We start from the raw sequence: 144,179 nt of genomic DNA, 5'->3' as shown, positions 1-144,179 counted from the left end.
CTTTCTTATAACCTGTTAGTCTCTGATAACTTCTCTCTTCAAGTGATATACTGTAACATTGTGCACTATTAAATGATATGCACAAATAAGTACCTAATGGTAGATTTAAAGATGTTGCAGCAGTCCAAGTTCCTTCATTTTCCTGATTATAACGGCATTTGCATAATGTATGAATTCAAACATTATTGCTGTTAAATAATGCATAAATATTCTCCCATGCTGAAATACATCTATTTCCTCTCCATGAATTATTTTGAATGTATCATTCAGTTGTTTTTCTATTTAAAAATGTAGTTAGAACTCTGCATATATCAGTATTATGACTGGAAGAAGTATCATCACAAGTAGTTGGCTAACGCTCCAAACTGTAAATGAAGTATACATTATTAAATGGGCCATCTCCTTCCTCCTTCAGAAAGCATTATCACCAGAATACAATATTTAGTATTTCTGAAATGTCAGAAAGAAATGCAGGTACATATTTGATTATCTGGCAGGTCTTAGGATAGAAAAAAAGAAAAACAACATTTTGCTCCCCAACCTGAAGGGAGTAGGAACATGGTCATATATAAAGAGAGATAAATCTGTAAGAGGTGATTATGCGAGTTCTTGAATAGCTCTTTGTGAAACTAAGCACCATCAACACCCATTGACTTCCAATCCCACATCCCCCAGATGATGGATCCTTTTATTTAGATTTTCTAAAACGTGCCATCCAGCAAACTCTTAGGTAAATCCTGTCAACACGGTCACAGAAGTCTGTTACATCGATGACAGGATGAATAAAAGGACTTCAGGATTCAAGTATCTAAACTGGAGCGCAAAAATATTTAACTCGGTGCACAACATTTAACAATAAAAATGTCAAAATGAAAATAACATTAAATGTATGTCCCTCCTGGGTCTACAGCCCAGCTGAAACGGTCAAAGAAGGTAAAGAATTTAATAAAACCCCAAGGACTCAAAATATCTTGTATATATGCTTACTTAGAAATGTGCAAATGTACAGATTTGCCTGCTTCACCCTAGTGTCTTTTTCCGCTGCTTATGCCACTGCAACATCTTTGTTATGAAATATCTGCTTTTTGCGACTGCAGTGTTTAAAGTAAGATTTAAGTATTGACTTCTAACTGTATTGCCTGTCTCTTTTCCCCCCTCTAAAATGGGCGACTTTTTTTTTTTTAATTACTTTTTACTTACCATGTAGACATGACTTAGTGTTTCAATTTAGACCCTAACTTGCTGGATTCTCTTGTCTCAGTCAATTTTCCATTTGGTGAAGGTAGGAAATAATCAAGTCTCCAATAAACATCACCTTTTTTTAAAGTGTGTCATCTTTTATGATTTGTCATTATAATGCTCAAACGTGTCTGCTCCATCAGTGCCATCACCATTACTTTACCCACATAAACCCACACACCTCTATACACATATGGGCAGAGAAACTATTTACTCTGTCAAATAGATTTTCTGTCACTGCTCCTCCCTTTTTTCCTTTACTGCTGTTGATGGTAGAGTGGAAATGCACTTTTAAAACCTAATAAGCTGATCCAGTGGTAAAACGAACATATTTTACTTACACTTATTTAAAGTGAGTCTGCATAAAATGGGGAACATTCTGAAATGGATTTGATCAACTTGAAACTATTGCAAATAAAGCACAGAAAATGTCACCTCTTAAATTCAACGCACTTGTTAACCCAAATAAAACAGACTGCAAAAATTCATGTCGGTTTCTAATGCATAGACATCTCAAAAAAAAAAAAAAAAAAAAAGAAAGAAAGAAGTTGCTGCACAAATACTTTACCATGAATAAAGCCCTTGATTGACAAGACTGACTATTATTCCACAGATTGGACCATGGAGCCATGAGAATATAGTTAAAAATACTGCAATTTTACTCAGCAAAGATATCGCCACTTTTGTAGCTGAGCTGTGATAGGGAAAGATCCCACCTTTGAAACCTCATCACACCCACCCAGACCCTGCCTAGCGAGAATTAACTCTTCCTTTCCCTTTGGTTTGAGGCATTTTCTTTCTGCAGAGGCAGGGTTTTTCAAACCGCTTCACACCCGCATCCTCGGTACGGCAGCAGTGTCCTGCGGGCGGCCCGGGCCGAGCAGCTCTCGGGTAGCTGAACATCTGGTTAACTTTACTCAGACCAACAAGTACCACACTTGGGGCTCAGCTTTCAAATCCAGTTAATAAATCTGGGTTACTTTCTCTTGGGGAGAAACGTCTGCAAGACGCAGCTACGCTGGAATACTTTTTTTTTCACCTGTTTGAACAAATGTAATCGTGCAGATTCCCAACGTACAATTAGCGAAAGGCTGACGAGACAAACGGGCTGCCTCGAGCAAAGCTACCCTATGCGGTGCCTGCTGTACTTCAGCAATTTTCGCAAGTCATAAAGAAAGGACTAGGCAGGTGGAAAGAAATACGCTCTAGTTAAAAACGCCTTTGTTTAATTCACAAGTGAATTAACGAAGTATGAAACTCGCCTCCTTATCTCGTCGTGGGTTTGCTGTCAGGAGCAGAGGTGCATAGTTCAGAACAGTGACAAAGAAGAGCGGTGGTGTACCTTTGAAACGCTACTTCCCACGGGTCCCGTGCTTTGATTTCTGTCTTTAATACTGATAAAAAGTGACAGTAGTTGGATAAAACAATCAAAATTGGAGTTGAAGAGCTTATAAACCTCCTGACGCTTCCATAAACCAAAAGCCAATACAAACCTTAAAAAAAAAAAATCATATATCCATTTTGATTCTGAATGGCCACATGGAGCAGAACTAACACACGCTCAGAGGGCTAGAAGTTACCTCCTGATTTATTTTACTCTCATTTCATAAATTTTAAATAAAAAAATAAATGCTAAATTCTACATGGAGAAGTAAAATCTTTTATAATCTTTTAGACAGTTGCTGCCAGTTCTCAGGAGAGCTTTATGCCTGCTGCTAAATGTCTACAAATCAATATTTAATATTTTGGAAGATGAAGTCTTAATTATCCGTCTTCCCTTTAAGCATCAAACCCACTTTCAGTGAAAATACAACCATTCGCTGGCTGATGGATTGACTCCTGCTTATTAGCGCATCTTTTCCTGTAGGTCAGAGAGAAAGGCTTCCAGTCCCATTTCTTGTTTGCTAAAGACAGTATACATTTCACCTGACTTTACCCATCTATAAGTTGATCTCAGCTGGTTTCTAAAACTCCTGCCAGAGTCAATGGCACCTCCAAGCACACGATTCAGCGTATCAGACTTAACCCCCTGTCCTGGTCGGCGCCGCCTGCTTCTCCCCATAGGCAACGGGGAGCGTAGGCAACTAGCCTGAACTACATACCCAACATACAGACAGCAAAGACTAAGCGAGAGGCAAACAGCTGATTTATGAAACCACAGCCGACTGAAAGTAAATGTGAAAATTAGAGAATGCTATTCCTTAAACATGTTTAATTTGCAGTCCAGACAAATCTTATCGCAGAATATATTTTTCTCATTTGCAAGTACAACGGTTAACCGTGTGCTAAATTTATGTAGGAAATTCTGAGGAAGGCCAGATTTTCAGATATCTGGGCAGCTAAGAATTCTGATGCCTCAGCATGCAGCCATCCCGTGATTTAAAACCTTGCTCTAAGTGCTCTAGGAAGAGATTCACTCACTTTCTGTTTAACAGAGGTTGAAAGAAAGCAAAGCACAGAACCCACTCTGGATCTGGATCCTTTGAAAGTGAGTTACGTATCAAACTCTTCTACTTTCGATACCCACTTTTCAGTTTAGTATCTCCAAACAGGAAGATTTTTAGCGGAGGCCAGCAATGAAGTCCACTGAAACTAGTAAGAACCTCTCAGCTGATTTCAGTGGAACCTGGATAAGCCCCAGGAGCACAAAATCATTGCAAAACTTAAAATACGTATACTCCAATTAAGTGGAGAATTTGACACGGGAACTATCTGTTCCAATAGAGCTGACAAAAACAAATGGATTTTTCTAATAGATGTTTCTATTTTAGAAAGCCACTTATCTTCTCCTTTGTTCCTTGCACTTGATCCTGCACTGAAGTCCGGGATTGAATCTGTGGCATCACAGATCACCAGCAACTGATTTTGCGGTCACAGGCACAACAATTGTAACTTCATTGCAGAAGGTGAGTATGAAATAAGAGAGCATAATTTTAAAATAAATGAAAAATCTTTCAATTGTCAATATAATATTGAAAATAAAAAGTCTTTGTAAATTTAAAGGTTTAATGTAATTTTTTGTTGTTGTTTTCGATAGCCTAAGCAAGCATGCTGTATCAGACCAAAGGTTTGTTAATACAGCATCCCTCCTCTGACAGTGGTCCATATTTGATGCTTACTGAAAGAGTTTAAGGATTAAAAAAAAGACAACTATAGTAGCTTCTCTTTGCTGTTAAACACTCCAGGGCCTGGCAATCAGCACTTTCCCCTTAGAGTATATGTTTCTTACACTAATATTGATTCTTACACTAATATTGAGAAATATCAGAAGTTGCCCTATTTGCGTATCCAACATCTGTGTTGTTAAAACACTCGATGTTCAGGTAAAGAAAACAAAACACAGCACACCACCAATGAGGCCACCCACAGTATTCAGTTCCGTATCCCACTAAATCAAGTGCGGGTCTTGTGTCAGCGCGCGTGCGTGTGTGAATATGTACTCTTCTGAATCAACGACGATGGGCACAATTGTTTCTTGTTATGTGAAGGCTTAGTGAAGAGTCTAGGTACGAGAAGGGAAATCTCAGGTGCCAGTACAAATCAGATTAGTGACACGGGCAAATCTTAATCCTGTCGCAGAATTTGAATCTTCAGCGTATAAAGAAGCACCATCGCCTCTGTTGTTGCCATCTCGCTTTGCCCACCGAGTTGCCCCAGGAATACGCTAACACCCTGGCTCTGTCTTGTTTTGAGCAGTGTGTATTTATAGTGGAAACCTCTTTTAGAAGATGACACAATGTCCCTCAGGGAACCTCAGTTTCGGGTAAGAGTGTTGTTTCAGGCAACACTACGAGCCGAGATTTGCTGTCAGACCCCAGTCCCCCCAGTCTGGCACTTAACCACACGCTTAATTCTGTTTATAGCCGGGAGGATTACTCATGCAATACTAAACAATGCGCTTACATGACACTTCCCACGAGCGCCTCCCTTCAGATCACCCTTCAAAGTGACCAAGACTTTCGTATATGAACGTGTGGCCCTATGTGCTTCACAGCTTTGTCTTCTCCCTTCCCCCTTTAAGCAGGCTACTTCTCACCCCTGCCAAAACCAGTACTTTAGCTTCAAACTTATTAAAAAAAAAAAACCAACACGACTCAGAGCACTAATTAAATCTTGCAACACAAATGCACAGAAGATGTGCTTCGTGGTGGCACGGCCACAAACGCACAGAAGATGTGCTTCGTGGTGGCACGGCCACGGCACCCCGCGTGAACCACCCGGGTGCAGCTCCCAGCCAACCCCTCCTTCAAAGAGGGGCTGCTCCCTGGACTTACCTTTCGGCAACCTCAGTCCCCGCAGCCTGCTTCTCCGTGCCGTGTGGGAAGCGTTCCCCGGCTGTAAGCAGCTGCCTGCAGAAACTGCTGCTGCTCTGCAACAAGTGCGAGGCCATGAGATGGGACGGTGACCACAGCGCCTGGGAAGAGCCCAGAGGCGGGCGGTTACACCGGACCAGCTGGCGTGGGGTATCCTGGCTCCCTTTGAAACTATGACCCCTTGGCAAGGTCTTTCCATGATCAAAAAGCATCTGAGAAGTCTCCCAGGGAAGGAAGAGGGGGGAAATGGAGCCTTCGGGACATCACGCCTTCAAAGACACCAGCAGAGCAGCCTGGCAGTCTTCCTAGTGCAGGGAGGGTTTCCCTAGCAGTACTGTGATGTGCGCACCTTTAAGTCTCCAGTCAGCTATTTTTATGGTGTCTTTAAACAAGTGGAGAGTATATCAAAGATGCAACTCTTTAGCAATTGTTATTTCTTTGAACAGTTTTGGTGGAGCGGTAACATCTTTTCACCCTTTCCTACGTCATACTTGTGTTCATGCATTAAGCGAATTTCATTGCATTATTCGATGACAACCGCAGGCGACAGCCATCAGCGTGACTCCGTTGAATTCAAGAGCACCATGCTGACTTACTCAAATTTCTGGCCACAAGCTACTTCAAGGGATTTAATTTACTGCACAGAAAATTTCTTCAAAAGATATTTTTCCCACCCTCCCGGATGGAAATTGTCCTCAATCCCATGAGCGCACAGCAGCTGTATCAGACATTTGGTCCATTAATTAAGAGAACTAGAATAATCAGCTTTAAAGCTCTAATACCCACCTCTAAATACCTCTAAATGAATTCAAACTAATATTTACACAAGAAGTAAAGAGCGCTACTTCTTATACAGCGCTTATATAAGCGCTACTTCTTATATAACCTATATACAGGTTATACCATTTTGGTATAACCTGAAGCACTGTTACTTTTTCTGGTTTTATTTTTGGGGGGGACAGTCATTAGTGACCTGATCCTGTCCTCTTTGGGTTAAAAAGGAGACTTTCTTCTGGCACAAGTAGAAGCAAGATCAAGCCCTAAACGCATGTCTTCCCCAGAGGACCAGGATATGCTGATGTGAGAGATTGCTTCAGCAAGCAGAAAAATGAGCTGGAACTTCTCCTACTTTTGTTTTGTCCTTTGCATTTTTCATACTCTGTATTGACAGCTTCTAGATGTGCAGCATTCTGCGGCTGGTGATCCTTCCTACGCCTATGTACTTTGCTGTCTACAGCCCTATTAACCTCAGATTTATTAGCTAGTTTGTCAGCCACTTACACTGCCAACTTCCCAAGAGGCGCAAACATCCCTACGTGAAGATGCACCAAAAAGACGGCAATGGAAAAAAAGTACAACCCATCTCACCCTTTTAAGAACACTTAAACAAAAAGCCAATAGTCTACATGTATTCTACATGCATTCAACCAAGCTTTAAAATTTAAATCAAGCTTAAAACACATGTAGCCAACTCTAGTATTCATTTTACCTTCAGAAGCTATTATTTTCTTACTATTTTGTATTGCTTGGGGAGGGAGAAATATGTTGACTTATGGAAAAAGATCATAGGGGATATTTGGTAGGAAAGGAAGATATTAATAATGAAAAAAGATACATTGTTTTATGTGATTAAGGCTCAGCTATAAAATGTCTTGAAGGGGCATTATTTTGATTGCTGTGCTTGAGACTCCATTACAGTGATGTGCTAAAATTTAAATCTGGTGTACGGACACAGGCTTGCTTCATCACCTACACATGACACGTAAGCAACATGTATGTTCTTGAGCATGATGAAAATCTGTCTCTAAGTGCCAACTGGAGATTGGAAATCAAACCAGCAAGGGTACAGCAGGAGAGTCTATGAAATGTTTAGATAGGTGGAAACACAAAGGTAAGTTTTTTTGGCTCACACATAAGACAAGCAATGAAACTTTGCTAAAAGACAATGAACACTTTGTAAGTTTTCTCTGTGTAAATCATCAAACGTTTATTTTTTAGGCATGTTTCTGCAGTTAGGATACATTTGAAGAATAATCATTGTTCTCAAAGGCCTTCAAAACATATTCATCTTCCTGCATGATTTGCTCTAGGGTGAGTTCACCAGGCAACATAATAAAACATCAGTTGTCTCAACGCTGCCGAGGCTATTTTAAACAAAACCTTTTCCTGTGTTTTCCCCGGTGTACATCTTTGACATTTAAAAGAGTGGGGAAGCAGTTTTATATTACCTTGTGAAAAAATTACGAGAATGCATGTAAACCTGTGTAAAAGGTTATGGGGGGAACAGGGAGGCAGTGTGGGGAAGGATATACCAGGAATTTCAGAAACTAGTGTTGAGTATCTAGCCATCCTATATTTTATCTCCCTATGCCATCAAAGACTCAGTGGTATCTATTGCACTGAACCTAAGATGCACTTGGGACAAACAAAACCTTTCAAATAATTTGCAATAAGTTTAGATGAAAAACAGTCTGAGAGAATGGATTTTTTTAAGTGGCATGATATAAAAACACAACCAAAAGTTTAGCAAAAATAAAATACATGATGGGCTACTGAAGCAGTCCATTTCACTTACTGAACAAGTCCATTATTTATTGAGAAAATAAAAGGAATAGGAAAGGGAAAGTAGAAATACTTGAAGTTTGACAGTAGTTTACAATGATTGCAGTTTAATTCTAATGGATCTTTTCTCAACCATATACTTTTTTATCTCAACAGAGCTCTTTAAAAAGAATGGAAAAAAAATTGCAAACATGCGTGTATGAAGTAACCGGGGTGTGCTTTTTTTTTTTTAATTTCCTTGTGAAGGTGTTGAATGCACTAAGTCTCTTAAAATGCGGAATAGTACAAGCCTCTGAGAATGCGATGGTAGGTCCAGCGTACCTACGGGTGTTGCAATCACTCACTCCTTTAAAGCTTAAGCTCGCACGGTGCCTATCAACGACTTCCGAGTTTGCAAACGTAGTCCTCGGAAGGAGTTAGTGCAGACCGCCATGCCCCTTTAGAGACTTCTTAACTACAGGACTAATTTGGAGGAGTATATTGGTTACCAAGAATGCTCATTAACGCTCTGTGATAAGTGCTGTTGACAGCCCTGGGGGTGAGCCAAATAGGTCTGGTCCGGTGAAGACTAAAGCGTATAATTTGGTTTCTGCACCTGCTCAAGATAGGTCATGCATTACAGTCAAACTATTTGGCCCATCACAGAGGAGTACGAGGGCTGCTGACATGCAGGAATGGGAACTTACTACTGCTGACACACTGCTCTGGTCTGCCCCAGTGCTGCCAGGCTTCCCCTTAGGCTACGCTAACAACGTCCCTGTAGACAAACTCAGCTAACACCGCAGTAAGTGTGGTGGACAAGCGCAGTCTCAGAACAGGCTAGTTTGACTCCACACCTCAAACTTTGCTTCACTGGAAACTGAAAAGCTGCTAGTTTGGGTCAGAATTACCATTGGATGAGAAGAGCTTCATAAGCTGTTTTGTTGAGAGAGCTATGTAGAAGGGACTAGCTGGGTAAGTTTTTCTGACTCTGGAGAGTAAGGGTGAAAATATTTTCTGAGACCATCTCCACAAACTCAAAGGTTATCTCTGGATGAAAGACTGGAGATTTGTATCTACAAATGTATTTATACATAAGGTTTCATGAAGCTTGAAGACAGAAAATCTATGCTGGAAAACTCTAACACAGTTTCCATAAAATAGATTCTTAAGACAAGATGACACATGTGTTCCACATAGGGATGTATACGGGCAGATATTTTTAAGTGTTAATTCTTAAAAGTTGCATAGCCCCCTCCCTTTGTGTATAAGGTTTTTAAAATAAGGTATTTAAAAGCTTTCAAACAGCAAAGTCTGGCAAGTGCTTTTCCTGCAAGGTAGGACGATGTGCAGGTAGAAGGCAAGTCTGGGGGAGTTCTGTTACAGCATATCCCGTCCACCCATTCCTTTTCCTTTCTTCTACCTGTTCTACACAGGAACTTTTCTGAATGTAATAGGAGTAAAGGTAATTATTTGACTTGTGCTGTCCCATTTATGAGCCCTTTCGTAAGATTTTACCAGGCTGATTGCTGGATAATGAGGTTGTGATATAAAAGCATTCTTTACTTCAAAAATCACTCACACATTATTAATTCCGCACTTTATTTTCATGGTCAGTGTTGATTACTATGCAAGTATATTTTGCCTAAAAAATAAAAAAATGTACCAATCCCAGTTTTGCCAATGTATTTCTAAACACTTACTATATTTGACATTTGCAGCTACATACTTACAACCGCTTACTCTTCACTATTGGGTTTATTGATTGAAATGCCATGCATTTTGTGCAGATAAAAGAAATGTGGCTTAGCCTGTTTCTGCTTATTAAGATGTGGCCAAGCAGAAATTTCACTTCATTTAAAAAAGCTCAGATATCACATTCCTTGCATTTGCTTCATATAGACACTGTTTAAAATTCTGAAGAGAATTATTGTATAATGCGTTCATTCACCTTCTGTTTAGTAGAAACACTTCTATTCGCATACTGGCTTCTGCAACCCTCTTTGCTAATAGTTGTTCAGTTGTTTACACATTGTTTGCATGTGTATGTAAACTGTAATATTAGCTTTAACTAACGCACCTAAATAAAAGATTAATTGAAGAAAAAGTGAAACACAAGGAACTCAGGAATGTTAGAGAGCTGCAGAATGCAGATCTTTACTCTAGCCAATCCATCAGGATGTCTAACTTGAAACCAATCACAATCTCTTTAATTGCTATGGCTAAATAGGATTCATCCCCCTCTAGTGATTGAGAGAGGATACAAGACTTCTATTGCTACTAGATAACAGAGCGGTTTGAAGTTCAGATTGCATGGCTTATACCCACTGATAACCTGTGGTCAAGAGATCATTTAAAAAAAAAAAAAAAGTATTTTAAATGTTATGGCAGAGCTTCCCTTAAGGGGAAAGCATCACAGTGACAAAGCATACCCAGATGAGAAATAATAAAGAATTCTCCTGGATTTTTTCCTTTTTTCAAATTACATTTTCCTCTCTTAACAAAAACAGAGCAGAAATTGGGTAAAAATAGACAAATTGCCACCTTTATTTTTTCCCCTCCAGCTAAGAATGGTCCTCTCCTAATCCAGTAATAATTGTGATAATTGTCCATTTTTTCCCCTAGGAATCACGTAAGAGTATGCATTGAATGCTGATAGTGCAAATGACCTCGCAAACAAATTCAATCAAGGGTGGTGTCCATGCATATGGGATGCTCAGCAGGAACACGAAGTTTACAGATGGGTAAAATTACCAAACAGAAGCAACATCATTACGGATACAGAGAAAGATGGGGACAGATAAGGTGAGGCAAAAGCAGAGGAGCAGAGTCACAAAGGTCCCCAAAGCTGAAGATGAAACCTACAACTTGATACTGCAAAAACCAGAAAAACATTCAAACCAGGAAATTATTAGTTCAAACCAATAAGCATCTGTATTTTTCTACAGTGCTAAGAATTTTACGTGCTTCAAAACGACCAGAGGAAGAAAGATTACAGGAGTGGAGGCTGAGGGATGCCCACTGCCTCGTAACCAAGAACTTCTGAGGCAGCGGCAGCAGCAGCTGGGCTCCAAAGTGCTGCCCACAGCATGACCATCCTGTGCACAAACTCAAGAAACAGAGCCGTCAGAGAACTAAGCTGCTGAAATCACTTTCCCGCTACCATAAACTACTAACTTGAAAAGGAGCTCTGGAGTATAATGGGATAAATAATACCAAACAAGAACTGTTCGAATGCTAATACTGCTTTAACTTCAGAGGGATGAAGCAACAGCCATAACTGAGTTAGAAATGGATCATGCTGCTTAATTGAGTATATCCGTAACATTAGCTGTTGTGTACCACTATAAGAGTTTGTTCTTAACCTGCTTTCTGACGCTCATCAGTTTAACCATGGTGAAAGAGACAAATGATTGTCAACCCCCAATCTTTTGGAAATGCAATGCAGTATTTATTTAAGTTAGCATAAACCCCTTGTGATCCATCCACGATTTATTAGAAGTTTGGAAATGAGTGTTGCACATTTCCTTCCTCCATTTGCTATCTTCTGCCAGCTGTGTAAGGACTCAATAAAAAAGCCATCCATCCTCTTTTGTCAACCAATAGTTCTCTAGTCTCAAGCTATAAATGAACAGCACAATAAATTAAATGTTTGACAGGGAAGATGTATGGCTTCACAATACTGTTTGATCTATGTTTTTAACGAGAAAACATTGAAACCCAGAGCTCTAGTTATGCTACTGATTACTAGAAAAATGTGTTTAAATAAAGAATATAGAACATCTCTCTTCCCTCTTTCACCCAACCTTGGAAATTATTCTAATTCACAATAAGAAGAAACAGTAAGAAAATAAGAGGAAGTAATCAAAAAAAATAACAGCAGCAAATCCAGTTTGGTGCTTCAAACACGAAGACATTTCTTCATGATTAAAAGGAAGGATATATTGATAACTGAAGTTGAAAAGATACTTTTGGAAAACAGAGCAAAGGATAGAGCTTCCCTCACCTTGCTGTCGAAAGTCACTAAATTAATTCAGAATCAGTGGAGAAAAACAGTTACCTCCAGAGATGACTTAACCCCCTATCTCTGCTCGAAACCTATCTTGACACAGGTCAGACTGTCCTGTTGAGCTGCTTATCTCTGATGACTAATTTTGAGACTACGCTAGATGACTGGTTCAGAGGAGATGTCTAATATTTAGGCAGCTAAATTTAGGGGAGATGAATCACACAAAAGAGCCTGCCTAGCTGCTGTTAAAAATCAATAGGAAGACAAGTTTTATTTGAGTGGTGCACTACGAATGGCAAATTGGCCATTTTAACAACTCAGTCATGCTACCGTCATGCTGTAACATGCCCTGCCAAAACCTGTAAGTACTGAGCTGTTTGAAACACTCCAGGATGCCTCTAATCCAGGTTAAGCACAGCTTTCTGTATTTACCATCTGGGATAAATTGCAGCCCAGGAAACCACTGATGTGGGCAATTTGACTGGCTTGTTAGAACGGTTTTCAGACAAGGAAAGCCAGGAAAGTTTCTGTTTGGTCATTAAAATCAGTAGAGCTGTACAGTCCAACCTGCATTTGGAGGAACCTGTATCCGTGGTGGATATATGGAGCTGCTCCTATGGAACTGCTATACCTTACAGCACAACTCTGCGGATAAGAAACAGCAATATACACAGTGGCTGAGAGAGAGGTGTCAATCGCTGGCACTCGGGAACGAGCTATAGTTCCAGGAAATCAGGAAGACGCGTGCACCGTAGTACTCTGTCAGCCTTTAGTTGGACTTCAACACAAAATCCGGCTCTGCGCTTCAGTGTCTCAGGGTAGACAGACCCAGACTGAGCGTAATGTCCTTTTCAATGAGCATCAGCAAGTCCAAATTAAGCCAAGATCACATCTGCACAACAGATAACTACCCCCAAACAGGGCAGCACAGGGATGTCTTTTGTAGATGAAAAAGTCTGTTATGAAACACTTTCTGTTTTTTCCATGTCCATCTTTTCTTGGCATATGAACTTTCAGCATCCAGTGCTGTGTGAAATAACTGCAATTTTCCTTCAAGCACCCATTAAAAGTGATGAGCTGACAGATGGGAAGCACGTGATCAGCCCACTCAACTTTCTGCGTACCTGCCAAAACAATGATGCTATAGAATGAAACCTGCCCTCATCTTTTAGATATTTTCTGGAGAAGCTGGTGTGAAAACTTTTGGAACATCTGTAAAGTAATAGGAGAATCAGTAGCAAACAATTTGTGAGGTGTCAGCCTGACATTCGTTTCAGATAGTACCTAAATAATGAAGTTCACAGGGAAGTAGATGTTTTCTGCAATTTAAAGTTTATGCAAAGCATAATTTTTAAGAAAATTCCCTCTACCAAGTCACTAATCTGTCCGTAGGAGGCAATTTTCAAGTACTTCCCACGCACAGACACAAAGATTACAGGCCAATCTCTGTACTGGAAACCTTAGGCTCCTTTTTATTTAGCACGTTTTTCTTGTAAAAGGAACTACAAAAAACTGAGTAGTCCAGTGTTTTAAAAACAGCTTTTTAATCAATTTAGGTATCTGACTGGAAGGAGTAACAGAGAAAGAACGTATCTCAGCCCAAGTTAACTTCTCTACCAACCACACTTTTTTCGAAAGTTCTCTCTGAAAACAAGAATCCAGCTCCCTCCTGACACCCCAGGAAAATACCGAACTCAAGCAAGAAAGTGTGCCCAAGTGCATTGGGTCAGGATAACCTCAGCCTCATGTTTTGTACAGTATTTACAACTGAACCACTCACTGTGAAATGCTGCCAAATCCAGACCCAGACGTAGAATTTGACACCCACTGGACTCTCCTGCAAGTGAGGAAGGAGTTAAAAATATCACGGGGGAATCAGCCAACTAGTTTTCTTCCTCCCAGTGCAATACCCGGTCCAGAGCCACGCATATACCCTGCCTGCACGACAGGTTTGTACCAGCTTTTAAAGAGGCCTAAATCTTGTATTTCTGCATGCTCCCCTATCAAGTGCAATTACACCCTTTTTACAGTCAGAAACTCCGTGTTCAAGCCTCTACCCAAACCCAAGTAGCCATGTGCCTCCCCACAGTCTTCGCAGTGCTCCCCAAACTGGAGACCCACCAGCCTGATGTGTCTGACAGCATTGCTATGCTCTCTTGGGCTCGCTTGCTCCTACTCTCCTACAAGAGCTGAGACAAGTCTGCAAGCGCTCCTCTTCTGCTGGCCTGGGCAGCACACGTCCTGTTCAGTTGGGAGTTAGGGTCAGACCTTAGATTGGGTTACATGGGCGTAGCGAGGTGCGCCATCTTAACAATGAAGGTCCTACTTCTTCCTCATACTAAATACAAATTAAAATATCTTAAAGATCAGCACAAATCATACTACCAATAGGTCATGCCACATTTGAACAGGTGGGATCAGGTGGTAGACACAATTCAGTGGCAGCGGACAAGAGCTCTGTGCAAGGTAGTTGTCCTGGGCTAAGCTGCATGTTGCTCTTGCAACTGAAGTAGCCTGGTGAGCGCTCACCTGGGTATCTTGGTGCTGCACTTCAGACCGCAGGGTGGAAGCCCTGACGCTCGCTCGCTCACTCCAGGTTCACCACCGCATCCTTTCTGTTCTCACCCTGTGTTAGTATAAAGAATTATTATTTTAGAGTCATTTCAGTCAGAAAGCACTGATGCACCAGCAAGAAAACACATTAATCCCCCAGAGCAGTAGTCCTCTCAATGCCCCAGAGGGTATTTTTGTAACCTTTCCTACCTTGCAGCCACGTAGCAACACAGGGGACACTCATCTCTCCCTGTTTCTACACCGCCCCGCAATTCATGCAATATAGTCCTCGTTCTGAACTCGGCAGAGATACAATAATTTGCCCAAAGGCCCTACACTCACAGAAGAAATCACAGGCCGGAGGGACAACTTACAGACCAGGTGCCCCATCCTGTGGCACTTGCATGGCCTCGGATGTGTTTGCTGCTCGTTCTTCAGCGTCTGGTGCATCTGACAGCCTCAAGACACAAAAGCCTGAAGTTTTGAATGAGGTTCATCCAAAGTCCTCAGACAGCTGGCAATTAAGATGCATCAAAAACATTCCAGAAAACCCAGTGCCAGTTGCTCTTAGGTTTGTTATTACAAATATTGGGGGTTTTTAAACAGCATCTGGTTCCCTCTCTAGGTAAGCCCTCTCCTGTTACCCTCCTAGGAACATGCTGTTCATAACCCACGTGTTCATCAGAAAGTTGCAGGCCTGGGTGGAAGGTGGCCAGGGATCCGTCCGAAGAGCATCACTGGACCTCAGGAGCTTGCTTGGTGGCAAGACGACAAAGAGCAGGTAGGGTGTGTGTAACAAGAACGGCGACTGTGAGATTCCTGGGGGGAAAATATACAAGATTAGGCGTTTGCTGCAATCCAGGAGTCCGCTGCAAGCTACTGTTGGTATCTTTGCCTATACTAGCGGGGTCAAGAGTCACACAGATGTGCCACACGTAGATTGTCCCTGTGCTGTGTAAAGGTAGCGCCGGTGTTTCCAGAGGAACTGAGCACTGCTTAAAAGATACCAAGTAACCACCATCTGATGTGCTACAATAGTAACCAAGACATTTTTCCCTGAAGCAGAGCCTGGAAATCACAGTAAAAAGAAAAAAAAAAAAATCACGATTTAGAAATGGAATCCTAAAAGACTGCTCCTTTGAAGAGAGCTCAGTAAATCTCTCTAAATTAGCTTCTGAATAGCTCTAAATTAACTTCTATTCAGGACTAGATTAAGGCAGTCTGGGTTCAAAGGTGCCTTATGAGAGAGAGCCACCAAATGATCCTGCAATCATCCAAATAATCCACCCGGGATAGTCAGAGTGACTGAAAGTACAGCTCAGGCCCTTTCTCCCTCTCGGGAGCGCTGGCCAGGTCTGTTCTCTTCTCTGAAGAAGGGAAACCTTCATTACCAAGAGGGTAGATTAGCTCTGGTGGACACGTGGGTGAGACCTATGGCACTCCTCCCCCCCGCCACTCCACAGAGTCTCTCACCAGTATTTCAAGCTGGTGCTTTGGCTCTGGTAGGCACCATGATACGTGGTGCAGCTTCGGGCTCTGGGGAGGCAGAGGCAGCTCAAGCAACGTCGAACACAGTCGGGCTACATTGCTGACATCTGCTTATTTATTGCTTGAGACATAGCAGCACCATACGCCTTTGCGCTGAAAGCAAAGTTAAAAAAAAAAAAAATTTCCCTATAATATGGTAATTCCTGCCTTATCGTGTGAGTAAGGTTTGACTCAAGGAAACACTGACTAAACTCCACACTCTACATTTGCTCCTTCTGCATAAGAAATGGGCATCTGTACTGCACAATTTAAATCATGAGGACTAACAATTGTGATTAATGGCTGATATTAAAAAACCTTCCGCTTTAAAAAGGCGTTAAGGCAATAGCTTACCCCCACAGAAAATTGCCTTGGCATGAAGAGCATCCTGAATTGTTAATATTTATATGTTGATGTGAAAGTTTGAAGTGCTAAATACTATAGAAGGTCAAAACCTGCAGAAATGCTAACATATTTTCATGAATATGCGCTGTAATTCAAGTAAATTTTGTTTTGTCAAGTGACTTTTGCTAATATAATTTCCTCTCTTTCGAGTATGAAGAATAAATCCAAGTGCCTTTCGTCAAAACTCATAACTGTATCATTTACATCTTCCCTTTGAGTATAGACCCTGCTGAGAGGGTAGCGAAAGATACAAGAAGCGGAATTCACGTCTTAGCAGGAGCTTGCAAATAAAGAGATGGGCACCCACAATTTTCCTCTCTTTTTCACACCTTCTATAGAGATACCATTAATCAGGTATTTAGGATGTTCAAGGACTCCACAAGATTGTACCTGCAGAGCCTATACTCCTTCGTTATAAGGTTAAGAGTACATAGAGGTTATATTCCTTATCTTAAAGTTTGGCCTCTCTTTTAATCTTTCACATTTAAATAAAACATATAAAACTGCAAATACTCCTCTTCCACTGCTGAATTTTCCAGTTCTCTCTGATGACTTCAGAAATGATAATTCAGTCTGAATTTGTGAGAAAGCGTCTTAAGCCAGTGACATCTGTAGAGCAGAGAATTACAGCACCTTATGAAGTCATACCTTACCTCAGTCTTCAAGTTTTAAAACATACTAGAAGATTCTTGTCACAAAGCACAGTTGTATTAAGTAGGAGTAGTGAACTCATGCTAATCACATTTAATCTCTTATTCCAAATAATGCACATAATAGATGGGCAAACAATCAAAAAACTTCATAATAACGGGTCTTAAACTTGGCTTCTATGAAATAACTCAGCCACCAGCAGCCCAAAGTTAATTTAAAAGACACTAGACACGCATTATGTGACAAAAGAGTAAAAACTCAGCAAACTTTTAGCCTGGGAGATTAAGAAGGAGAAAGGTCTGCAGAATGATATTTTCAGTTAGCACCTTATATATGTTTCCTCAACCCATGACCTGCCTAAAATTAATGACAACTTTCGCGTACTGTGCGCTGATTTATAGGAACCAATCTTGGCCATAAGGGAAGACAGAGTGAATAACTTCTTCCTTTTACCTTGGCACCAGCTGTAAATATCTCAAAGCAAAAATTCACCAAAGGAAAGCATTATGCACTTGGAACCGGTGTTTCTTTCCTGCTCGCACAATGAGGATTTAAGTCTCTGTGAATTTGCTGCTGCTTCTTGCTATGGGTTTTTGTTTAGTTTTGAACCATTCTTTCTGTGAATCTGAGATCCATACCACTGCAGCTGATTATTCTTTTCAGATGGTTTCCTTCACTAACATCCTGAGACTTAATTCTTGTTACAGTACTCTCCCTACCCTGAGGAGCACATTTCCTATTGACCAATACTCTGCTCAATTCTGACTATAATTGTAAAGGCACTGCACTGAGATTAAACCTCCTACTTCCACATCTCATGCACAGCAATCTGAGAGGGTTATTAAAATAGACTCCCTTCTGATCATCTCTGTAGACATTTTAATCTTACATTCAGTGTTTTTATATCCAAACCTTGCTCCTCACACACAGGGGGGAGGGAATTAATTGAATTGAGTGGGAGGTTGATTTGGTGGAGTCCATTGGAACTGAGCAAAAGTATATCTCATCTATTGAAAAGCACTTACCCTGAATTCTAACAAAATAAGCCCATTTTTAAACTGCTCACTTCAAAGGGAAGAGTGGGAATTGCTTGTGCTCTGTCTTTCCCCACTAGTGTTTCTATTATCATTTTTCTTAAAAACAAAACGTGCACCTGGGAAAGGATGATACAACTACAACGTATGGAGTGGAGTGTGGGGGTTTTTTCCCCCCTGCTAATGTTATTTCTAATACGGAAACGTGAAAGGCCTTTCAGTGGAGTCATGGGATGAGGATGGACTGTGCGGGAGACAGTGAGGGAGGCAGTTAACAGTACTTCATTATCTCTCTCTGCCCACTGCATGAAATCTAATGGTCTGGGTTCACTTGCTGATTTTCTCACGTCTTCTCGCTTATATGTAAAGGACACAAAAAGTAGCAACAGCAGGAGAAAGCATTTGCCTAAAGCCTCCACTCAGATGTTAGTGCACAATGCAAACTGGAGCTTCCTCTTGTTTGGATCCCCATAAACCCCAGCACCTCCCGGAACAGAGCGTGCTTTAAAGAACAGACTACAGGGTTTGTCTTGGAAGAGAAGAGGACTGCGGACTGGGAGGACGTTGGGAGCACATTGGGTGTGCTGCTAGGTTTACTCTCATGACCCGTCAGCATCTCTGGAGAGATGTGTTCATTAGGAATGAATCAGGATTTGCATGAGTCAAGGAAATGAGAATGTGCAGGTGCCCCATATCCTGCCCTCACACTGAGGATCTTCAGCAAGAAGGCAGAAAATATTCTGCCGTGAAGGCCAGAGAGAGGAGAGAAAGACTAACACTAACATTAAACATAGGGATACTCATGTGCCTGACCCCCAAGTTAGCAGCCAAGGCTCAGACACAGACCCGTTGAATCTTAACCCCCTTCTGCCTCTTTCAGTAACCTAGAACATGACACGATATCACAGTACTTTAACGTGTGATACGGTGAGCTCAATCTCCTCTGCTTTCCTGGGCCATGTTAGGACTAAGACCTGCGTATTCACCTCAAACATAGGTGTCAAGTATCCTTTTGGCTTCTAGGACTAAACAAAGTTTCAAAGAGGCCATGACTAGAAGACAGCACTCTCAAGAAGAACTGCTGTGGAGCTGAGCCCTTGGTTTCCAGGACCCAGAGGTGTCTCAGAGAAATTAGAGGCAAGCCTCGATGCCAGTTACGTGTGTGGTCTCTGGAGTTCCATGTTTCCAGTTTTGTCATCCTCGTTTTGCTACAATCCATCTCTCTAACACTTTTCTTGTAGGTAGGGGAATCTTAAGCAAGTCTGGCAAGTGTGATACACGTGACCGCTCCAGAGCTCCCTTCGCCCAATTCAATACAAGCCTGTAAAGAAAGTCTGGGTACCTGCAATCCAAATAGAAATCCTGGGAGGTAAGACGTTATTTTCTGCTAAGCTTCAGCAGTTCAGGAGGAACAGCATCAAATGCTGAAGCACAAAGAGCCCCTCCAGGAGGAAGTGAAGTTCTCTCTAGCAAGTAACAAGGAGTCACAACTTAGTCCGTAACTTCAGGAGCATTAGCAGTTCTGTAGCATCTTGTTCTTCCTTATGCTAAAGCTCCCCTCATTTTCATTCAACAACAAACTACTGTCTTCCTCACTATTTTTAATTAATTGCTTTTATTTACCAGATTTTACATTTGTTAATCTGATCGATATCAAATTAACCTCACCTTCAAGGTCATTAGTGAATAGGCTGAAAGAAACTGTTTTCAGAAAACCCTGGGAGCTGCACGTACATTCTCCCTGTTTGACACTAGCAATCACCCTCTCTCCTGTCAACTGATCCTTTCTCATTGCTAGCCCTTCCTTTAGTATATCAGTAGATTTCTGTGATCTAAAAAACCCAAACTAACTAGCAATTCTGCCATATCCAATCGGTACCTTGCCTGAGAAAAAGGCCCCGGCAGATATGGGGGGGTCAGAAGCCCCAAAAAACTCATTTGGCTATGCACATCAATAAAATGGAAAGCTTTGGAGCGTGTTTTTTGAAGTGTTGCTACCACAATTGTAACATTATCCATCAGAATTTAAAGTCTCTTTTCATCCTGTATATACATCCATATAAAGCATAACCCCAAACATTCCCACCCCCCATTTCAGCATTAAGACTGTTCCCATTACCTGGACTCCTCGCTGCTAAATCTTGCGATGTTCCTCACACACAACGGGTCTCGCTCACGTCTCCCATCGCACAATTTCTGATGTACTTGTAGATAAGGACTCCTGGGGCCAGTACTCCATACACGGGATGTGAAGGATGAATACGGCACGTCGGAAGGTAGCGCTCTCTGGGTTCAGCTTTAGATCTATTCAGCCCTCCTCAGGTCAGTTCTGGCTGGGGAAGACAAGCAGTGTCTGAAACTTTACCCAACGGCTCCCAGTGCGCTTACACCTGCAGACGAACAACAACAGAATTTGGAAGCCGGGGTTGCCACAGGACCATCGCGCACTCACCAATGAGCACAGGGAGCCCGCAGCAAGTGCGCGGGGATCATTCATGGGGGAAAGATGGTGCACAGAGGACAAGGAGGCAGCAAAACCAGGGGAATAAGCTACAGGGAAGCAGCGCTGGATGGAGAACAGATCAGGAGAGCGGCTTTCAAAAACAAGCAGAGTGTAAATGCTTGGAAGTTGGGGCAGGGAGAGGGGGGGCGACGACAGGCAGATGTTGTAGTAGAGAAAAGAAAAACATTCATTTTTATTTAAGGTTTGGTGTAGCTAGCCCGAGCTAGATGGGAAAATGGGAAAGGAGACGAGAAAGAGTAAGGGGGAAAGAGGTGCAGAATTTCAGACAAGATGTAAGCTGAGTCTAGCAGAACTTTTTCTTTCCTTTAATTTAATGTTCAGTCCACTTTGACTCTAAAGAACAGAGCTATTAATACACTTCAGAAATTTAGTACAGGAACTAGTCTATGGTTAACTTTGCAGCATATAATCAGCTGTAAGTATGACACTGCTTATCACCTTTACTTTGTCATTAGCTGTAAACAGAAATATTTTAGCCTATTCCTTGAGAACCTCCCTTATTACAGCTTCTTAAAATACTCTCATAGTACTGAATCAATTTAGTAAAACAGCTTTATTTTTGGCTCGCTTTCTTTGACATCCAGATCCCAGATCTCTGTTAATATACATGGCAATTATGTTCTAACTAGAAATGCCACAATATTTCCCTTTATTCATTACTACATAAATATGTAGATTTATGTGCATGGCTCATAAGTAGTAAATATTACCACTATCTGTCACCATAAAACAGTAAAAGCCTGGCTCACAAAGCACTGTTTTCTTGCCTTTCTCCTCTTACGCTACAGTGAGGGGCAAAAATCAGAAATGTTTCTTTGAGAATTGCTATGGCCTTTACAACATGACTGACACCTCAAAGTAAAAGAGAACCTTTGCCTCAAGAAACCTAAGGTATAAATGTCAGCCCAACTCCATCGGGTAAAAGCAAACATCATTCTCATCATGATTAACAAGGAACTAACAAATTGTTTCAACAAAGCATTTCTGGAAACAGAAGAACAGGAAAATCCCACTGAGATGACTGCCAGAGACTTTAAAAAAGTTGTGCCTGGAGAATCTTGCTTGGACCTAGAGCAGCAATGGCACAAACACAACAAAAGTAGCAAGGCAGGCTAAAGGTAGGGGAAAAAACAAACCCGCAAAACCACCAAAAGACCCATGCAGAATAATCAGCATCCCAGAGACCATAATCATTAGTCCACGATTACAAATACTTTTTCCTGCCTCCTTGAAGAAAAAACACATTAAGAATTTAAATAACTTTACTTAAGCAAAACACTCAGCATAGCCCATGAAGCTGATGTAATCCACTATTTTGGCAGGATGTGGTACACCATTTCATAAGATGGTGCTGTAAAGTGATGTGTTTATTATGTTAATTTATGTTACATCTCTGTATAATATACAGTATTTTAGTAATTTTTAGTGTCTAGAAACTAGAGGTTCATATGCGCACTTAGGTCAATGAACATCACTGTGTGTATTAGCTTAAGTCCTAGAGCTACTCAGTATTTCCACCTGTATCTAAAATCCATGCCAGTTCAGCCTTTAGGGCTGGAACAATTGTATCCAAGCATGAAGTGTTTTAAAGCTGAGATTTCATTGCATTTTAGCTGATGTTTGACTTCTGTTGAAGCAGGCGGTGTCGTCTTCCCCCGCCTTCCAAGAGTATGCTCCATCTACTTCGGCATTTCTCTAACCATTCAGTGACCAGGTGCAGTCCACTAAAGGGCAAAAACTAATAGCAAAAGGGGGAGAGGGAGAAGAGAAGGGAGAAGTCTGACTCTTTTTGGTAGGGAGGCTGTCAATTTAGCAAGTTGAACCATCCAGGTGAAGGGCAAGAACAAGACAGGCATCAGAGCTGGCAGAAGATCACCTAGCCAGGAATGGGAGGAGCAGGACTAACCCCTTCAACAGCAACAAGCCATAGGAACAGCCCAACCGTAAAGCGAAAGCACCTCCTGAACGATTCCTGGCTACTTCTTGCAGTGCGAGAGGAGCATTTGGAACACCTTCCTGTCCTTGACAGCCATATTAACAAAGGGATAGGAGAGAGAAATAGGTTACGTTGTTAGTATTTATATATATTTAAAGTGATAATGTCTATCGTGTGTAGCTAAATTTTTCATATAACATCGCATTTTGTTCAAGGAATCAGGCAGTTGTACGCACTAGAGACTTTAAAAATCCAGTTACAATTTTACAAGCATTAAGTATATTGCTTCTGCCTTCCACTTATCAGTTCCTATAATCCCTGCAGTTTCACTGGTACAAGATGCACAAACTGGCCATTTTTCAGCATCACTGAATCAGCATTTATGAAAATAATGTTAAAAAGTTTCAGGTGATAGCGGTCTGTGTCACCTTCATGTGGATAACTAACGGAGAAGACAAGTACTGCTTCACCAGATTAGTCTTCCTAAAGATCAGGCATATCATACTGCATACACGCAGGAGGAGCCACAAATGTTTTAGTTACCGATAACCTAAAGCCAGCTTCTAAATACTTAGTACGTGGATGTAAAACTGCAAGTCTTCCTCGCTAATGTTAAACTACTTATGTATCGGAATTATTAGGAATGTTATACATTTCTTGGAGATTTTAGCAACAACTTATTTCCAGTGATAATAAAATAAGTTTGATTATTATGTGTCCAGTACAAGGAAATTCATCACAGCAGTGAGGCAATGTTAGGGATTATCTTCTAAGTGCAAGCAGCAAAAATCAAATTTGGAACAAAGCTGACATCCAAAATATTTGAATCTTGTAACTGTTCCATCTTTCTTACTGCTTGAAATGATTGCAAAAGAAGAAGGTTAAATGTTAACAAGTGTAAGACATTTTGACACTTCTAAAATTGCCAAATACACGGAAGAATAAGGAAGTCAGTAACAACCCTGGTAACTCATCTACATCAAGCAGTTTAAAACATCAGCTCTTTATCAGTGGAAGGAGTTGTTAGTCTCTGAACAATAGAATGGTAGTGAAGAGGCATGCTGTTGCCTGACAGAGAAAATTGAGATGAGAAACTTGATGTGCAAGTACTCAACTCAATAGATTTACAAAAATACGGTGAGATTTTGTACTATAGATCACGGCAGCCCAAAGATCAGAGTTGTATTTGTGACAATTATTAATCCATAAAAGATTTTAATAAAATCAACATTCTGCAAAGTCTCAGCTAAATTCACAGTGTCTTAGATTATTTCCATTTTTAAGTGAATCACACCTGGCCTCGCAATGATACACAGCTCATCTCCATAGTGCTGCCTGACAAATTGAAAAAAACTTGAACATGGCAATTTAAAAAAAAATCACAAATTCATTTTTGAAATTGAAAAACTAAAAAAAAAGAATTCTTATAAAAAGGGTGCAGGGGCATAGGCTGAAACTGCCTGAGAAAGCGTACGGCTCTAAGACCACCTGCCCTGCAGATCGTCACCTTTCACCCGATACGTGCAAAGGAAGCTCTCAGCTACTGTCTCATCTCTGGAGAGTTGAAGAAGTTCTTGTATAGCAATTCAGTATTTACATCATTTTCTCTCAGTTTCCTTTCCCTCGCATACTCGGTCACTACATCTGGATGAACTTTTTCTTCTCCCTAGAAACATGGTTTTGACAGGGCAGAGCAGATGTCTGCAAAAGAGAAAAATCTCAGCATTCAGTAGCAGTTGCCTAGATACAACCTCCTAAATGGCAGAAGTCTAGACTCAGTTTTTCCAGCACAGAAAATTAATGCCTATTGTCCCAAGCGCTAATCCTACTGCAAGTTCATCGAGTTCTACATTGACTATTATTGAGTTCTACTAACATAAATGTAAGTAACATTTACTGACAGACGTACCAAAAAAAATTACAAAGCAGGGGACTGACAAGTATGATGTAAGATTGGGGGGTCTTTTTATTATAAAAGAATGATTCAGAGCATAACATAGTTTAAGTTCCTAAAACATTTAAAAAACCTGATGCATTTGAAGAGCTTGTCTTAGTATAACAAGGACGTTGGTTACTCTATATTTAGCAACTGCTAGAATCCTAAGTGAAGCTGAAATGAATTTCACTAACAAGAGCCAAGGATTTCCAATGAGGCAACTGTCTCAAAACAGACTGGAAGGCTCCCAGATTTTTCTAGGGCTATTCTGTATCTTAATCCAAGAGCCTGAAGTGCAATACAGCCCTAATTTCACTCTACAGCATATACCCTAAAAGTTCTAAAATCATGGATGCAACTTGCTGTGGTCATGGAAGGATCTCAAAAATGCTGGAGAAGTCCTAGAAGCCACTGAATCTGCAAGTCTTGGATCCCTAGAAACCTCGTAGCTACAGCAGATAATCAGGTTTTGCTTCAAGCGTGATGTCTCACTGAGGAAAGTTTAGGCTTTGTAATGCTGTGCAAGTACACCAAGCACAATGTATTTACTTCCCAGTAAATCTGTCTGGAAGCTTACCAAGCAGTTCTAAGCGTACAAGGTGCCTGGATAGCTACTCCCAACATAGGAAGAAAATCTCTGTACCTTTCTTTAGCTATAGAGGACCATGTCGTATATGTTGTTTCAAATCACCTCGGGAAAAAAGCTCCGATTTACAGAATTCCCGTCTTTCAAAAACGAGGAAGCTGCTGTGGACTTAAAAAGGGAGGGCGTTAATGGGTGTATTCTTTCAGATCAGGAAAAATGCAAGTTTTCAACTGGCTCAAAACTTGCAAAAGCTGGAATCAGAAATGAAATGTGGAATCCCTTTCCTTAGGGCAACCTATTCAGAAGACCTATGTAAAGGTTATAGATCATAGCCTATACAAACCAACAGTCTACATTCCTGTGGAAAAAAGTTCCGATACTTTAACATGTTTGCTTTGAAAAGGGAACTATTTGAACCATTTCCAGGTATCCGTAAGAAAACTGCAAATAAATGTCAGTATTGATCTGTTAGTAAGGATATTTGTATTCTATAGACTTCAATTTTACTGAGTAACTCCGGTCACTTGCTAGTGATAACGGGTGGTGATTTGGTAATTCTTCCATTGCCACAGCTGAGAACACATCTCTTGGTGAACCACAATGTGCTGCAGACTTACTCAAACACGGTGTACCACCTGGAGGAAAAAAGCTATTCAGAGTTCATCCCCAGCAACGCGCTAGTGCTTGGGGTACCATTCTCATTCTCCTTTTGTAATCAGAAGAGCAATTCATTCAAAGTGCACCCACCTCTGTGTAACAAGATGGCACCACAAACGCCTTTGTTTTTAAGAACTATCATGAGTGAAGAGCCACCGATGACAAAAAGGTCATCTACTATTAACCATATATTCTGAAGTAACTGCACTCCAAAGATGATGAGGTTTAGCTACATGTAACAGAGGAATCTGAAAATAACCACTTTCTAAAAACCAAAGTGGACTTAAATTGCAGCAAGAGATTCAGGTCAAGATTTTTTTTTTTCCCCCTAAGGTCTAACAGTAAGCATAGCAAAGGAGTGATGCAGACCAACTAGAGAAATTGTGCAACTTCTGTCTTCAGAGTTTAAAGAACAGGTTAGACACACCTCTGACCAAAATGGTTAAGGTTTTCCAGAATTTGCTTGAGAACTGGGAAACAAAGGTGACCTCTGGTCTATTTTCTATAAACATCAACAGGAAAGTCTCTCTCTCTCTCTAAAAAGAGAAGGAAAAAGAAAGACCCCACACTTGGAAACACAACCCTTCTTCACAAAAAATGTACCCAAATTACCTTAAAGTCAATACCTGAAGGTTAATGTTCAGACAACAAAGCACAGCATGCTGAAGAGAGTATTTTGTCGGCACAGCACTGTGGCTATTTACTAGCTGAGGACTGTCAATGCTTTAAAGCAGCAGCAAGGCTGGCGTCCCACCACACGAAGCAAATCACTGGTGCTTGTCAGGTGCAGCTGCCAAGAAACCTCTCTTGCTTCAGAAAAGAACAGACTAGTCCAGTGTGATTTCGGCTGCACAGATGAAATCTTCAAAGTATGCTGATGCTGCGAGAGGTAAGCCCACGGCATTAAGGAACTAAAGGGGATGGGGTCAGCCCAAAGGATACTGGAGCACCATTCCATGGAATACAGATGGTCAGAAATTTTACAGTAGTCATTTTTTCCATCAAAAACCGCCAGTTCCAACACGCGTCACTTTCGATGACTCCTCTAACAAATCTCTTACTAGATCCCGCTAGCTCGCTTTATCTAGCTCTTTGGCAAGCCATCAGTGTCAATCATCCTAAACTACCCTGACACGTAGCCTATCCTAGGGCTAGAGGCTTCCAGCTCAGTACTCATCCTGGGAAAACCAGCCTCCACAGCAGTCTGCGTGCAATTGCTAGGCTCTGACACCTCCACACCTGTTGAGCAGAAGTGAAAATATACCACATTTACCTCACAAGCTGTACCGATTTTGACCAGAGTCGTTTGTAAAATAACCCCCCGAAATAATTCAACCAATAACTCTCCCCTTACCAACGAATTTTAAGGGCTATTTATGCATGAAAACAACTTAAAGAAACCTACTCAATCTCCCTCAGCACTCCTCCGTCCACTACTGCTGCTGCCGCAAAACATCCCTTCCCTCCAATTTCTCACGTACTCCACCCAGTACCCCCAGGCCCCGTCAGGTTTGCTACCTCACAAGCTGCCGCCTCTTAGAGAGGACTATGTGCACGCCCATTTGGTGATTCCTGCCAAAACAAAAGAGAAGGCGGTGGATTTTTTTTTCCCCTTCCCTTTCCCATAGCACTGAAAGTAAGGACTTCGACCTAGCAAGCCAACTAATCGTGAGCGCAGAAACACCTTAGTACGCGAGACCTCCATCCCCTCTGCCTGACAGGAAACCAGCCAAAGGCTGCAGGAGCCACAGGGAGGGGACGGGGGTTATCCAGGGAACAGCACATTCGCATGGAGACAGTGCAATTATGCATGTCTCATCTCCTTATGAAACTGGACTAAGACTCATAAAACATGCAGAACTCTTCAATAATAGGAGTGCTATTTTGAGCTAATTTTTTTTTTTTCTTTCTTCAGATATTTAAGCCAATCCGCATTTAATTCACATTTTTTGGAGGAAGAAAAATTCTTTGCTTTTCCTTTGCTGCCTGCGTGCAGAACTAATCAAGACAGAATACAGGTTTTAAACATTACATGCTGTAAACTTTGAAGGGGGAAAAACAAAGAAACATAATCCTCTTCCAAATTCAGTTTGTTGATCAGGGGAAAGTTCAGTAAACTCAGAAAATTACAACAAAGTATATCATGCAGTAAAAATGACATTTTTTTTTTAAGGTGAAGCAGGAACTCACCAATCTCCTTTTGTTAACCATCCTGAAGAGACCAAACACACGTGCGCACGCGTGTGTGTAGATGCACTGTAGAGATTTTCACAGCTCAAGAGACTCAAATTAGGCAATTCTAAATAAATGCTTACATTAAGAAACAAAAACAAGTTAAAGAAATTCTCTAAAGCTTCATTATTGTGGCATACACTTCCTCAGCAAGGCAGGAACTTTGTCACTGGTTCTAGCAAGCTAATTGTGGACTAACAGAATAATTTATAATAGATTATCATCCTCTACAGTTAAGATTACTGCAGTCCACCGATTAATTTTACCGAGGCCCATTAAGTAGAAAATAGCGTGCCAAATCCCATTGTTTCAGAAAAATCAGTCTCTCTCCTTACCCTCTGCGTGGATGAGAACTGCGCTAGCAGGCTGCAGCTGCTCCCCAAGAGACCGGGAAGGCAAGAAACATTGTAGATGTTGCGTGACCAAGACCTGGGAAAACCTCTCTTCAAATACAACCTTGACCACGTTCACAGCTTATATAGCCCTTTCTATACAGACCAGGATTACAGGAGACGGGACGTTTTGCCAAATTATTTAAAAGAAAATTTCTTCACCTCAGCGAAACTCTGAGCTTTAGGTTGTCTCAGTCTATGGAACGGACATAGACCTTATGTTGGTCTAGCAGATACAGACTTCAGCCTCATCCCTACCTAACACAATCAAACCTCTTTAAGAAGCCTTGCTCACCGTAAAACATTTAATACTGGGGAAAACATTTCTTGAGATGGACTAGTGGATTTATATACCTGTTTGCAGAGAAAGACGTAAGTCTTATCTTTTTTCTAGTGTTTCAACAGAACTACTTATTATCTAAGCACAGAATTAGACAAATTATCTGGAGTAGACTAGGGTATGAAATTGTAGTGCCTTAAATACTGCAGATAAATGTCCGATTGGTGCTTTCACGCTGTAACAGACTATAATAAACATAAGAAAACTTACAATGAATCAAAGGGATTTTTTGGTAAGATGGCTTATAAAACTGAAAATTAATGTAAAACATTAAAACCGCAATCTACAAATAGTCATATGAGCTGTTATTCCTGCAGGGCAAAGGCACCTTTTAATAGCATGTTAAATCACAATACACAGAAATACTTCCAAGGGCATTCACTTAACTTTGAAGCTTTGCCACAATTTTTAGTCAGAATGCTATCAGGTCTTGCTTTACTTCATTTACATGTTGTATTTGCCAGTGGACATTACCTGATCAAAGAATCATTTTTGGATTTCTCCAACCAATTTCATTGCTCCATTAGAGAAAAATCTAACAATTCAGAAAGGGGAAAAAAAAAACAAAACAACCAAAAAACCCAGCAACTGCCTTCTGTCAAAATACTAGAATTCTTTTAAAAAATCTGAAATTGAGTTTGGAGTATCAACATGCCGATGGTAAAGGTTCTGCTAACATCATCTGAAAACTCACATTCCATGGACTGTAAGAAGTTATTCATAAACCTTATTTTTAGTAAAATTTTAATAAAAATGATGCTTTGCATTTTCACATTGGGAAGAGCTAAAAATACAACAGAGACTTATTTACATTTTTCAACAACAAAAGTGTACAAATTACTATACAAAATGCAGTACCATCTCAAGAAAAACAAGTTTTTGAAAGTTCTAGCAGTTAGGACATGAAACCTGTATTTTCTGAAGAGATACCACTTTAAAGACTAAGTATCGATAACTGAACAGTGATTTTCTTCACGGAGTTAATAAAAAACACTTCCATGACAATTAAGACTATCATTACTTTTAATTTTGGCTGATACAAATATAACCTCATAATAAAAGTTACTGAATTTATAACAAATCAAATTCAATAGATATTCTTTCCCTTGAGGTTTTTGCCACAAAACTTTTCAAAACGAGAAAAGAAGTACAGAAACTTCTTTTTAAGGAAGTAAGCCTGGCAAGAGATGAGGAAGTTAGTTTTACAAAAACCCTGTATTTGTAAACAGTCAAGCACTGCAGATGTTTAAAGTTATTTCAAAATTATACATATGGCAATCACTGCATGCTATCTGATACAGATGTTTTAGAGTGGAAATAGTTCGGCACAAGCTGAACCCGTGGAATGGTAAATTTCAATTCACATTTCTATTTGAAACATTCTGATATGCGAAAGGAGATCGGACACATTTTTACTTTTAAAAATATGGGACATCATACTATATAGATGAAAAATTTAAAAGATCAGCTCTGACCCTTAACTGCTGTTCAAGTCAACTGGGAGGTAGTCACATCAGCGCATTGGGGTGCCTGAGTTGTAAGAAGATGTTGATTCACAAGTTTCACGGATTAGAATCTGGCTCTACTAGCATTTCAGATTGGGTGATCACGGTGGTACCTGGAGCGTAACTTAAGTCATACCTGTTTTATTAGAAATACACCCAAGATAAGAATTTAATGCATTTTATTTCATGTAGTGAAGACTAATGCAAGCTCCCTACGTTATAGTATGACCTTTAAAAAGCTGATAGCTATTTATTGATTTGAAAGCCAACCCAAAGAACAGACATCAGGTCACAAAGTAATCCGACATCAATAAATCTACAGCAGTTGTACTGGGAAAGTGACAGAAAAATGCTTCGAATTGAACGCTGACAGCTTTTACCAATGTAATGCTTCAGGATCATACAGTTACTCTTAAAAGGGGACTGTGTAAAAGTTCTAATCCTATTTCTGATTGAGGGGGAAAAACCCCACAACAACCGGTTCAAAGTAATATGAAGAAACGCTATTAAAGTGCCCAAACTGTTTTTACATTCATTTGAACCCATGTCTCTGAAAAGGTGAAATATCCTGGTCTGGAATATGTACGGTCCACTAATCTAATGTTAAAAACTGTGTTACTTTAACCCATGAGTATACTGTATGATTAGTAGAAAATCTTTAGCAGACACAAAAAAAATGGAAGATGAAACTGCAGCAAGAGAGCATGGCAAACCTGAGAGATCTATTAGTGCATAAATCTGCTTAAAAACTGAAAAGATAGAAAGAGAGAGCTAACGAACTACAATAAAAGTTATGTCTTTAAAGCAGTAAGTTTTAACAGGGTGGGAAATGTTTAATATGCACATATGCCTGCAAAGGGGTCACTATCTTTCTGAAAATAAAGAGCTGGTATTTTTCACAGCATCAGATTTATGGTAAAAAGCCATAAATTGTATTTTTTAATATTATGCTTTTCCCACCCTGGCAGAGAATAAACATGAATTTAGAAGCACAGTAGAAGTGAAAAACAAAGAAAAGGAGAGATAGAAAGCAGCAGAGAAAGACAGAAAAGGTGAATACAGAGCTACAGAAGTGTTTATTGAGCATGCTACAGAGGTAAGCAGAGTACACACAAAATGAAATTAAACAACCGTCAAACCTCCCAACTTTGTTAGAAAATTAATTTTTAATTGTGCCACTTTCAAACTATACTGAATTTTACAATTCTAAAGATGTAAAAACTCAACTAATAGAAAATATACATGACCATTTTTTTTTTTCTACATAGATAACAGAATCTATGAATCTTGAAACTAAGTACATCAATTTCAAAAAGTATTGGTCATTTAAACAGAATCAAGGTAACAGTTCAGACTGACAGAGAACTGCTCTCAAATTAACTGGATCTGTAGATTCTGAGCCATGTTTATAGTAAAGTCAGATCAATTTCTAAATACAAAATATTTTGAAGAGATTTATTAAAACTGAATATTACAATGCAAGGTAAATTAAGACTAAAGGCACATAAACTTTGGTCCCACCTGGTTGTCAGTTTTAGAAAACTGCCACAAAATTTCCTGCAAGCATTTGCAGCAAACTTTCTTCATCGTTGAAAAAATACATGCACCATTCCCTGAACTAGCTTGACCAGTCTGTACATGCTCAGAAATCCACAACCATATTCCATATCTTAATTACAAACTAAAGATGGCAATATATATTGAAATGCACATAAGTCATGTCAACTTCAAAAACATCTACGAAAAATATTCAGCCACAAACAAGACATTACTTAGTGCTGACACTTATATGATACATCCCACAAGAGTGTGTACAAAAAGGTTAAGATTCCACAATGCTTTTCACGTAGGGCTCAAAGTCACAGAAGTCACTTTTTGTCCTTTAAGAAATTAATATTCTGTACCTTGTTAATTTTAACTAATGCCTACATTCGTAACTGAATCTAGACCAGAACCATGAAATACAAAAGGCCTTTTGAAAAAAAGCACAAAGCAAAAAGTAGCAGAAATCAAACAACATCATTTTACTCTTTCAGCGTAATGCATCTTATCCAATTAAAAAGAAAAGAAAAGTGACAAGCCAGCAGATAAAGAAATCTATCAAGCAGGAGAAATAAAAGCTTAACCTTTTTACACACCCCTGCCTAAACATATTTAAATTATCATGTAACAATGTGCCCCAGACAACCAAATTTGCTTTTTACTAGTTATGCAATTCCAGCAGTACTAGTTTTCCTTTTTAAGGCACGTATGTCAACTAAGTTGAAAAACTGTGGTATTAACTTGAAATCCTTTAAACAAAATAATGGTTTATCTAAACAACAGTTGAACAACAGCAGTTAGTATCACTGCTTTTTAATTTTTTTTTATTTTTTATTTTTTAAAACAACGAAGGAATGATAACAGCATGAAAAAAAAATAATAAAAAACCCCAACAGAAGACAAACTCTGGTCCCCACTTTCCTGAACAGTCAATAGGTGACAACACCAAACAATGCAATACACCCTCATTTTCAATCTGCCTTCTTAAATAGTTGACTTAGAGAAAGAAACTCTCAGATGGTGATTTTCTCCCAGATTGTAATTGTGAAGATCAATCAAAGCCTGAATAGCTTCTTCTACTGTTGACATCTGAAGAAGTGCCATCTTGTGATCTCTTCTGAAACAAAATAATGGCATTAGGAACTCGAACACTACAGGGGTTGCTCCTAATGTTTGCTATCCTCTATGCACTTCTCCTTAACACGTGCTGCAAAAACACACTTAGGCAGTCTTTTGTTAGAGCTACGTACAGAAAAGTTACTTACTGAAAAAATTTAAATGCTTTCACAGTGCCTCCAGTGTTAGCAAACAATGTGCGTAGATCCTCTTCTGCTACTGATGGTCTACAGAAGAAAGAAAACAAGCATAAGCAAGAAATTATTAGTCAATTCAGTGCGTTGCGATTCACATTAATACTACTGGCTTACTGACAGCCAACACTTACGGAATATTGGACAGATGAAGTGTTGCAGAAGGAGGGAATATATTTTGAAAGTTTTTTGAACCAGGTTTCTTGAAGCGATGCAGAGGAGAATTACCAAAATCTTTAGTCAGCCCTTGGTCATCAAGTCCCTCTCGAGGTAGTTGTACTGTCTGATGTTTAGAAAGGGTAACCCGAATAATCTTTCCATACATTTTTTGTCCATTAAGATGGCTCATGGCTGAAAAGGACAAGAAGTTTACTCAATTCAGTATTACTTTTCAACAGCTTGTGGTACATGACACAAGCAAACAAGAAAAACACCCAAGCAAATCAAAGGGTCAATGTGCTAAGACTGGACTCGAGAACTAGGTCTGTAGAATCTGCATGAGTATTTAATTTTATTTAAAGACCATCACATGTGATTCAGCTGTTGAATTCATTTAGGATATTGTGCAGACCTTCTGGAATACAAGTGCATGCAGTAAGATTTTGGATCTTGTGGGTAACCAGGATACAAGACAAACTGACAAATGTAAACATGCTTAGTTCACCCGCTTTTACACAGCATAATTTCAAGTACTTAGAATAATGGGAATATAAACAGAAAACTAATCTTACCCAGCTGTGACTGGTTTCCATCAGCCATCTGTATAAGAGCACTGTCTTTCTTATTGTATAAAATCTTCACACGCTGCACATCACCATAAACACCTTTTCAAAGTCAAAGGTAACCCAAAAGAAAAAGTTCATTTTAAAGCCAGTCACCTAAGTAACGTATTTTGACATATCAATGGAACATTCAGACAGCAACAAGATCACTCACTCAAACTCAACACTCTCACAAATGAATAAAGGAGATAAAGGTTTTTGAATAGTGAATTTTGAAAAGAATAATTTCTGATAAACCCTCAAAGCTATGTGAATGATATTAAATTAAAGACCATGCAAAATATATTAGCATGCATTAAAAGAAAATCTGTGTCTATGGAGAGTTTTAAACAGCAAAAGAAAAATAGCAAAAGATTTACTATTCAACTTTAAGCCAAAGTGCTAGCTACAAATAAGAATTAAGGTGAAACAAAAAAAAAACAAAAACAAAAAAACAAAACAAAATCAAATCAATAATAAAAGTATAGTGCTAACAATAACATACCGAAGAGGGTAAACAGACTTTGGGGCGTAACCATCTTTAGAAGGAGAGAAGAGCAAGCAGCGTAAGACAAGAAGAGAGAAGAGTCGAGGAAGAGCGGAGATGAACAGATCATCCATAACGAAGGGTGGTTCCCGCAGAATGGTGAGGTGGTCATGGATCATGGTTTCAAGGCGGTTAATTGGGGCAAGTTGGTCCGAGGAACATTTTGTTCAAGCACAGAAGCATGAACATAGGGAATGAAGACAGGGAACGTAGACAAAGACGAGGAGAAGGGTAAGACAGGGAAGGGCACGGGAATTTGGGTAAAGACAAGGAAAGGGAAGTTGAACACAAAGGGAAAAGGATGAAATGGGGAAGGGAATACAGCAATGCAGAAGAAAAAAAATAAGGAAGTGGGGAACAAAAAAAAATAAAATATAGGTCAGTACATAGGAAATGCAGGAATTTGGTCAGAAAATGGTTGGTTTATGTACTGTACAAGAAAAACTGAGTAAAATGTAGTCACCCAAGACAAATATGGGTAAAGTACATTCATATCAAGAGTAAACTACAGCATTTCATCTCAACATGAAAATAAATAAAAAAAAGCATGCAATAGAAATTTTAAACTTTGAACTTTAACTGCGTAAGCATGGCTGGTTATGAAATGCAGGCAAAAAATCTTTCAAAATGGCACTCTGATCTAAAACATTTTAACATGCAAGACTGTGGATGACAAAATAGTACCAGATGATAAAAAAAGCTTAATGATTTACAGTGACAGAGGCCAGTTAAAAATGGAACATCTAGACCGATACAAACTTCCCACATTTCATACCAGCTTTCACAGCCATCAAAATAAACGTAAAGGACAGTAAAAATGCAAAACTAAACAAACCCCTTTAGATTTCAGAGTTAGCAAGAAAGATAAAGTTAAGGTGAAAATGCTTTGCCACCATTTTTTTTATTATTATTTTTTAAAGACAAATGAGTAACTGCAAAGAAAAAAATTACTAAGAGAGACTGGAAGAGTGCCTCGTCAAGATCTTTGGGAGAACCTTCAAAGAAAAATGTGTTAGAGTAGTTCACATAAATTAAGACCTTAAAATGTGAGATACAAGCATGAAATGAAACAGCAAACAATTAGAAGCAACAAAACAGAAATTGTAGTTTACGTGATTTTAATTGCAAAAGAAAGCATAGTTGCTATTTTGTAAAAATGAAGCTTTCCATTCAAATGTCAAACATGCAGTAGTTACCACATTTTTCTTAGAAAAAATAGGTAGCCGACTATCAAAGGACATTTTAAGTTGTTAGCTACCTGGGAAAACAAAAGTATTTAACAATAATGGCTTTAAAATTAACTTTGGGGGATTATTAAAAAAACAGCAAAAATACTCTGAGCTTAAAACCCAAATGTAAGAGGCCAAATGCAAAGAAATTATAAAATACTGACAAATGAAGTGTGACTAAAGAGGAAAGAAAAAAGTAAAATTGTTTCACTGACCTCTTCATTTAAATTGCTAACCAGGAGGACTGTATTGCCACCAGCTGAAACTCCAGGCATTCCCACACGGCCAGCAGCAGCAGCAGCAGCTGCAGCAGCAGCATTTGGAATAGCCAAAGGACTCAGAGCTCCTGGAACAGCTGCAACAGGAAGCCCTAATTTTAAAATAAAGCATATTTTACGAAACACACACAAGTCGTTTAAAAAAAAAAGTACCTATGTGCTGCATACAATAAGAAAAGTACATGTGTTGCACACAACACTCTACAGAGCTGACCGTTCCGCTGTTAGTCGTCCAAAGGGTTGCGAAATGGGTTGTTAAATTAAGAGAAATGTGATATTTTTTTTTTATTTAGATCAAGTCTTCAAAGAAGTGATGAGGTTTTAAAAAGTACTTTCTTTTCAAATAAACATTCTTGTCCACCAAAACTGTTTCCACTGTACTCCAAAATGCTTAAAGTGTCTAGTTTATCAAAACGGTCTAAAGTAAACGTTGATCAAATCAGTAAGAATAAACACTAATTAATAACTCTGCATCATTACATCCTTATTTTCCATCACCCTTTGAGAGCATTCCTCACTTCAACTTGATGCTTCAGACTAAATATACAAGACTGGAGTTGGTCATGTGAAAAGGCCTACATCTCTCTCAGAGCCTTAACATAAATGAGGTAAGGAGGCAACCTTTAAATTCAAGATCCAAGGTAGCACCACTGATTATGCTCTGTGGCTTCTGTAATCCAGTTCCCTGAAGAAACATGTTACCGTTGGCTAAACCTTCAGCTGTGCTTTTATTTTTCTTCTTCCAAGGAAACTCAGATCCTGTAGAGACCTGCTGGTTTTGCCTGGTCAAGTCACTGGGGTACTAGGCGAGTGTGCTACTCCCAGGATCTGTGAAAGGTTCTTGTGATACACATGCCCTATACGTAGTTTATATAGGAACAGCTTTACCTTATTTGATCAAAATTTTATTTGCACATTTTACAGAGTTCAGTAAAAGGACACTGACGTAGCAAAATGTGTAAAAAACAATAAAGAAATATAACTTCAGTATTTCATTTTCTTTTACTGCAATTGGGTTCTCAGATTTCAGTATTTTTGCAAAATTTCTAACATTTATATGATCATGCTAAGCTAACGCAACTTTTGACCAATCCTCCAGTATGCCAGGTAGACAGTCTAAATATAACCTCTACACTATGTACCTAAGACTGCTTTCCTTCCCACATTAAGTTTTATTTTAAAGGAAGTCATAAGAGAAAATAAATTCTTCAGTTTCAGTCAATGCCCAAATACTAAGCAGAGAATAGTAAATATATTCAACCATTAATTTAAAAGGGAACACACAGGGGGACAGAAGGGGAGGAGTAAGCAAGGTTACAATATATTATTTTTTTTTAATTTCCTAGAAAAGTTTTCTATCTTCATTACAACTCTTTATTTATATTTCGTTACACAAATTTGTGAAAAACAAATAAATAAAAAAAAAAGAGAGATTTTGTTGGGCTGGACAAATGACCTCTCAAAGGGAACAGGACATCCATCACTACTTTGCGATAGTGCTTAACAGTATTACTGATCAAGTATTGAAAAGTATTTTCTGGTCATTTCCTGTCAAAGCACATACAGAAGAAAAACCAGTAAGTGTTCTAAGAAAGGAAATTAAAGATATGGAATGCTTTCCGATAAAGTTTAGAAGATTAAAAATGTTAGTATTCAGGGGTCAAACCAGAGGAATAGAAAGTTCTGAGTAGTGACAGTTCGAGTCATCTCTCGTGCCACAAGACAAAGGGAAAACCTACTGGAATCAAAAGGCAACAAATATGATCTTTTCTTGCATTATGTGTGGTGTTTGTGGGACTGACTGTAATACATAAAAAGAAGGAAAAACCCTATCTTGCCTTTCTCCCTTCCATCCTGCAAAAACACTTAATAGATTTCAGACTGTATTAGATGATCTATGGAAACAACAGCCAGTTACATTAAATAGGCAATAAAGGGACATATAACATGCTTCATCACGTAAGCCAGGCACTAGCTACCTGGGGGTTAGGAAAGCACTCCCCCCAGGTATGCTACTGTATGATCATCCGTTACGAGGGCTGCGCTAGGTCTTCCATCAGAGAACGCAGAAGTAACACTAGCTGCCAGAGAAAGGATATGAAATTAGATGGACCACTGCTAGTCCAAGAATAGCAATTTTGTTTCTCAAAATCCATTTTGTGTGAAAGTGTAATACCATATACTTACGTATATTAATAGCAAGACAAAAAATCTAACATAAATGTGATGCATGTTTTGCTCTTGGGTTGAAGCTGAAGAATATAACTTTACTTTCAAGAAAAAACAATTAATAAAGGATGCAGTTAAAGAAAGTACCCCTGTGGAAAAAGTAAAGAAGTTTATTCCCCAAATCAGACTGTAATACACAGGGAAACCTGTAAATATCAAATTAAACTCCTCAAACAACTTTAAAAAAAATGCAGTTCTGTTCTAAAAAAATCATTTTGGAAATGTACTTTTGGAGTGCTTTGTATTGCAGATGCTGAATGTCACCTTATTTACACTCAGCTACCGTAGAGCTCATACAGACAGAAATGTGAAGAATGACAGTAAGGTGTGACAGATGTCCACCTGAAGGGAAACAACTATTTTATACTAGGTCAATACCAATCATTTAGGTATTAGAAAATGCCAAGATACTAGAGCATTTCAAATCTTCTAGAGTGTCTAGGCACCACTCCCTAACCTTAGAAGTTTTAAGCCAGTCCAGCATTTTTAAGAATAGAAGAATCTAAAGATGACCAGTGAAGTGTTTATGGCTCTTTCCATAGCTGGGCAGACCACAGCTGGGTAATTCATACTTTAAAAGGCAAAAGTCTTCATAACATCAGACTCTCTACAGGACCCACTGAAGAAGTTAAAAACAAAGATCAATTCAACACCATTCATACAAAAATATTTTCAATTATTAACCTTTGAAATAGATTAATTTAATAAGAATCTTAAGAAGGGGCAGTAGTGGAAAGTGCTAATGAAGAAAGCCAGTGATGACGGCAAGAGAGAAAGCTGTAGGAGCCCTAACCACAACAACATATTTCCAGCTATAATATTAAACAATTATCTAAATTGGAGTTAAAGTATTATTACACAATAGTATTTGCAATTATAAGCAGTTCTTATTTAAAATCTTTTGGTTTGTTGCGGTTCAGTATAATACAGTTGCTGTTTATTCAAAGCTTTTTTTCTGTAAGATCTCCTGTAACTTGGGGGGGGGGGGCGCGGAGAGAATATGTGTATCTTTTCATATATGAGGTGAAAAAAAAAAGAAAAAAAATCAACCATCTGCTTCGGATAATTCATCTGAAACCAGCCCATTCTGTCCATTAGTGATTTTCGCCTTCTTTCAAAAGATAACAAGACTCATTGAAAAGATGTCCAATTTACAGTCTCAAAGATTTCTGACACTTTATTTCACCACAGCTGAGGATGTAGTAGACAAATGAGTAATGATGCATGCGGGCTAGGATCATCTATTTGATTGATACGTTTCTAACCGATTACACAGCACACGTAGACCTCATTTCTTGGAAAGGTCAGACAAATTACAAACCCACAGAAAACACAATTCTACCTTGTTCTGTAGGTCTCCACTGCACTCCGATTTGCCATTCCGATTTAAGCAAGTCAAAAATTTTTAATAAATAAGAACAACTTGTATTAAGATTATTAGTTATCATGCAAGACACTGTTTAAGGTTTGAGGACTTAGCTGAAACTGTTCAGAAATGTTAGCTACTTTGTCAACATGATCAACCGGTATTAGAAAGCTTTGTGACTAGCTTTATTTTAGCCTCCAACAATTACAGATAACAGGTTTTTGCTTTTTCCAGATATTAATGAAAACATACAAATATTATACACCTTTTTCCTAGCTTTTTGAGGTCTTTTTCCTCAATGAAGTTTAAACACAGCATGTCACATTATTTATTCCCCCTCAAAGTATCTTTTTGCATGACTTCTGAAATGCAAATTAGTAATGGCATTTTAATAAGAGGCAAATTAAAGCTATACTAAAAATATATGACGAACTTATGTGTGAAAACCATAGGCAGTAGGAGTAGTCATCTTAACGCAGGTATGCATAACTGCAACCGAGAATTAGATTTAGTCCCTAGTCCTGTTACAAACCTTTTTTGTGGCTCTATGTCAAGTAGCCACCATCTTTTTGTACTTGTTACTGGCCTGCTTCTTATACTTAGCCTGAATGGGTTTGGGAGAGATAGCAGGTTCTTTTAAAATCTCTGCATAACAGCTTATGAAGCTGCAAGTGTTACTACACTACATCATAAAGTTACATTTACTGAAGAGAAGGGTAAATTCCATCCAGAAGGAAATTGAGATATGTAATGGTTTCGTATTAATGCAGATTAAAACAAGACTAACAAGACTCACATCTTGTCACTAAAACTCAACTCGCAAAATTATTTTAAACCTAAACCTCACCTTCTGACATATGAATTACAGTATATTGTTAAAGAGCCAACAACAAAAAGGCACCCAAGTTGTACAACTATCCAGCATATAATAGCATAACATAAGCAAAAGTCAGAACTGAGTCCTTACCACATTTTCTGTTAGTGATCTCATTATATATGTATAAGAGAACAGCTACAGTAAGAATTTTAACAAGAATGCCACAGGTTCGACTTATGGTATTCTTTTTGAGCACGCAAAAGAACCTGAAGAGCATCACATTATGCTCAAAACAGAGCTCCATTCTTTCATGGAGAAACACGCCCTTTGGGAACCATCTGTGAATAGGGCATGGCAGACACTCTGACTGAGAACACTCTGGAGATATCTTTATCGACATTACAGAAGTAAGAATTCTAAAGCAAATAAAAAGAAATAAAATATTAAGTTAAAAGAAAGAAGCAGGAGGAAGGTCGCTGCTATCATTCTGCCGTATTTCACACATCATAGTTTGCCAACCTCCATCTTATAACTCTCTGAACTTTTGAGTGTTCTTACCCTTCTCCTTTTGAGTATATGAATAAAAATGCAGCTATAAATTGCATGCACAAGCGTCCATTTAGGCTTTTGGGTTTTTTCCTACCCCTTGTCCTTTCCTATTTATGTCACTTGTATTTTGTGCCTTTTCGCACAGTAAGCAGCCCAGAACGAGAACCCTGTTCTTCCATATTCAAACAAGCACCACTCCCGTTTTGACAACTATCCAAATGGCTAAGGTACCAACAGTACTATGGAGCCTTTTGTAAAGTTTTTCAGCTATAGAGCTCAAATTCTCTAAAAACAAACAAAAAAGGCATCCAGGAAAAGAAACCAAAACCCAAACAACATCATCATCACTGTATAATCATCCCCATTTGACAGATCATGCAGAGTTACAATATACCCAGCTCACACAACTGGCCACGAGCAGAGTTAGAAAATGTACCCAGCTACCTTAAGTCTCTTTCAAAACAATGAATGCTTTTACAGAGGGAAAAACAACCATGATATATAAGCTCCACTACTCATCAAAATAAACATGACTGACTTCACTGATGCTCTGAAAATGTTTCACAGCTGCAATGAAAGTTACTCATGTCATGTACCTTTTATTTTCCTGTTGCTTGGAAAAACAGTGCATTTAAAGAGGTCCATCCAGAGAGAATTAAAATACTTAATCAGCTAATATGACTGTCATCTTCATAATTTTACCAGCAAAAACCTTTAATATACACAAAAGAATGAGTCTAACTAAAATCAAAAGGTTAGAAAACTTATGTAGTTTTGTAGACAAAAATTACAAAAGCACCTAAGTGACTTTCAAGCCTAAAACACTAGAACTAATGTCCGCTAAAGCTAAAGTCACTTGGATAACTATAACAAGTATAGTAACCCCAATTACTAAACGTATCCAAAGCGATGCGATGATCCAAGCATCCTCAGAGTGTGATTCCACTACGCCAAGCAAATTAAACCTGTTGATTTGATGCACACTATAAGTATTATATACAAAGAAATATGTTAGTAAGCCTGAGACTGGAGAGCAACTTCTCAGGATTCAGGAAAATGACAGAATTAGAGTTACCTAAGCAATGCTGCATTTAGCACTGGTTTATAAATGGTGAATCTTTAACTTTCTCCTCTCTTAAATCCCTGCCTTACAACACCTAATATGATGGGTCTCATATTAATAAGCAGCTTCTTGACTTTATTTTTGTCTCCCTTCTACTCATCCTGCAGCCCCATGTCTGCGTTCCAGTCATTACATGCTGACAAAAGAATTACCAACTGCCTCAAGGGCGTTTCTACAGTACTCATCTCTATGGTGTCAAACTTCTTCACAAACACTCATCCATCTTCCCTATCAATCCATGAAATGAGATATTTCCATTTTTGAACAATGGGAAGGTAAAAGAGAAAAAAGAAAATAAGCTTTAACTACGGGTTCTTCAGAGACTTTAGATTCTTATGGTATGTTTTACTTTCCAAAATTTCTGCTGTAGCTACAAGTGATACACCATTTTGCAAGTCGTACCGGAGGATCTGAAGTCAAGCACTCCAAAATTTGTGGGAAGTGGGGGGGTGTGGAATTTACAACTAGATATGAAATGTATCCTTCAAGTAATCTGATTTCAGAAAAGGGCAGATACAGCGCAGCATTCAGTAGCCTTAACTACAATATTCACCCTTTTCCTGGGCTCACATCATTCACTAAGTGCCTTCTAACTTCTGTAACACACAGAGAGCAGAGGCCCCTCTTTACTACGTTAACTCTGACTTACTCCAAGTTGGCCCATCCTGTACAAAAAACAAGGCATGAAATCTATGTTGTTCTTAAGTTTTCTTTAGATGAAAAATGGGGAACGATGAAAGAAAAAAAATAAGAAAAAAGACTAAGTGGGAAGAACAATGATCACAACATACTAAATCAGGTTTTGTAAAAGTCGTGAGATTATGTCTGAGTACTATTAAATTTTGAAGAGTGAAAGGTGTTCTCACCAAAGAACAGCAACTTGACAGAAGCAGAAATGAAACTTATGCAATAAATTGTGGTAAATTAAAAATTATGCAGGACTGCTAAAGACAATATAATTGTGTTACTACAATTCAGATCACAATATAGACTGAACCCTGAATGGGGCTTTGGACACTATTACAATTTAAGATCTTTAACTGTTAGAAGGATTAATAAACATTTTCATCAAGTGACTTTGCAATACAAAAGAACAATATCAGAATCATACCTAGAAGAGAGGTCTCCTTTGCAAATGCTGCAGCAATAGCTGGGTCCAGCGCTGGCTGTCCATCACCAGATGGAAGATCAGGACGAGTGTAGTCCCTGCTTTTATCGTTGTTGTACTTGACATTCAAATTCACCAATTTGGAAAAATCAATCCGTAGGGTACAGCAAGCATTATAAATATTTTGACCATCTAAGGCCTGGAAAAGGGAGTCAATTTATTTAAAAAAAATACACAATACAGGTTGGTTGCACAATTTTTTTTTTTCCTTCTAAAAACAAGGTCAGCGTATAGAGATTTATCTGTCTTACTGTCTAGCTTAAAACCAATTAAGATTAAAATGCATTAACCTCTCTTAAGATGATTCCAGGAAGCTCGATGTTTACTTCTCTTACCTAGAAACTGTTTATGCACCAAAGTGGCAAGAGACATTTTAATGCAGTCAAACTTAAAAGTTAAGTCTGTTGAATATAGTTAATTAACCTGTATTCCATAGCACAGCTTTAATTCAGACATAATGCCAAATAAATTTCTCAAGGAAAAATAAAAAGAATCAAAAATCACAGAAGTACTCTTTTACACGGAAAGTTGACCTGAGGAAAAAAACCTAAAAATCTAGACTTAAATACCATGTTAGACACCTATCTTTTAAAGCAGAATATTTACATTGTTCTCGCATGTTTTCCTTCTCCCCTTAAAGGTATTTAGTGCCAAAATTGAAAGAAAAGCAACTTTATCTGCTAACCTAATGTTACTAACACTTTTAAAAAAAAAAAATCCTATTCTCACAATTAATTAATACTTCTGAAAGGATGCCTATTAACAGTGAAATCCACACAAACTCTTAACATGACACCACTTAGAACTCTATGAAAACACTCTCTAAAAAGGCCTAATTATATATGTTTTGTCAGTCTTCATTATATACCAGACAAATTGATATACCTGGCTTTTATTCCATTTACATTTTGGGCATACCTTCCTTTCACTTGAAGCACTAACAGCTAAATATGAGAGTTTAAAAAAAATGGAAACTTTTGTAACTAAGTTGGTTTATATTCCTAAGAAATGCTAGGAAGTGAAGATACAGCTCATCTTAAAAATTAATCCATTCAATCAAGTCATTATGTTAAATATACCTTATTTAATAACTACCTTATATATACACATAGTGAAAACAACAAATAAATCACACTTTCAAATACAAAAATCAGGTCTTTTGTTTCTCTTGATTAACGCTGGACTGAAATGTACCACTTCTGGACCTGAGCTAGCTCTTGCACAGCTAGCTTGGTTACATCTGCAATGCACTTTCCAACACATTCAAGTTCTGGTAGGACTTACTATTTTGAGCTAAGCACTGCATGAACCTAGTGTGCCTGCTGGGTATGGAAGCAACATAACTATTTTCATACAGTGATGCATCTGGAAACTGAACATCCTGCAGGCACCCCTCTGCTAGGTCCGGGTCAGCAAGGCTGTCCCTTCCTACAAAATGTATTATCACAGCTGACACCTCCAGACCTCATGAAACCACTTAGAAGTATTACCACCATTAGCAGTGAATGTACAAGAATAAGTCAGTCAGTATTATCAGAACTTCCAAGTAATGGGAAAATAGAATAATAATAAAAAAAAGTATAAAAACCTGACAACCTAGACATCATCTCAACAAATACTTAGCAATTAAAGAGAAACTCCTGTGCTTGAAACTCAGCTTAAACAATGCTTTATACAATATTGGCAAAGCAAAATGTACTGTCCTGATTCACAGAATACAAGCTGAGGATTAATTCCGTATTGTTGGGGTGGTGGCGGGTGTCACCATTAGAGAATACAGAATTTGCTAGGTCTTTTATTCACAGTGGCAAAGCAGAATCCAAGACTCCTAATGTTAGTATTTGGGAAAAGAATCTCACTTGAACACCTACATCTAAAAAAAGTATACACTGAGAATCAGTCATCACTTTTAGACCACTTCTTACCTTCTAAAATCCACTAAGATATGGATTAAAGGTAGGTCCAGTTTACGCAGCCAAAGCTAACTTATTGTCAGAGACAATGCCATTGCCATCAAGGAAATACCCATTCGTATAATGAAGAAAACGACTGACCTAAAGGTAGTATCATTTAGCTTTGTCCAAATCACAGGACCATGCCACAAAGCTCTAAGTCTTTAAAACACAATCAAGATTCCTACTATACCTCTGTGTGGAGTCCGTAGACACACTGATTTATGGCTGGCAGAAGGCTGTGAAGTTGATGAAGATCCTTTAGTCTTAAAAAGTAGCAAACCAAAATATACCTGTGTTTGTAGTTTCCAGAGTAGTTAATGTTTAAAGGGAGCCGCATAAGTAACTAAAACTTATACTGAAACACCAAACACTCCTCTTTCTGACAAATTCAAAGTGACCAAAAGTACATACAAAAGAATACTGCACAAGAGAAATCCCTTGTAGCTGGGACGCAGTCTGAAGGAACATCCTGAATCGGAAAGGAAGGAGACGAACTCTTAATGAGCACTTGTAGTCACACTCTGGGAAAGGCTCCTTGCAACACATCAAACAGAACAACTCACCCCACCCACCTCTACCAGCAGCATCATACACCTCCAACAACAATGCAAGAAAGTTTACCAGCAACAAGGCTTTTTTCAAGATTAACTGTTCACATGTGAAGTCACAACTGTGAACGTGTGTGTCCTGAGCTTCTTCTTATATGGCAATAAAAGAATGTGCAACAAACCCTCAAACCCTGTTCCTCTCACACAGACATCCTGAAAAAAATGAGAAGACAGCAGCCATACTGTTGGTGAATGTACATACATACATCATCCCAAAGAACTCTAGTTACTGCTAAGAAACTTCTCTTTCTTTGAGCACTTTTCTATACATACATTCGCATGTGACACAGTACCACACCACACACATGCCTAACCAAGAAGATCTAAGTATCACGGGCCCTTTCTACAAAATGTGAGTATGATTCTTTATCTTGCCTGTGCCAGCAAACCCGTTACTTAAGCCTCAACAACAGAAGTATCAAAACTTACGTCACCACGTGATACTGAGAGTGTAATGATAAGGAATCATTTCCAGGCCCCTGCCTGCCTTCCCTCCCTCCCCCTTGTTACTAAAAAGTAATCTCCTCTTTGACATTCCCAAGGGGGAAAATTATTCTGATGAGTGGCTCACCTCCTGCCAAGAGCTTGTCAGCAGACAGATTCCTGAAAAAACACGTTGTGGTATTTAGGAGCACACAAACAAGACGGCCAGTAAGAATATGCAGAAGACCAACAGAAAACAGTGGTAAAAGAACAAACAAAAACCGCTTTCTCAATTCAGACTGACACATAACCCAAGGAGAGAGGCACATGCCTGAACTGACACAATGACCTCAACTCCACAGTGTACTCCTGTGCATGACCTCAACTCCACAGTGCAAACACACTATCGTCCATACAGGTTTCTCTACGGCCACTCAGACCGTTTTTGGGAGGGGAAAAAACCACCACCACCAAACAAACAAAAAAACCCAAAACCACACCAAATGAACAAAGAAAAAAAGATGACTTCTAATAACTAAGTATGTTGCATGGTTCTACATCAGCTATGGCAGATAAGGGAGCAAACCAGAAATAAAGAACATCACAATCCCCAATACTAGTGAAAGTTCCAAAATAGTGGCATTGGCTGGAAAGAAGCTAGAATTCCTAGACAACTACTACAGTAGAAACATTCAAAATATTTAGAAAGGGTCTTAACAACTGGGGTTATAGTCACAAAGTGAATCTCAAGGCAGCACCTTTCACTGAAGGCAAGAATAAGCAAACAAGGCCTAACAACACAGAAAATAGCAGAAACAGCCTGGATAGTCATAAGGATCCAGAACAGAGAGCTATGACTGTCTGTCACAGACAGCAAAAACGACCATACAGGGATGTCGACAAAATGGAGGTCTGCACCACAAAACACAATACTCTCCCATTTCTTAAAAATAATGTCAAACCACCCTCCTTTTTTGCTCACAGCAGCCAGGAGGATGAAGAGATGAAAACTGCTGACTGAGAAAAGATCCCGCAGATTAAGAGGTGAGACAAGAGACTGATCCAATGGAAGGAAAGGGAAAAAGGAGGGGAAGGGGGAAAAAAAGGAGGGGAAGGGGGAAAAAAAGGAGGGGAAGGGGGAAAAAAAGGAGGGGAAGGGGGAAAAAAAGGAGGGGAAGGGGGAAAAAAAGGAGGGGAAGGGGGAAAAAAAGGAGGGGAAGGGGGAAAAAAAGGAGGGGAAGGGGGGGAAAAAGGAGGGGAAGGGGGGGAAAAAGGAGGGGAAGGGGGGGAAAAAGGAGGGGAAGGGGGGGAAAAAAGGAGGGGAAGGGGGGGAAAAAAGGAGGGGAAGGGGGGGAAAAAAGGAGGGGAAGGGGGGGAAAAAAGGAGGGGAAGGGGGGGAAAAAAGGAGGGGAAGGGGGAAAAAAGGAGGGGAAGGGGGAAAAAAGGAGGGGAAGGGGGAAAAAAGGAGGGGAAGGGGGAAAAAAGGAGGGGAAGGGGGAAAAAAGGAGGGGAAGGGGGAAAAAAGGAGGGGAAGGGGGAAAAAAGGAGGGGAAGGGGGAAAAAAGGAGGGGAAGGGGGAAAAAAGGAGGGGAAGGGGGAAAAAAGGAGGGGAAGGGGGAAAAAAGGAGGGGAAGGGGGAAAAAAGGAGGGGAAGGGGGAAAAAAGGAGGGGAAGGGGGAAAAAAGGAGGGGAAGGGGGAAAAAAGGAGGGGAAGGGGGAAAAAAGGAGGGGAAGGGGGAAAAAAGGAGGGGAAGGGGGAAAAAAGGAGGGGAAGGGGGAAAAAAGGAGGGGAAGGGGGAAAAAAGGAGGGGAAGGGGGAAAAAAGGAGGGGAAGGGGGAAAAAAGGAGGGGAAGGGGGAAAAAAGGAGGGGAAGGGGGAAAAAAGGAGGGGAAGGGGGAAAAAAGGAGGGGAAGGGGGAAAAAAGGAGGGGAAGGGGGAAAAAAGGAGGGGAAGGGGGAAAAAAGGAGGGGAAGGGGGAAAAAAGGAGGGGAAGGGGGAAAAAAGGAGGGGAAGGGGGAAAAAAGGAGGGGAAGGGGGAAAAAAGGAGGGGAAGGGGGAAAAAAGGAGGGGAAGGGGGAAAAAAGGAGGGGAAGGGGGAAAAAAGGAGGGGAAGGGGGAAAAAAGGAGGGGAAGGGGGAAAAAAGGAGGGGAAGGGGGAAAAAAGGAGGGGAAGGGGGAAAAAAGGAGGGGAAGGGGGAAAAAAGGAGGGGAAGGGGGAAAAAAGGAGGGGAAGGGGGAAAAAAGGAGGGGAAGGGTTCAATAAACAGTATTTTCTCCTGCTGCTGATGTAATCAACCACATGCAAGCTTTTCTGCAAAAGGACAGTAAGAATTTCTATCCAGTCAACATGGACTCGTGACACTAGGATCTCGTTTCCCAATGTGATTGTGGATGTTGAGAGAAGTGGTAACAGCAGCAAAGGTGATCTCAGATGGCAAAAGTACTCTACAACAGTTACACAATGGTGTAACATCCTGAATGACTGATGCAGCGCTCTGATGCAGCTTCATGCAGGTAAGAGCCAGATCTATCGGTGGGCTCTGAAGCGGGGGAAGAACATTCCTAGAATCATTCCTTTGCTCAGGCTTTCCTCACCTGAATTAAGGGCTTTCTGATGTAATGGATAGAATTCACTGTTGTTCTTTTTACTTTCAGGGTTCAAGATGCCTGAAAATCCTTGTGAAAGAGTCATCCCTTGAAAAGTGCTATATTCATAGGAACTATGCTTTGATGAGCTTCTCCTAAGGCCTGTATAGACCGTGAATCTGTGGAATGAAACTCCCCTACAGGAGATGGTCAAGGTAGCGCTCTAAAAATCAGGAAGAGATACGCCACTTACAATATTCTTTAGCTAATTCACATAGAGCACCTAGAAGACAGACAAGAACGCAGTTTGGGAGACAGAAAATGTTTTGATGTCTCATTTCCCAGTCCAGAAATAGAGCCCAGAGATTTAGCTAGCAGATTTTCTGGAGACGCATGGCTTCAAGCCACAACAAATAGTGTATCTGCCCCTCTCTTTGTCCAGCACTGTAGGCACCTAAGATGACGATCCAAGACAGGAAATAGACCTCCTGCAGGATGAGGATAGCTTGAAAGCATTTACCAAGGTCCAATAAAGAAAAATCAAATTAGAGTGGAGAGAGAAAAGTGGCAGAGAGGGGCAACGCAACAAAACCATTGCCTTCTCTCCAAACTTGGGGGGGGGGGGGGGGGGGGGGAGGGGGGAAGAGACATTTAGTCACTACTCTCTCTTTTCCCAAAGCACACAAAGCAGGAGAAACTGGAAACAAGATCTTTAGAAGGGCGTAACCGTTTAAGGCATTAAAAAAAAAAAAGAAACAATCCTTACAAAACATACTCCAGCTCAAATAAGTACCTCAAAGTAACTGAAGGTCATATGGTAAATATCTCTCGGGAGAGATGTGTCCCAAGTGCATCCTACAGATACGCATTTGAATGAAATTAATTTCTTTTGAGACAAGTGTCTTGGATATGAGAAGTTTCTGCGGCTAAAAAGTGTATGTAAAACACATTCCATTCTCCAAAAATAAGATTTTTTTTTTATGTACAGTTCCTTGACTGAAGGTCCAGTTGCATATCTTATTCTTTTCTACAAAATTGGAAAATCCAAGACACAAACACTGTTGCTGCACTTCCTGGGCTTTCTGATACAATGCATACAATCCAGCGCTCTTCTGTTTACCTGAACACTACTTATCATTTCCGAGCACAAATTGTGCTCTTTAGGATTCAAGACGCCCGAAAATCCTTAATGCAATAATCATGGATAATTGCCCTGAAGCTAAATATCTTATCTGGAGATGTTCTTGCTTTCCATTCTGGCAACAACTACCTGAAGTTCCTATTAGAGATTTTAGGCTAATGTAGCCTAGCAGAGATCTTCTGCAGACTGCTACCAGGGCAGAGCCACCCTGAAGCTGTCACTCAAAACAACTGGAAAGAAGACATCTTGAACGTAGAGTCAAACCTCAACAGAATCCCTGTAAGAGTACTCTGAATCACCTATGGGCCAAGTAAAGACCAACTGGCCAGCTATAACAGAAACTCTCAATTAGACTTATGGTATTTTCAACCCATGTTGGGTCAAGATGACTGTCATGTGCTACATATGAGTCTAAGATAATCCTCCATAGATGAGGTATGAATAACTATCAATATCCAAGATTTGGCAAGAGTACTTTTGGTGCGTTTACACAACGACACCACTCTGGATTAGCCAGCTGTTCAGATAGAAACACTGGCACTCTAATCTTCCTATGGTATACCAGATTACTGGCATTCAAATATTTAAGTTTACTGCTTATGCTGAGGGTACTGATCATTTACTATGAAAATGAACTATTTTTGATGCTTAGAATATCTCCTTATGCATACAGACATCTCCAGGACATCACCTTCTGTTTCACTAGGAGAAGCACAGTAGTTCAATGTGCTCTACTGCCGCACATTCTCAGTACTTTCTCCAACCCATGGCTAGACTGCTGCATTGCACAGAACCTGAAGTTTGCCATCTTCGTCTTTACTTGCCAGTATAACGAACTATAATGATCCAATCTGAGGGTGGCGATGAAACATGAATCAGTGTAGCCATAACCTACTTTTACAGGAAATGAATTTCTCACAAAGCAAGTGGAGCAGGAATGCAATTTTTCACTACTTGCTCATTCAAATAGCAAAAGTGGTCCCGCAGGGCTAGAGGCTTCGTATTGTACATTCTTGTCAGTGTCACTATTTTCTCAGAACCTTCAAATGAATAGCATCTCTCCTTGGTACTTACATCACTTGAGTTTTTCAAATTGCTCTTTAACTTCCTTAATAAGTCTTCAATTTCTATTAAGGCCACATTCTGATTTCCTGTGAAGAGTGCCAGTGGAAAATTAAATTTCCCCATTATCTTCTACAGTAACAACTGACGGAAAACAAAGTGAAAACTTCTTTACTCTTTCACCATGCTTTTAATTTTGAACTCCATGCAACTTAAGCGTAGCCACCACATCCTCTTGCTTCTACTGTATTTTCAGATGTATTTAAACTGCAGCGGTTTCTCCTATCATCTGATTGTTTCTTTCCTTTAGGTATTTTTGTTTTGGTGGCACTTCATGTTTTACCACAGTAGCTCAACCGTAAAAACTGTACTTATTTTATTCTATTTAGCTTGGGAGGGTAGCGCGGAAATCAAACCTTCCTTCAAATTTAGCATTCTTCAATACTTGCAGTTGGTATTACTCAGCATTTTGTCTATTTATGTATAGATTGGTTAAAATATGAAACTATAAACCTAAGACCATATCAATTTGTCACTAAGATAGGCTCCAAGATCACTCTGACAATGACTGTACATGCAGGAGTCACTGTTATTCAATGAAGTTTAGTCATTCACACATGAGCTACCGCTAGTGAACAGCTACCCTAATCAAAACATGCAGAACTGGAGAAACAAATACATGCTGGTTTTTTAAATTATGACCAAAACAGTATCCCACGAGCTAGTATCAGTTTGTCAGAAGTCAACAACAGCAAGAGATTCTTAGGTTCCTTTCATACTTTTACATACCTCATCCTTTTGTTATTTTGTCACTTCTTTATAATATATTCCTAGAATTACACTGATAATTTTCAAATCACTACAGTCCATTTCACAGACGCCATCTTTCCATTAAATCTTCTGACAATATATGTAAGACTCAAAAAACGAAGTCAAAAGATTTATCACTTGATGTCATAATTTGCTTCAAAAATACACTTTAAAAGCAGTATTAACATCTAGTACTGAAAAATAACTTTCCAAACACGAATCAAGACTGAATTACAACATTTTGCAACGAACACATTAGCATCCACCTGTTTATTAAATATTTCAAATATGAATCTAAATAACTACAGTCGATTTCTGCAGCAGTTGTTAAAGATCTAGTTTCTATATTACTATTTTAAACCTACTTAAAACCTGAAAGGTGTATCCCATCTAAGCAAATTTTTATGTATTACAGTTACATATTTGCACCTCCCTCTGCTCTGAGACACAATCTAATACTTGATACTATTCATCTCTGAAAAGGATTTTCCTAATTTAAATTGTACTCCAAGTCTACAAATATTTCCAGACTGCTTTTCAGGAGTAGATTATCTTAAAGTAGACCATCATACATCAAGTTGCAAATCTTCTTGTCTCTGGCTAACTTTACTTTTCTCAATAGCATGAAAACTTACACCCTGCTTTTTGAAAACGTCTCTTATTTTTTGTGATTTCCTGTCTTGACCACCGCACAGTTTTTCAATCAATCCCCAGTATTTCATTTGGTGATGAAGATAAAAATGACCATCCTCCACCATTTAATGAAGGTCTTTATTTCAATGTAGTCATCACTCTTTACAACAGAAAACTAAGCCTATTTTTTCTTTCCTCTACTAAGAGATATTAATTGCCAGCTTAGTCTGAGGTGCAAGCTTTTCACTTTTTCCTCAAGTTCTCAGCTATTCTGTCATCTATGGGCAGTAAGCACTTTCTATGCTGCCAAGCAACACTTAACCAGCATATCAATTTTAATCAGCCTTCCACAAACCCAGACTGCATGTGAAAGTTTAAAAATATAAATTCATTCCATTTATCTCTTGGAAAAAAATAATAAAAAAATCTAGCCTTCCCCTTTGGTTCAACTTTCCTATTGCCACAGATGTGAACATACCCCATTCAATTAATTCAAAACATCTGGTCTAGATCACATGCTGTTGATCTTTGTCATAATTTATCCGTACGCTCTCTCCTGCTATAATGAATAAAACCAGTTACCTGTTCTTGCCTCTCCTACCCAGGATAGGAGACTTTCCAATAAAATAAAAGTAAGATCCTGCTCTCATCTGTCACTGCTGCAAAGCTTACTCATGGAACCAGACTATGAAGAAGACTGCATTCTCTCTTCTGGGCATTTATGGTTATAATGAAGTCTAGGGTGTTTGGCTGGGGTTTTTTTAGGGTACTATAATTAAAATACTTTCACAAACCTATATCGAATCCACAAATGACATCTTTATTTTGATGCTTAGAAAGTATCTACCAACAATAATCCAATGGGCTTACCAAATTTGCTGCTTACAGTGAATTAATTATGCATCAACATTACACCCTACATTTTTACTTCTGGTTGACATTTTCACTGTTGCAGTCTTGCGTATTATTTCAACTCTGTGCCGTCTTATTAAAATATTTGTTCATAATTACAGATGTACACAATTCTTTAGAGATAGTATCCTTAAACACAGTATCTTTAAACACTGATTTTACACAATATAACAACATTATATAATAACTCCCAGTTATTTTTTAGTCTGAAAAAATTCACACAAGCGGTGGAAGAGTATGACACATTATTATGGTCAGTACTCTGTTATATTAACATTTTACAAACATTTAGAGTACAGGAAGGTCTCCAGCCTTAGAAGAGAACTATACTTACTAGTTTTGCTTGCTGTGCATTTACTGGATCACCATACTGCAGTAAAGCTTGAAACTGGTTATTCTTTGTGAATGTGATTATCTTCAATACAGCACCAAATTTAGAGAATATCTGCCAAAAACATTGTAAAGTTTTACACAGAAGTTCCTCCCAATCATAGCTCAAGTTAAAATGAAATTTGGCTTACCTGATGAAGAACATCCAGGGTTACTGGGTAGTACATATTGTCAATAATTATTCTAAGTACTGGACTCTGAGCTGGAGTCACTGCACTCTCACTAACAGTGGTCCCGCTAATGGGAGCATTTGTCGCCTGCACAGCCGTCACTGCCTGAAGAACAGCTTGGGCCCGCTTAAAAAAAAAAAAAAGATAGAAGACAGATTTTTTTAACATTAAGATGATAGCTAGAAATGAATTAGCAGTATTAATACAGTTAACTTCAGAAACAAAATAGTCTACTTATTTAAAACTCAGTGCTACAGACATAACACAATGTAAGTGCAATGCAGTCCAACTCTGTGAGAAGAGACAAGAAAAATGAAAACATCAATTAATCCCTGTGTCACAGCAAGGAGGGGCTTCAAAAGGCACCAATATCAATCTTCCCAGTAGCAAGCTTATCGTTCTACTAGTAAGGATAAAGAAACTGAGGATTTTGTAGGTTTCAAGACTCTTTACAGACTTTTTTTCTTTCCTTTAAAGAAAAAAACCAAAAACAAACCAACCAACAAAAAAAACCAAGCCTATAGAAACCAGAAGTATATATCCTATTTTTCAAGAGATCGTATTACAGTTAACATTTCACTGCCATTCTAATTACGTAGAAGGCTCTGATAGGAAGGGATAATGCTAAACTAACACTTCCAAACTTCTCAGTTTTAACACGATGAAATAACACACAAGACTGACAAGTGTCAGAAAGTAGTATCCACAGAAAGGTAAACAAACATTATCCACCCTCTTTCATAAAAAGAAAAACAAAATCGTCTCCATGTGTGGGGATTTTTTGATTTTTAAACACAAGAAGGGTTTTAGAAATTCAAAGGTAACAACATGATGACATCACAAGATCACACATCTATGTAACTACTTCCACTGCCAAAACTGACAGTATTAGAAAGATTAGATGTCCTTTTCTGAGAAAGAAAAAGTGCAGAAAAAAGGATTTCCATTTAATACTTTCATTACAGTAGCCTTATGAAGCAAAACGATACAAAACAGAGAGACAAGTGAGCATGCCAGGTAAAAATAATAACCACCATATTAACGCATACTGCATATTTTAAAGGTATTAGAGCTACTACACAATTTCATGTCTCACAACTTACATGATATTCCTCATACTGAAACGAATCAATGAGTAAGGAAAGTGGGGGGGGGGGAAAAAAGACCTGGTGAACACTAGTTGGGAAAACAAAAAATTTACCTCTACGTTTAACATTAATTACTGTAACTCTGTAAAAACATCTTTTGATAACAACACTTTTTTTTTTTCCCCCTAATGTATGAAATACACAACTTTCAAGCTGGCCAGGTATTTGGCTGAGTTGCAAAAATACTTCCTACTCCTTCTGTAAGTACAGAAGTAGTACACATCAATTAAAACTCACTTCTTAAAGCAACTGGAAAAGTTTAGACTGCATAACCCAAAGAACCAAAACTTGTGAAGTCAATTTTAACATATGACCCTTTGTTAGCACTATCCATCTATGCTTATACATCGTATTTCATTCCACTAATTTTAATGTGAATACATGAAGGAGTACAGGACTTAACATCGGCAAATAAGGATAAAATCTATACCATTATTATGACAGTGAGTATTTTGTCAAAACAAGTTCAAAATAATATTTAGTATCATATATAAATAGCCACTTTTGAAGACATCTGAGTAGTATGTAAAGCTTTTTTCTTATTTTTGCAAAATTGAAATGAATTTTAAAAGATCAGCTGCACCATTCGAAGTATAACATTTATTTATTTCTAAATGTTGCAATGTCTGTGCAGAAATACTAAAACCACGTATCTATGACAGGCTGATGATTAAGGAGAATTACAGTTACAGAGGTCATTCTATTCTCAATTCTTCTGAGACTAGATACTGCATGAAACAAGGTAAGAGATGTTTGTTTTAAATCTGAGTTTAAATGCTCCTCTCACAGTGTTTTGATGTCTCACAGGAAAAGGATTTTCATAGAATTATAAAGCTGAGATGAAAACTTAAATCGTCCCTTTTGAATCTGTTTATTCAGAGCCAAGTCATTCTGAGTACATAATTAAAAATAATCTTGGAAGCTACTATTATTGGAAAATTCAGAATAGCATAGCTTAATGGAACTTTTCCTACTTTCATTATTTCTAATAGTCCTGGCTGTTTAAAGTACCCCTTGGTTAAATACATTTTTTTCCTCTCTTCTTTTAAGTAAGATACTTGCACCTTTCTCCAATTTTTTATCCCATCTTTCCAGTTACATGTACTAATATCCTGACTTCTTCATATCTTCCTGCTTGAACATCCAGAAAAAGACAATTTCAAAATTAATTTGGCTGGATGAGAAAGCTTTCAAATACAGATTAAAAATTTAAGTTTTGAGTATCAAAAAAGAAAAAAAAGCAGCAGACTACAAGCCATCTCTGCACCGCCTTTATTCTTCCTTACAGAAAAAAGAATATCCAACCGTCTTGTGTTTTATAGAATGCCTCACAAGATACTAGTTACAAAATACTTACTGCCAAGTACCTATTTATATTATTTAGTTCTAAATTAAAGAAATGGAGACCTGAAAGACTGGGAATATGTTAAAATTGGGTATTAATGCATATGATGGCATAAAAGCTGCTGAAAAGTCAGCACATCCTATACGTTGAAAAGGTGGACACATGAAGTACAAAAACAGTTTTACAAATACCACAGAAGCCAGAGGACAATGTAAGAGAAAGCTTCTTAAGGGAGTATGTCCACCTACTATATGTGCAGACAGAATTCATCCTCTATTCTCTTTTTTCAGAAGTAAATGAAGGTATTTATTTTTCTTTATAACTGACCTTTCGGGGGGGGGGGGGGGAGGTGTCTCAATTTTTAAAAATCACCTTTAGCAGACAAACTATCAAAATATTCTAAGGAACTGGAACGTTTAGAAATATCAACAGGAAAATCAACACTATACTTGATCTGAACCAAGATGTCTTTCAACAGATTAGCCTGAAATTGTTTTTAAAAGGTAACAGCTGTAATTTTACTATTTACATACCTTACCTAAAATAGGACACAAACAACAGAAACTGCAACTTGGTACTTACACTGTCTTTTGTAACATCAAAAAGAAAACATAAGAAATTAACATTAAAATAATCATCTGACTTGTGGTAAATTGATGCCTCTTTTCTCCCCCTATAATTTGTATGAAATGGTCACCACGTTACTTTTGCTAACTTTCCTGTTCTACTCAACACAGACATATGTATCTATATTTATTGTGAAATAGGCTCTGCAGAGGCAAGAGCAAAACTTTTTTTGTTATTAAGTATATTTGTCTCTACAGCGATCATTAAGGTATTCTTCTCCAGGAACAGCAGATCACATAAACTGAGGTTACTAGTGTTACCAGAGCGATCATTCAAAGCGCTGAAACGTAGGCACTGGCATTAGTCACTATCACTAGGGAAATTCAAATTGGCATTAGAATCTCAGGTGTCAGACTTAGAAAGTTAATTCTTTCATCCTACAGTCTCCAAGATGAAAACTTATTTTATGAAAAAAATTAAAGTTAAAAGACACTTCAGAATCTTATTCTTTTTACATTAAGAAAATTTATCGTAATGGATAGAACACACAGAAAGGAAATCCCCTTCAATGTCACAAAATGGAATGATCGTAGGTAAGACTACAGCAGTGTTCGAATGTGGACAAAACCAAACGGTTTCAACATATGCCACATGAGCCAAGAATACATGCCATGCCTCATTTTGTACTGTCTGCGTTTGTAACACTACATAACAGTAAATATACCTGGTTAAGTGTGTTATCAGTCTTTAGTTCTTTATGATTGGAATACTGGATATAGATAGGTTGGTTGCGAAGATGAGGCGTCACAGCAGAGTAGTAATTAACCATAGTGATAGCTGCTTCTTCTGTAGCAAGTTCCAAAAATGCCTGTAATTAAACAGTTAATGTTCAGTATTTACAAAGCAGATAATCGTCATATAAAAACACTTAAAGGGTTTGAGAACACATTTTAACAAATAATCAGTCTTCAGAAGATGTCATTCTCTACATACCAACTTTATTTGCCAACCTACTTCATCTCCAAAAATTCATCTGTGAAGATGCAGGACTATTTAACTTACAGCTAACTTTTCGCTTTATGTAGCTGCCAACCATCCCGTTTCCCCAAAAAAACTTACTAAAACAGTGTAAGTTCATAAACAAAATGAAAGGAACAAAGGCTCTTTTTTTTTTTTCCTAATACTTACTGTTATATGACTTATTTCAATAGTATTTTAACAGCATATTTTGAAATTAGACAGTAAGCACACTAAAAAATGGAAAGCAACAAATTACCTGATTTTTCCCTTTCAGCATCAGGATGTTGGTTACCTTACCAAAAGGTAAACCTAAAGCAATAACTTCTGTTTCTGTCACTTCCCCAGGCAATTTCCTGATATGAAGAACACGAGAAGGAGCCCCATCCATTTTATCGTCACCTTTGAATTTCTTGTTGTCATTACCATTGGCTGAAAGACATATTCAGACTCTATTTGAAAAGTTTACTGGTATTATTCGTGCTTTATTAAAAAATGCTTTTAATTATAAATATGAGATAATTTTTAAGTAAGCCATCTCTTAGTTTGATCTAAATAAAATCCAAGGGTTCAGAAGGAATTCTGAAGAGACAAATGTTACATAGTTTCATGAAAGGTGGACTGTTCAAGACTAACTCAATAGCCCTCTGCGATAACGCATTTTCTAAACAGGACAAAAACCACAGCAAATCCTTTTCATCTCACTTTCGGTGAAGTATCTCATATAATAACATGTAAAGGTATTAACTAAGACTCAGAAGGGCTCACATAAGAACTCTTAAAGTACATTAAAAAAATGATTAGAGGTTACCCAGAATTTTTTTGAAAGGAGAAAGATGGTGGTGCATTTTTACTAGAAGAAGTCTTAAAGGAAAGCTTTAAGGACTGTTTGCACTAAGGAACCAGACAGAAAAAGTAGAAGAGTATCAAAGCAAGACAGGAAGCTTTATTAATGCTGAGAGGGATCACACTGGAGAAAGGGGATGACCCAGAGGACCGACATCACAAAAGTCTGATGAAATCCACAACCTCAGAATTTAAGGACCAAGTACAAAAATGTCCATTATGAACTACGAGCTCACCCACAGAAAAGGAAAAACCAACTAATAAACACGATGCAGCCAACATGGATGGGTGGGTGGAAGGGGGAAGAGCCAGACAAGATTTTCCTCGCAGAAGCAGGGAAGCATTAACATCATTGTACAAAGCACCAGAAAGACACTATTCGGAATATTGTCTGGAATTCTTGTACAGAATTCCAGCAAAATTCCAGCTTGAGTTCCTTTTTCTTGAACGTGTGCAATGAAGAGCTAGCCAGCTGGATGGAAGAAGTCTTGCTTTGGAAAGAAGGCCAGAAAAAAATTATTTACTTTGGTTAACAGGTAAGACAACTGCTGCCTACAAATATGTCAGCAGAGTAAACATCAGAGTCAAGGGCTAAAGAACAACACTGTCATAAGATATATGGATATTAATGAATTAATCAATGCTGGAAATCAGAATGCATTTAGATATGAGAGAAGCAAGTGTTAAGACTTCCTTTTTTCTACTTCTGGATATAAAACATGCAAGTCAGTGTGTGAGCTATTCAGCTTCTAATTTCATGTTAGAAGAGCAGTTCAATAGCTACCTGTATTTCCAAAAGACACACAAATTGTGACTAGTAGAAAAATATTTGTAATTATTAGGGTTCAAATTCATGGGTTGAGGGTTTATACCAAGGAGGATTTAAAAAAAAAAAAAATTATGAACAAGACTACTTTTATTTACTCACTAAAAAAGTAGAAACAATAAATGGGGGGGGGGGGGAAGAGGGGGGAAATCAATAGGAAGCATTTCTGTATGTTAAATCCTCCAAAAGCCTCATCTTTGTAAGAAAGTTGATGGCTGCGATTTCCAGAGGGAAGAGAATAAAGAAGTCCTCAATTATCACTCAGCTGTAACTACAGAATATAATTCTGAATTTGTGCCAGTAAAGTCATTTACACCTAATCTGATTCCCTGCAGAAAAATATTGCATTCATTTATGACCAACTTGAGCACAGAAAGTTTTGCTAAGGGTATGCCTAAATCATAATCAAGAATTCAAGTTCTTAATTCAGTTTGCCTAAACCAAGGCAACTTACTCAAGATTAAAAACACAGAATGAAACAGACTCTTATTTTTACAAGTCAAGAACATCCACACTCCAGATCTGGATTTGAAAAGCCAAACCAGGTACGACATTTAACTACCTTTTCAATGCTACTAGGAAAATTGGCAAACTCAGGGTCTCTGACCAAACCTATAAACATACTTTTTACTTTTTCAAGAATAAGGTCATTCTCCATACTTCCATTAAAAGAATTGATGGAAAAAGGATAAACCTATACATCAGGAACTGTTTCCATCACTCCCGTATATCTTTTTCTAACAGCTAAACCTCTTCATTCTAATTTGAATGTTTCTACCTTCCACTTCAGCTATCTATCTTCAGATTTAGCTAAATCTAAAATTCAAGATATTCTCTTAGTTAAAAATAGTATGCCTTAGAAGCAGGTCATCCCTTAACTCCCCACCCCCACCCCCCAAAAAAAAGGAGGACTGAGCTTTTTATGAAGTTCTTGCACTGCGGAACACTTTCCAGTCTTTTCCAACTTAGTATAGCAGACAAAACAACAAAAACTTAACAACATCAGAACTGGTCAAAATTCAGCTAGCAGTATCTCCAACTGGCAATGCTAGAAGGGGTTGAATCGTAATTCAAGCAAGACAATGTATTTAGTTTAGTCTGCTGCACAGAAAGACAAATTTTGATGGAACACAGCAGAGTAAAATTTCAAAAATACACACTGAACTAGGATCTGAAGTCCATCCTTAGTCTACACAAGGCTCTAACCTGTACCATTTTGGAAGATGTGGCGAGACTGGGCTTCCAGGTAGCCAGATTTCACCTGTTCAAAATTACACAATATAGCACTTTATCCTCAAAGCGACAGACAGCCAAAGTTTATGGAAAAAGTACTTTTATTTTTCACCCAAAGCTCATTACACAAGTCTTCCCTAGTTCTCAATTTAAATTTCTACAGAAAACTAGAAGAAAACATTGTAAAGTGTGACAGGCTTAACAATGTATTACAAACAACACATTACAAACTTGCAAAGAATAAGAGAATTACAATGATACTGAAACTACGTTTTCAATGCCTTTCATACTTAGGCTTTCTAAATAATTTGAATTCCTTACAAGTTTCAAAAATTAAATATGAAACATTAACAATGAGAAATGAGAAAGTGAAAATAAAGTTTTTAAACTAAAAGGTTTTCTGAAACTGGTAAAAAACCTCTGTTTTTATTACATCACCAGAAAAGTATATACCATGAATGCTCAGATCAGTATTTACAGAGCTGTTTGTCTTTTGTGTGGTTTTCAACATATAATTTTGACATATTAACTTTTCCACAGAATAATGGCCAAGAATTTTTTTTTTTTTTTAAACAAAAGCTTGTATTTGGATTAGGCTTTAAGTAATCCCAACGTTACCAGTAAAAAATATCACTGGCCAATATATAATCATTCATATGTATGTATTTGCAAAGAAATGTTCCTTTAATAATTATTGTATTACCTGGATAAATTGTTTTTCCACCTATTAGCATTGCTATCTAACATCTGCATTTTATCCAGTTTTTCAACTTTTGCTGCAGTAGGTTTAAAGAACAGATTTAAAGAAATATTTTAGTGTACTATCTCTCTCTCTCTTTTCCTAAAGAGCAGTCAACAGCTTTAACATAACTCGTGTATACAAGTCTCTCACATGGTTTTATTTTTTAAACTATCTTAAACTAAACATCTACTAAAATATTCTTTAAACTTTACTTACTGTCAAAAAGAGCTACATAGACAAGTGCCTGTGCTAAAACGTTTAAGTGAAAAAGTAAATATATAACACAAAAAGATACAGAATTATGCACTAAAGACTGTATGGCAATCAGAAAAATGGGGGGGGGGCGGGGACAGGAGGGCACATGACACAGGATGGGGGGGACTGGCAACAAGCATTCTCAGTGCTATGTAAATGCCCAAAGAAAGTTTTCAGCAGTAGGGCAAGCAACCATGACAAAAGCCGTTTATTACTTATTGGCAGAAGCAGACCTTGCACAATGAAAGCTGAACCGGTAACAGTCATAAAAAATGAAGCCCACCTTCTTAAAGTAAAATTTACCCCAAAACATTTAACACTGGATTTTAAGAAGATGGAAGAAATTAACACACCATCAGTTATTACTGCTTTTCGTGAAAGCCAAGAGAACATGTACTGTTTCTACTTTTGATTATCCAGCCAGCATAGCCTAACACTAATTTACTATTTCAATAATGGCAGTAATAAAGTGTATGTGTCATATACTAAATATGCATGCACATACACAAGTGAATTTTTTCAAAACATTTGTGGAACAAATGAAATTTAGCTTTTAAGGGGTTTTGGCACTGTATGAAACCTTTCTCCCTAACTTTAGTCTCTCATTTGCCATTTTAAATGGTACTTCTCAGCTGGAGACACATCATTAAACTGCACTTGGGAACAGAAAACCACAATGTTTAAAACACGGAAACGCAACTTGTTCAGAGCCACTGAAAGGTGAATTCAGCTACTGTTAAAAACAACAACTTCATTCTCTAACAAATTGTATCAGCATAATCGGTGTCCATAAGTCAGGAAGAGCAAGGTACTAAAAGAATAACATTGTCTTGGGATAGAAATGGAGTCTATGGAGATAAACATGCAACCCAAAAGATCCTTCCCTATGCAGCAGGAGAAAGACAAAACTGCAGAAAACTGGGGGGGGGCAAGATGATGTTGGAGGGGGAAACCTCACAAGCCAACTACTGACTACTGCTGAGGAACTGCTATTAAACTGGAAGCTTACTGGCAAGTAGCTATTTCATCACATAGTTTGGCTTTCACCAGACTTGAAAAGCCTGATCCAATTCAAACCTCTTGCCGCTAACACTTTAACAAATATAAAGATGCATTGAAGAGCATTAATATGCCACAATAGCTACACTGGAGTAAAAAAACAAAACAAAACAAAACCAAAAACCATCACCGTGAGAATAGCATGACTGAAACACAGTGTTAGTATTAGTTCATTTACTAATCAAGTTACAGCCTTAAATCTATAGTTAAAAAAAAAAATTTAAAAAAATCAGAAGTCTAATCCTAAATATTCATTATATTCAATTCAGACTACCAAAAAAAACCCCCTGTTCTGTAACAGCCATTGCATTGATGTAAGCCTTCTTTGGCTCTCCACCAAGGAGGGGGGGAAAAAAAAAAAAAAAAATCCAGTTTCCATATGACATCAGTTGTCTATTTCTAAAGAAAATCTCATCTCTACAAACGGCATTCAAAGCATTATTCTCCCACCTAAGTAGGATACTACAGTCTGAACATAACTGATACATAAGCCACATCCCTGTTGCACAGAGTTCCTTCAATTTAGCATAAATCAAGTTGTTGAAATGGAATGCTTAAAAGTTGACAAGGCCTATAAATGGCCATTATCTAAACAACTTGGGTCCCTGGCATTTTTAGTTAGAAACTCCTATTTTGTTAAACACAGAAATAGAAACCTATATATATAAGCAACAGAATGAAGTGCAATGTACACAAGGCATACCTTAAGTCCGTGGCATTCAATCGTTCAAGCTATGAAGATTCAATGCTCCCAAGCAGTTTTTGCAGAAAAACTGATCTTAAAGTTCAGCATAACTGCTAGCAAACAGTGAGTAACTTACTTCCTGCTGATAACTATTTTTGAAAACGTATTTTAATAAGATTTCATCCTAGAGGATTTTTTCTCTGCACACAATTTTTTATTTTTCAAGAAATACATAAATACGACAAAGTGTTCCGAGGCCAAAAATACATAATTTACCTTGAAAATACATGAAGCCTTTATTTTGGATGTGTAATTTTCCTTTACAATAACCTTCTTTCATATTCAGACAATGTCCTAATATAGAAATGTAACTACGTGCCTACGGGCAAAGATTTTGCATACAATAAAAAGTTGCTTTCACCTATTATTTCCTGGAAAGAAGGGGAAAAAATGTTAAAAATTCATCACAAGATGCTGATTATAAATCCCTGCGTATCTGCAGTAGTGCAATAATTGATAAATAAGCATCCTTTTTACAGGAGTCAATCTCTGGTTCACAACTGTCAGTACACACCAACAGCCAACTACAGAAAAAAAAAAAATGTCAATACTTAGGCTTTCCTGAAACACTTACATCATCCTCCAATACCATCAGTTTATACATTAAAGACAAGAAGCTTACTAACAGTATTATTCATTGTTGTTGCTAATGTAGAAAGTACTTCTTGTTTCACATTAGCTAAATATATGAAATTTAAGGTTATCAACAAGTAGAACATATCCACACAGGAAATATCTGACCAAGAGAAAGGCAATGGAATTATGAAGATACCTAGTTTACAATTGTGGATTATGACCAGACAGAAAGATTAAATATTACTGAACACAACTACCTGCATAAAACAACCAGCTAAGGAAACCACAGACAACCACAAATTGGGAGCGTGTAACAGAGACCATTATGGTTTCGTTTCTGAGGTTCCTTCCCTAAATATATACACCCAGCCTGATGTCACAGATAGAATGTAGGATGAGGAGACCTTTGATCTCATCCAGTGACAAGCTTTTCCTCAAGAGCCAACAGGTTCCCAAAACAAGAAAAAAGGATCTTTGTTTTAGTACAGACATCTTCAAAAGTTCAAGCTAAAGATAAAATCTGGAATTTAAAATCTTTGAGAGAAAGAGCAAAAAAGGAGACACCACCCTCAAAAATAAGATAAAAACATGAAGAATGTGAAGTTCTCTGAAGTCTGCATTTATTAACCTTAAAATTAAAGGTTACATGTCCAGTGTTAATTATGCTTGTTTGGTTGGGGGTGGGTGGGTGGTTGTTTTTTTGGGGCTTGGGGGGGAGCGTGTTCTGCAAGACTTTGTACTTCAAAGTACTTTATACTCCATGATCCTTGCCTCGCTACGCCACTACTACATTGTGGAAGTCTTACCACTTGAACTAAAGCATTAACCAGTGGATTTTTACCACAGACATGGGCCATGTGCAAAGGAAAATCTCGACCAATCAATAATTAAACTATCTTATAGTACAAAGAATACTGCCTATCAGGAATTTGAGCTTAAGTAAACATGGTCAAGCAATCAAAAAATTAACTACACAGCTTTTAACTGGCACATCTGCACATAGGCTGCACCTCTGTTTCAAACCTGCTGAGCACTGAGTAAGTTTTCTAAGCAACTATGATAACACACTTACCACATGGTATTGCGGCTGTTCAATGTTGCACAGTCTAAAACTAATGCACCTCCCTTTCGCCCTTAAAATATTTAAAAATATTACGGCTAGAGTGAAATGCAATTAAAGTGGAACAAAACTGAATTACCATGGCATAGTGATGCAGACAGAAATGAACTAAATTAATAATAATAGCCACATTTTATTTCTCCCATCATAGGGTTTTTTGAGGGTTTGTTTTGTTTTGGTTTTTTTTTAAAGTTTCTTAATTTACAAAAAGATATATTGTTCAGGCATTCAGAGCATTAAAATTTAGGTCATCCATATGCACACGCCCATGTATATATGTAGAAAAATGTAAATTATAGCCTATTATTAAACTATTATACTTTCCAGTCACACGTGCTGTACTACTTCAAATTTTTCCAATTACTATTAATTGTAATCTATTTGCAAACTTCAGAAGTAAATTACCTATGTTTAGGCATCATTAATGTTAACTAATAACCAATTTTACTTAATGTGCCATCAAAAACCAGAACATCTATGTTTATTCCCCAAGTTAAACAAGCACTTGAAATACTATTAGCTTGTATACCTCAGTGCGAAGGATTCCGTTACTACAATGAATTACCTACCAAAGTCACTGTTAACATTCTCTGCTAACGAAGTAAGAACAAGATCAAGATTAATAGTATCGTTTAAAGCTCCAGGAGCTTGGTGAGCTCAGTTGCAAAATGATTTTTGAAATGTTTTTAGTGATTGAACTTAAACACACAGATATGAACAATGAAATTGGTGGTAGCTATAGTAAAAAAACCCGCCAATTCTTCTTGTTCTCTTGTCTTTGACAAGCCAATTTTCATAAAACTTAAGGGATCTACATCCCTTAAAAATTTTTATTTTTTTGTGTGGATTTCAGAAATACAGTTCATGGCATGAGCATCTTCATACATCTAACTGTTCCTAAAACTTCCATTAAGCTGTCCTCCACCTGAAAAGAGAAAAGCCTCACAAGAAGTCCGGCATAAAAGTAACCCATCACAGATGCAATGCCTTTTCTAGTTCTTAAAGAGAAGGGACTTTTTTCTTAATTTAAAAGCTGCAGAATAAGCAACTGCAGTTAGGTATTTACTGAACATACAGCACTGAAAGGTGAAAAAAATTATTTATATACAATCATTTACAATGTGCATAACTAATGTCTTTAAAAACATCCAGAGTCAAAAAATATTTTTTAAATATCCTGGCTTCAGCTCTGGTTTCTCAGAATCCTGTTACGAAACCGTATTTTAGTTTACCTAAACTGCCTTTCTAGTCATTGTCTGCTGTGCATCAACATGAAAAAAATGAATTCACAGATCTTTATGAGAGGGTTATGCTCTCCAAAGAGATCGGAACCAAGTAAGATAATGATAGAAAATAAGAGTAGACTTTGACAATATTTTCAGAAAAGCTGAAGGAAAACAGTGGCAGTAGTTCAAGCAGTAGTAGAAGGCCTGTGGTTGACAATACAACTTCAACATATCAATGTCAGGTGGTGCTAAAAAGCTCAGAAACTTAAACATCTAACATCAAAAAGAACTTCTTCGAAAAGCTTAGATATTTGCTGACCTGGAACCTTACGAGCTGTCCTCCCTTGCAACAAATTCTAATCTAGTAGATGGGATTCTTCCCTCAATGTTTACAGAATGATGTTCTGCCATACTGCTCATAAACTAATTCGGGGGGGAAAAAAAATTCTTGTATATTTACATATAAACGCCTAATTGAAATGAAATTCCACAACAATAAGGACAGCAATCAAGCTATGTCCAAAACAAGAGATACAAGGGTTCAGAATTAAGTGGCAAAAGAACTCACACAGAAGTCATCCTCAATTATCCAAGTCTAATTTTCTTTTACGGCTGTTCTTTTACAGAAGACACACGAAGTACTTAAGACAGTAACTTGACTTCTCGTGAATGTTCATATACCGTTGATTTCCTCTCACCTATACAGTCTTGAAGATGGATACTGGTGACAAAGCTCTTTAGAAAATGCTCAAGGATCAGGCCTTGTATTTTGAGCAATGTCCTTTGGACAACAGTCCAACATGCTAGCATTTTCCTTAATTCTATATTGTTCATCAAATTACCAGTGGTTCAAATAATGAATAAGAATGCAAACCAAACATTTGTCCAAAAATTTTGCAAGTTTCTTTCACAAAAAAATAAGGAGGGACTCATATGTAAGACTGCCTATAGGGCAGAGAAAGCATGCATTTTTCACGCCTTTCTCTAAGAAAGAGAATTAGAGCAACAGTATTCATAAAAGCATTAAAGTACTACAGTATCCTAGCTGAATGGCAGCTGAATACCAAAAAAACCTAATGGAACTGTTACCACAATAAAAGGGGAGGATGATCAGTTTTAAAAACCTCATCTCCAATCTCACCCCTAAAGACGTAGCCCCCAGTTCTACCAAAAACACACACTTCCATGAAAAGGTAATTTTTTTGACAACTTGGGCAATGTGTTCTATGCTAATATTTCTATAGCAGAGATCTAGAAAGAAAGGAGGCTGTGATTCACAAGTTTTTGCTCTAAGTTTAGGCCTGCTAGGGCACTGCTAGTGACAACTGGTTTTTTGATTGTGTATACTTTTACCAATAAGGCTCAGAGGATTACAAAGACAAACTGTCTCTTCTGTTCATCTAGGTATCTGTTTAGAAAAATATCATGGGATCAGATGTTGAAAATACCAAAGTCAAAACCAGAATATGTTTCTACGTATTCCAGAAAACAATGACCAGGTCTCATAAAATCACGACACTTCCAAACTCTAAGAATGAAAGGGCAAGAACAAGCGTTAGTTTTAAGAGTTAGAGTAGGCCAATTTCTACGTCGTCTCCTTTACAAAGAACTTAATCAATGATTACAGACTCTCTTAAGTCCTAGAAAATCTGAGGAAGATTCATCGCTAACATGCCTTGGCTACAGCAAAAAAAAACTTTGTTCACAAAAGTTTTAAATACTTCTAAAGAGAAGGGCCAGAAGGAGGCTCTGGGGAACTACAGGCCTGTCAGTCTGGCCTCAGTGCTGGGGAAGGTTATGGAACAGATCATCTTGAGTGCCATCATGCGGCACGTACAGGACAATGAGGAGATCAGGCCCAGTCAGCATGGGTTTATGAAAGGCAGGTCCTGCTTGACTAACCTGATCTGCTTCTATGACAAGGTGACCCGCTTAGTGGATGAGGGAAAGGCTGTGGATGTGGTCTACCTAGACTTTAGTAAAGCCTTTGACACCGTTTCCCACAGCATTCTCCTGGAGAAACTGGCTGCCCATGGCTTGGACAGGTGTACTCTTCTCTGGGTAAAAAACTGGCTGGATAGCCAGGCCCAAAGAGTTGTGGTGAACAAATTTAAATATAGTTGGCAGCCGGTCACAAGCGGTGTTCCCCAGGGCTCAGTATTGGGGCCAGTTCTGTTCAATATCTTTATCAATGATCTGGGCGAGGGGATCGAGTGCACCCTCAGTCAATTTGCAGACGACACCAAGTCAGGCGGGAGTGTTGATCTGCTCGAGGGTAGGAAGGCTCTGCAGAGGGATCTGGACAGGCTGGATCTGGACAGGGCAATGAAGCTGGTGAAGGGTCTAGAGCACAAGTCTGATGAGGAGCGGCTGAGGGAACTGGGGTTGTTTAGCCTGGAGAAAAGGAGGCTCGGGGAGACCTTATTGCTCTCTACAACTACCTGAAAGGAGGTTGTAGCGAGGTGGGTCTCGGTCTCTTCTCCCAAGTAACAAGCGATAGAACAAGAGGAAATGGCCTCAAGTTGCGCCAGGGGAAGTTTAGACTGGATATCAGGAAAAATTTCTTCACCGAAAGGGTTGTTGAGCATTGGAACAGGCTGCCCAGGGAAGTGGTGGAGTCCCCATCCCTGGAGGTATTTAAAAGACGTGTAGACGTGGTGCTTAAGGACACGGTTTAGTGGTGGACTTGGCAGTGCTAGGTTAACGGTTGGACTCGATGATCTTAAAGGTCTTTTCCAACCTAAATGATTCTGTGACTCTATGAAAAGTAACAACAGAACCAAAGCAAGAGGAGGACATTAATTCGGACATAAAGAATACCTGAACTCATTTGGCTTCAGGAGATGGGTAGAGAAAAATTAACATATGGGCTTCCGTTTCAGATCTAATTACTTCTGAGTCTACAATCTGAACTTGTAAACCATGCAAGTCTAGAAAGAGTACTTCCAGGCTCACGATAAAGACGACAGCTATAGGAGGATATATTCAGAAATAACACTGGACTGTGGATTTAGCCTATTCTACAGGGGTTTTTATGCTATTTAACAAAGGCAGGCAGGCAGAAGAGAAATTTGAACACAGTCCCAAGAAACTGCTTAAAAACAAACAAAAAAACCCAAACCAAACCAGCCTCCTTTCCACTGACCTCTGTAGAGAATGGCTTGAATTATTGTACCGCATTCAGATTGGGGTTTTTTTGTTTGGGATTATTTTTCCGCTAACCTCCTTTATATATTACTCAATTCATATGAAAACTTTTATAACAGGCAATTGATACTACAGGAACCAGGCCTCTACTCGGACCACTGTTGCCTGTTAGTAAGATCGTTTCTGAGAAGTCATTTATGGTTCTGGATGCCTAGAGACATATCAAGAGGTCTTACTTATATAAAATGTCAAGAATCAATTCATTTGAAAACTCTCACAAATGCTTATTCTTTGGTAACAATAAAGAAAAAAAAAAAAAAAACCCAAACCCCAAACCCTAGATCAGCTTAAAAAGGGGGGAAACAAAAGGTGGGCAGGAGAATCTGTGTTTGTTAAATACATCAACCTCCCAAGTCCACATAATGGAATCAAAGCACTCTCTTCCATTTTAAGAACTTTTCGAGGCGAAAAGAATTTCTATTTAAAGTTTGAGGCTCCTTAGACAAGCTTCTGTATTTTTTCTTCTGAAAACTGAAAATTATAATAATTCTTATTTCAATTTTTTTCCCTTTAGCTTTTAACTTTTTTTTCCTTTGATAAATTAACTTGCACTCAGTTTTCCTGAACTAAAAGTTTCTCTGAAAATATATGGAAAATTTGGTAACATTCAAGACTTTGTCCTAGTAACAGGGCTCTCCCTCCCCCTCCCACTGCCCAAATCCAAACCCTCACACATACACAACCCAAACTCCTTTTCATTCTAGTTTCTCATTTAAGTAAAGCAAACTGCTGAAGCACTAATATCCAGGACATCAAGAAAATGGAAACAAGAAGAGGGACCTCTTTCAGAACCAGAAGGAAGTAAGAAGAGCACGGGAGATAAACAAGTGTTCTAGGGTTCTAAAATGGCTATGAATGCACTACACTGCATTTTTGATCTATTCCAAAGAAGTATCACCTCTTCACCTTTGGTTATAGAACCGCCAATGGAAGTGGTCCTCCTCTCTTCTGCTGCCACACTCCTCCACCCCACATTGCACTTAATCTAGCAATTGTGCAGCCACATGACTGATCAGTAAGTTGCTCCAAGGGAAAACTACACTTTTTGGCAGTACAGTTTCATGCGGATTAGCTCATTCTGCAAGTGTATGAGCACTCCAACATAGAGTGGAGCAGAAGCATGTGGAGTTGGGGGGGGGGGGGGGGGGGGTGTCTCTGCTTGTGCCAAGGATGTAGGATAAGAAAGCACAGAACTACCCATTTTGGCAACAGCTGCCACCACAGCACCCTAAACGTAACATGAAATTGCACCCTGAATCCCAATCTTTTACTACTAGATTAAAAGGAAAGTCTGCTCCTAATATCAGTGACTATACTGCTCAGCACATAAATATGGAAAAATTGATCAGGCTCTTTAAAGCAGTGAACCAGGCAACTATTTGGAAAGCCCAGCAACACTGATGCCATGAAGCAATTCCTCCACATCTCTGAGAAAAGGAAAAAAAAACGCATGGGGAAAAAAAAAGGAAAAAGAAAAAGCAAGACCTCTGAAGTGAGCCCTCCAAGGGAACTCAATGCACGTTCAACATACAGAAGCATTAACTGCAATAAAAGGCCTTTTAGTATGTGCCAATTCACGAAAAGCCTTTCTATCCAGCATCACCAGAGATTTGACTAAAGAACAACCACGCTCACTTTGCACTGACATTCTGAGATTCTACTGCTGCAATCTGAGACTGAAGTAGCAAAGGAAGTTTCCTGCTTTAGCAGTCTAAACCAGAACAGAGCAAAACTCAGTTTTCCTGAATCCATACTATATTATGAAACTGGCACAGTGTCCTTCCTTATAACGTCCAGACTTGCAGATGTCTGAAAAAGCTCATGTCATACAGGAGTTGTTAAGCTGTTTACCTTTGCCTGGTAGTTGTGATTCCTTACTTTGAAGGCAGCTGTACAATACAAGTGTAATTTTTCTTCCCATCACCCACCAACAATTTAGTGTACAGACATCTGAAAGTTGCCTCTTGTTTTATAGGATTATTCTTATCAGATACCCAAGGTTTGTGAGTATATACAAGGTCACTACAGTCTAATGTATATCAAATGTCATACAAAAATGTATGTCAACAGTTTATCCCTCTATAGCACAGCGGATTCTTGTTTCAGTGTTCTCCCCTTGTAAACAGGAAATGAGTCCAAGTATAAATGATAGATTTCTCCTTTGAAAGGGCATCACTTACCAGTAACTACCATGCTGCTCATGTTAGAGTTCGGGCTATTGAGTACACTGCCTGAAAGAAGTTCGTCAGATCCTCTCTAAAAAGAAAGAGACAGTAAGAGATTTTTTTTCCTCTATTTTGTGATTTTTAAAGATGATATTAAAAATGTCAGTTTGACAGGGAAAACCTTTAGAAGAACTTAAGCAAGCATAACCAAACCCATTCAGATTTGGCAGACTTCCTCTTTTCAGATAAGTGCAACAACTTGAAATCTAAGTAAAGCAGTATATTTACATGGCAATCTTGGAAATGAGAGCAGCTTAAGCACAGTTGTTTCACCCACCACTGAAATGTAGCCACCTCCAGACACAATGAGAACTGCTGAACAATAACTTCGTCCAGCATTTCAAATTAAAATATTATTATAATTAAATATATTTAGTCTATTTCAATAACATTTAAATTCACTTATTTTAATATTTTAATATACATATATATTAAATTATTATATCTCGCTGAAACTACAAATTAACTCAATTCTTACACCCCTATTTAAAAAAAAAAAAAAAAAGACTTGTCTTCATAGAAAATGATCTATTTTCATTTTGGGGACATCCATTTGTCCTGCAAAACACAATTTAGGGCGGGGAATTACATCTTCACTGTAATTCTTAAAACATGACAAATATCAAGTAAATGGTCATTTTGAAAATGACTCGAAAGTGGGCTGCAAAAATCAGAGGAGGGTTTATATTGAAAACGTACAAGATAATCTTTTCCTCTCAAATTATTTGCAAGATGGGCATTTGACACAGCTGAAGAGGCTTTTGCTTCTTTTCACACCTCTTTTTTTCTTTTTTCTTTTACCCCCCAACCCCCTCCATCCCTCAAGACTTCATCTTTCAAAAAGCCCCCAAAATATTTAGGTGATCTTTCATTAAAAAAAAAATTTAAGAGGGAATAAACCTGACATCCTTTGAAGATTATCTTTAATTTCTTATTGGTTCTTTCCCCACTTCAAAAGTATTTCCCCAGCACCCTTAACACTAATCCAGGTCACTGCTAAAATGGAAATGAGGAAAGAAAACAGTTACTACCCACCTTTATAAAAATATGTGGTTTTAATTCTGTTGTGGACACTACAATAGCATCTCAAGAACAGTTAGTGAATATGTTTTACAGGGCACCTCAATACTGCATACTAAATTACCCTGAGGATATCACCTTTCTAGGCAGCACGGTTGCAAGATGCATAAAAATCAAACCTTTACCATTTTATCATAATGCACTGTATGTGTGTCCATACACAGAACAGTATGTTAAAGTTTGTTTAATCCACACCTGAAATCCAGAAGCTCTTAAAAATAGTATATATATATGTGTATGCACACATAGAGCCATTAAAGTTTACTTCATTTTCAACATCAACTCTGAAGAATCTTTATATACAGTTTATTGAATACTCTAAGCTCTTAAGGGTACATAGCAATCAACAAAGCTGTGCCTATCAATTCAACAACAGATTTCCTTTAAAATTGAGTAATGCCTAACACCAAGGTTAGGTAGGACCATGAGAAGGACCAGGTCTTGTCCTTCTCCATGTAAGAACAGATCTCTAATCAGATATAACTAAGGAAAAATTTAGCTGGACAAAACTGAGAAACAAGTTAGAGAAGTTATGGCAACTCTCCATTATTCAAACCACATTGCTTTCTACTGTAAATATAATACACTAACCCAGGCACTCAGTGTAAGTTGAAACATAAACATTCCTTCTTTCTCCTTAATGTTCTATTTTTTCTAACATAACATTTACACGGGTAGAATATTGCAAAGTTCAAGACTACCAGCAGTATTAGCTCACTCGGTCATAACTGCAGTTATTTCTGCTCGCAGCTATCCACCTAGCCTTGCTTGGAAGCCCTTGGCTGTAGCCTGGACAGCTCAAATGAAGAGGCAGAAGTAGCAGCAGAGACTGAATCAGTTCATAGTCAAGACATATAAAATATCATATAAGATAATTCAGCAGCAATTTTTTTTTTTTTCCTTAATATGCCAGGCATTGATTTGCAACAGTACAGCAGTTACTATGTAAACAGCTGAAGCGTCCCCAGTACCAAATGAATGCTCTTCCCAAAACCTGCAGGAACTTTACAATTCTGAAATATCTCAAATTTGAGTTCTCTTCAGCTTCAAAAAGTTACTTACATCAGCAACTGCTGACTAGCAGAATGCAAGAGTGATTACATAAACTTCTGGTTCCTAGTAAATCAGGCTTTCAAAAAGCTGTTAATTTCTTAATCCACAGCAGAAAAATCCAAAAGGAGCACAAATTACTCAATAGAGTGGATATTCAGTTACTGTATTTGTGTTTCATGAACAGTTAAAAGAGTTTTCTCTTCATTTTGAAACATATCATTTTGCATTTCATGAATACATTCAGAGACAAGATTTTGTCATTACACTTGAAAAAGTTTTAGCAGTTTTGCTTCAGAAGAATAAGTAAATGTGAATTCCTTATATTGGCATGTATCATAAATTCTACATTTGTTTCTTCTCATAAATCAGTGTTCACAAGTCTGATTCACAGATGTACAGGTTCGTGTGGAATGTTCTTCCAGTTCACCATGAAATCACAAATGTCTAGCAAACCTCTGCTAACTCACTCCCGTACATACTTGCCAAGCTTTCGGTAAAAGACAAAGATATCTCTTACTGTGTGAGTAATCATCATATTAGAAATACATGGTTATTTTTCCTTATGGGTTCTTAAGCAGCCTAGACACCTCTGCACTTCATTCGGTATGTAACTTTAAAACCAGCTATGCAGCAGAAGACACATCATGTACTTGGACACAGAGCAGTTAAATTACAAAATCAAAAGCAGTAACTGCCTGGTAATTGCCGATTACTTCAAAAGGGTTATCTTAAGATGACAGTTGTCTAGTAAAGCAATTTAATATAAGCATTTCAAGTAAGCCAATGCGTACTCTTAGACTGGCACTACTATGTGACACAAGCACCTCCTCCTGAATTACAGCATAGACATAAAGACTTATGTTACTTACATTTATTCAGCAGAGGTAAGACTTTATTCAATTTGTGGTTTGGGGTGCTTGGCTTTGTTTTTATGTGCATCTTCTTTCAGAGGGTGCTAAGCCAAAAAGGGCTGGCATCTTGCTCCAAAGGCAAAGCTCTTCATCACTCCGCTATCTCACACACAAATTTCAGAATCATAACTCATTTCCCAAGCTTCTTGAACATTCGCTAGTCTTATTCTCGAGCACGCCAGTTCTGCTAGTCAAATCAGGCAAAGCAAAGAAACCTTTAAACTAATTTAGGTAAATCCTATCGAGTGTTTCAGAGATAAGGAAACTGAACTCAGATCTTTGAAAAACATAGTGAATCAGATTCAGTGAAGAATGGAAGATCCAAGAGCAATGTTCACTTAACACTTTTCCCCATCTGTGCAAACTGCTGTGTTCTAAAGAATCAAAGCAAGTTTGAGATTGTATAACAAGACTGAAGATGAAACACACAAATCACAAAAATGTCCAAATCTAAGTTAAAATAACAAACACACACCACAATGATTTTATTTCATCATAGACTGCAAAGGAAGTTCCTGTAATAGCAACATGGTAGAGACTAACTGAATATCCATTTTAGCATGAGGGAAGGAGATTATAAAGGACAAAATAAGAAGTACAAACTGCTATTATACTATTAATAGGTCATCTTCTGACAGCTAGTCCTCCACAGCACAAGTTTTCAATGCCATATTTCTATTCCTACCAATGTCAAGAACATTAATCTATATTAATCTTCCATAAAAGCTAAGCCACTATTCCGATCAGAGCTATCTAGAACATTTCTTCACGAAACCAGCATCTGCCAAAATACTATTACACAAAAAAAACCAAGGGAATTGCCAAACTAACTTCTTGCAGTGAGTGAACCTTAAATTTGTTGCAAAGTCAATACTGTCCTTTCAATGAAGCCCATGGTATCACACCCTTGCCCCCATGAGAGCATTTCTATCCGTGGTGTGAAAACAGCATGTTAGTGTATGGCTTCAACCAATGTAATTACGTAAAACTGACACGTAGGATCACTTTCAGAAAAAGATGAAGAATATACCAACTCAGACTTTGAATAGGTATTTCGAGAAACTTAAAAATTATACATACAAAAATTATTTTATATATTGTAAATTGGAGATACCACTTCCATATTTCAGTTAATTTCTACAAGTAAATACAGTTATTGTATATACTCTGTCTCTTCTACAATTTATGAAATCAATTACACAAAGAGAAAGAAAAAGCCCCTAGCTTGGCAAATTAATCTCCTAGCTCCTTGATTTAACAGTCATACCTAAACTCAGAATCCCTCGCTACACAAGCTGGACTTCAGTAGCAGGTTTTCAGATTCCCTCCCCCCCCTCCCCCCCCCCCCCAATAACAGACTACTATAAAGCTTCATGCTATCACAGGTTATATCAAGTAGCTATGTAATTTCAGGAAGTCATTACAGTCATACCACCCTTCCAGGCTAATCAAAAATATACTATTTAGAAGTCTGCCAACTATTTTCCTCACATTCCAGATAGGGCTTTAAATATTTCAAACATTCCCCAGATTTTATTACATCCAAGGTTAAAAAAAAAAACCCAAAGAGTCACAACTTTGGCTTGAGACTTACCAAAGAGGTTTAGTCTTCTAAGCATCAAAGGACTTTTTGACAATTGTTTATGAAAGAGAAACATTATCAGCTCTTTTCCCAATTATTCAGGGCTATGGAGGATCTGATCAGAAGTTATGGCTGAACCTAAGGTAACAAACTGAGTGTATTACAGAAGGCTTTTTAGAAGCACTACAATACTACAAGAACACAAAACCAATACTACTAGAAACAGTAAACAAGTGACAAAACTGCACTTTGTTAAAAAGTCAACAGCCTCATCTAAAATAATTTCTTAAATTCCCACTAGAAAAGATAAAGAATACACTCAAAGATATTGAAAAATACATTTTCTGATAAATCCTCTCATTTGTGGTATTCAAAAGCACTGATATTACAAACCTCTCTCAAGAACAGGATGCTTTTGCCCCCCCTTCTTTCCCCTCTCCCCCCTCCCTCCCCCAGATGAAAGAGAAAAGGAGAACTTTAGCTGCACTGCGCATTTACCACAGTCATTCTCAGCCTACAGGCATGAATTTCCCAAGGGGTATGACAAGCCAGGAGACAGATCTCATGATTCAAAGAAATCTAACGGCATTGTAAAACACTTCATTTCTAACAACATCTGGGAACAATTTAAAAGAAAAAGCCAGAAACCTGATGGTATGGGAGAGGACTAAAACCATAGGAGAATTCCAACCCAGACATTAAACATTCCCCTCTAACAGATACACACTTGTAAACACACTGCTTCAATATTCAATGTCTGAATTAACTTTGAGGACTGGATGTTGGAAACAACAGGACAACCCACCGTAAACCCCCAAACACAGCATTTATAAACTTCGTTCAGTTTACATGCGATGGATCAGAATTTTATGAATGCTTCATTTTTAACAGGTTACATTTTTAATGAAACACTGCATAAATACACCCTCACACACTCTTTAGTGAAGAAGAAACACTGATCTGCCTTACGCTCTGACTAGACACACTACTGTCATAACACATAATCCAAACTACCTAATGAATAGACTGTTACACCTCTCATACGTACAGGATCACAGAAGCCTCATTCAGGACAGGACAAGCCAAGTCCAAAGATACAATCCAAAAGAAATTCCATGCAGGTTCATAGGTATTTTACAAAGCATACAGTTTAAACTATAAGCTCGTCATCACTTCATCGGAACCTTGAATACAAGGAGCAGGTCTACTTGATTATTTTTTTTTTTTTTAAAGACTACACTACTTGACTGTATTAGCATGAAGTCTTATCAAATAAGGCCATGAACTCCATGGGTGCTTAATAACTCACTTATAACATCACTTGCTTTTAATCCAGTATGAAGTTAACTGGACACAATATGACCACCTTTCCATAGTTATTCTCTGTATTCTCTTTTTTCCCCGCTTCTAGTCTTTTTCATGCTGTCCTCAGCCAACCATATATTGTTTATAAATCCTAACAACTAACTTCACCATTTTTACACTCATATTTTTTCAGTAAGGAAGGATCTAGGAGAAAATTAAGCTTTTATTCTTTTTTCTTGCAATTGTACGCATATGCCATGTACGTATATGCCATGTACCTAATGTATGAAAACACACAAAGTTTGTAGAAATTGAGAGAGCGTGATCAAGGGAATCTGAAAAGTCTTTAAGACTGAAAGGAGACAAGTCTTAATTCCTCTGAAAAGCCTCCAAGTTCTCAAAATACAATGGGGAAAAGAGCCAAATTTCTCAAAGCATCTGAAGAGCAAGATGGACTATTAAACCAGAAAGCTGAAGAGTAAAGAATCAAACCTCCACTTAAAGCATGCCACCCAGGCTTATTTGGAAACCTTCAAACTTTCAATTGTAATGAAAGACTGCAGGCAAGAAGTACACAAACAAGATAATTTATTCCAGCATTTCAGACTTTCTATTCCACTTTTACCAGGAAAGAAAGTGTTACTCTGCAGCAGCTGTACATAACAGGTAGTAAATTAGAATAGGTGAGAACAACTTGCTAGAGCTACCACCTAGATGTGTTCTTAGCTTTCTGGTTAGGGAATGATGGCACCTGTATGTCCAGATTTGGTCCTTCAGCAGCAGTTTCTACATCTCAAGATCCACGAGGAAGGTATTTTCTACTTGATTCTCTGCTATTTGGCAATAATAAATTAAAAGCGCTAGTGCTATTTTGTCTATAACTCGATACTCATGTTACACATTCATAGAAAAACTGATTTTACGAAAAGCTAAAAACAGCTATATGTACTTGCAGCTATAAAAAACACCCAAGCCCCTAAATCAAACATCACAGTCCCATTAACAGCTTGTGAAACCACAACCTCATTTGAACCAACTACCACCAAAAGCAACAGTCCTACCTTCTCCCTGGCCCCAGCAACTTGTTCCTATTCTGTCCTCCCCAGTTCTATATTGCTACAAGCATTTATGCAACCACATGCTTTTGTACAAATCTGATGAAAAAGATGAAACGCACTGTTGTGTCAGCTTAGCTTTATCCTGGTTAAGTTCCCAAGAGAGGTTTGTGAACTGGCTACCCAAACATTTGTTGCACAAGTATTAGTGACAGAGAAAACTGGAATGCGGCTTGATTTGCTTATGAAAACATGGCCCAAAGCTCTAAGAAATGGGAAAGGTATTTTCATGCTGGTATTGGCTCATATTTTTCAGATGGTGCAGGTGATCACATTTCTCTTCCTACAACCCCCTCAATTAAGATGCAAATATAGGTGTTCTGTTACAACTGAAAAATAGGTGATTCCCAATTAGTGACAGACATCAAAACGTATCAAATAGGTATACTAAGCCTTCCTTGCATTGATGCATACTTGCGACAGAGAACAAACTACTTTTCAACATTTTTCCTTTCTCTCCATTTTCAGCTGTCCTTATTTTCCCACAGATAGTACGGTGGCAGAATGAGCATTAAGGAAAGAAACCAAAGTTACAAAGAAGAAAGAATTGGAGTAGACTGTTCCAGGAATAAATATGAAAGTCATTTCAAACAGGGTCAATTTACAGAAGTTACTGCTAAAAAGAGAGCAGATGTTTTTCATTGTAAGAAGTTATTTTTTGTCACCAAGGACATGTTCCCCGTACCATGCTGAAAAGGCCAATCCAGATGCCAGTTCTAAACTTCTGAACATGGTCACACTTCATTCTTACTTCACTGCTAGAACGTTCTGGACATTTTCTGCTGTCTACTGTTGCTACGACTAAGTATTATTGAACACAAAAGCTGATTTAAAAAATTATCCTAGCTAACAAAATTAAAACAGGTCCTCCAATTCACAAACAACCTATTTTTCTCGTATCACTGCCCTTAGCAGACTCTTTGTCTAATCTACTAGCAATCTACTACTAATTATATGAGACATGCAAAGATAGCTCAAAACTATCATTCTGATATTTTAAATACAATAAAACAGACCATCACATGGCATGTGTCTGTATGAATGAGTCAAACGTTTTTTTTATCCTACTGCTCCCTCCCTTTTATTTAAGTATCTAGAATGACGACAGTAAAGACAACATAGATTTCGGAATAAAGAAGAAGAAACTGAAAGGAAAAAGCTATTTAAATGCGTTTTCTCATTTCTTAAGTTTAGTCTAAACTTATCTTCTGACAACTTGCTAGAATTTCTAACTGACTTTTTTCTACACATATTTTCATTATACAGTGTACAGTTCAAATAAAAAGTCACAATATATCCACAATATTTGTTTCCACCACAAGGAAAGTCTCAGCTATTACTAGCAAAAAAGGGTCAGTGTTCTGTAATTTTTTAAGAGAAGAGATTACCCCTCAGAACTTGAGTTAAAAAAAAAAAAAAAAAAGAGTGGACAATGCTTCAAGAGTACTTACAGACAATACTACTTTATGCTCTCTTCCTTTTCTCCATGAGCTCGTGTATCTGCCGGTTTTAGCTACTGCCCTTCCCCCATACTATTATATTCCCCCATGTTAAATTTCAGCCACCAGGAAAAAGGGGGACTTTGTGACACATCGCTGTTCGGGAAACTATTAGAAGGTACTAGGACAGTGCTTCTTAGCATCTTCTACCCAACCCTAACGTGACCAACTAAAAACACACCAAGAATTCCTTCTTTTCTTAAGCATACTGCAAAGGCTGATGCCCTGACTTTCGGGGGAAAAGGCCGTTCCCACATCTTTAAACATTACAAAGCTATGTTTACAGGAATATACGAGTTTTCCCCCCTAGGCATAACTGGGGCTGTCTGCACTTGGCAGCTGAAGCTCAGTTTTTAGCCAGCGTAGCCCAAAGCAGTGTCAATGTCACAAATTACCAAATGCTATGTACCAAATATTGCATCCATGAAGGAATGACTGCTTCTTTTCTCCTGTCAGGTAGAAGTACACCTCAGCCATTCTGAAACGTGCAAGGCACGTACACAAAATCAGTCACTCAATTATTCAGGCCCCATTTACTGCACAGCTATGCATGCCATCCAGGAGAAAGATGATACACTAGACTGAAGTGGCACACACTGAAATACAGTAAGAGAACTCTCATCTTCAATATGCACCAAAAGTTCACCTAAGTTATTCCCTGCACCTGTGATGTATATTCTTTACATCACATTTTATACCCCTCCGAAGACTCTTTTAATTACTCCAGAGAAAAGATACATTAGATACTTCATACATTCACTTCAACAGTTGAAAAAGGCTCTAACACTCCGAGTGCCAAATCAGTTTACTTATCCAGATTAAAGCATCACAACTGTAAGGAGAACACAAGACAGCGATTCAAACTACAGTTATTAGATTATGATACTCAAACCTATATAGCCAGTGAGCAATGAGAAGTTTGCGACTAGAAGCTAACTAGCAGGCCATTTCATTTTCAGTGACTAAGGACCTCATGTAATAAAAACAGAGCAACTGAGATGTACCTTTTTAAAACAAAAAAGCAAACATTTTATATAATATGGCAATTTTTAAAACTATGCATGAAGAAATCTATAAATTTAAAATGTATAGAATTTCTTTAAGAAACTGAAAATTTAAAAAATTCATGAACTATGTAATATACTATCATTATCGGAATCCTTAGCTCTGTTCTATTCAAAAAAACTTTACAAAAATACTTTACACAAACTGCTTATATACAACAGGAGTTCACAAAGTAACATCAGACACAGAGTTAAAGCTCATTCTTTTCATATTATTTTGTAAATTGTAACGTAAGGGGTGAACTGTGTGCAGAGTGACATTTCCTTGCCTCCATGAATTCTAGGTAAGCAAAACAAGACGTTACAGACCAAATCAAATATGAATTATTTCATACATACTTACAAGATGACTGGGTTTTGACATGTTCTAATGCTTTCAGAAATTAAAGCACACTGCTCCTCTGACAGATTCTAGCTGGGCAGCGTGCTCCCACTGCATACTTTGAGTTGCGCAAATCCCTGCATTTACTCTACGTAAACCAAGTTTTCAAATAGTATTTGTCATTTTTTCCACCTCCGTTTTGAGTCTTATATTTTCCTCAGCTTTTGGTGTTAATTTCTGGTGACTCAACACATAAATAAAATCAAGATTGAACATTCGACAGTTTGATGAACAAAAATGTTTTAAATCAAATCAAAGCACACAGCACAAATACATGGTAATAGCTTCAAATTTAGCAGTCTTATTGGCAGGTAACTCTGAGAATATAAAAATGTTAATAAAACATTACAAGCAAGTATTCCTTTTACTTTATACTTGCCTTGCCCACATGCAGTCCCCAAAGCTCAAAAGCCCTTTCTTAATTCAGAGACAATTCCCAGACTACAGTAGTTAACTTCTACTATTACTCCTTTACGAATGGGTTTAAACAATATAACTAACGTTCACTTTTCTGTCAAAGAGATAAACCAGCCAGACAATAGTTAATATAATTTTCAAATTTGTATCAACATGACTGATGATGATAAAATAGAGCAAATTGTCCAAACAGAAGGGTCATACGTCACAATCCCGGCCGTATGTCACAATCCCTTTCTCCAGGTATAATTGAATGTATCACAAACATGCTGTATAACTGATCAGCATATATACAGTAGGTGCAAAATATTAAGAAAGCATCAGGTCAAATAAATATCCTGGATAAGTTCTTTTCACACAGGTAAATCCCTGCCCAATTCCCACAGCCATCCAGTCACAATAAAAGCAGTGTCGAAAGAGCATTAAAACTGCTGATGCAACTCCCTGGGCTCAAAACTTGCTCCCTACACATTCCCAAGCACTTCAAAGAAAAGGTAACAGCCAAGGAAAGGCAAGATGAACGTTCCCAGTTGTTTATATACCACCTAGAGGTAAAGCACTCCTCAACTTTAAAACATCAGTTCATCAAGAGCAATGAACAGTCACCAGAGAACATAAAGGACAAATGTTCCACATGGCCTTCCAGAAAACACGACTGATGCTAGCATTAGACTGCTACCCAAACTGCATATATCAACTAGCGAGAAGTTCCATTTTCCATTCTTATTAGTATCTTGAGATAATTAGAGAAGCTCCAGAATACAATCCAGTTTACTCCTCCCATATTTAACAGCTTTCTTCAGAAAACCATCATCCTTTTTATTTTATTCCCACTACTTCTGTGCACAAATGGATTGTTTCCTTTTAAAATCCAGAGAGTAAGTCCATTTTTACACGGCAAAGAACACACCTTTTTGACACTTCTGTGCCCTTCCTTGTATTTATTTTAATCACTACCTCTGATACACCTGTCTTGCCTTCTTTCTTATATTATATTCATAATATAACTTCTACAATCAACAGAAAGAAACAGTTACGTCATCTGAAGTGTCTTTATTTCATTGCCTGGCTAGTATCTGAAAATATGGTTCCAAAAATCGCACTACATACTTACAATATATTTCATGAACGCTCAAATTCTCCTAAGATTCTCAGTCACTCATAGTTAAGAATGAAAAGGATACTGAATCCATTTACTTCTCCTGAAGTGAGAATGTCAGAATTTGAGGTTCAAGCAACACATGGTCTTCCTGAAATTGCTTCTTCAGTAGACATGATTAAGGGCAATTTATAAATTGTTCTGTCCCAAAGCTATTCACATGGGGCAGTTTACTTCCAAAAGACTTGAACTTCCTTAGGTATTCCTCCAAACTATTAAATCCATTCCTAAAGTTTTAATCAATTAACACTTTTTCCTCCCAGGCAACAGAGAGACAATCATGCCAGTTCGTACTTCTGACTGGGATTAGCTCCCACAGAAGTACTTTAATAACTACACTTTCCTCTTGATTCAGGGAGTGATTTTAAGCCTGTATCCAATACTGCACAAACATGTGGAGCCAGATGGGTCCAGAACCTATATAACTGACTTCTTATAGCTCCTCCTAGAAGCAAGCTTGCTCAGAAACATAATACAGGTAGATCTGACAAAATAGCTGCTGTATCTACAGACTAGCTGTATTATATAAGAACTAGTCCAAATCCAGCAGGACCAATACTGAATCTGAGCCAAAGAGCTTTACTAGACAAAACCTGGCTTACCAAGCAGTTAACATAGATCAGCTTCAGGTGAAAAGGCAGCTACATAGTATAGCTACAAAGTCCCTGGACAAAATGGAGACTTAACTGTATGCACTAGAAAACTTCTACGTTTCTACCACTGAAATAGAATTGCTTGCATGCATTCATTAACATAACCTAAAGTTCCCATGTCCCATATATCTTTGCATTCTCATTATTTCTCAGTCTGCTTCTACGAAGTAGTGATCTAATTCCTGCAACAGATTTGAATACGAAAGTGAAATAAATAGTAAATTAACAACCATTTGGAAGCTCTTTCCTTGTTATAACAAATGATAAATTCATAACTGAGCTTGAGAAATAAAAAGTAAAGCAAAGCGAACGCCCACTTCTCTGTCTACATAACAAATTCTATCTCCCATATTTTTGTGTCCTATTACAGACAGTCACTTCTTTTTTAACTTCAGTGGTAACCGTTTTGAAAAAAGGAGCGGGGCGGGGGAGAAAAGAAAACGTGTCTTTTACAGTCACCATGCAACAATGAGAAAGTGTTGTTTTGAAAAAAATCTGCAAAATTAAGCTTTAAAGTAAGAAGGTGACACCACTACATTAATCTAGAACCACTGTTTACAGTTCAGTGCCTAGAAAAGTCTTTTGTGTAGAGCCTCCAATTTACCTCCAGGGATTTTTGGTTAATAAAGCATATACTGCTGACTAAATATCAGCTGACAATGACTAGTTAAAAATCTTACAACTTGCAATTACTGATGCTTAAAGTAGTTCATTTTGTATCAACAATTTGCCCCCTTATTTGCTAAGCGTACATCCTACCTTCACACCAACTGCAACATCAGTGACAATGCTGTAAAAAAAGAAAAAAACAAGAACACAAGTCAACCAATTTATCCTCATAAAACCAACTTTTCAATGTATTGCAATGCCAAAATAACGAGGAATTGGAATAGCCAACAACCTCCCCAATCAAGAAAATATGTTCTAAGAACACAGTAGGACTGAGGGGAAGTACAAAAGAAACCTACAAAAGCCACTGAGCTCCCCCAGCTTATAGGCTTCTTCAAAAGAGTCCAAAGTTTCAAGTAAACATTACTCCAAAGCAGGACTGCCAGGAAATTTATTTAGGAAACTCGGGTTTCTGGACTACATGAGATCATAGGGTGAAAATAAAAGAATTTAAAAGTACAGAACTTTTCTTACACACCCCTATTAACTAGACAGCTAGTTCAGCAACATAGCCTACCCTACAGATCTTACAGCAGGAAGCAATTAACACATTTTTTGAAATTAGCTTGGAAAAAAGAACGCATTGGCAGGTACACCTATATGAAATTTAATGCAATTTAATCAGGTACACCTATACTAAACTCTACAACAGGTATGTCAAGGTACATCTTTTTCTTAGAGGTTGTGACATCATAACTCACAGCATGTGACACAATCCCAAAAGTTCACACCAAAATAAATGAAAGCAAAACGTGAATATGTGAAAGCATTCCACAATGTAATACTCATTAATGACAAGACTTCTCAGACAGGATTTGTAACTCCCAACATTATAATCGCAACTAACCATAAAAAGCCTTTAAAACTCTCACAGTTGAAAGGTTATATGCTTAAATCAAAGCAAAGAGATTGCTTCTCTGTTGGAAGCAGAGTAAACAATTTAATAGGAAATTTGGAAGCTGGAAGATGTTGTATTTACACTGACGAAGGCTACAACCACCAGCCTCATTTTCCAGGTCCAAGAGAAAGGCGGCCTTGTGCATGGTGACTGCCCACCCCAGCTCCCGGCCAGGACCGAGGGCCCTCGCTGTCCCGTATGGCTGACTCCTTCAAAACCTTCCCTTCTTTGGCTTTCACAGGCAGTCTCCAGCATACACAAAGGCATCTTTCTACCTGGGGACGGGGGGGATGCCAGAGGGCTTATTAGGCAGTTTCTGAAAACAAAAGAGCTCGACATCTGGCTCCTGCTGGTATTGCTCCTCCCCTCCAGCCAGCTCCAAAACAAACCCGAGCCCTACGGAGCGCCCCTCCTCACCCCACGGCTGGGGGGGGGGGGGGGGGGGAGGGGGCGCAGAAAGAGAAGGCAAAGACGGGGGAGAAGGAGAGAACAAGAGGCTCTCGAGGGGACGGATGGGGGTAGATCGCGCTCCCTCTTTACAGCGAGATCCGGCGTCTCGGGCACCCCACTAAGTAGGGGGCGGCCCAAAGCCCTCGGCAATTTAAACGGAAGACCCTACCGAGGGGCCCACGTTATGGAGAGGCTGAGCCCCCTCCTACCCCACCCCGTACTGGGCCTCAGGCTCCAGCTGTCCCGCGGCGGGAAGCCCGCCTGTCCCCACCGCCGCCGGGGCAGCAGCCGCTCCCCACACCCTCGGAGACGCCCGACCGCCGCCAGCCAGCCGCGGCGGGGAGCGAGCCCCCGGCAGCGGGACAGGTCCCACCACCGATCAGCGGCACAACCGCGGCAGCGCCTTCGCCCCCACCGCCCCGGTCATTACTCACCCGTCCATCGCCGAGCAGGACAAAGCGCGGACAAGGGGGACAGACAGCCGCGCAGGCAACGCGTACGGGGAGACTATGAGAAAATGGCGGCCTGGCCTGCACGAAAACCGCCGAACGTTGCCGAGCGCCGGATTCCGCTCCTCGTCCCTCGCAGTTACGGAGCATGCGCCAGCCGCCTGGGCATGCGCCGTCGGTGCCGCTGAAGTTTTTGCCATCAGCTGCCCGGGCCGAGCCGGCTCGTGAGGCGGTGCGAGCCTGCCCCGCCTGGGGCGGGAAGCGGGGCGCGGCGGGGCGCCGCCGTGGGTTCCTCACCCCGCGGGACCCGCCGTGTGGCGAGGGGGGGCTCCCGCTTCTCCTGCCCCAACGCACCGCTTCGGGAGCGTTTGTGCGTGCGCGAGGGAGAGAGGTCGCCTCGGAGGAGCTCGGCTCACGGTGCTGCCCGGGAAGAGCGCCCGAGGCCGCTGGGAGCGGTGGGGGCAGGCCCGCTCCGGGGGCTCCTCGGTCCATCGGCGGTCTCTGCCGCCCCGCCCGGGGCCGCGACTGACCCGCCGGACCGCGCTTGTTGCGCGGGGAGACTTTTCCGCGCTTGGTGCCAGCGCTTCCCAGCGCCGGGAGCCCGTCCCTTCTCCTCGTGGAAAACGTTCGGAGGGGCCGCGCCAGGCCCGGGCACCCCCGCGCAGCCCGTCCCCTCAGAGGGCCCAACCCTGACAGGGAGCCCTGTCCTCATCGCTCGGGGCCTTCGGCTACACAGTCATTTATAAGGAAACAACCTGTTGACTCTATAGCTGACCACTAATACTATTTCGAAAAATAATTAAGATGAATGTACAAATTAACTATTGCAGTGAGGCTGTTTCTTCACAGAAGTTGGTGTAGCCGTGGTTCTCTGTAAACTGCCATATCAGGGTACAAACTATTTGCTCTACGTGGCCATTAGGAAACACTTTTTCTCCCCATTATTTTTTGCCAGGTCTCAATATTTCATCACAAATCTTGAGATGTTTGGTACAGAGTTTTTAGAAAGAGCTGTTGTGGGACAATCCTGGATTACATTCAAACAAAAAGTCAAACTAAAGGTTTTGTACCTGTGAAGAAAAGATTGAAAATGTGATCCCAATGTTCCTAAAAGATCCCAAACCCAGAAGGATATTAAAAAGTATTCAAATCATCTTCTGTATTTTCTGTTTTGATCTGGCAATACCGTTTTCAAAAATACGTTTTGAGGCGGTAGCGCATTACTTGATTGCACTTTAATTTTTTCAGGTTAGTGTAAGTCCCTTGGAGTCTGTCACTGAAACTATTGCAGTGAAGCCTGATAAGGAATTTAAGAGCCAAAAAACTATGCATATCTCCATAACTAGAAAATGTTCACTATGCTTTACTACCCCTGTCTCCCTCCCCTCTAACTGACCCCATGAGTAGCCCAGTAACTTAACAATTAGGAGTACATGCAAATTCTCATTCTACCCTGTGACTTTTTGTTCTGTTCTGGAAAAGTCACTGTGGTTTTCTGCAGCAATCAATTTCCTAGGTGGAAAATAACAAATACTGCTTCTCCTAAATTCCAGTATCATTTGGATATCTGCAACTACCTTCTCTTCCAGCAACTGTCTTCAGTACTCACCACTGACCACTTGACGAGATTATTTATTATTCTCATTCTTATAAAATCCCTCGTAAACGTTTCATTTGCTTAGATTCTATATACAGTTCATCATGCCAAATGCTATTCTTTACTTTTTTGCTTTCAACGTTATTGTGGGTTTTTTTTTTAAAAAAAGTATCTGGTTGTAGCATTCTTTACCAATTGCATGTGTTAAAGAAGTAGTATGCTTTAAAGTAACATCGAGGACTTCAGAGATTTAGAATTGCCTATATCCATCTCTATAAATCCAGTACATTTTTATATATTTACTTCATATATATATCAGTCCTGTAGATTCTGGCATGTTTAGTAGGCTTTGCACCATTGGGGGGTGGGATTATAGTTGGTTTCTCTCATTTGCCACTGCCTTCAGTCCTGTTTGTTGCCACATTGTATGGGGGATTTTTTTGTCTTCTTTTCCCCCCTTATCTAAATACATTTCGTCCAGTTTTGTATTGGTAGAAGTACTGGTCCTTCTACTTCTTAGCAATCAGTAGAAAATCTGCCTTTCCATCTGACTTGCCTATCTCACTGCCTGTCTTGCTTGCCTCCTTTGCCTTTATAGTAATGCCATCTTCGAACCCGTGTTTCTCACCTCTTTGTAATATTCCTGTTTTCTCCTTCTTTCATGACACCTACCAGAATCCAGCTGATTAAGTGAGCTAATAATCATTCGGTTTATCCTCTGAGTTAGATGCTCTTCCATATAAGGGAGACTGAAGAGCGCATGTTGAGTGTGTTTATAGCAGAAAAGATGCTGGAACCGAGTTTGCAAATCTTGGTGAAATAATGGATGTGACTTTATAGAGCAAGACTCTGGTCCCCCTGAAACCATCGATAAAAGTGATAATTAATCAATCAGGCTTTTACCTAGAGCATTTAATTTTAGAAGGGAAAAAAAGATACCAACAATCAGCGTGTTACTAATAAAATGCCACAGCATCCTCTTGCTCATTTGTTTGTTCAGCATGGTATTCCACTTTCCTCTTCATGTAGCTTTGCCTTTTTATACTATTAGATTATTTTTAGTATGCTTTTGGATGCCTTGTAAAATGTCTACCACATTTTGGACATTGTGGTAGTACAAACAATGACTCGGTCATCTGTTTTCTCTGTTGCTAGAGTATGTCTTTACTTTGTCTTTCTCATGTTTTAGAAGGTCAGAAAAAAATCGTTGCCAAAAACACCCCCTTGTCCTTAGGACCTGTCAACTTTCTGCTGAAGTCCTGCACCAGATATTTCAGAAGGCGGCTAAAATGTCCAGTAATGGACAACCATTCAGTAAAACACCTCCAGCAAAACCCTCCGCATTCGGTTGTTATATTATGAAATATGAGGGCTTATATCCTCTCTCCATTTTATTCTAACCAAAATTTAAGTGTAGGTGTTACTATTAGCTGTACAAATGTTCCGTACTTTTTAAATCCTAGTAATTTTACTGCTGCGACAATATTTTGTTTTCCAAAATAATTTCCTTTGATCATTGATATATTTAGATATTTCACTTTCATTGGTTGTTTCCTTTTTATTTCAAGAACAGCTAATAAATAATAGACTGTGTAGTTCAGCAGCAGTATGAGTAGTCAGTGGTGTATACTTAGTGAAAGATTGTAGGAATTGGGAAGCACACAAAGATATTTTCTGCAGTACATTGTCCCAAATTGAGTCCCTGGAGTTGCTGGGGAAAAAAATAGCATCCACACTCTCAGAAAATATCTTGTCCAAGAATTTGCCTGAGCGCTTTTTGACATCCGCAGCGTTCTAGGGCAACAAGTTACGCAATTTAAGAAATCATTGTGTGAAAAAAAATTTCTTTTGTTTGTTTCAAGCCCGCTGCCTGACAATTTCCGTCAACGTCCATCAGTTCTTTTCTTAAAGACAACAGATGGATAATTTTCCCTGTTCACCTTACCATGCTGTTCGTGAATGCATACACCTTCATCATATCATCTTCAGTTATATTTCAAGAGTCCTAGTAAATTTACTGTCTCCTCTATTAGAAGCCATTCCGTATTTTCAATAATTTGTTTTGCCTTTTCCTACACCTTTCCTAATCCTATTCTAGAAGACTGTAATGGTCCTCATTATTCAAGTTACAAATGCAATGGCTTTATATAGGTGCCTAACAAATGCTTTCCGGTTTATTTCTGGTTTTATATTCTTTTTTTTTCTGATAATACCAATCTCATTTGCATGTTTGAATGCTGCTAAGCCGTGAGCTGATGTTTTCACAGAACCCCCCCCCGACTCAAGCACTCTTTGCTGTGTGGAAGTCAGTCATTTAGATTCCAGGATTTTGCATGTATAGTTTGGCTTGTTTTGTCCCTTGCATATTACTTCCATTTTTCAGCACAGAATTTAACTTGCCATTTTATCATTCAGTCACACAGTATCATGAGAGCTTTCCACAATTCTTCACGGTCAGCTTTTGTTTTTATTACCATGAATAATTCAGCATCGTCAGCAAACTTGGTCGCCTCGATAATCACTCTTTTTTCCAGATCATTTAAGAATATGCTGAACAGCGCAGGTCCCTGTGGTACACTACCAGTGACCTCCCTCAACTGTAAAAAATAGACCTTTTTTTCTTGCCCTTCATTTAATATCTTTTAATAATCTAGAATTAATAACTAATAATTAATAAGTTCTTAATATATCAAAGAATGTAGCGGTTAATCCTGTATCAGCTTAGTTTCTCTCAAGAGCTTTGGTCAGAGAATTTCAACAAATTCTTTTTTTGAAATTAGATCATGTTGTTTCTATCGGACTATGCTAAAACTCAAACATAGTGACTCCTTCAAAGAATATGGTACTTTTTGCTATTGGGTGCACTTAAACAGTAACAACTCTTCATTTGTCGCTATCATCATGAAACTGAATAGCCCTGTCTCTTTAGTTTCCTCGTATTATTAGCAGCAGTGTCATTGAATGGTGTTGCTTAGTACAACAGATCCTCTGGATATTATGGGAAAGGTTGATCATTCAGTTTACCAGTCTTTGTTATATTAAACCACATTATTCTAGCTTAAGCCAGTTCTTATCAACTTCATAAATTCCCCAGATGCCTTTGAGCAAAGTCCCAACGTTTATTAGTAGCTATTCGTCTTTTTGTGCTCCTGTAAACAATATCCTTAATCAACATTTCTTCCCAGCAGTCTGTGTTGATTTACTTTGTTTTATTGAACTAAGTTTTGAAGCTATCAAGTAGCTCTTACAAGCACAGTGCCCTAAATAAATGTCTCTTTTTCAAGTTCAGGTCAGAACTTGCCTTGCTGGTCTGAATCCCACAGGCTGCTCTCCAGCATTCTATTTCTAGCATCCTTGCTAGAAAGACGGCTTATCTTGGGCGGGCTGGGAGTGTTACTGCTCTCTACCATCTCAAACACCAAAACGTGTGACATAGCTCATACTGTACTTCTGTAAACATTCGTATGGGTCCAAAGGTCCATTCTCAACAAGTAGATTAGTATTTGCCTGCCCGCTTTCCCGCTCTTGCTTGCACTATATCCACTTGGTAATTTATTTTCCAGAGCAAATGCACCTTTTTCTACCACTGTGATTAAATACACGTACATTTGCTTTCTTCAGGGCTGGGGATCAGTTTTACTTTTTATTACAACCATTAGATGCCAGTGATGATTGCAAACATCTTTCATACTACAGGGCTTTCTTGTTTTTTTGCCTCAGCTGATTGGTAGCGGAGTGAGGATCATGTTGTGGGTCGTGCACAGCCAGGGCTGCAGCTCTGGGAAGAGAGAGCTGTATTCTGTCATGGAAAAGAAGTGAAATGAATCTTTTTTTTTTCTGAATGCGAAGATGTCTGTTGAAGTTATGAGACAAAGGGTAGGAAGTTCTCTGCTTCTTGACCTAAAAAAATGTCTAGATCCTTCTGTGGTCACAAACAGGTGTCTAAGTGCTGGCCTGGCACTCTACAAGACACAGGGGAAATATTCCAACGCTAAAGCTATGATTGCTCTCCAGGTATGTTGGTAAAGTAATTTAATCAGTTGTGAGAACCTAGTTTGCACCTGACTGTAATATGGCTGACCAGTACTGATGAGGACTGCTCCCTTAATGATGTGTGCTTTTACCAGCCTAGATCTTCACGTTGCAGAGAGCAGAGCTGTCCCACCTACCGGGCAGTCATACAACCCATGAAAAAAATCTCTAAGCACAATACTTTTTAAATCATTATTTAACGTTTATTTTTATGTGTGGGTTGCATTAAAGACCCACAATCAGAAAAGACTGGCTTTAATTCTTAGAGACTCCCTCATTATTACAATAGCTTTTGCCAATCAGTGTTGCAGGTAATAAAGGTTATCCATTTGAGGATCTGCCAAAGTATAAATTTAGGGACTTCAAGATGATTTTTACTTTTGAGCTGAAGTGAAGGTGTCTGAATTTTGGCTAATGGTACTCCTCTGTAAGGGTGTGGTTAACTTAACTGAGCTCAAGCATTTAGCCCAGTGGCTCCCTGGCAAGCTGTTGCTTTGTGCAAATTAGTGCCGTCTGGCACAATGTCTCAGCAGGTAGGTGGTGACTGGTGGCTGAGAGGTGGCAATGATTAACCGCCTCATCCGATATGCCTGCTTTGGCGGGGAGGACTTTTCTTCTGTTCCAGTGCAAAATCAAGCAATTCCACTGCTGCAGGTGATCTAAACTCATCTGGTTTGACTTTGCGCTGAAGCTATCTAGACGGACTCACAGTCATCTTTATCAGAGGAGAGCCCCGAGACTCCAACCCTCCTGCCTCCAGCTGCTCATTTGCAGCCTGAGAGCCCTCGCTGCTCTGCGCCCTGCAGGCGGGGGCGAGCTCAGGCCAGAGGTTTAAGCCACAGCCTGAGTAAATATCCACCAAACTAGGCTCAGATGTAAGCTTAAGGGGCTGCTTAGATGTGTTTTGAGTCACTCTCTGTCTAACTCACAGACCAAGATCGGACAGAAGACTTTGTGTAACACACACAGTGAGCCCAGTGTTGTACAAGGTCTGAGGTTGCCCAGTTTTACAGACATGATAATTATGGTTACTAAAAAGGTGACAAACAAGAAATGGAGAAAACATACATTTTTTTTAAAAACTCAACACCAGCAAGGAAAAGAGTCCAAATCCCCAATAACATAGTAAATTAAAGCAATACGTTCTCAAACAAAGAAAGAAAACTCACAGCAATTTCAAAGAATGTTCTTTGCACAGCTGGACTGAAATGGGACTTCTGCTATTGATTTCAGGAATACCAGAACTTGAACTCTGAACTCAAATAATTTAAAAGGAGTAAAAAGTGTCTCACAGTAATTTTAAAAGGTCATGTAAGTGACAGATGAGCTCACCTTTCCACTTTAGTCTTTGATGTTAGAAAATGGTATTATTTGTGTGCAATTTTTCCAAAACTGTGCTCTTTTAACATCCCATCCTACAGAAGTTCTTCCAAACCCTTTTGCACGTTATGTAGGAAAAGCATTATGTTCCTGGGCTTTTTAAATAGGGATTATTTTATGGACTCCTACAAGAATGTATAAGTTATCAAAAAGAATATCGTAGAGGAAAAATATTTTCAAATGGATGCTGTCCATGGTGGCGAAAGATACTCAAAATGGAAACCTTTTAAGTGTTACAGAAAAATGTCTTCAAAGAGGACACCCCAGAAATGTGACTGTTTTTTAAAAAATGAAAATCTTCAAAGCAGGCACCTCTTTCTGTGAGGAAATCCTCAAAGGAGCATTCCTCCAGAGTGAGAATCTCTGAAAATGAAATCTCTTAACTGATATGAAAACTTTGAAAGCAATAAACCATTCCTAAAATTGAAGGCAATATTTCCTTGGCAGAGTATAGAGTGTTCTTAAAGGGAGAAATGACTGCACCATTGTTAACCATAGAGGTGATCAAGCCCTACTTCTCTTACAAGAAGGAATAAAGATTTTTTTAAAACCTTTTATCATAATCACAAAGTTATTAAACTACATTATTACAATATTTTTAACAATAAAAAGTATTGGTGGCAGTGTACTCTTTCATCACTGGACAGGCAATTTCATACACACTGGTGACTTGAAAACAGCTTCTTCATTTTTAAAGATGTAAGTGAAAAAGTTCATGGAGTGGAGCTTGTTGGAAATATTGCTGTGAATTATATTCCCATGGAGTAACACTTTTTTTCGGAAAAGTAAGACTTTTCACAGAAAATGGCAGCTTTGCAGTATATTTTCCAGTTCAGAATAGCATGTTTTTTGGAATCTGGACTATTTTTCCAGGATGGAAATCCATTTCCAAATTTTTTCCAACTAGCACAGCCCATGGAGTCATTTCTGGTTAAAAGCTTTACAGGGAAGCGATGCAGAAGCATGGATGTGACAACAAAGCAAAGTAAATAGCCTCTATATAGGTTAGAAAGGAAACAATGAAAAGACAATTTGTTCATTGTGCCACGCTGAAACGTCATGGCCTTTAAGATGACTGCTGTTGAGGCATTTCTTTGAGCAATGCAAGGAGATGGGTCTATAGAATCATTTAAAGAGGCTGACTGCTGTGGCACTAGACTAGCTATTGGAGTGTGAGTGAACTGCAGCTGACCCAAAGCCAAGGGCAAGCCAAAATGATTTTCGGGGCAAGACATTGGCGTTTAAAGCAGCCTGGAGAGACACGGTCTCTTTTGAATTGAGAAATTCAGAAATTAGAAGATAAAATACGTATTTGCCCGCCTGAGTGGCCACTTTCTCTCTTACCTATGAGGCTCATGGAAGCAGGGTTCTAGCCAGCTTCTGCTCCTGGCTGCATGAACCTACAACGGTGCCAACTACCTTCACACAGTTCCTACACTCAAAAATACAGTGGTTATCGAACACCATCGCGTCTCCCCGCTCTTCCTTACTATCTTCTCATGCTGTCCTCACACGCTCCTCACTTCAGGATTTGGGTATCATAAACACCCTTAGGAAAATGCAGCTAAGGTGACGCATTGTGGCAATCTGGTTTTTAATTGCTTTACTGTACATACGCTTCCCACTTGTCTGTTTGTCTAGCAGCAGTTTAACTGGGATCACTTAAACATCTTTCTGTATTAAATATTCTAGATAAAATTATTCTTTCAGATCTACTCGGCTGAAATACTTTTTAGCATATCAATTTCACAGAACTGTGATTCCTGTAGCGTGCAGTAGTGGGAGATTCAATACGTATACATAGGAGGCAAATTTGACCCAAATGGCATACCCTATATGACAGAGTTCTTTAGTAATAGCTTATAACCAGGATCTGGTTTTGAGTTTTAGAAAAACAGACAACCACAGGAAGTAGAAGTTGCTGGCATGCTAGAAGGCAGACGTGAATAGTGTTTTTGCTAATATCAGGAAAAAAAATCTAGATTAGGAGGACCAATTGCAGTGTTCAGTTGCTATTACAGTCTTTTCAGTCACTGAATAGAATGACAGAATCATAGAATAGTTTGGGTTGGAAGGGACCTCTAAAGGTCATCTAGTCCAACCCCCCTGCTGTGGGCAGGGACATATATACGTAATAATAAATACAGTCAATGCAGCTGGCAACACCTAGAGAATTTAAGTAAAAGCTACAAATACATTGTGAGACCATTTGAAGACAATCTGCCCAAAATAGCTGCACATAAAAACCTTTCTGTAGCACTGCCTCCCAAAACACCAAAACTCCTGAACTAGGCTGCAGGCTTCCTCCGCCGCCCGTGAAGCCAGCGTAGACGCAGCACCCTGCCTTTGTGGGCACCGAAGCGGAGAGCAGCCCGTGCTGCGGGCGCCGGCAGCCTTCTCCCACCTCCTGCAGCCACCACGCAGCCCCCAGAGCTGCCGTAGTCTGGGTCCTTAACTGCAGCCACTGTCGAGCTTTTCTGCATCTAACGCTCTCCCAGCGTTGTACCCGGTGCTTTACATCGATCCATGAGAAAACACCAAAGCCCCTTCCCAGGCTCTTGCTCAAACTCGGACTAGTAAATTTACTCCCACCTTCCAAACAAGATTTTCGGAAAGGTGGGTACCCCTGCAGCTCTGGTATGGCACGGCTGGTCTGGTGAGCGTGGAGCTGTGGTGTCATGAGCACAAATGCCTGAGTGATCTTAAGACGAGACTTCTCTATCACAAGTAGAACTAGTGACTTCTGCTGTGCCTTAGGCTACAAGGCTAAAAAAGCACCAGAAAGCAATCCATAAGCTAATGTTTTGGGGTTTTTTTTTTATTCCTCATGCTCCACAGGAATTTCATGCTATGTTAGCTGTAATTTAAAGCTGACCTGCTACAGCAAACAAAAATCTCACTTATGGTGAAGTAGGGGCAACAGATCAGGGGCACCTCAGTAACTTTCCTCGTCAAACCTAACTCTTCTTGTCTTTGTTAATTTGGAAATAATAGAAAAATCCAAATGTTTCTGAGGTCGCAAATATTCCTCTCAAGACTAAATGGTATTTTCCATTTGAAAATTGTAATTTGTTCAATCAACCATACAAAGCAGATGCGTTTTCTTTCTTACGTAGCACAAACAGTTTCAGAAACGTTATGTGGTAAAAGGCACATCAACTCACTCTGGAAATCTGAAAATGGGTCCTGAATAGAAGAGCAACAGATTAGTGATGGAAGTCGGAAATAACCCTGTTCTTAGATTCACTATGTTTCCAGAATGGATATTATTTTTTTTAAAAAAAAACTTCAGTTTGCCATCCCCAAAACTAACGTACTTGATAATTTTGAGAGTAATCTTCTGTGTAGTCTGCTGTCCTTTAGGAGTGCTGATGTAGCTGGAGAACAAGAGCTGCTTGTCACACTGCATTACTAACCGTCTGCTTGCAAACTTCAGAGAATTTCTGGCCATGTGTGACATAACATCTCATTAACCTTTTGCAATATCTGAACCCAACAGAGATATCTGCATCTGGAGGATAAACAGCAGCTATCATCTCAACTCCCCCCATGAACAGCAGCAACTTTTAACAAATACCGTCAGCAGTATGAGATGCAGTCCAGTGATATGTTGACTCTTCACGACTGGGACCATAGCAATCGTCTTTTTGTCAAATTTACATGTCTATAGTTCTTATTTTTTAGTTCAGATATCAGTCCAATAGTTCAGATATCAGTCCAATATTGTGCTTGCTGTCTAATGTGGTGACTTAGCAGATGTAAAATGCGATTTCATAAAGGGCAAAACTGATAATTTACAACCATTATAGGCACGGCGCGTGTAAAGTGGAAGTCATCATCCTGTGATAAGTAATCAAAATACTGCATTGCTGCAGCCCTGGTGCAGGTTTTCAAAGGGATTGGAGTGTCAGGGTAGTCGTATCCCTCCTGCTTTCTGCACAAGGGCAGGCAAAGTTAAGCCTTAGCCTCCGGGCACAGGAACTTGCTGTCGTGAGTGAGAAGGGATCAGGGCCACTGACACATACAAGTGCTCGTCAGGGTGAACGGGGTATTCGGAGGCATAAAACATCTCACAGCTCCAACCCAACCCAAGGCAATGCAGCTCCCTCCAATTAAAGACACGCACTGCTGAACAAAATATGGCTCTGCACAAACATGGTCCTAAAAGCTGTAGAGACTCTGTTTACCTATCTCTAGACTCCTTTTTCAGCTCTGTATTATTATTTTAGTTCAGACACAAATTGCCCTGCACTGATTTTTCATTCTTAGTTGTATTTATATTTCAAAATGTTGCTGAGATCATCCCAGACTTAAAGCTTAGGGACCACCAGACGTAAACCTTAAAAGCTCTGGCTTTTGATTATCTAACAGTGCTAAAGGCATGTTCTTAATGGTAGAGAAACAGCAGGTATACATGCTCAGTTGAAAAGGAAAAGTTTTAGTATACAACATATTCTCATTCAGACACCGCATATTTTTATTACTGGTAAACAGTAGAATAAACCACCAGGCTATCATTACAGTGTCCAAGGTACGTCTGCTCCTCAGCTTGCTCCTTACTTGCAGCATGCTTCCTCAGCCTGCCACTTTTGGAATTAGATGCGACACCCTATGCAGTGCCCTGTTAAAACCATACTCAGCTGGACAACGCATTAATAGTGCAGGTTGAGAGTAACAAAAATACAAAGCCGACAACAACTTCAGGACTGATTTTCACACTTTTCTGCCTTCTTCACTTTCAGTTGGTTTTGCTCTATTTTTCTCGTAAGGACGCAAGTAAAACAAAGCAGGCTGGGGTTCCCCAGAATTAACAAGTTAATAGCATTCATGTGTTAGGGCTTATTCGTCTTGAAGCAGACTAGTCTGAGTATAAGCTAAAGTTGAGGTGCTCAGGCAACGTACAGTGAAGGCTTGACGGGAGCACTCTTTTCTGGAGAGGTCTGCAACAAGATGTGGAGATTTAATAACGCGTTGCACTTAGATGTCGTAAGCACCTTTCGTCCAAAGATCACAAATGCTGTACCAGCATCAATTAAGTCTCACAAGTCCTCTGTAAGGCATAGAATAATAAGTAGTATTATATGGTTTTATTGTTGAACAAACTGATTCATTTCAAGTCACAGAGCAGCAGCGTGGTAGCAGAGGAAGAAAACGAGATTTAGGGTTGAGTCCTGAGTCTCTCATTGTAACCACAACGGTACTTTCCAAACTGTAATACTCAGTGGGATTCTTTGGTAACAGGACAGTCATACCTTTGAATTTCATATCTGCAACAATAAAATACTCCGTAAAGAAACAAATTAAAATGTAAATTTTATGGGACTTACAAAAATTGTATTTTGAACTCCCAAGTATTCAAGAATGCCTAGATTCTCATCAGCTACAGACTCCTTCCTCTGTGGTGGTGTTACACTCTATGTGCTCAGCTTTCAGTGAAAAATACAGTCATCCCAACTGTTATGGTCAGAAAGATAATTTTTAAACCATTTCACTCCTGGAGGTACAGACAGCCTGACGTATTAGCTGTCTGAGGTGTGTGAGCTGCCTTACTAAACTGAAGCTGAAACACCAGCTTAGCGATACACGTATCAAGATTTTCAACTGTTTTAGAGACCATCAGAGTATCTCTAAAAGGTAGGACGTGAATTCAAACACCCCAAATCTATTATCGTCCTAAAATGGTTGATTACTATCATGCATAGTGTCTATCGAGAGCCAATAATAAGCCACAAGCATTAATCTCCATTATAGGCTTGTATAAAGTATGACACATTTATAGATTCAGTGCAGATTTGGACATTGTCTTACCAAGAAATTATATCACTTCTCAATGGTCAATGATTTTTCAGTAGTGTCATTAAGTACAGGGGATTTTGGTGCCAAGTCTACCAGAGGGAAATAAGCATCTCCGAAAAAGTAGGCGCCCTTAGTCATCCAGAAGGAGAACTTTGAAATTGCCTCCTAAATTAGCCAAGAATCAATAATGCATGAGGCAAAGCAGAGGGAAGAGAAGATGTGGTTTCGAATGACCCGCTGAGCAATCCACAAGACAGGGAAGAGGGAAGAAAAGGGAGCCAGCTGGCGGGTGTCTCAGCTGGTGGCTCTCTGCCGTCCCGCAGCCTGGGGACTGAGGGAGGGCATTTCCTTCCAGCATGGATTCGTTAGCCACCCACAGCCTATCAGCTGCCTATAGAGAAGAGAGGATAAGAAGGACAAGCTATTAAACCTGATTTTCAGGTAAGTGTACTTCTCTATATACATTTGCCATTGTAACTTGGTCTATTTTGGATTTTGTAAAGAAATACTTCACCTTTACTTTAACATGGCTTCAGTTAAGAGTAAGATTTCAAGGTTAGTGGCTAAAATCGCACCATTCCATCTACATAGCTGTAATGATCCATAAATCCAGGTTCCTGGAACCCTTTTGCAGTGCCCACTCTCCATTTCCCTAGGTACTGAAAGGCGAGCTGCACAGTTTAGGCGATGGTGATGCAAGAAGTACCTTTGAATGACCTGCATGAGCCATGCAGACAGCAGAACATGCAGAAAGGAGAAAGAAGAGTACTGGAAAAGAGCTATGTTCTGGTTTATTCTCTACATTTGCAATTGCCATAGCTTATTAATAAAAGCATGCAGATTTTAATTAAGCTGAACGTGGTGTAGAATTTCCAGCAGAGCAGCACCGACTCCACAGATCTGGCTGCAAAATTTAAGTTGTTCTTAATTCTGGATACATAGGACCATTACTAAATGTCACAAGAGTAAACATAGTTTGAAGACGCAGAGCTGCTCTTATGTCCAGGTTTTTACTTAATTTAAATGTAATTGGACTAGCAGAAATTCTAACATGACTTGCAACTGAAAAACATTACACACTGTATTAATTCACCCTTCATTAAAATTTTAACAAAAACTAGAAAACGGCACTCCTGAGAAGACCAAGAAGGAAAGCGACTACAGAAGCCCCTCTGTGAAACTCTGACATTTATGCAATGGGATTTCTGATCAGATGAGAGGGAAAGCTGGGGAGCAGAAACTTTCCACAATATTTTTCTTTCACAACCTGGTAGAGCTGCCAGAAGAAATTCCTGGCGGGTGTAATGCTGACCATAGCTGCGATGCAGCAAGCTTTTAGTTACATACTTATCCCCTGAGTCGCACTCTGTGGCAGTCTTTCACATTACTGCCTTGCCCCAGCCTACATCCTTATAAAGAAAGAAGCAGTACTTAAGTATATCATCAATAGCAGCGTGACATTAAGAGGATCAATCCCTGGCTTGTTGTGCACCACCTTCCTCCCAGACCAGCACAGGTCTTTTTCTCTGAGCACTCTTCAATTAATGTGATATAAAAAAAAAAGGAAATAGCTTGTATAAATACTGTATCAGAGTTATCAGAATGAGTGTGCATGGATGAGGACATAAGCAAATAGATAAAAAATTATTTTGCCTTTTTTCTACCTATTTTTAAACACATCGGTGCTGATAACATAATAGTCAGGATATTAGAAGCCAGGGTCTAGAATACCATTTTTATGTGAGGAAGAAAGACAAGAAAAATATTTTTTCAAAGTCAAACAGGGCAGTTAGTGACCTGCAAAAAATTCAAATATTTACAAATAAGCATAGGTCAAGAGTGTATATTACCCATCTTTGCATTAGCGACAGCAGCTGAAGCTGCAGCGACAGTACTGGGCGCAGTCCAGGCTCGCAGTCGAGGGGGGGGGGGGGGTCCTTCCAAAGCCCTTGGCACAGGAGAGAACCAGTCAGGCTTGGAGAGTTGAAGTGACTCATGCAGCAAGTGGTAACGCAGGCGAGACTGGAGCCCAGCTGTGGTGACACTCAGTCCAAAGCTCTGAGGAGAAGAGAGGTTCCCTGGCTAGGAGTAAACAAGCTACTTAATTAGTATCTGAACGCTCCCCAAACGGTGGAGAACCTGCCTTCCCTACTGCTGCTGCCCCTGCTCCGCGGCCGAGGTTTTGCATATCGAGCCGTCTTTATTTGAGGTTTATTTCGACGTTCTGCCAAGAGAGATTCTCATGTCTCTCAACGAGCTGGAACAATGCATGTTACAAGCTTTTAAAATGTAGAAAGTGTGATTTACTGGTAGCATATGTCAGGCCATGGTGTATTTCTTTAAACATTGTTTATTCCAGCTTCCATAGTACCTGAAAATAAACAGTGGGCTTTCTTCCCTTTAACCAAATTAAAGGATGGCAAAATTTTAATGACTGTTGAGATGAGCACTTCATTACTGAACCTCCAGCCAGTTCACCGAGGACACGGTTTTTGTCTGAAACGGCAGCTTGCTGGAGCTGTGCTGTGGTACTTGCTTTGAGAGATCTAGCTTGCAGACAACTGCTCCTTCCTTTAAGTAGCAGTAACTTTCTCATCTGCCTCAAGCAATTCTTTGGGATGTCACACATCAAAACACAGCTTTTCTTCGTTCGTCCTAATAGGTAGCAAAGAGTTCAGAGTTTTTAGGTTCAGAAGCTGATGTAGTCTTGTTTTGACCTTTCTCAACACGCTGAATGCCCTCCAGTGCTCTGCGCTGGAGTGTGGCAAGCACAGCAGAATCCCCATCAATCTCATGAAGAGAGGCAGCACGGCTGAGCTACACCACAGTTTAAGAGCATTGCCCCTATATGTTAAAATCTGATGTTGCAGCCCATTTGCTGCAACGGTAGGTGCCTCGATAGCTGCAGTTAGCCTTGCTGAATATTCAGCAGCAGCTCTGTGTTCCTCAGCACTGCCAGTTAACTGGCAGCATTTAATATCTTTTAATTAAAAGCGAGCGGTAATAACAATGTACCTTAACCAAATGTTATCAATAAAAAAAATGTTTGATTTTCTTTTTTCCTTGGAGTGAGAAAGCCATCGCCATCCCTATGGCATGAAGTATCTTTTCTAGCTATTGTTTTCTCTGGTGAGGATGTAGATCTTGCCAGAGTGACACATAGCATTACACTTCCAAGCCTGCATAGCCAACAGCTTCTCCCTTCCCTGGGGTTAGAAACTTCAACTAATGCTGGGTGCTAAATCTATGTAATAGATCATTGTAATGCTTTGTTTTTATTTATAACGCTGCTGTTCTCCTAGCACTTGACAGAGGTACATATCATTACCATCATTTGGTAGCTGAAGGAGTTGAGACAGGGTAAGCTATTGTGACTGGCCCACTGTCACAGCACAGGGATTTGGAGGAGCGGAGCTTTCCTCATACCATCTCAAGCTTCTTGGAGCCAAAATCAAAATCAAGACAAAACATACGTTATACTTCCAACTCACTGGGAGAGTTTTCAGTGGCCTGCCACTTTGAGGTATGACAAACCTCAGACAGAAGAATAAGAAGTGAGAAGGCAAATGAAGGGTATATGAAGTGAAGCGAAATGTGAATAACAAACAGAAAGTGTCCATAGATTTACAAATGAGTTAAGACCTCTAAGAAAGGTACTCGCATCATCTGTTTTAGACAACTTCTGGCATCCAAATTAAGTGCGATGCAGATTGTTTCACCCCTCATCTACTGTTGGCCTCTTATCTAAGCAGTGGAGCACACCCCTTTCCCTCATCCACCAAGTAATGAGAAATATCCCCCATGATGGGAAAGACATTTGGTCACATGATAGGACATACGTGGAGTCCTGGTTACGTGATCAGGCATGCAATCATCATGCAGTAACACATGGCATTTTTGCCAGGAGCAAAGAGGGCAAGCAACTCGCAAGCAAGATAAGTTGTTCTGGAAGACCCTGAGGTAGGGTTTTTCCCTGCTTTTTAAAAGTTAGGAGCATAAGTTTCCTATACCACCCGTAGATGGTAATGAAAGGGCAATCTGAGTTATACATCTGATGTCAGACACTTCGGTATTAACTAGAGAATGCAAAAATACTTCTGTACATCTCTGACTTGCTGCTTGCTATGCAATCACATCAATCATTTTGATTTACACGCAAGCTGCGCAAGGTTAAGGCATGCTTCATCTGCTGCGCACTGGCCATTCAGACAGCGAGCATGTGGGGACACTTCCACAGTTTCTTACGTTTAAGGAGTCTCAGCTACGAGCAAAGGAGAGAGAACGTGAATCTCCGAGCTCGCGCTGGACAGAGAACTGATCTGAGCCGGGCTCCAGCGCACCGGGCTGCCGGAGCCGCTGGGCTGCTCTCGTTTCTGCCATGCAGCAAAGAGCCCAGGGCCTGAAAATGCAGTCCGGGACCAGCCAGGAATAAGACCACGCCAGGCTGACCGAACAGCTGGATGACTCTTGCAGCAGGGCTCAGATATCACAACCACAGACATTGCTGCTAAACAGTCAACAAAACACAATTTGCGGTGCAAAGTAGCTGATAGTTACTGTTTCAGAGCTGTATATTGTTGCACGAAGAGAAGCTAAAATTACTCTTTGTGATAAAGTTAATGGTGTACAGTTTGTAAGTTAGTTATAACAACACCTCAAGCATTTCTACAAAACAATTTAATATTCTGACTCATTAAAAACCTTATTATAGAAACCACTTACAGGCTTTATAAACGCATTTTCATATTATTAGGGAAGGATCTTAATAAAGAACAATTTGAATGCAAAATGCACACGCAGAGTAAGTTGCTTGTAGTAAAACTAGCTAAATGAAATTTGCTGTCAGCAAACCTCCTGACTAGTTTCTTCATCTGAGTTACAAATGGACTGTGTTTCTGCGTACCTAGACCTTTTTCTAATAGAAAGAATGTGCCAGAGAATTCAAGCAATTGAGATAACAGTGCGAGCATTGGCCATAATCCCCCTCTGAGGACCAAAATATCCCAGAGCAGGCAGTGACAAGCATGTGCAGTTGATTATAACAAGTGATGTAACTCACAACCGTAGAAATTTCTCTCTCAAGCTGTAACAATTCTTTAATAGTGAAAATGAGGAACAATATTGAATCTTAGGACAAGGCTTTACTGTAGCTCTGGTGGAAATGAAGTTTTGATCTACTTAGAATGATGTTTGTTATGTTTGGCTAGTAAATAAGCCAGCGTTTTATTATTTTTATTGATTACCATATTGTGACACTATGTGGTGATATACCAGTGAAATTATTCATTAAAAGAATGACCTAAAAGTGAGCGTGTTTCATCTCCATAACTGATTTTTAAATGAGGCAATAGACTAACAGTGATTAATGAATGATTTATCATCAGAATAGAAACCAATAACGGTTTACATCATCAGTATTCTTCACCGACATTATTTGTTGTTGCTATGCATAGCATGTAAATTTTAGAAGCCTATAATATTTGAATCTTATATGACATATTTTTATACTTGTGTTTTAAATTTTGTGCACTAGCAGGTTCAAGTAGGTAGCATTTTAAATCTTTATAAATAACAGAATTTGTTGTTTGCAATAACACTTAAAATGTTAATCTGCAGATCCCTGTCTTAATGAATTAGTACTGTTCTCTATGTACAAAATAAATGCAAAAGGTCAGCTTATTATCCCCAAAACCTACTGTGAAGTCATCAGAGAGTTAATTTTGTTATTCTGCTGAAGCTGCATGCAATCACCGAGGTTCATACGGGTGAAGTATCATTAAGTTCTGCTCACTGACACATACCGCAATACACAAAATAAAAGCTAAGAAGTGCAGGCCACTAACATTACTCCTACATGCAATCAGATTGTTTTTTAAAACAAACTTTTCAGATACTTGGACAGCAGCCCTGTAGATGCAGCTAATCCTCCATTGCTGCTCCCTGTTTTTTCTCGCACCTCTCTCCAGAAGTGCCCCTGCAGGCGCAGCGGAGCCAGCGCACGCTCTCCGTAGCCCACAGGTAGCCCCGTACGGCAGGATCCACATTGGTATTTCACACTTGGCTGTGAACAGGCCATCTGGGCCGGAGAGAGGGAAGGAGAACCTGCTCCATCTCCCACGGCAGCAGGAAGGGGTGGGAAAGGATGGGAAGGGGTGGGGAGCCAGGGCTGCAAGGCCCCAGGGTAGGGCAGGCGGTGAGATATGTAGTGATTAATACACGGTTGATTATGAAAATACCATACCAGACGGCAAGACCTGCCGAGCCGCTCAGGGCAGTGTGGTAGGCACCCTTTCCCTCGGTAAACTCTGGGCAAAGCCAGACCAGGGTGGGCAGGCTGCACTGGTTTTAAACAAACTTTGGAAAGTCAGTATTGTATTTCGTACACCTATGCTATTTCATCATCCTCTAGTGCATTTGCTCACGACCCTTTCATTTATCGCAGCAATAGGTCTCACATTTACAAGTATGGAGGACTTAAAAAGAACGCGGTCTTTTTGTTCTTTTCAATATCTGTTCCATTGATGCTGCCCTTGAGGGCTTTCTGCTGCTGTACCTCACTCCCAATGCAAATGTCATCATCAGGTAAAAATAAACTTTAAGACTACCTAACAAAGTAGCTTTGTTTGCCTTTAGCAATTTAATATAGCTTCAGCATAAAAGTTTGCCCACATGTGGATGAAAAAGCTTCAGTGCATCTGTGTGCACTCCGGAGCTGACTTTTCTCTCCTCTGGGCCCGTGGGCTGAACTGATTTAAAGGCACCTGATCATCTTTTAAGTACATAGCCACAAAGTTCAGCTGGTGCTTTCTGATTAAACCTTAGCTCCAAAGCCAGAAAGCTGAAGTGGCGGCACTGAGCCTCCAACCAAAGTGCCTTCAGCACTGCTTTTGTACGGAGACCGTTGACGCAGCGTCCAAGAAAAGATGGTAGAAAAATGTGGTTATAATGTCATTATCACCACGCTCCTACATTTTTGTAAATGCCTGATATTTAAGCAAAATAATGAATATTCATTCATTACCAGGACTTACTGATGTAAGCCAAAAGCAGATTGAAATGTCGGGGTTTTCTTCAAGGCGCAGATGTTAGGTTATCTCAGGAAAACGACAGCAGGTTCTGAGGCAGAATGCTGAACTTTTCCACCGTATCTGCTGTGCTATCAAATAGGCTGTCGTGATCCCGGTTCTTACCGCGACGTGCCAACAAAACTGGTTTTACATCGCTTCTAAGAGTTCCATAACAGGATGTTATTTACTGCTAATGTATTTTGGTTCATATAAATGCAGAAAGAATCTGTGACAGGTCATAGTGTATCACCCTGTTATTTTTAGTCCATGTACATAATTTACCTTATTCATTGCTACAGGGGCTCCACAACTGATTCAGGGCTGTGATAGAGGCTCAAATCAAGTTAGAAAAAGAGCATTAGCATTACAATCTGTACAAAGGACGAACCAGAAAACTCAGATTCAATTTAGGGGATGAGAGTAGGCTGGAGATGCTTCACCTGCTCCTAATAATGTCATGAGTGCTACGCAGCCAGATACGTTAGATAAGGATTTCCTGGTTTAATGGTGAGCATAAATAAAGAGGAACAGTGCTCCGATGATGCAAAATTACATAGCTCTGTTGAAATAATGGAGCTACAATGATCTAGCAGAGTGTCTGGAGACAGTTTAAAGATACCGTTTTCATGAAACTTGGCAGGACCGCTCAAATCAGTGAGATGAGAAAGAGCTGGCAAATAATCAGAAAACATTCCCCCTGTCAAAATTCAAAGGTTCCATTTCTGGGTTTTCTGAAAAGCAAAGGGTGGGCAGATGGATTCTGTTTGCTCCTCCTTTAATTCTACCAGTTAAATAGCCAACCAGTGGACTTACAGTTACCGCATCTTGACATGACGGTTAATCTTTTCTTCTTTCATGACACTGATATATTAAATATTGGGGATCAGGTTTTGTTGACTGCTCTCACTTTCTGTAATCCAATCAAATGAGTCTTCCCGGCTGCCCTTAAAGCAAAGTAAATCTTCTTTTCTAAACCATTCGTAAACAAATCCTTAGTGTTCATTGTCAGATCTAAGCTAGGAGGTATTTTATGTGACCACAGATCACTGTCAACAGAAAAATTAGATGTTACATCACAAAATACTTTCAAGCATATTTCAACAGACAAGTGTATATGAACATTACATGTTTTGAAACAGAGGAATCCTCGCATAAAGTCCTACGATTCAGTCCATGTAGCGTATTCCAGGTATGCGGATGAAATGATGTGCTAGGGAAGCTACAATATATAATTAATAACTACCACATTTCTCTCCTCCTCAAAATCATGTTCCTTCCCATGAAATCAGAACTATTTCCTGATCAAGCTGCTGTTCTGCTTGAAAAAATAAGATGCAAAGTATCATAAATAGTAATGAATAACTTAAAGTCTTGCTTTGCATATCCATGATGCTCTGGCTCCAAGGATCTCAGCTCACGCTTCATAAATTTTAATTGAGCTGCCTATATCCCTATGACATAGGAAAAGATTACTTCCTGTGTTTTACAGCTAAATGCTAGCAAGAGAAATACAGAGGCAAATCCTGCCCTCAAGCAAATGGTCCCAGAGATTCTCCTCGTTGCCTTACCAGTACAGTGCTACTCTGCAAGCAGTACTCTCAATTTATTTTATAGGTAAGGAACAAGAGGGAGATGCTCTAGCTTTCAATCCTGAGGAGCCGGGCTCTTCTCTGAGGCACCCAGGGGAAGCAAACAGGAGCCTGGTAAAGCAGGAGGCAGAGGTTCTGCAGCTGCGTCCTCTCCTGCACTGCCAGCGGGCAGGACACCCACGCAGTTGTGGTACCCGCCTCAGCAACTCCGCAGTCTGAAGGCTAGGATTTTCCCCCCTGCTTCTCCATGCGTATTACCAGACAGCATGCTAGCGGCTACAAACGCATCTCTGGTCTTAATTAACTTAAAAATTCCCATTTCCGTATTTTTAGAGTTCTCCCCAACACAAGTGAAATAAGGAATATGCATGGAAGCTAATTCTACTGTCTTAATTTCTGGGGTGAGCCAAAGATTACAGCTTTTCTTTTAAATAGCTTCACATTTCACATGTCTTAAGTGGTTTCAGAGACTGTACCATAAGCACAGGCAAACAACAAGTTCACGGTTTTCCAGTTTTCTAGTTAACTCCTTACTTACGTTGTTCTTATTGTTGTACTTGTTCTCACTGCTCTGCTTTGTGGCACCTCCGGGCGACCTACAGACACCCACTCCAGAGCCCTCTGTCATTCTGCATGTGCAAAAGTGCAGTAGACATGTGAAATACAGCCACTGCAAATGGAGAAGTCATTTGCATGAAAAAAGAAGCAGGTAGCACAATCAGCTGCTGACAGAGGCTAACTTTTCAAATGCACACAAAGTAGAAACCCATTGGAGATAAGTTGAACAACTGGTGTTAGCACGGTTCTCCCAGCGGTCACCCTCCTCTCTGCTCTCCAAGACGTGGTTATCAACCAAGTCCTACCTGCACTTCATGAATACTCCTGTCATTGCCGGGAGGACAGGACAAGGCTGTATATGAAACAGGATGCCCGAGTCATCATTTCTTATTCAGGTTTCAGTACCACATAAGCTGAGCTGAGCGACGTACAAACAAAAGAATAATCTTGCACCACAGGATGGCATTAAGTGGCCATAAGAAACAAGTAACAGCTTCACTGAGACAACAGCATTGTTCTATTTAAGTCAAAGCATAAGTCTCAAATAGGTATAATCAAGAGTAACAAGACAAGTGTGACAAACAGCAGGACGCAAAGCATTTTACTGGGGAAAAATAGGGCATGATTTGATTAGTAGTAATTTTCAAGACATATGACTGTCAGTGGTTTTAGCTGCCTCTCATAGAAAGGCATTTAAAAACATTTTTTACTAAATTAACATTGGTTTTGCTTCCTAGTGAACGCTCTATTTTGTATTTCTGTTTCCAAATGTGCGGGGCAACATCCTTGCTTCTCCAGCAAGTACTTTTGCTTCCTTTTGGTTAAGCTGTGGAGAAACAAAAGCTCCCGACCTCACCAGGAGAAATCGCCTGCCTTTCCTGTTCTGCTCGCAACAAAATCATCTCCTGTTCAGGCACTTGTTCCTTAACAGAGATGCGACTAATGCGATCACATTATTTTGAGCCTCTCCTTAGAGGCGGCTGCTCCTCGAGCTCCTCGCTGTGCCTACCCTGCCAAGCCACCTGTGGTGCAGGGGCCCAGCGGGGCAGAGTGGTGGCAGTGAGCTCGCAGGCTGCTCCCCGCTTTTCCACAGCATCAGTGCCTGTTGCCGGGACAGGGTATTTAGGCTATATGTACCGGTTAGATGGAGCTCTCTGGAGATGCTGCCTCAGGGATGAATAGACTAAATTTCAACAGAAGAGCTGTAAAAAAACAGTGTCTACCTGGAGGTTTCAGCCCTTGCCCTACAGCCGACTTCAGCTGCCCAGCTGCGTGACTTCACTGGACCACCATTGTCCGAGACCAACGGATCCAGCTCCCCCCGGGGTTGGTTGGTGCTGCATCTAAGGACGGACTGAACTGGCCCCACTCCTCCTCCATTACAAAGAGGAAGCAGGAGTCCTCTGCCCCGAGGCACCGTGCGGGGACCGCTACCGGCGGAGGTTTGCCCAGGGCTGCTGGTGCCCGGAGCACCAGCCGGCCCCCCTGGCTTGCCAGGACCTTTGCGAGCGCCACCCTCGTGTCAGCTAAAAGGCCAAACACTCTCCATTTACAGCGTTGCTTTCGCTTGCATTCATTGCTAGTCTAGAACTGCGTTGAACTGTCTCTCTCTGTGGGCTTTGGGAGTGTTCCCACAATAGAAACAGCAGCGACGTAACACGTTTTTGTGCAGTGCGATTATACCCAGTAGCATCCCCAAATTGCTGTGTGACAAGCATAGCCCAGCCTCCCCACACAGAGGTGATTCAGAAGAGGCTCCCCGTATCTCCCCATTCCTAAGGAAGAACTACATTTGAAACGGGCTTTCTAGGATTTTTGTTCAACTGTTTATTCTGCCATTATTGGAGATCAATACCTCTTCAAAAGGAAGAATTCTATGAGCAGCCAGAGTAATATTTTAACTCCAAATAAATGACTTGGAATCCCAATTCGTCCTGAATTCTCCGGCGTTCCCCAAGGTCACATACTGTCAGGCTGGAGCAATATCTCTGGCTGAATCTGTCTGAAAAAGCAGAAGGCAGGGCAGCAGGTCAGGTATGATCTCCAGGTCGCTCTTGTTCATTACGGCAGAAGGCTTCTCAACCTGGGGAAACAGGCGTTTCTTGTTGCTGCTGATCTCATTTTCTCGGCATGTGCATGATAAGCAGCAAAGCAGATGAACTCTTAAGAAACAAAGATACTTTTTTAATGCAAATGCTTCCAGTAACTCAGAATAATGATAAGGAAATACGGAAAATATAGGCTATATAAGCAGAATTGTTCTGACACAAAGAAACATTTAGCAAGACTTTCCATAAGGCAGCTGCAGCTCTGTGAAGTCAGCAGAATTGTAAAATGACAACATCCAGTGTTTATTGTTTATAATTAGTGATTTATCGCTCCACTTCGACTTCAGTGGCCATATTACTGTGTAGGAACCCAGCACAATAATCCTCATTTATGGATATTTTGAAAACTATCTTCTCCTAGAGATTATAATTCAAAATGATTTTGAGTGTATATGTATATTTAAAGGTGGCAATGTTACGGGTAGGATATATACAATTTAAAAATAACAGCCCTTCCCTGAAGGTGTAACTAAACTTTTTATGGAAAGAAAGTTTCTCGTTCTTTGTATTTTTAAAGAATAGATTACGTAGCTTCTCAATGATGTGAAATGCAGAACTGAGCATGCAACCTTCTGATGGGCCCATCAAGTAGGAGGCCAGATTAGTCTGGCAATTAAAGATGACACACCAAGAAACATCTGGCCACCTCTGTACCTCTTTTGGAGAGAGAAAGAGCTCAGAAATCGCTCACGGTTGACTGGAAAAATTGGCATGGTAGAGCGTGACACCACGTAGAGTTGAGACGGTTCGGCCTCGGAGACAGGAGCACAACATGCTGCACCTCTGCACGAGGCAGCAGGTTTCATCCCAAGCTGGGGAGCCCAGTTGTGACACTGGCGTGACACCGCTGCCAGGAAAACGCTCAGCAAACCAGTTTTGTTTCATACAAAGTTCTGCTTTTCAGTCTCTCTTTTTTCATTTCAGAATGCTTCAAAACATAAAACTTAAAAATTCCCTATGAAATGAAGTGGCCGGGAGAAATGCTTTGCACATGAACAAGACGTTTCGTTTCACTGAAAACAAGTTGTCTTCTGGTTTTGACCTTTCTAGCCTTTTACCATAGGAAACCATTCCATGCTGAGAAAAGTCACTTCATAGCTGGAAAATAAAATTAAGAAGCTTTTCCTTTGAAATATCAAAACAGGCTGAGGGGGTTTTTTTGGTTGTTTTTGTCAGCTTTTTTAGCCACAAAGAAGGTCAGGTTCTGCCCACTAGGAGATCCTTTCTGGTTTGATGACAAGTCGGGCTGGGACCGGGAGGCTGTGCCGGCTGGATGTCCCCGGTACCGGCGGTGGGAATTGCTCCCACACGCCGTGCCAAGCCTCTGCAGCTGACACTGAACATCATGAAACGGTTGTGCTCCTTTTCGACAGCGATTCCTGCGCTTAGTTAGAAAACATCTGAGATGGCGTGTGATGAAAGGCCGTGATCTCGTGACAGATAGATCATTATTGCAGCGGCTAATTACCCTTTGCTGATTCCTGGACAAAGAGATTAGCATCAGTGAGGCTGGGGAAATCTATCGGGAACAAAACAGGACGCAAAAGACAAACAATGGAAATTAAATCCCTTGGTTACACAGAGCAGTGAGACACTCTTCCTGAGGCAGACTGAAGTCAGGGTGCTTCCTCTGCCTCCCCGCCGCGGGGCAGAGATGGGGGGGAAAGATACCAATAAATAACAGCTCCTTTGGCACTGGGTACTGTGCAGACAAGATTCCTAAAGAGCCGCTGTCAGTCTGGGCCGAGCTGCATGTGCTGTATCCTGACTACAGACATGACTTGGGGACAGCCCAGCAACTTCGCTTGGGACAGACCTTCGCTGGAGCGACACTGAAATAACCAACCGGTTGTCTGGGGATTGGCATATCACAGTCAACAATGTCTCCCAGGCTCCTGAAGCTAGAAGAATTTGAGCCTATATGCTTAAAGATAATGATATGCCTACAAATTCAGGTCTTAAGACAGAAAAATGGGGTGGCATTTTTAGAAGCGCTCGGCAGGGATAAACTTCGCTTGTATTGAGGTCAACGGGATCTCTTTCTACAAGTGGGAACTGAATCAGGTCAGCGCCAAAGTGCTTTTGTAGATCAGACCTGTGTGGTAAGCAAGCAGGTACAGCGTGTTCCTTGCCTTTAATGACAGCTTAGGGACATCTCCTCCGATGCAGTGCAGCGCAGCATGAAGTCCCTCTTGATGACAAAGACGCTATTGTTTACGTCCAAAACCCCAAGGGAATTGTGTATGTGAGTGCAAAACCACCCATTTGAAGTGTTCTTAATAGGTTACAAAATTACATATTTGAAATCTTAAGAAAAGATGGAATGTATCTATTTCAGTCTCCTCTTTAGAAGTTCCCCGCTCAATTGGGGAAAAAAGTGCACCTTGTGCTAAGAAGGAGAATGAAACAGCCATCTTTCAGGAGAGCAGTCCATTTGCAGTGGAGAATTATTAACCGCTACAGAGTCAGGAAGGTTTGGAACAGAAAAGTTTCCAAATCCTTACCCCTAGCAATAATGTCCCAGTAACACTACACCAGAGTAACGGATAGGGAATGAGAAAAATCCTCAGAAAAAAAGAATGATTTATGAAAAGATTAGACACACAAGTGTGTGTTGAATATGCATGCACAATTGCATGCTTAATTTGCACACCCAATTATTGCCATTGTGCATAAAATTGAATAATTACCCATGAACATAACTGATTATGGTTATTTACTTCCATAATTACTTGATTTGCACATACAATCATGGTAATTAGGCACACAAATTAGTCATCACACAATTGCATGCCTAACCTTATTAAGAATCAGAATCAATGCATTTATTTTAACTTTGTCCAATTCTGTTGTACTACGATTTTTGTTATAGCTGGGTTTGGAAGCGATGTACGTAGCGGGGACCAGCTCCCCAGCGTGCCTCTGTCCCGCTGCCGCCCTCCAGGCACCAGCAGAGCCCGCAGAATGCCCCCACGCGCAGCGCTCGGCTCCTACACAATCGATGAAGGAAATGCCATAAAAAGGGAAAAAACTCAGTCAAAACGCGGCAAGAATTTGGGGACAGCATACGGTTTCCAAGTAGTTACTTTCAGTTCAGGAATGAGGTAAATAAAAAAAGTCTCAAGCATTTGTGGGGAGGAAATTGAAAGTAATATAGAGGAAACAATGCTTTAATGATGCTTTTCAGCATTAAAACTTTAAAAAAATTTAAGTACTCTACAGTCAGTTAGCATAATGTTTCTGAAAATCCAGAGAAACTATTACTTTCATTTTATAGGCAAAGCCAGTCAAGAACAGAGCTGTTAAGTGCCCAAGCCTGCATCAGTTCTCCGCTGCACTCCCAGAAATAAAATCCAATTTCAGCTCCCAGATTTGTGATTTCACTTATTAGTCTAAATGTCTTCCCCTTGTAGATGTCCTGTCTCCAGGTGCAGTAGGTGAGGATACCTTTATTAACTTTCCTATAAATCACATTTTGCTAGGAAACATAATAAAAGCCGGGGGAATTAGTCAATAAAATAGTGCTGCTTCTCTATCACTTAATAAATGCCTGGGTCCTGCGGTTGGAACTTGGTATGCTCTCTAATTAAAAAGAACAAATATGAGAAAAATACTGGCAACTTGAAATATTGAGCTGTTTCATGTTTGTTATCGGAGCCTTCTTGAGTACAATTTTCTAATAATTGGACCAGATGGACAGGAAAAAAAATTAGCATGACAGTTTAAACTGAATATATTACTATATAGAAAGGATCACGCGTGACAGATCTGTGAAGTTCCCTACATAAATCACTAAAAGCCCTACTGCCTCTGTGCGTATGATCTATATTTTTTCCCCTACCAGTTTTGAGTTAATGCCAAGGTAGTTAACGCTGGAAGAAATACAGGGGTTAAAACATTTTGTCCTGAACGTATCTTGTGGTTGTTGTTGTTAATTATGTGCCTTAATGTAGTTCTTGCTTGATGCACTTCATAATGAATTGTATTTCTTATAATTGCTTTATTATTACTTGACATTAGACCTTATGCTAAGCAATCAAAATGGTACGGCAGGATGAAAAGGAGGGAAGACGATCAAGATACAGTGAAGATGAGCTTGCGTCTTTAAAGCAGTCACATAGTCCCCGACAGCCAGAAACGTTATAAGATTAACGTTACACTTTCTCTAGATTACATCCTATCAAAGAAAAGAAGAAAGAAAGAAATCCCTGAGCGAGCGGCTATTTGGTTTCTGATAGCTTGCGACAAAAGTTTTGCTTTGAGGAATTGCAGGTGGGATCTGCCGTCAGCCTGACTCTTCTCTGCTGCTTTGCAATGAAACCCACCGCGTCTGGGGAGACGCGGCCCAGGGCCGGGGGGGGGGGGGCACGCGGTACCGCAAAAGCCACGTGCTTCTGCGTGTGCACGTGCGCGTTTGAAATGCCCTCAGAAATCAGTGGCAAAAATACCTTAATAAAACTGGTTAATGCCATGATACAAGAGCTCTCTCCAAATCCCTTAAAATATTAGGTGTCAAAACGTGCCGGAAAAATATCGTACCCTTGCAACACAGGCCCATTAGTATTTTATAGGCAGTGAAAACCTTAAGACTCCCCTATCTTAAATCCTAGGGAAAGCCATTTAATAGAAATAACTCAGGACTTCCAAAGTAAATGTTAACACCTCTTGTTAGTTTTAGTTCTTTCACAAGGCCATTTTTATAAATCACAAGTAAACGATGGTTTATAATGTAATTGCAACCAGTCTGAAGTTAAGACACGAAAGACAAACCCAACCCCAGGAGGTGTTTTAACTTGAAACCGTTCATTCTGCAGCACGCGGTCCTGCTGTAGCCTGACAGCATACTGATTTGATATGCTGATCAAGTGCTAGTCCCACGCAGAAAAAAAATTATTTATTTACATGCATGAGGCTACTTTAAAAAAAAAAAAAATAATCTGTATATTTCACGCTGCTGAGGGGGTATTTGTTTAGTTGATGTAATATTTTCCATAATGATTTCTGATTACCAAAATGCATAGTACAAATGGTAATCAGTGCCCCTTTCACAGCAAACGCTGCTGCTGAGTACCTCCTATGAGTTTAATCACAGTGTGCAATTCACACCGTAATGCGTTGTAATTGCCCCCTACAAAGTTGGTCCTGTTTCATTTTAATATCACCGGACTAACTACTGAAACTCAACATGAATTCCTTGAATGCTGCATTCTTCATTGAGAATTTTACGTACATAATTAATCTCAAATAAGGGTACCATAAAAAACATGAGGGTTTTTTAAGAAATGCCTTGGGTTTTAATAGCTGTAAAATCAGTAGCGGTACTTTGAAAAGTTCACCCTGTTGGACACTTTACTCTGAGATCCAGTCTGATTGCCGTTTCCTTCAGATAATTTTACCCATTCTTTTGGCAAGGGAAAGGTACATACTGATGCAGTAGAAAGCTTTGTATTTTGTTGTTTTCTAACATCAGGCAGTTTATCCTCATTTTCGTGCACCTACGAACGTCATTCACACTGAGATGAGATGATAACTCTTGTGTTACTTTTTAAAAGAACTGTTGAAAGTACCCAGGGATATAAGCTGCAGAAGAACATAATGCTGCACAGTATTTTGAGTCAAAGATCTGAAAGAGCAACCAGAGATGGAGCACGCAACTCACCTGCTCTCAAAGTCTATGCAATCCGCCTCTGATTTTTATAGCGAACAGCGTTATTTGCATGGTCGCACAGCTAATGGAATTATTCATTAAGAATACCTTTTTGGCTACTTGTGACCTATTTGTCAGCCGGCCTTTGGATTCTCCTAGTTAATGCGCGCGCCATTCAGAATATTTGAGCATTCCCCCAGTGGTTCCCATTAGCCAAAGTGCCTGATCAGCCGCCCGCTTTGCCTGCCCACGACGCGAGACGCGTTTGGGGTGACCCAGCCCTGCCGCAGCCAAGGGGAGCCCCGCTTCGTCGCAGCCCGCGGGGAGACGCTCCCGGGAGCCATCTCCTCCAGGGCCTGCCGTGGGGAGGTGCCACCGGGGGTTAACAAGAGCGCCGGGTGGAGGATGGGTCAAAACCAACTTAACCTTCCCGGCTGTTTGCGACTGGCGTTTTCGCTTTTCCTTCGCCGGGTGAGTGAAGGTTTTAACCTGAGGAGAAGCAAATGACGGAGCGTCCTCATCAAGACGGGTCACCGGAGCACAAAACGCTGCCTATTTAACTGCCTTCATGACTGAAACCCGGCGTAAGGCGTTGCATCAGCTTTCCACCGGCTGCCAGTTCAGCTCGGGTGGTCAAAGGCACCGCGAGGCACAGGTCACGGCGCTGGAAACGCCTCTCGCCCCGCTGACACCGGGCCTGCTACGAGTGATACGATCACTTTAATTATACTGATTGCATCAATCAGAGCTGCCGGTGAAATTACCGAGTGGAGCCGTGGCCTGGGACTGAAACATTTTTTAATAAAACTGATGAACTGTTCCCTTACTTTAAGTCTGTCCCTGACCTCCCGAAGGGAATTATCCGCACGCTGCCTTCTTTCACAGCAGACGCGCTGCCGAGCCGGGAGCTCCCACCTTCTCATTAACTGCAGCTCCTGTTGCTCCCCTAATGAGGGCTGGCTCAAGGGCCCCGCCAGCCCCCGGCTGCTCAACGCTGCCAAGCATCCCACGCCGGCCCCGAACCTGGAGTGTTTCCAGCCTCTCTTGGCTTCTGGAACCAGAACTCGGTCCCTTTTTCTTGAATGCGGTGCACAAGGGTAACCTAGCACGTGCAGAGAGGAGAGGAACAAAAAAAATCCCCAAACTTTTGAGTAGCCGATGTTAACGGTGCGTGGCTGGTGACAACTTGTTTGGCCGCGGTGCCTGGAGTGATGGCTAGAAGGGGTAGCACATGGGAAGCACAGACGTTATTTTTTGCTTGCCTGTCTGCTACCTCCATCGTTTTCTTGAAGCCTAAAAAAGGCATCATCAGGCATTTCTTTGAGCCTTCGTTGTTCAGCTTCTAAGAGGCAAAATGACCAGATGGTGGTGACCGATGGTACCCGAAAGTGGGCTGACCCCAAAGTCAGCCTGGAACGCGTGACAAGAGTCCTTGCTACTTGCCCTGCCCCTCACGTGATGTTTTCCTTCTATCAGCTTATGTGTCCTCTCTTCTCCTTCTCTCCTTTTTAGCCACATGTCCTTACCTCCTTGCCCTGCAGCACTGAGCAACCAGAAAGGGCAGATAGAAGCAACAAACTCAACAGTCCAACACTAATACATCTTTCCTAGGTCTTAGACTAGTGCTAAAATTGCATGCAGTATCTGGCCTTTTTTCTTTCTTTCCCCCCACCAGATTTATCCCAGAGACAGCAAATTCCTTCTAATATTTTTCTGTTTCCTCCCTATCTTCATTCTGGATTTTTGTTGTATAAAGAGGAAAAAAAAAAAAAAAAAAAGACGGAACTTGTACAACAAACCTCCCGCTCCAAACCATTTCAATCAGTTAACGCTATCTTGAAAAGCATTTGCTCATGTCAAACCCAACTGAAAATATTCTATGCAGCTCAATGAATAGGAAACAAGATATCCATTTATTTTAAAAGTTAAAAATTAATCTGATATGTAAAATACCGTGTACTTTTTCTAACCTTTAACAGGAAATGAAAATAACAGCATTTATCAAAAAGGAGATGCGGCACTGATAAAGCACAGAACTGCCCTTGACTGTGTCATGCTGTGCCATTAATCGTTACCAGGGTTTTTTCCTGGGGCCAACCCCAGCCCTCCATTGTACCAGCACGCCACGCTCCGCCCTGGTGTAAAACGCAGAGTTTAGGCTTTTCCTTCTTTCGTGGAAGCCGCGTCGACGCCTCAGGTGTGCTCAGGGTGGGAGGGGGCTGCGGGGGACTGAGCAGCACACCGTAGACACGCGAGGAAAGCGGGTATAGAGGATGTGTACATGAGCGCTGAGTCCGAGACCTTTCGTTCCTGAAGCCTCTAATAGCCTGGAACCACACACAAACACGCCAGTTTTCTATTTTAAGAAAGCACTAATTCAATATGTAACTCTGCAAGTTTCAGACCCAAAGACTATTTCAAATGTGAACTTCATAACAGATCTTCCAAAGCTATTATAACCATTGTCAGGGAGCATTCGTATTTTCAGGAGTAATTAAGGCAGAAATTCTTGGGTATATCTTGCCAAGGTCCTCTGGAGATTATTCCCTGAGCTGCACTGTTTGAGAGGGGGGAGAAAAAAACAGGAAGAAAAAACAAGCAGCGTGAATTGTAATTACTCAAAAGCAGTGCAGAATAAAGCTACAGTAAATTCCTTCACAGTTGAACTCAACTGTTTAACACGTGAAAACTCTAATTGAGAATTCTGTACCAAAGTGTAAATTTGTCAGGGAAGGATACGCAACAAGTTTTTTTGGGCTTTGTTTCTTTTTCTCCTTGTACATCATAGTGAGTGCTGTTGTGTTTTGGATCTATTACTTCTGAATATTGCATGAAGCTGACAAGCACTTGTCATTTAAAGACCACATGGAGGCATTTAGTTTTCCATTTAGACATAATAACACATTATGCAAATAAGCTTGCCAAGGAAAGCTGGAGGCTTACATGAAATAAACTGTCAAACACCAGTTGCTAATAAATGAACATTTCTTTATAGATTGTCTTAATTTGGGCAACTGGAAAATAAGCATGGCTGCACAGATAGACAATCTTTCAATATGAAATTCTGTGGATCGTGCGGAGCAGAAATCTTCCCAGAAAATTAATGTTCCTTGCCTTGACGAAGTCAAACAAACACGGGGAACTTTAAGCAACCCTGTAAAATATTTACACTATATTGCACAAAACAAGAAAGGTTTTGAAATCGGCTCCCCGCATCGCAGACGCCGACAGGAGCTTTGCCGTGCCCGGGGCAAGAGCAGGGTGCCTCCCGCCCGGCGCTCGCCCTGCGGCTGCCTGGCACTTCCCCGGGGTTGCTGGCACCTCCTGGCAGCATCCTCCCGCTTCGCCCCGAAGGGAGCCCTCGCAGCCCCGCGGCGCTGCCCGGGGCTGGTACGCCGCCTTTCAAACAGCCTACGCAGAATTCGAGAGTGCTTGCAAGGAGACCTCAGGCTAACGTGGTAATGGGGGAGCAAAGTAGAGTATTTAAAATAAACAAACCGAAACACAGGCAGCTCGGGTCAGTAACGGTCCCAGTCTTTCATATGCAGGTAAGTAGACAGCTCAGAGACGCGCACATGCACGCTCACCAAAATTAAACACGGACAGACCTCTTAAAACAGCTCTCATCAACAAACGGACCGCTATAGCAGCAAAACCAAATTAATACGTAAGAACTAGCGGTTACCAGGGTCAAACGAGGGGTTTTGTTCGAGCGAACTGTTTCCCCTTGGCCTGATAACATCATATTAGAAATTGCGTATTTCTTTATTGTGATGAGAGAAGGGCTCTAGCTTTGAGCTGTTCTGTGCCGTGTTGCGATATTCCGTCGTTCAAGGAGGAAAACGTGTTTCTGAATGCCAGAGCCTGCTGGGGAAGGATGTGCCGGGAGGGAAGGGTCGCCCACTCCGCCCACGCTCCAAGCAGAACGTGCTTAGAGGTGGTCTTAAATGGAAGCGGTAAAAAACAAACCAACCAACCCGCCCACCACCAAACCAACCAAAATACGACGTCAGCGATCATGCTCTACTTGTGCAAATTAAAAGCTTAGTGGAGGATATTGATTTACCAATTTACTGTGTAAAAATAGCCTAATTGCTCTACATCTTTAATATTGCTTTGAAGGGAAACTCAAGCCAGCATAATTCCAGTGGTTAATTTACTATGTTGCCCTTTGTTTCTATTTTTTAATAACGTGAGTAACATACAGTTGTTTCTAAATTGGCGCCTTTTCATCCTTTAGGAAACTGTACCCTAAAGTAATATTCTGTCAGAAATCCGCTCTTAATTGGGCTAATCAAGTAGTATTTCCACTTTAGAAAGGAAGGATTATAGTCTCATTTACTGAGAAGTTCATATGACAGTTGCAGACATTTGTATTTGAGTAGCTGGTTTGGGATTTGTCCAAATCTTTCTTTTTTTTTTTTTTTGCTTCTTTTTAATTAATATTTCAGGCATACAGGAAAATTTCTTCTTTTTTGGAAACTGAACTGAAGGATTTGTTTTGCGCTGGACATCTTGCCATTGGAGGGGGGGAGAGAAAAAAAACCAAACCAAAACCTAAGGAGGAATTCATGAAGTTTTGCTTTGTAACTAACCCAAAGTTTTTCACATATAAGGGAAACTTCACCTGATGAAACCACACTGTCTCTCTGCCATACAGCGTGACTGAAGAGACAACAGACTTGCCAGTTACTTTAAGACAAAGTAAAATTAGGAAGCCCATGCTTTGTGTGATCTGAGCAACCCTCCCAAAATGACCAAAAGAACCTCTATTCAGCCATTTGAAACTGAAAATTTATATGTGGTTTAAGAGCTTTTGCAAAACTTCCTGACAGCTCAAAACCTCCCCGTCTTTCACCACTCTGCGCAAGCCTCGCTGTACCTTCACTCTCCACAGGGCTGTAAGATTTAAATTTGGTTTTTAATAAAGCCTGTCAACTGCTTGTGGGTGGAACAAGTGCAAAGCAGGATCCTGGTTTTGTTCGGAATTTATCCCTGCGGTGCGAGAACGAGGAGGCACCTGGTGGGAGATAGAGAAGGTCATTTAAAAGAGGTGGGAAAAAGTGCTTCTTTACAGGGCGAGCGGCAAACCTCTGGAAGCTGCTGCCACAGGAGCTTGGAGAAGGACCGTGTCAGCAGATACAAGAAGCGTTCAAACAAATTCATGGACAACGCGGTCCATGAACAGCTATGTCGGAGCCCAGACAGAAGATCGTAGCTCTTCAATCAAGAAACTTGTGAGAGAAGCGTACAGCACCGATGGGGTTAGGAGCGAAAATAAAACCTAAGCCCAAAGTAAACCCGCTTTCCTAGCGTGTATTCCCCTGTTCGTTTTATTCATGTGACAGCTGATTTCGGACAACTACCAGCGGCTCCACTAACCCTAATCCTCCGTATTGTGTAAATACTGCAGCATTGCCACGGGCTTATATGCAGAGCAGCGCTAATGTTATCAACTCTGATCAATTAACAGAAAGAGGATCCTGATAGCAGGCATGTTTTGGTATAGTCTTAGCACTGCTGAACAAAACTGCTTTTGAATTTGGGAATTAGCTGACGCAACGTGGTAAAAAACAGAACTACTGACTCTCATATTGGGATCAGACACGGGCATCAGGGTAGAATTTTATTAGATTATTATTTCCTTGCGCTCCTCTTGACACAGTCACTCTCTCTTGCAGGGCTGACATTAATAAATAATTACCTACGGCAGAAGACAGAGATGCATAAAAAGGCCATACAAGCACTCTCGTACAGCAGGCAGCCTTTTAAAAAACAAAGATGGAATTGAAAAGTTTCACTAATCCAAGCCTTGTCATCTACAATGCTGTTGAAATAACCCCCCAAAGCACTGTTGAAAGGCACGACAGAGCGGCGCATAAAGCGAGGATCGGTCGACTTCTAGATGATACTGTCTCAACTACTAGGGCGTCTCTTTGTAGCACAGATTAAAGGGAGAGCGCCTTTTCCTGAGCGCTGTTGACTTATACAACTACCATTCGGCAATTTGACTTTCTTTTTGCGGTCGAGAATGTATTATTAATGTGCAGTCCTTTAAAGAACGTGTTAAATTCCTTCTGCGTTTAGCACTTATAAAACATACAGAGGGGAAAAAAAAAAATAAAAAAATCCTGCCAGTGGTTTTCAGTCTAAACAATAACAAAGTGCCTCCAGGATTCATTTTAATGAGAAACGCCAGTGTTGCACTGCGGAAGTCTTGAGATGGGCAACGCGCAGATTAATTATCATTTAGGAGGCAAGAACTATGTGGGTTTTATAACACTGCTTGTAGAAAATAAATATTCTGTTAATCACTGCAAGAGTTGCATTTCCTCAAAGGTACCATTAACCTATAAATATACGTGCCACATACATTTAGAAGGAATAGGAAATGAAAGAGCCCTTCCTCTCTCCCCTCTCCAAAACTACAAGCTAGGAGATTTTTTTCCCTTATAGCTAACAGTGGCTTTTTGATTTCTTTTTTTTTTTTTTTTTTTTAAGTTGAGATTAGTATAAGTTTTTCCGAGCTTAACAGAGACTTCAGCAGGCGTGCAGCGTGACACCCACTAGTCCTGCGCCCGTCTGCGGGACGGATTTATCACCGTTGGCATGCCATGTAAACGATGGCTTCAATCCCTGCCGGAATAGTCATTGACTTTCATGAAGGTTTTATGGATCAGCGAGTCCAGGGGCGTCTCCCGATATCTTTTCTGGACTTCTGGATGACATTTGCAAGGCAAAGCCCTCTCTCTGCCCTCACGCAGAAATTCTCTGCTGGAAAAGGTACTTTCTTGCCTCCAGCAAATCCAGTTGGCAGCTGACGCTCCAATGGCTGCAGCCTTCAAAATGGGAGGCGATAAGAGACGGGAATTTTAACAATGTGGTGACTTGATTCATAACCTCACTGAGCATATTTGATAACTACGGTCTAATTTCTGGTTGTAATTCAGAGGAGGACTACATTGTTTTACAAGATAAATGTATTAATCCCTATTCTTCTGTGGTGGGTATCTAGGAGATTAACTACATTGCTGAATGTGTGAATTTGTCTGTGACCAAAACCTGACATGAATACAAACTATATGAATGATTTCTAAGACTCTTTTGTTAGGGAATAATCTCCAGACAGATGTCCGCGATATTCAAACAGTCAGTCCCATGCTGTATCATTTATTTGGAATTCGTCCCCCAAATAAAAAACTGACTTTACTACAACTTGTTTAATTTCTGGCATCTGCATACTTTAGCCATTTTTACGTTCTAGCCTGCCCTGATTCACAGCGTCTGGAGGGCTCGGGCTTACGGTCAGGCCCTTCGGAAACCGCACACTCACGATGAAACAGGTTTGGTACAGTCCTTCGAATAAGAAAGTTTGTTTAAAGTAATACTTCGATAGCTTTCTCCAGGAAAGCAGCTCTCGAAGTGGAAACGTTTTCCATGTACCGGTCACGAGAGCGCAGAAATGTACTCTTTTCACCTACTATGTCAAATCCTACCATTGCTACTGATCTTACTCTCCCACCGAAACCTTCATCTTGGCCCCAAGCAGTGACAGTCTCACTCTGGCGTGGTCCAGCTGCGTGCAGGCTGGATCTCTCTCTCGCGCCGAGCCGAGCACCTGATGGCTGGGACTTTGGCATGGGCACTGCCGGGTCCCGGGTGCGTGGGTACACGCACGTGTGCTGGAGCTGCTGGCACCGAGAAACCCCCTCGACCTTGTTGTCACTGCTTCGTGACCCAGCTATTAATGCCAATGAATATTAACATTAAGAAGAGTAGGGCTTGTTGTGCTGCACACATACCAACTGCAGCGTCCCTGCTGAGCAAGTGCTTTCGATATCCCAGTATTATATACAAGGTGACAAAGTCTTTTTTTCCTGGGACTAGCGGTGTGATGCTACTGGAGAGTCATTAATTCTATCACAAATGGTATTTTGCAACTTCTGCATTTTTCATGTATGCAGGCTGATTCTGGTTCCTCTGAACAGATTAGTTACTTCTAAGTGTTCAGGTAATCCATGCAAATAGACTGCAATAAGGTTATTATATTTTTTTCCCCCCACCTGCGGGTACATGGCGCGATTTCTCATTTCTGAACAAGTTTTACAAGCAAGTGGAAAAAGTGAATAACAATAAGTATTGCATATTTAAATTAAATTTTTGGATCCATGTTAAAATTTGTGAAGCTTTTAGAATAAACGAGCATCCCCCCCCCCCCCCCCCCCGATTACTTTCAGAGAAAGAACTCTCTCTGCATTTATAATTCAAAATACCCTAGCTGGATCCCAGGACAGAGTACAGAGGACACTGCATACAGATAAGGTCTTCAGAGGAGCTGAAACATTACTGTCTTCTGAAAAACGAAGGGAACAAAGCCTCCATCCCCAAGGCGTCCCTCCCAGGTATCCCTCTCCCCGGCTCACATTTGGGGCAGTGCAGAGGAGAGGGCAGAGCAGGGGTGCTATGGGGAGCCATGCTGGGTGCCCCTGCACCCCAAGGTGGGGGCAGCTGCAGCACACACACCCCACCCCCCCCACCCCCCTGCCGGCATCACCCCCTCCCCAGCCCCGACCCGGGGCAGCAGCAGCAGCCTGGCTTTCCATCTCCAACTGCCCAGGTGAGGGAGAGACAGAGCGTCTATCTCTCACCGACGCTTGGTTTCCCCAAGCAAATTTTCCACCATTTGTTTATGCCTAAAGCCAGCTCTGCAGAGAGGAGCGGGCTGGATGGGCAGCGGCGCTTATCTACTTCTTTATATGCATGCGGGCCCCGCTGTTCGGGGCTTGCCAATGTCCTCAAAACAGTTACCGAGCCACTGCCTGCCCCGACAGGTACCTGCACGTCTCCTGCCGGGCAGAGCTGGACCGTGCAGCCACGCGGAGCTGCGGCTAACGAGCAGCCCAGAGCAAGACTCACCAACACAGAAACATCACCCTCACCATCCAGGCCCTGGTATTTATGCACCCACAGCCAAGGCACAAAGCCAGCTTCGAAAACCGTATAAACCTACAGCCTCGTGGGCACTGCTGCGGCACGGGGGAGCCCCTGCTCAGATCCCTGCTCTTGAGCAGTGACTTCAACTGAAGATCCTGTGCCCTGACTGCACGGGGACTGGATTACTAGCGTGGATTTCCCTCCTCTTGCAGCTACTTGATTTTGTACAACTAACTTCAAATTACTGGAATAAAGCCCCAGACATATTTCCCCATTCCAGGGAAGCAACCTAAATATGCGGCATCCCAGCCTGTCCCCATCCCAGAGTAATTTGCCGACAGCACGCTTCCAGCAGTGGAGAATGCAGCAAAGCACGACAGACCTGGCAGCCAGGATGTCCCCTCTGTCTGGAGGTGGCAGAGGTTCAGGTCCCTTCCCCTGAACACGCGCAATGTTTCACGGATGTTCTTAGGGCGGCAAGGCATCTCTTTGTAAATACCGAGCAGGAGTGAGGACCCCGAGCTGCTCTGGAGTCTCTCCGTATCCACAGCAGAGTAACTACCTTCACCACTGAGCATTTCAGCCAGGAATATTAAAAGCTACTCCGTTAGAACGAGGGCAACTTTAACAATTGTTATTATTAATTTTAGAATAATTAACTGAGAAGCTGTAAGGCTATCATTTTCTCAGCAGGACCACAAAATCTTTCAGCTCTGTGAAGTGTTTTACTATGCCCATATGTTTGGCTACAGCTGAGTCCAACTATAAAAGTATGACATCTTTTAATTACATTTTAATGAAAGCTGTAACTAATCCAATAGCTCATTTGTTAGTACCTTGTGGAAGAAAGAAAAGCTCAAGAACAGCCTCAGAATTCTTGTTTTTGGAGTCTGTGGAGAGATGCAGGATGCTGGTTATACCAAATTCCTGTTAAAAGCCTACAGCATCGGATTTTATTTGCCAATGACCACAAAGAACGTCTACGTTTAAACAGGTGTACGCTTCGGTGCGTCTCAGTAGTGCTTTCCTCCATTTGTCGGCTTTCTCAAACACTAAAGGAAGCAGAGAGATGTACAAGGGGCACATGGTCTAGGAGCACGTCTAGCTTGAAGGGCTGCCCGCTGACTTCATCCAGCTTTGAATCAGACCTTTACCGAGTCATCTCCTGTGGAGACCTTTCACAATCCCGTCTTCAACGCAGTGAGCAGGATCATTTCCGCTATTACATACATTGAAAAAAAATGGTTTCGAGCCTTCAATAGACATGATTTCCCCCATCTCTGAAAACTGACATCTCTTTTATGTTCATCATCAATAGACTGACTTTTATATCTTGCCTGCCTGCCCTATAGACAAATACAGTCATAATATTCATAATTGCTGCATATTTCTCTAGAACAAGTGAACCGTATCTTGTGGCTTCAGCCTGAGACTTGGAGAGCTCAAGGACAGTCTGGAATTGAATATATCAAGTAGTGGGCTCAAAAAAAAAAAAAAAAAAAAGGAAAAACTCAAGGGGAAAAAAGCATGCAATTTCAACTACTGGGGAAGAAAAGTGCTTCAGAAGGGAAATCAAGCATTTGGTGGGCATAGTTTGGCCCCTAGTGGATAGTAATTCTCATTGTCACATTGAATTGGTAGCCTTTGCTTAAGCAAAAGCCAGGACAGAATAACCCTGGAGACTAAGTTACCTCTCAGCTTTGGAGATGAAGCTTGCTTCAAGCCGGACCCGAGATGAACTTGCAGTCTACTGACAGGACTGGAAACTAAACAAGGTTTGCCTCCTCAGCAGGACTGCCAATGCATTTAAAATCCACGTCCAGAAAATGAATCCTCCTCTTTCCTCTTAAGCTACAAAATATTCATCTGAATGGAAAGGTTAGTGAATATTTTCCTCTTCCCTTGCTAATTAAGAGGCAAGAAATATGCTTAATTTGCCAAGAAACCGGGTCCTTGTACTTCTCATGTTGAGCAGAAGGCTCCAACAAATACACTTGATGGACCCACATCCATGGCATCTCTGTGGATGGCTGCCATCATTCACCCCAAAATGAAAATGATGCAGTTTGCTTGCGATTATAGACTCCTATTGATTTCAAATTTTCACCAGACGTGCTCGAATCCCTTGGGATCTAAGCATTTGTAGGTCCCTATCAGTCTTGCAGCGAAGAAACAAAAGTGGCAATGTAATTGGCGCAGTGTAGCAGTAAGACTCTCCCATTCTGCTTTCAATTTAGTCCCTTACTGCAATTTCTTGACAGTAGATTTCTTCTTAGTGTTAATGGCCTCATATAAGGTTCTCAAGGACCCGATTAAACTTTAAAAAGAAGTATATGTATTTGGTCTTTTTAAACTTAATAGCCACGCTCTTAATAGGAATGCTATCTCCAGAGTAGACTGTACTGCATAATGTTGGCTTTGTTTGGTTTTGTTTTTCACTAGCAGCATCAACTAATGTTTTGTGTGTTCCTGTGCTGCTCAGTCACAGTATCTAGTGCGCTTTTGATCAAAGCATTTCACGTCAGTAAAGCATGCTCATAACAACTGTATATTTGTAGTATTAAAATACGGCATACATAGCCTCAAGTTGTTGCAAGAGTGATATTTGCGCAGACGACAGTAAAAATCAAGGTGATGCATATATAATCTCCCCCTGTAAGGTGAAAAGGGAAAGTGCATCAGCAGTATTTCTGTTTAGAACAGCTCTTTTAGCGCAGAATTAATTCTAGCCCTCCCCTGTAATACCCGTGCTCCAATCTGAAAATTTAAACTGCTAACGCAGGGTAGGAAGGTTGAAATGTGCTGAGATGATACAGAGCGAAGTATTTACACAGAATTCTGGAGAAATCAAAGCAAATACGTTTCTATCGGCAAGCAGAAAGTGGCATGATGTTTCTTGTTGCTGTAGGGGCTCCCCTACGTGCGGTAGGTAGCCTGGTGGAGCAACACTGGTTTTGCGTGAAGGAAGCAAAGCCGGTGCTTTTAGCATCTCTGCAGAGCGACGCTATCTACGGTGTGATGATGAGTTCCATCAGGAAGCGAGAGCCTGATTTCATCAAGGCACAAACAAATACTCTTTCAACTCAGTATTTGGAGGCTTAGTATCTCAGAAACATCCTGGAGGGGCAACTCATGCAAAAAATAATGTTTGAACTGTCGGTGTTGTACTTTGTTATTTAACCAGGTAGTATCTGAACCTGACTACAACCTAAAACAGACTACGTTTGATCAAACCCTCTTTTCTTACAAAGGAAACCCATCTGAGCAGACATGCAAGAGCTGCTTCTTATCTCCTAGAGATGGAGGGAGCGCAGGTACCCTTAGAGCTTGTGTGGTTCTGCAACACAGATATTTCCCTCAGTGGACAGCAAGACATTTAAAACAAGCACCAGATGCTGATTCCTGGGAACAGACGATTGTAAACTCCTCAGGACTGCATTTAAGTGTTTGGAAAGACTTAGCACTCATTGTGGGCACTACGAGAACTGAAATAAATTTTAAGTGCCTAAACATATCTGTAGCAATGAGAATCATTATAACCATAATGATCTAAAAATGCAGGCAAAACAAGTTTTGTAAGCTGAAGTAATATCTTACATTAGACACGGGAATATAGGGAGAAAAGCAGTTCAGGCATACAAATCTTCAAAGCCTGCTTTCTCTTTGAAACTGTGCAAGTATGCCCCCCTCACAAACCTCATCTAGCTTAAGTGTGGCTGAGCACTTGAAAAAAGCTGATCCAAAATATAGGTACAAGGCTCCTGTAGCACACGATGATGGGGGGAAAAAACCAAAAAGAACAAAACAGTAGGTGAGCTCCTTCAAAACTGCCAGGATGGTGAGAAAGAGCAGGAGGAGCAACGTGTGCCTTGATTATTTTAAACCAAAGTTTAATTGAAACATTACAGGTACAGAAACCTCACTGCAGTCACCTTGAAAGAATATATTGCTAATGACAACCTGATTTACTGCCTTTTTTTTTTTTTTAAACACTAACATCAGTACTAGAACATAGAGATGAGAGAGGTCTTGAGGGCTTCACAAGCAAGAGCCCTGTGCAACCCGCTGAAGTCTACAGCGGGAGTCTTCTCCCATTGATGCTCATCAGGACCAAATCAAGACTTAAAGAAACAGGATTTACGAGGAACAAAGCAGCAAGGGCCAGGATTTGAATGCCATTCTTGGAGACTGGAATGCTTTTTTTTTTTTTTTTTAAATAATTATTCAGAAAAAATTCTAGCCAAAAATACTGACAGTAAGAGTAATGACATCCTGGGTCCTTAAATGGTAAGGAAGCTCAGATTCAGTACTGGTAGTAGTAGGTGGTATAGTCAGCGAAGAGAGTAAAAAGCACAACAGGAAAACTTGAGGAACATGCATGTTTTCTCTAAATGAAAAGGAGCAACTACTTCACTTGAAGCAATAGGAAAAAAAAAAAAGGACACCCAGAAATATAAGCTCACAAAGACTATAGCGTGCCGTCCGTTGGGAGACTAAAGAGGAGAGTTACCGGATGCTCACCCTGGGCTCAGTTATGTTGAAGTGGTTGGTCTGGTATAAAAGCCATTCCAGTTGCAAACAAGTGATGAATTAGCAATTTTGAAAAGATCTTATTTGAATGATTGGCTTGAAACCCTCTGAAAAGTATTTTCTTGAAGTCTGCACCTGAAAGCTCATCCAAGTCACAAAAACATGCTCAAAGGCTCCAAGTTCAAAGGTGATTTCCAAAATAGATCGAAAATACTAAATTATCAGGTGAAAGCATAATGGAACTTTCTTATTATAAATAGGAGCCATAAAAGATCACAGAAACCAGCATTAATTTAACTGTGGCAATATGTTAAGAAAAGAAATACTTAACGGCTACACCAAAGAACAGGATCGGATAGCTGCGTATTTGACCTGTCCTCAAAACCAAACCGGTATCGCAGGCCCACAGTCCTCATGGAGAAGAGCACCAGCATACATCACCTGCCGACCTTACCGTCATGCTCTCCCCACACAGGAAACATCAAAATCACAACAACATATCTTACTGGGGGATCAAAGATCTTTAGAACAGCAACTGATTTATAGAGAGAAAAAAAAACATTCCTTGATAAAAATCAAACTATCTTGGATTTTTTTTTTTTTTAGTAAAGCAAGCCCATTTAGATTCCCCCTGCTACAGCCAAAAGCGAGGAAGGTACTGCCAGTCGAAGAGCCTAGTAGCAATCCTTGATTTCATCAAGTGACCGCTGCCTTAGGAAACACAGGTAGTAGACACAAACGTTATTTGAAAACTAACCCTGTGATCACAACACAGCAAAATCAGCAAAGTGCTGCTGTTAAGCGAGGACAACGTCCTACCTAGCAGACAGACATAGGATCAAAAAACTCTTAAAAGGAAAAAACCAGAGACTGAATAACCTACCACAATGCAAGTCACTCCAAATTAACAACGGCCGTGACACAGCAGTAAAGCCAGCAGCTCACATCTCAAATTCAGATGAAACATTACTGTGATGACTCAGATGGAGGGTAAATGCTCAGCACAGCGATACAGCGGGACCCGGACAACGGCACTGCCTAACGTTCAGAGTGGGGAAACCACAGGAGTTCAGATGAAGCAAAAGGTTAAAAGACGGTCAACGGCAGGTTTGCGTTGTCTGCCATTATTCATCTTTCAAAAAAAAAAAAAAAAATCCAGAAAAGAGTTGCTCCTTAAGAAATCCTAGCTACCGGAACAGTCTGTTAGGGCACAACTGTGCCCTAACGCTGTTAACTTATGTTTTGGGTCAACGTTATTCATAGCCAAACCCGGAACGAGAATGGAGGATGCTACAGGTACAGTGGCACGCGTCCGACGCTGTAGCACAGGCTGGGGTGTCTCAGGCCCTTGCGCTTTTGCCAATGTGAGTTTCCCTGCACACATTTCTACATTTTGAGCTCATATGGGATACTAATCTGGAAACTTGTGTCTTCGGGTTCCTACAGCCGGCCATTTTCCCCTCAGAATATAGTTAAGCAGTACTGAATATTTATTTTGAGTGAGAAGCATGGCACGATCAACCCCTTTGGTCAAGAGCACGTCCATCCTCAGGCTAAGTGTCCATAATTACAGAACTGCGTCAATTATCCCACAAGGAGCACTTCGAGCCCCGCCGCGGAAAGGCCAGCGCTGTTCTTGTCGCGCCACGACCTCGCCTCGCCCACGCCGTCGTTAGCGGGGGCTGAAGGGTGAGAAGATGAAGGGCTCGTTTCCTCCTGCCTGGGGAGTAACGAGCAAGGCAGGAGTTCACAGGGTCTCCCCAACATACCCGCGGAGCCGGTCCTCCCGTTAAACCGACACACTACGCTCAGCCCTTCTTTATAACTATTATCTCGTCATGTAGTTTCTTGAAGCTGAAGCCCGGTTTAAAATATACTCAATCTTCTTCAAGGCTCAGCGTATTCAAACCAAGCTACTCTTGTTGCATTAACGTTTGTGCCAAGGGAAAAAGAGATGCAGCACTTGTTTGAGAGAGGCGACAGGCAAAGTGCGACAGAATTCCAGGTTATAATTCTAAGCATAACAGTATAGGACACCGTCAACCTGAAATCCGATTTGGGGGAAAAAAAAAAAAAATCCAATTTAAAGCGTTTCTAGGTGTTGTGCCTGACTGAGTTCAAATGAACTCTTAAAAATCATTTTACAGTCATATTTTCCTCTTCTAAAGATGTTTCCCTGCTCTGCTGAGGTAGTACATACACAGGGGAAAAAAAGAAACTGCTTAGTTATAAGGATGCTGTTGTCACTGTACAAAGCACATACATTTTAAGCAGCAGAAAGTAAATACCCTCTAATCTCTTTCAATTACAGTTGTCTCAAAGATTTAACTACAGTGTATTTCAGACAGAAGCCAATTTCACATTGTTTACCCAACCTATTACATATATTAATATGCATATTAATATACACACAAGATATGTATGTGTGTATATACATATAAATACATACACACACACTGAAGTTGCACAGAAAAGCAATATTATGAGGTGTGTGCTATATGGCCTCGGTGCTATAACATTAACTTCTGCTCAGCAATAGCAAAGCTCATGGCATTTCATTGTCATTAAAAAAAAAAACGTGGGTAATTTCGCATATCCTTAAGTGGTCTTACTTATGGCTTAACTTTCAAAACTGAGTGAAATAAATAGTGCGCTGTAGGAATCAATTCCTACATTTGCTCTCAGTTCTGCTTGCCTGTGATAACCTTCTATTAAAAAGCCTCAGCAGAAGCATTTTAATAAAGCAAAGTTATATGATTTTGGATTGAGATCTTTATGAAGTATAAAAATAACCCATATGAGAATTTTATCATTCTAAAAATAGAAGTGAAATTATGGAAGTATCTGAAATACAGTAGATCAGTTATTTCCCACCCCCCTCTACCTCACCAGCAAGTATATCTAGTCAGGACCTTCCCTTTACAAAAGGTTTTGCCATAAAATGTTTCAATTTGATATTTCAAATCTCTCTTATGCAAAGACGACTCCCATGAAATTAACTCCTCTCTGTTCACCGCCGCGTAACGCCGCCGTGACAACTCCGGTAATTGCTTTCATGGAGTAAGCAATACTCAGAAAGCATGAATATTCCTTTGTGAAATTTAGCAATTACACAGAACTGGAAGGCTTGCGTCGCGCGATCACCAGCACCGCGCCACGGGGACGGGCTTTGCAAACGGCCGTTTGGAAGCGACATGCCACCTCGCGCCGGCCTGGCAGCCGGCCCCACCGCACGCGGAGGCTGCTGGCTGGCAGCCTTTCCAGTAAGGAGGCTATCTTCTCATTTGCTCACGCGCAAAACCAGCGGGGAGGGCGGCCACGGGAGCGCTGCAGGGACCCGGCGCAGGTACCTGTGGGGCACCCCAACTCAACGCGTTCCCCAGGGCACTTGCTTGCGGAGGACCGTCTGCTGGCGCGGGCTGCGTTCAGTCCCGTCCCGACACACGCCACCCTGGAAACCAAACCACCTGTATCGCAACAAGCAAATGCCACGGCACAGTATTACCAGAGGTAAGGTGACAATGCCCGCGGTGCGTAACACATGCCACAGGCGACTTCAGCATTTGCTATACTCGCTAGATATGAAATAATGGATCTGCATCACTGTATTAAAGAAAAGTTTTGAAAATCAGAACTGTTTTAATACCTCCAAACAAACAAAAAAGGGTACTACCACCTCTGATGGCTCTCCCAATACAGCAATGGCTCTCCCAATACAGCAATGGCTGGATCATCTCAAAATTAAATATACCTTGATATTTGAACTGCTCAGACTTCAGGGCCTCGGCCTCTGGCATTTCATAATACTTAGGTAATAAACGAACAATCTTCTTTTATCAAAAAAAATAAAGGGGGAAAAAAAAAAAAGAATGCAGAGGAAATAGTAGCTGTGAAATGGAATCCACAGTTTCAGACACCAGGTCTCATTAATCTTGCTGATGAATAGGATCTTTATAAAAGGAGACCCCGCAGTCGAGAGAATTGAAAGGAAATAGTATGGAAAGTGAAGCAGCAGTTTCTTGTACTAGTTCTTATGTGTTTTAAATTAAGTGGCTTTTGTGGAGGCTTGAGTCAAAAAAAAAAAAAAATCCAAGTAATTCCTGCTTTACAAGAGAAATGCACGTGGAAGACACCGATGCTCCTTTTGCTGCAAGCCTTTTCTGGCAAAGAGATTAGATCGAGAATACAGCCAAAAAAGGAATGGAAATGCACTGTTCGGCGATTAGTTTATGACATTCTACCCTATATATAGTGCCTATTTGGCAAACCCTCCTGCAGTTCTGTGTTTTTCATTGCAAGTGGCTTATATCAGTACTGACATCTTGCAGATGTTAGTAGCTTTGATTTTTTTCCCCCCATGTTGCAAATGAGTTGGCATGGAAACAACTCTTTTCTGGCAACATGACATATGATTCAAGGCAAAATGCATTTAACACAGATGAATAGTTCAGGAATATGCCTGTAACAAAAAGTCATCTTGAAAGCTGCTTTGCATTTGTTGGTGTTTATGACAACTTTTTCAAGACAGTCTCAAAAAGGAAAAAAAGAAAAAAAAAAAGCAAGTGTTTAAGACTAGGTACCGATGATGAATTTCTCACTGCTTGATGCTACATACTCTACTTCATCCTCAATAGATTTGTTTTAATAACAAGAGGAAAATATTAAAGAGAAGAAAAACATTCTGAGAGGCTATTTTCCTATTCTTTTAAATGACCTTTGTTGCATTGGTTGTTACATTTAGAGGTAGGTATGTTAATCCCGAATTCACTCTGGACCTGCCGGAGGCAATCAGAGAGCGCTGCTGCTTCCAGGGACCAACCAGACCATTTTTTGGAGGACCGGCGCTACTGGGAGCACGGCATTGACTCAGCCGCGCTCGCCCCAGGCGTTTCCCCTGCCTCTGAGACCTTTTGACCGACAGCCAGCCCGCCCCGCGCCCGCGGTGGTGATGGCAGCCAGGACCGGGGTGAGCGCATCCGCGGGCAGCTGCTGGAGGCTGCTCGCAGGCACACCAGCGGAACCCCAGCGGGTCCCTCCCCAGCTGCTGTCCTCACCGCAACCGGAGCAAGCTGGGAAGAAGCAGCAAGCTCCCTCTAAGCCTGTCACTGCCAGCGCCAAACCAATCTTGAGCCTTGGAAAAGGTCTGACTATCCTTTTCGTCTTCTAAAGGTACCGTTGGAAAAAAAAAAAAAAAAGCTGGGGGAGCTCTGTTTGGAGCCAGAGCAGAACCCACACTTCACACGGCTAGAGCCCGGGAAGGAAAAGCAAGGGGAGAAAGCGTGCCATCAGCTGCTCCCTCCAGCAGACCCTCTTACTGCAGGCATCGCAGGCTTTACCTTCTAGGCTGAAGAGAAAAACCACACTTTTGTCAGTCTCCAGCACAGTCTAAAGCCTCCACAGGTATCTGCACAAGCGTGCTAAATGCCACTTGCTCCTGCTATGGAGCATTTGTGACACACACTGGGTAACTACGTGGTGCCATCAGCTGTGCACTAAAACGCAGTTCTCATTCCAAAAAGTTTTGTTTGGCAACTGTAAGAAATGGCTGTGAAGGGCTGTATAGTTCTCAGTTAACAGGAATTTGGGGTTTTCCTTGTAGTATATATACATCAGGTGGAGGGGGTTTTTTTGTGGTTTTTTTGTTTGGTTTTTTGGTTTGGTTTTTTTGGTTTGGTTTTTTTTTTTTAACAGAGGTGGCCTTTAAATGCCAGTAAGAGGGTTACAAAGTAGTAGACAAAGGAGCTGAACCTGCAGCAGGGAAGAGGAGGGCTTGCGCAGGAAGCCAGAAAAAAGAAAGGTGTGAGAAGCCTCATGGTTTGCAGTCAACGCTGGACGTGCAAACAGACCTTCCAGTGCTTGTCCAAACCTAATCCGAACTTCAAACCTTTTGAAATATTATTATTACTGAAGGAGTCTGGCAAGAACTCACCTCAGTGATTTAGAGGAGTCTGCATTCAATAAAATTAGCATTTAAATGAACCCAATTAAGAAATGCTTTAAACTGAGCATGCAAAAACGGCGTATGGGCAACTTGTCTATTAAAAAGCTCTAGAGTGCCACCGCATGAAAAGCCAAACCCTTCTGGGGCACTTTAGCGAGGGCAGCAAACACCAGGTTCTGCGGGTCGAACGCACTGCCCGGTAGCACAGGTAGGTGCATTTTACATTTCGTTGTCACAGAATGAAGAAAATCTTTTGCCTTATTTAACAAAAAAAAAAAAAAGGGGGGGGGGGGAGAGAATTTAATTGTCAAGGCTGACACATAAAAAGATGGTGACTGCTGCCTGCTCCATATTTATCTGACTCGCCATTTTTGAGCATTCAGATGAGTCTGCAAAAGCTACACAATAAACGTGTCTGCCACGTAACGAGTGTGTGTTGAAGCATCTTTTACGTACTTAGCTTCCATAGCGTGGAACAACCCAATCGCAAGAATAAGAAATCTGAACAGACTCCATTTATTTTACTGGTACGCGAATGCAACTTTTTCCCTAACAAATGCATCTGTTTTGGATGATAAATTGTCCATTAGAGAAAGCTCAAGTGGGGTTTTTTGTGTTCTATCTGTTTTGATTACGCTGCCGTGAACACGGTGCAATGTTTACTATTTGAATTTTATCAGTTTCCGCCATCAGCTGTGCAGTACAGAAAAAAAATTGCCAGAGTGAGCTTATAGTCACAAGTATTTTAATTTATTAAATAAATGACCTAATTGCTTGCCTGAAATCTATTTTTCTTCTTTCTCGTGACCCTATTGAGAGTTAATCAGTTTCTTGGTGCTAATTAGATGTCAGCATTAGTAGCCTGCTAATACATAAGAGATAATGACACCATCGTGCAAGACACAGTGTCCAACACATGACCCTGTTTCCTTAAATTATACCCTAAGGATTCCTCGGGAAGCCTAAAGGCTTCGTAGTTTTGCAGCAGCAGTTCCTTCTTCTGAATGTGGATAGTGGTACAAATTTGACACAGAAGCGGAGAATTAGACACGAAGTACACCTCCTCACCGTGCAGGGCTTTAACGGGAACGATAGCGACTCTGTTCTCGTCCCGCCTTGTAAATTTAGCACGCAGTGTTTGCTCAGTATGTAAACAATGATACAAAGAAGGCTTAAATAACAATTCAGTATTTCAATTTTATAGACTAACAAGCTGCCGGCAGGAAATTAAAACACACATCTTTCTTTTACGGCTCCATAATCCCACCTGTATGCTCCAGTACACTGAGGGAGCGGCGGAGAGCATTTTGTGCAAACATTTCTTCCATCTGCAGCGCCGGGAGACGCCAGCGCAGCAAAAGCTAGGTTTCACAGGGGCTTCACGTAAGACTGTCTGCAACAGGCTGGTCACAGCGGGAGAAGGGAGGTTCTTCACGTGCAGGTGAAAGCTTAAACACGCCTGTGACACAGTTTATCACAGCACAGAGGTGTTAAAAGGGAATTCCTCATTTACAGCCTTATACAATCGTCCAAACCAAGTGCACGCTCTTGGGGCGGGAGATGATGCATCCGCATGGATGCTTGTGGTTTCCCAGCCTTCTCCCATCCCAGCTCTCTGCCCCCACTTTCCCTGATGAGCTACACCCTCTCCTCCCAAGCAGGTACAATTAACTCAGAGCTGCGACAAGGCCACGGATACAAGCCACGCACTCAACCACAGCTAGGAAGCGTTCTCCAAGCGCAATAAAAATGTCTTTCTAGGGTGCCTGGGACAAAAGCATCTCAGAGGCTAGCAAGAGAGCGGTGGCCATAAGGGCCGAGCACACAAGTGCGGGGAAGAGCAGCTCAGCGGCACCAGCAGTGGCACAAGCACACTGACCAGCGGCTGCTCAGGAGATCCCAAGCACGCACGGTCAAGCTTCTCCCCGTGCGCAGGGTGTGCGAGCGCCACAGAGGCTCAGCCACGGGAGCACGGGAGGGTTTGCACACAGGCTAGCCGCAGCTCAGGCAACTTCTTGCCAGAAAAAGGCACGCAGCAACTTTGTTTTATGGAGAACATAACCTGGGCTGCAGTCAGCACCAAAGGCCCAGGACAAGATGTGCAGCATGACCAGGCCTTTTGTAAGAGGTTCTGCGAGAAGAAGCAACCTTAAGAAGTTTTGGAGAGCGTCTTTTTCAGGTCTTCACCACCGCTAAACCATGTTTGGAGCTTGCATTCCAGTCCAAGAAGGCAAACCCCTGCCAGCAAGAGCCTGCTATCCTCTGAAAGATCCTCCATCGTTTTACATCATCTTCTCAGTTATTTAAGCAAGTTCCTGCGTGCCTGCAAGTAGACTTTTGGCAACTGCGGAGGAGCAAGAACTTTTGCAGAGGAACAGCTACAAATCTTACTCTCTGCTGGGACAAGCTCCCCCTGCCCGTCCACCCGTAGCGCTCAGCTTCACTGTGGAAAGCAACTGGTCTTAATTCAGTCCTTTAGCATCTGAGGAAAAAATTACCTTATCTACTAGGAAATCCTTCTCATAGAGAGTAGGACCTCAAACCTTTCTGATATAAATTCAGTGAATACGCCAGCAAAAATACCTGCCGGTATAGAACTGCCAGTCAGAGCTGGAGTTTTGAAATAAAGTTTCTGGATCAACACAAGTTCTTGAAGCACTTAAAAAGCACTTAAAAAAAAATTACCTGCCATCTGACAGCTTCACGATGGCAAAATCTTCCAGAGTAGAGTTGACCTTAAACATGAATGTGGAAGGCAAGAAGCAGGGTGGGGGAGAGGCAGTGACACTGCAGTCTTTTCATGACTGCTTGCTCCCAAAACACCGTGACCAGTTCTGCACCTGAAAGTCACTAAATGCATTTTCTGTTTGATATTTTTAAGTGCTGTTATGCCTGAGAGGTGTTAATGGCTCATCCATTAGTTGTGACCCAGACTTTACAACTTCACCCTGACTTCATTAGAGCAATTGTGGGGATTAATGCACTCTACTTTCATCTGGCGGTTAAACCTCTGAGGTTCATTTGTATCAAAGCCGCTGTACAAAGGAAGGGTCTCCTTTGAAGGCCAGTGGCCCTACAGAAGGATCTTTGAACTAGGGACTGTTCCTAAGGGGAAGGCTGGAGTGAGAAGGGAAGCCTTGTTTGGTGTGCAGAAAGCAACAGAAACTCCAGGAAGATACAGCACCTGGAGGTGGTCACATCTAGCAGGAGAGCAATGATGCCTTACCAGAGTTTCTGCAAGAGGCCTTCTGAAAAGTTCGATCTGTCTGTGTTTCACAAAGAAATAGCAAAAAAGATACTACCACTGTCTCCTGCGGTGGAAGAGGTACAGTGTCAGCCTCAGTGCAGAAGGTTGGAAGGAATTTGGAATTTGTGGGCTAAAATAACTGTAACCTCCAGGCACTATGCAGCAGGTAGCTTTCAAAATTCAAGGTTAATGGCACACAAAGCATGAGGCAGGTCAACACATCCACTAGCAGACCAGTAACCGTGAGAGTGCATGCACCAATTCCTACCGTCCAGGTGAAGATGCTTTACAAATCACAACACGGTCCTTGGGGTGCAGAACGCTGAGCTCACCTACCTCATAAGGCAAACACCCCAAAATGGGAGGAGAAGCAAATAACTTATTGAGGTTGCCTGGCTCACTTGTGGGCATCCAGGGAGTCCATGCCTACACACAGCCTCTCAGAAACATCCCCACTGCAACAAACCCTCTACACTCTTGGAAGAAGAAAATTGTGTTGTTGACTACAGATACTAAGCACGACTAACACAGAAGTTACAATTTAAAACATTCCCAGATCCTAGCATCCAGCTCCATATCGACTTTCACGGGGCAGTATAACAACAGAAGAGGGGGGGAAGCAGTAATCCAGCCCTTCACAACATAGCTGGATCCCTGGCACACCCTGGGTGTGGGTAGATACAGGCACATGTCCCACAGAGACGCAAAGGAAGCCAAGCAGGGAAAGAGAAAAATAAGGAAGAAGATTGTGTTGGGTTTTCTGTTTTGTTTTTTAAACTCTGAACGTATGAAAACATGTATCTTCAAACTAGATTTGCTGTAGCTCCTGGAGAAACGCATACAAAATTGTCCATGTCAGAGAAAGCACTTTTCTGAGCAAATATTGCACTGTTGAACACACTATCACCAAATGGACAACACAGAGTTCTTGCATTTAAAGAAAACAGAATTATAGCTACCCCACAGTCCAACAGCAAATTCAGTAGTTACAGAAGTTGAAGCACAAAGAAACATGAAGAGGAGGATGAGAAACGAAGGGCAGGAGAGGAGGTGGCCCTGCTCTGCCTCGTGGCATTTCCCCGCTGGGGGCAGAGGTAAATGCTGGAGTTAGCTTCCAGAGCGGCACCTCAGGGGGCTTGGCTACCGGTCAAGCCCCAGCGAAAGCAGTGGGCTGTGCCCCGGTGAGGTGGGCAGGATAGGGCCTCGTAGGCTGTGCCACCCAGTTCCCACCAGCAACCCGTGGGACCCGCGGGGGTGGCAGGTGGGTTATCCCCTCCGACTTTGCACCCAGCTCACCGGAGACAGCAAACGGAGCAACACATCCCCCGGCACAGGAGCCGGGACCACATCCCCGTGTTGGGGATAGGCGTGCGGCCACAGCTTTGTGTGTTGACAAGGGGTTGTGTTTCACTTTTCAGCCCTGGATCTCCACTCTGCTTGACTCTTTATCACGTGCACACACATCAAGAGGGTACATGAGTATAACCAGATCAAAATTCTGATACTAACGTATACAAGAGACTGATTTACACATCGCAGCGGTGGAAATATTTATACAACTTGCAGAACAATTTAAAGACTTCAATTCCACTTGCAAGACTAAAGCTGGGAGGGTAAGAGTTAGATTGTGGCTTAAAGCTGAACAATCCTCCAGAAAGAGAGAAAAGAAAAAAGGTCCACACGCTTTTTTTTTGGGGGGGGGTCATCTTAAGTGAACTCTGTCAACAATTTTGGGGTCAAGTGAAAGGCTGCTCCCCAAAAGGACCCTCGTTCATGGTAACTCAAGGCCCCTTGCTCAAGGGAGATTTTCTTGAGGCTGGGAGTCGTGGTCTGACTCTGCACAGCTCCCAGACTTGGGAGCCTTGCACGGGGCTCATGCTGCTCCAGTGCAGCTGGCAAGGGATTTTCCTGTAGCAAAACAAGGGAGGGGGTATTAAACCTAAAACTGTTCCTGCTTAGGGAGAAAGTTTATAACCGCATGTGGAAACTTGCTGTTTGATATTGCTAGCAAGATGCCCAAAATGCAGTATTACCCCAAATACATCACAGTATTCAGGACCATGTGTAGCTCTGCTATGAATTATTCTCTGTAAATATCTACAATATTTAACCAAAAGGAAAAATCTGACATAAAAAAAGGGAACCAGGCAACATATTTGCCAAAAGCCATGGGAAAAAAGGAACCAAAAATTAAAAAAAAAAAAATTAACCCAGAGTCAAATAATAGTAGATCACTAATTAGCAAGCTCTTGTGCTTATTTACTGAATAGGTGATAAGTTAACAAATATATGCCTGACCTTTTAAAGTCATATTTCTAGCCAGAAAAGTCACGGCTATTAACTGCTACCAGGGTGCCATGGGATTTGTGTTCAGAGGCTTCCTTTTCACTTTGTTGTTGTAGCCTCTCATCTTTTCCTGACATTACACACCACTCATCACGATCAGTGTCAGAAGCTATAACAGCATCTGTTGCAGTGGCAGCTTCTGCTGGATGAAGAGTCTCCCTCTTTACCTTAAAGAATGTCAATCATTTCTCATTCTCAGCATTCAGACTTGCTCATCAGTTAGTAACAACACCTCCAGCTACACCAAACGTGATTTTTGAATAAACACCGGACTGAGATCGTTGGAAATGATTGACAGCTTATAAACCACATTTTTCAGAAAGCAGTAAGGAAGGAAAAAAACCCTATCTTTCCCTACTTCTAATGTTTCACTGTCATTTGAAACAGCTTCTACTTGAGGGAGCAGGGGACAAAAAACTTGGTTTGTGACATGTGAAGGTCTTACATGCAGCTTTCTGTAGGGCACCTTACAGAGTCCCCCATCTCCTTGCTGCTAGTAGCCACGCTGGAGAGGAAGGGGAGGTATCAGAAGTTAATTAAAGAAAATTAAGGACCTAGCCCTGGTCCTCATGGGGGACTTCAACCACCCCGACACCTGTTGGAGGGACAACATGGCAGGGCATAAGCGATCTGGGAGATTCCTGGAACACGTCGATGATAACTTCCTTCTCCAAGTGGTAGAGGAGCCAACGAGGAGAGGTGCTACACTGGACCTTGTTCTCACCAACAAGGAGGGGCTGGTGGGGAATGTGAAGCTCAAGGGCAGCCTGGGCTGCAGCGACCACAAAATGGTGGAGTTCAAGATCCTTAGGGCATTGAGGAGGGCGTGCAGCAAGCTCGCGACCCTGGACTTCAGGAGAGCAGACTTTGGCCTCTTCAGGGATCTGCTTGGTAGAGTGCCATGGGACAAAGCCCTGGAAGGAAGAGGGGCCCAAGAAAGCTGGGTAACATTCAAGGATCACCTCCTCCAAGCTCAGGAGCGATGCATCCCAACAAAGAGGAAGTCAGGCAAAAACACCAGGAGGCCTGCATGAATGAACAAGGAGCTCCTGGACAAACTCCAACACAAAAAGGAAGCCTACAGAGGGTGGAAGCAAGGACAGGGAGCCTGGGAGGAATACAGAGAAATTGTCTGAGCAGCCAGGGATCAGGTTAGGAAAGCTAAAGCCCTGACAGAATTAAATCTGGCCAGGGACATCAAAGGCAACAAGAAAAGATTTTATAGGTACATCGGGGAAAAAAGGAAGACGAGGGAAAATGTGGGCCCTCTCTAGAATGAAACGGGAGACCTGGTTATCCAGGATATGGAGAAGGCGGAGCTACTCAATGACTTTTTTGCCTCGGTCTTCACCGGCAAGTACTCAAGCCTCACCGCCCAAGCTGCAGAAGGCAAAGGCAGGGACTGGGAGAATGAAGAGCTGCCCACTGTGGGAGAAGATCAGGTTGGAGACCATCTAAGGCACCTGAAGGTGCACAAGTCCATGGGACCCGATGAGATCCATCCACAGGTCCTGAAGGAACTGGTGGATGAAGTTGCTAAGCCACTATCCATCGTATTTAAGAAGTCATGGCAGTCTGGTGAAGTTCCCACTGACTGGAAAAGGGGAAACATAACCCCCATTTTTAAAAGGGGACAAAAGGAAGACCCAGGGAACTACAGGCCAGTCAGTCTCACATCTGTGCCTGGGAAGGTCACGGAACAGATCCTCCTGGAAGCTGTGCTAAGGCACATGGAGGACAGGGAGGCGATTCGAGACAGCCAGCATGGCTTCACCAAGGGCAAGTCCTGCCTGACCAACCTAGTGGCCTTCTATGATGGGGTGACTACGTCAGTGGACATGGGAAGGGCTACGGATGTCGTCTGTCTGGACCTCTGTAAGGCCTTTGACACGGTCCCCCACAACATCCTTCTCTCTAAACTGGAGAGGTATGGATTCCATGGGTGGACTGTCCGGTGGGTGAGGAATTGGTTGGATAGTCACATCCAGAGGGTAGTGGTCAACAGCTCAATGTCCAGATGGAGGTTGGTGACGGGTGGCGTCCCACAGGGGTCCGTATTGGGACCAGTCCTATTTAATGTCTTCATCAATGACATAGGCAGTGGGATCGAGTGCACCCTCAGCAACTTTGCAGATGACACCAAGCTGAGTGGTGCGGTCGACACACCAGAGGGACGGGATACCATCCAGAGGGACCTGGACAAGCTGGAGAAGGGGGCCTGTGTGAACCTCATGAGGTTCAACAAGGCCAAGTGCAAGGTCCTGCACCTGGGTTGGGGCAACCCCCGGTATCAATACAGGCTGGGGGATGAAGGGATTGAGAGCAGCCCTGCCGAGAAGGACTTGGGGGTACTGGTGGATGAACAGCTGGACACGAGCCAGCAATGTGCGCTCGCAGCCCAGAAGGCCAACCGTATCCTGGGCTGCATCCAAAGCAGCATGGCCAGCAGGTCAAGGGAGGTGATTCTGCCCCTCTGCTCTGCTCTGGTGAGACCCCACCTGGAGTACTGCATCCAGCTCTGGAGCCCTCAGAACAGGACAGACATGGACCTGTTGGAGCGGGTCCAGAGGAGGGTCACGAAAATGATCAGGGGG

General features: G+C 40.6%; 1 protein-coding gene across 5 annotated transcripts; it reads right to left on the bottom strand.

Annotated features, from left to right (window-relative positions):
• Positions 1-31,437: 31,437 nt before the first annotated feature.
• Positions 31,438-86,957, bottom strand: PTBP2 (polypyrimidine tract binding protein 2). 5 transcript variants are annotated; one of them, XM_076337795.1, is made up of 14 exons: positions 86,799-86,957; positions 85,107-85,137; positions 72,083-72,158; positions 58,327-58,499; positions 57,775-57,918; positions 53,952-54,116; positions 53,765-53,875; positions 43,243-43,438; positions 35,985-36,124; positions 34,499-34,532; positions 33,964-34,056; positions 33,367-33,583; positions 33,188-33,265; positions 31,438-33,039 (listed from the first exon to the last, which is right to left on the bottom strand). In XM_076337795.1, exons 1-14 carry the CDS (start codon positions 86,804-86,806, stop codon positions 32,907-32,909), a joined length of 1,599 nt encoding a protein of 532 aa, XP_076193910.1. In that variant the 5' UTR covers positions 86,807-86,957; the 3' UTR covers positions 31,438-32,906. The 5 variants fall into 5 exon arrangements, with proteins under 5 accessions (XP_076193910.1, XP_076193911.1, XP_076193912.1 ...); XM_076337796.1 differs by having other exon boundaries at positions 35,985-36,139; positions 86,799-86,860; XM_076337797.1 differs by having other exon boundaries at positions 31,438-33,036; positions 35,985-36,139; positions 86,799-86,860.
• Between the last annotated feature and the right edge of the window lie 57,222 nt (positions 86,958-144,179).

The sequence above is a fragment of the Aptenodytes patagonicus genome, chromosome 5 (genome assembly GCF_965638725.1).
Source record: "Aptenodytes patagonicus chromosome 5, bAptPat1.pri.cur, whole genome shotgun sequence".
Classification (NCBI taxonomy): Eukaryota; Metazoa; Chordata; class Aves; order Sphenisciformes; family Spheniscidae; genus Aptenodytes; species Aptenodytes patagonicus.
The sequence above is the reverse complement of the archived record's forward strand: the minus strand, read 5'-3'. Positions and strand labels throughout refer to the sequence as shown.

Excerpts from the sequence above, each read along its gene's own strand:
- PTBP2 (XM_076337796.1), bottom strand. Across the intron at positions 33,266-33,366 it reads CTTCATCTGTCCAATATTCC|ACCATCAGTAGCAGAAGAGG; the intron begins GTAAGTGTTGGC and ends TTTCTTCTGTAG. Across the intron at positions 33,040-33,187 it reads AAAGCATTTAAATTTTTTCA|AAGAGATCACAAGATGGCAC; the intron begins GTAAGTAACTTT and ends ATTTTGTTTCAG.